General features: G+C 50.9%; 10 protein-coding genes and 1 non-coding gene across 22 annotated transcripts in view; 8 read left to right on the forward strand and 3 right to left on the reverse strand.

Moving 5' to 3' along the window:
* Positions 1-4,251: 4,251 nt before the first annotated feature.
* On the forward strand, positions 4,252-6,473 carry CLDN7 (claudin 7). Its single transcript, XM_065911141.1, has 4 exons — positions 4,252-4,880; positions 5,687-5,851; positions 5,972-6,056; positions 6,143-6,473. The coding sequence occupies exons 1-4, from the start codon at positions 4,658-4,660 to the stop codon at positions 6,303-6,305; spliced, it is 636 nt and encodes a 211-aa protein (XP_065767213.1). The 5' UTR covers positions 4,252-4,657; the 3' UTR covers positions 6,306-6,473.
* A 168-nt stretch (positions 6,474-6,641) lies between these two features.
* On the reverse strand, positions 6,642-12,376 carry ELP5 (elongator acetyltransferase complex subunit 5). 2 transcript variants are annotated; one of them, XM_065911139.1, is made up of 8 exons: positions 12,289-12,376; positions 12,072-12,132; positions 11,907-11,987; positions 9,624-9,844; positions 8,396-8,577; positions 7,886-7,981; positions 7,668-7,768; positions 6,642-7,028 (listed from the first exon to the last, which is right to left on the reverse strand). In XM_065911139.1, exons 1-8 carry the CDS (start codon positions 12,332-12,334, stop codon positions 6,914-6,916), a joined length of 903 nt encoding a protein of 300 aa, XP_065767211.1. In that variant the 5' UTR covers positions 12,335-12,376; the 3' UTR covers positions 6,642-6,913. The 2 variants fall into 2 exon arrangements, with proteins under 2 accessions (XP_065767211.1, XP_065767210.1); XM_065911138.1 differs by lacking the exon at positions 7,668-7,768 and having other exon boundaries at positions 12,289-12,369.
* Positions 12,377-12,878: 502 nt separating this feature from the next.
* On the forward strand, positions 12,879-19,364 carry CTDNEP1 (CTD nuclear envelope phosphatase 1). Its single transcript, XM_065911140.1, has 8 exons — positions 12,879-13,686; positions 16,483-16,549; positions 16,644-16,762; positions 16,972-17,043; positions 17,465-17,581; positions 17,810-17,921; positions 18,335-18,419; positions 18,716-19,364. The coding sequence occupies exons 1-8, from the start codon at positions 13,585-13,587 to the stop codon at positions 18,774-18,776; spliced, it is 735 nt and encodes a 244-aa protein (XP_065767212.1). The 5' UTR covers positions 12,879-13,584; the 3' UTR covers positions 18,777-19,364.
* Positions 19,365-20,391: 1,027 nt separating this feature from the next.
* On the forward strand, positions 20,392-22,412 carry GABARAP (GABA type A receptor-associated protein). The gene is made up of 4 exons (XM_065911142.1): positions 20,392-20,612; positions 21,148-21,226; positions 21,364-21,482; positions 21,924-22,412. Exons 1-4 carry the CDS (start codon positions 20,523-20,525, stop codon positions 21,987-21,989), a joined length of 354 nt encoding a protein of 117 aa, XP_065767214.1. The 5' UTR covers positions 20,392-20,522; the 3' UTR covers positions 21,990-22,412.
* An 884-nt stretch (positions 22,413-23,296) lies between these two features.
* Positions 23,297-27,664, forward strand: PHF23 (PHD finger protein 23). 2 transcript variants are annotated; one of them, XM_065908995.1, is made up of 5 exons: positions 23,297-23,527; positions 25,112-25,143; positions 25,300-25,392; positions 25,941-26,775; positions 26,876-27,664. In XM_065908995.1, the coding sequence occupies exons 1-5, from the start codon at positions 23,494-23,496 to the stop codon at positions 27,088-27,090; spliced, it is 1,209 nt and encodes a 402-aa protein (XP_065765067.1). In that variant the 5' UTR covers positions 23,297-23,493; the 3' UTR covers positions 27,091-27,664. The 2 variants fall into 2 exon arrangements, with proteins under 2 accessions (XP_065765067.1, XP_065765068.1); XM_065908996.1 differs by lacking the exon at positions 23,297-23,527 and adding an exon at positions 24,443-24,499.
* Positions 27,665-28,158: 494 nt separating this feature from the next.
* DVL2 (dishevelled segment polarity protein 2) lies at positions 28,159-36,436 on the forward strand. Of its 5 annotated transcripts, none has more exons than XM_065910800.1 (15): positions 28,159-28,612; positions 30,924-30,993; positions 31,445-31,590; positions 31,721-31,830; positions 31,958-32,093; positions 32,178-32,271; positions 32,419-32,488; positions 32,578-32,717; positions 32,803-32,879; positions 33,693-33,760; positions 33,950-34,078; positions 34,195-34,326; positions 34,444-34,623; positions 35,046-35,264; positions 35,409-36,436. In XM_065910800.1, the coding sequence occupies exons 1-15, from the start codon at positions 28,419-28,421 to the stop codon at positions 35,855-35,857; spliced, it is 2,214 nt and encodes a 737-aa protein (XP_065766872.1). In that variant the 5' UTR covers positions 28,159-28,418; the 3' UTR covers positions 35,858-36,436. The 5 variants fall into 5 exon arrangements, with proteins under 5 accessions (XP_065766872.1, XP_065766873.1, XP_065766874.1 ...); XM_065910801.1 differs by having other exon boundaries at positions 32,181-32,271; XM_065910802.1 differs by having other exon boundaries at positions 31,721-31,818.
* A 74-nt stretch (positions 36,437-36,510) lies between these two features.
* ACADVL (acyl-CoA dehydrogenase very long chain) lies at positions 36,511-41,774 on the reverse strand. The gene is made up of 20 exons (XM_065910805.1): positions 41,606-41,774; positions 41,456-41,531; positions 41,150-41,215; positions 40,989-41,061; positions 40,826-40,890; positions 40,586-40,720; positions 40,071-40,215; positions 39,689-39,818; positions 39,468-39,593; positions 38,943-39,141; positions 38,584-38,688; positions 38,069-38,155; positions 37,924-37,986; positions 37,730-37,831; positions 37,558-37,655; positions 37,407-37,479; positions 37,237-37,309; positions 37,078-37,150; positions 36,900-36,975; positions 36,511-36,815 (listed from the first exon to the last, which is right to left on the reverse strand). Exons 1-20 carry the CDS (start codon positions 41,665-41,667, stop codon positions 36,675-36,677), a joined length of 1,968 nt encoding a protein of 655 aa, XP_065766877.1. The 5' UTR covers positions 41,668-41,774; the 3' UTR covers positions 36,511-36,674.
* A 2,434-nt stretch (positions 41,775-44,208) lies between these two features.
* Positions 44,209-67,065, forward strand: DLG4 (discs large MAGUK scaffold protein 4). 5 transcript variants are annotated; one of them, XM_065910797.1, is made up of 20 exons: positions 44,209-44,566; positions 52,173-52,337; positions 55,697-55,750; positions 55,887-55,937; positions 56,140-56,264; positions 56,361-56,530; positions 56,620-56,756; positions 56,909-57,053; positions 60,594-60,889; positions 61,003-61,105; positions 61,415-61,529; positions 62,828-63,004; positions 63,290-63,326; positions 63,438-63,465; positions 63,597-63,644; positions 63,755-63,856; positions 64,173-64,345; positions 65,261-65,370; positions 66,038-66,129; positions 66,331-67,065. In XM_065910797.1, exons 1-20 carry the CDS (start codon positions 44,537-44,539, stop codon positions 66,435-66,437), a joined length of 2,265 nt encoding a protein of 754 aa, XP_065766869.1. In that variant the 5' UTR covers positions 44,209-44,536; the 3' UTR covers positions 66,438-67,065. The 5 variants fall into 5 exon arrangements, 4 of the variants coding, with proteins under 4 accessions (XP_065766869.1, XP_065766868.1, XP_065766871.1 ...); XM_065910796.1 differs by having other exon boundaries at positions 44,211-44,566; positions 55,878-55,937; XM_065910799.1 differs by having other exon boundaries at positions 44,214-44,566; positions 52,173-52,238.
* A 3,281-nt stretch (positions 67,066-70,346) lies between these two features.
* On the reverse strand, positions 70,347-70,479 carry LOC136150434 (small nucleolar RNA SNORA1). Its single transcript, XR_010659859.1, has one exon. It is a non-coding gene; the product is annotated as a small nucleolar RNA SNORA1 (small nucleolar RNA).
* A 6,165-nt stretch (positions 70,480-76,644) lies between these two features.
* Positions 76,645-80,917, forward strand: LOC136149188 (asialoglycoprotein receptor 1-like). 2 transcript variants are annotated; one of them, XM_065909236.1, is made up of 10 exons: positions 76,645-76,776; positions 76,998-77,068; positions 77,351-77,434; positions 78,473-78,589; positions 78,730-78,825; positions 78,911-78,982; positions 79,205-79,291; positions 79,379-79,530; positions 79,606-79,712; positions 79,852-80,917. In XM_065909236.1, exons 3-10 carry the CDS (start codon positions 77,368-77,370, stop codon positions 80,012-80,014), a joined length of 861 nt encoding a protein of 286 aa, XP_065765308.1. In that variant the 5' UTR covers positions 76,645-76,776; positions 76,998-77,068; positions 77,351-77,367; the 3' UTR covers positions 80,015-80,917. The 2 variants fall into 2 exon arrangements, with proteins under 2 accessions (XP_065765308.1, XP_065765311.1); XM_065909239.1 differs by lacking the exon at positions 76,998-77,068 and having other exon boundaries at positions 76,758-76,776.
* A 27,313-nt stretch (positions 80,918-108,230) lies between these two features.
* Positions 108,231-111,571, forward strand: part of LOC136149176 (asialoglycoprotein receptor 2-like) — an 11,069-nt gene continuing 7,728 nt past the window's right edge. The window contains exons 1-3 of the mRNA XM_065909209.1: positions 108,231-108,496; positions 108,703-108,980; positions 111,295-111,414. Coding sequence (XP_065765281.1) covers positions 108,857-108,980; positions 111,295-111,414 — 244 coding nt within the window. The 5' untranslated portion in view covers positions 108,231-108,496; positions 108,703-108,856. The remainder of the gene's footprint in view (positions 108,497-108,702; positions 108,981-111,294; positions 111,415-111,571) is intronic.

Genomic DNA, 111,571 nt, shown 5'->3' on the forward strand with positions numbered 1-111,571 from the left:
CCAACACCACAGTTCAAAAGCATCAGCTATTTGGCGCTCAGCTTTCTTTATAGTCCAACTCTCACATCCATACATGACTACTGGAAAAACCATAACTTTGACTAGATGGACCTAGTAGAGTTAAAATTTTTTTCTTCCATTGAGGTCTTATGAATACTTGGTTAGTTCCAAGATGTTCTATAATATTTGGCAGTGATGCAAATTGAGTGTTATTTTAAAAATTATATTTTCTAATTAGTTATTGCTGGTATAGTAAAATACTAGTGACTCTCTTTGTGGGTGGATCTTGTGTACGGCAAACTTGCTGAACACTGTGGATAGTTCTGACAGACTGTTGCTTTTATCTGATTTTCTAGTAGGTGATTATATCATTTGCAAATCAGTTTTATTTTGACCCTTTCAATCTTTGCACAATGTATTTCTTTCTCTTCCTTGTAGTATTGATCAAGCTCATTGTCGTCTTCTTTATGCCCATGTTGTGATCATCATTGTTGTTGACTTCAAAACCTATCAGGGTACTCCATTTACTCATGGCCTCTCAGCCCTCAGTCTCATCTTCAACCATCTGTCTTTTCAGTCCACCTTCAGGCCCCTACCCATGGCTTTGTTATCTCCAAAAACACCCTCTTCCAATTTCGTGAATTCAACCCTGCCACCTCTGATGATCACCTCCTAGGCTTCTAGATCATCCATTCATGTATCCCCACTTCTCTCACTTTATGGAGACCTCAAAACCACTGACTGGATCAGTTTTTCACTATCCACTGACTCCTTTTTATGTTTGCTCTTGTTAATACCCAATTTATAGCAATGATCTAGCACATAATCACTCTCGAGCAAATTAAAATTCCTTCTCTATTCTCTGTCTCTTTCTTTCTTTTAGCAACACTGCTTGGCTTTTAAGATTTTCAGTTCCTTGACCAGGGGTTGCACCCAGGCCACAGTAGTGAAAGCCTGGAATCCAAACCACTAGGCTACCAGGGAACTCCCCCTTTTCTCACTTTTTAGCAAAATCCCAACCCTGGCTAATTCCAACCATCCATCTACTTTCTCCTCACACCCAACTCTTTACTTGAAGGTTTCTAGAGCAAAAACTCACAGTGATGCTGACTGGTGATACTTTAAATCAATGGTTCTAGGCTGGGGCCAGTTTTGCTCATCTCATCACTGGTACATCTGGTGATCTTTGGAGACAATGATTTCTTTTTTTTTTATTTTATTGACGCATAGTTGATTTACAATGTTGTGTTAATTTCTGCTGTACAGCAGTGATTATATATATATATATATATAGTATATATATATATATATACTTTTCCATTATGGTTTACGACAGGATATTGAATATGGTTTCCTGTGCTATACAGTAGGACCTTGTTTATTCTGGAGACATTTTTGATTGTCACACTGGGGTGTGGGAGAGGATACTGGCATCAAATCAGTGGAAGTCCAGGGTGCTGTTAAATATACTATGATGCACAGAACCATCCCATAACAAAGAATTATCTGGCCCCAAACACAATAGTGCTGAGGTGGAGCAATCCTGCTTTAAGTTAATACAAGTCTCAAAGGGACCAGAGAAACAGGGTCATAGCACTTGCTGTTCCCTATGCCTATAATATGGTTCTTCCTGGGTGGCTCATTATTTAACAGTCCCTTCCTAGGTAGGTCTCCCTGACCTTACTCTGGAATGGACCCAACCTCATCACATTACCCTATTTTATTGCCTTGAAAACATGCACCATTTTATGTCTTTATTGCCTGCTTCCTCCCTCTAGAATCTAAGTTACCTGAATGAAGCGTCCTCTTTTTCTTTTTTGACCCCACAGAATGCCATGCAGAACTTCCCCGACCAGGGATTGAACCTGTGCCCCCTGCAGTGGAAGCACTGAATCTTAACCACTGGCCCACCAGGAAGTCTGCAGTGTCCTCTTGTTTACAGCTGTGGCCCCAGTGTCAAGCATGGTGCTTGGTACATTATACAGGGACTCAGAAAATATCAAATCAGTAGATGAAAATCATGTTAATTTGCAATTTAGTCATTTATTCATCCACTATTATTGGGGATAAAATCCAGACACATCTCTTAGAACTTATAGTATAGTGGGGAGACTGACGTTGAGTAAATAATCACACAAAGTGAATAGCTTCCAGTCATGATAAGAACCTTGAAAGTAAAGTATAGGTAGCAGTGAGAACATTCAGCAAGGTGATCTGACTCAGTCCAGGGTGGGGTGCTCAGGCCAGGCCTTCCAGGAGAAGTCATATTTGAGTTGATAGCTAAGGATGAGTCGGTTAGCTGGGTAGAAGGAAGGTTGGGTGGGGGTAGATGAGAAGAACACCCAGGCATAGAGAACAGAGTACAGAGGCACTTTGGTGGGAAGGAACCCAGTATAGTTCAGGAAGTGTGGCTGACACATGGAGTCTCATAAACCATAGTGTAACATTTATTTGCAAATCCAGTGGAGCAGTAGGAGCCAAAGAATGCCGTTGGAAGTTTTAAGGATTTTAAACAAGAAGTGATAAGCTAAAAGTTTATTTAAAAAAAAAAAAACAAACTTGTTTCTGGAAAATAGATTTTAGAAGGACAAACAGGGAAGTAGAGAGATTGGTTTGGAGGCGGTTGCAGTGTCCAGGCAAGAGGTGATGGTGGCTTGGTCTGAGATGGTCTCACTGAGCTTGGAGAGGAGCTGGATATATTTAATTAACGAGAAACGTGGATTTTCAGAGCTGGAAGTCACCTTAAAAAAATACAAAACTCACCATTAATCAAAGGTAGAAAAATTAAAATGAATAATAAAGAGTTCCTTAAAGTCTGTATTTTACAGAAAAACAGGTTAATTAGACGACTGTGAAGGACCATTAATATTTTTATTGAATAAAAGAAAGACTGAGAAATGTTTGAGAAGGAGCAAAGATGGGAAATATGAGAGACTTGAGGTTAAAAAATGAAACGAGAGAGACAGAGTAAGAAAGGTGTGTGAGCCTGAGAGTTGTCAGGAAAGACTGAAAGGAAACGACCATGAGGGAGCAGGGACGTGCTCTCGGGTAGATGCAAAGAAAGGCTACTGGGCGATGCTGGGCTCCAAGGGGTCTGGAGACAGGGTACACAGGTAGACTAAAAGATGAGGAGTAAAATAGGAAGCGGAAAGGACAGGAAGGGGAGATGATAACAGATGAAGGAGGAATGGATAAGTGGGGGATGCTTGGTGGGATGGGGCAGAACTCAGGGAGAGTGACAGAAGAAACCTGAGGGTGAGGTGGGGGTCTGAGGACTGACTCAAAGGCCACATTAGAGCCAGATGTTCTGGAGGACGGCACGGGAGAGGGCACACAGACAGGCGGGTCCAGGCTCCTGATGAGGGTGAGAAACTAGTGCTGGGCTGGGGGAGGAAGAGGGAAAGGTGGAGGACCGGCTGGAAAAACTCCAAGCGAAGAGAATGGTGGGTGTGGCCAAGACTCTGACCCAGGCCCTACCCTGCTCCCTCCCTTCGCTGGTTTCTGGCCTCAGTGGTTTCTTCCTTCTGCGGCAAGGACCCTTGAGGCGGGATGGGACAGTAACTGCGGGGCGGGGGGTGCCAAGGGCCCCCGCCATTAAGTCACGTCCAGCAAAGATCGGAATAGGGGGCGGAGGAGATGGGTGCTGGGGCACCGCGCCTGGAAGCCAGGTGTCTGGTGGAGGCGACAGCGGTGAGGGGCGCTAGGCGGTGTCTCCGGCGGTGGAGACTCTAATTAGGCAGCTGAAGTGGGCAGTTCTGAGGAGTCCCCGGAAGGTGGGGTCGGCGAGGAAAGACAACTGAAGAGACAAAGAGTAGAACAGAGGGTGGGGGCGAAAGTAGGGCGGGATAAAGAGCGAGCGCACGGAGTAGAAGCCGAGAGTCCCTGCGGGGATGGGGGTGGGCAGGCGGAGCCAGGGCTAGCCTGGGGCATCTCTCCCGCTCAGGCTCCGCCGCGTTCCTGGCGCACCTGTCCGGGAGCGGGGAAGGGACGTCCTTCCGCCCGAGGGACCTCCAGTCCGAGGGGCTTCCTCAGAACTCGGGACTCCAGAGAAGACTCCACCTCCCCCCTCCAGCGGTCCGAGCCCAGCAAGTGAAGGGGCGTGACGCTGGGGCTCAGGTTTCTTCCTCCTCACCTGAGCCTGGAGGGGTGGGGGCAAGGACTTCCGGCTCAGGTGAGTGTCCCTTCGGTGACGTCATGTCACCCTCGGCCGCCCCTCGGTCCCTCCCCGCCTCGCGCTCCCGGTGCCCGCGGGGGCGCGTCCCCGACGCCCTACTTATACTCAGGTGCGCAGCACCTGTCCGCCCGCACCTGCCCGCTCACCGCTGAGCGACCTCTAGTTCGCACAGCAGCCTCGGGCCGACAGCCCAGGATACTCTGGGGACTTCCAGCACCCGGGGGCCGCGCCCGTACGGCCCCTTCACCTTTTGTTTGGGAAGAGTCGCCGAGCGCCTGAGGGAACCGCCAGGCGTTCGCGGATCGCTTTTGTCGGTCACCAGTCCTGTTCCCGCTGCCGTGAGACTCTCGTCTTGCCGGAGGGGTCGGTTTGTGTTTACTCCGGAGACCAGATTTGCAAGCAGTCGACCAACTTCTTTTTTGCCTCTTTGGGTGACTTAAAAACTCGCCCGCCCGGCGCCCCCCGTCTATTCTGAGGGCGGAAATGGCCAATTCGGGCCTGCAGCTGCTGGGCTTTTCCATGGCTCTGCTGGGCTGGGTGGGCCTGGTGGCGTGCACCGCCATCCCGCAGTGGCAGATGAGCTCGTACGCGGGCGACAATATCATCACCGCCCAGGCCATGTACAAGGGGCTGTGGATGGACTGCGTCACGCAGAGCACCGGCATGATGAGCTGCAAAATGTACGACTCGGTGCTCGCCCTGTCGGGTAAGACCGCGGGACCGACGGGGCGGATGCTCCAGAGGTGAGGTCGCGGGGTGGGTGAGGGGCCGGGCTCGAGGCCCCACGGCCCGACGCGCTGGGTTGTCCCGGAGCGCGACTGGAGAGGAGAAAGCGGTAGGGCCGAGGTCCTGGGACTGCACGTGCGTGGGCCTGGCTGAGCCCCTTTTCGCCCACGGACGGGCCTCGTCTCCCGGCCGAGCGGCCAGCGGCCCGCGGCCCAAGCCGCTCCCAGGAAGCTGAGTCCTAGGGCGCGGCCTTCCCCTCCCCCTTCCCCGACGAGGCCAAGGTCTCCGCCATCTCCCGCCCTTTTCTCGGACAAAAGGCGGCGCGGGCTGGAGGCCGCCGGGTTGGGTTGGGGGCCGCGGGGTCGAACCGAGGGCGGCCGAGGAGCCGCGCCCCCTGTCTGCCCCCTGGGCCGCCGCTTGCGGCTTCTAATCTTATCGGCCGATTAGCCGAGGCCACAAAGCGTGGCCTCGATAGTGGGGTCAGAGCTGAGACAAGAGCCGGGACTGCAGGTGGCACCGGGGCTGCAGCCACCGCTACCAGGGCTCAGGTCACCACCTCTGTTTTCCTTCGACGTCTCCTTTCACCCTTCCCCCTCCGCGGGGGCAGTTTCATCGAAACCCTGGCGCCCCAGGCGGATCCGAGAGCCGAGAGCCGAGAGGGCGGGGCAGAGCGAGTCGGGAGAGGGCGGGATCCGCCGGCTCCGGCCCGGGACTCGGGGTCTGAAGCGGTCCAAGGGCCGCCCCGTCATTTCCAGCAAGGATGGCATCCTTACCCCTTTTCCGCAGCGGCCATGCAGGCCACTCGAGCCCTAATGGTGGTGTCCTTGGTGCTGGGCTTCCTGGCCACATTCGTGGCCACGATGGGCATGAAGTGTACAAACTGTGGGGGAGACGACAAAGTGAAGAAGGCCCGGATAGCCATGACAGGAGGCATCATTTTCATCTTGGCAGGTGAGCCACAGGTCCAAGGTGGGGCCAAGGACTCTCTTAACCATCCTGAAGGGGTAAGTGTGGACACAGTGCGGGTTTGGCGGGTGGCTCACAGTATCTGAATCCTCGTTTTTTCTCCAGGTCTTGCTGCCTTGATAGCTTGCTCCTGGTACGGCCATCAGATTGTCTCAGATTTCTATAACCCCTTGGTCCCCATGAATGTTAAGTAAGTATGAGAGCCCTACCTCCTAAGGGGCCTGGGGTTGGGAGAGGCAGACCAGGGTTCGTGACCCCAATCCCTTCTCTCCACAGGTATGAGTTTGGTCCTGCCATCTTCATTGGCTGGGCAGGGTCTGCTCTGGTCCTCCTGGGAGGTGCGCTGCTCTCTTGCTCCTGTCCTGGGAGTGAGAGCAAAGCTGGATACCGTGCGCCTCGCTCCTACCCTAAGCCCAACTCTGCCAAGGAGTATGTGTGAGCTAGGATGCCCTGCCCCAACCTGGCAGCCTACAGGCACCTCCTTATGAAAGGACCTGGGGCAGAGAGCTCAGCCTGTGGGCAGGGTGCCAAGCAGAAGCCTTTGGTCACTCTAGCCCAGCACACCTTGTACAGTTTCCTGGGGGGGTTGGGTGGGGGGGACAAAAAAGGGAGGGTGTGCTTTTTGTACAGTAATAAAAATATGTTTTGGAAAGTAGGCTTTTTTCCCATCTCCTTCATGGCATCTGCAACGACTCAGGGGCTGGGCTTCCCTCATCCACTCCCAGCCTCCAGTCCTGTCCACTTGCGACTTTTGCTTAAATAGCAACCAAAGAACTTTTGCTTTTAATAAGAAAATAAAAGATTTTATTAGGCTTGGGGGGAGGTGGTGTTCTTATCCTGTCACTTTCTCTTATGCCTCCAGCCCACTTTCTTCTCACTGGAAGCTGTTCCCTGGCTCATGGGTCACAGGGCAGGGCCTCCATGGAAACAAGAAACAAAGATGGAACAGAGACAGGTTAAGGCCAACACACACAATTGAAGGACGGTTATGGGCCCACAGTCTTCCTCTTCCCCTCCAACTGCAGTCTAGTCAAATCTCCTAGACAGTCAAACATCTAGGTCATCGTCTGGGTCTTCTTGATCCAGGTCATCGTAAGCATCTGGCTCATAGAAGATGTGGCTGGTAGCCTGGCCCAGCCCAGGGCGCAGTAGAGCCTGCTGTCTGAGGAGAGATAAGGGGAGAATTGGTGCTGGGGAGGGTGGGTAAAGGGTCACGTCTGGACACCCTCTTTCTGTGTGACAGTCACTCCCTCTCCGGCTTCCTTGTCTTCTTGGTCTAAATCCCTTTGTCCGACCTTGTGTAGCACCAACTGGTACAGGGATGGATACTCATAGACAGCTCTTGTAACACCCTAAGTTCTTAGCAGCTTGAGGGCAAGGATACTGTGTAGTCTTGCTTCACCCGCCCACATGCTGGGCACAGAACAACAGGTGTCTACTAAGCCCTTATTAACCTGCCTCTGGCATACCATCTAGCTTTCTGCCCTCCCAGTGCTGCTACCTGGAGATAGGGCCACTTCCCTGGGGTCTGGTCTGGCTCAGCCCAGGCCCAGATTACTTTGGGGACATCAGTGGAGTTGGGACCCAAGGCTCTAATGGAGAGAAAAGAGACATCAAGGTCCTTTCTTTGACATTGCTGGAGTTTGGGTGGGTAGAGAGCCACTCCCCAGACTTGATTCTGGAGATGGACTTCAGCCCCTATAAAGTTGAAAAAGTTAATCAACAACCTGCTGTCGCCCCACCTCTTAGGCCCAATGCTGGGCTCAACTCAGGGACTTGGGCACTGAGGCCCCAACCTTACTTTTCCGAGCTGAACTGGAAGGGCAGAGTCAGGCTATCTTTGACTTCTCTCTCCTTCTTGGACAGATGAAGGTTAAAAGTCAAATGAGTAGTGGGGTCCACCTGCAGGTACAGAAGAAGCTGCTGCTCTGCGCCATCCCTGGAATCCCTGACCCCACGCCCCCCTTTTCCAGACCCCAAATTCCATCCCCTTGTTCCTGCCCTGGCTGTCTTAGGTACCGAGGGAGTATGAGGATCTGAGCGGGGCCGGGATTCCAGTGGCGGCTCCGCTTGGAGCTCCAAGCTGAAGTCAGGAAGGATGGAGAACCACTGAGTCTGGAGAGAAGTAAGAAGAGGGTTAAGAAAATTTTTTCTATCTTACTGAACAAACCAGAGAACCAGGACCTGCCACTCCAGCTCCTAGCCACCTATGTGACTGGCTTCTTCCAGCTCTTGCGTTCCACCTCTCAGCCCCCCAAACCTCTCCACAGGGACCACTTTTGGCTTTTTCTCCTTTTCCATTTCCTGGAAGGCAGTGTCTTTTGTTGGTTAAGCTTATAGGACTTGAGCTTTCTAGGCTATAAAATGGGGATAATAAAACCATCTACTTGACAAAGCCTCTCACATAGGAGAATAAATGGGGGAAATGCTATAAGGATGAGGGCCCAGGGAAGTGCTCCATCACATCATCTGTTTTACTGCTCTCCCTCTCTGTCTGACTCCAACATCCAGTCCCCTGCTTCTCCTGACCTGGTGGATGGGGCGCTGTCTTGGCCTCCGATAGAGGATGTGAGCCGATGCCTGGCCCATAGTACCGCTCAGGGTCACCTCGGTCTGAGCAAGGCTGCTCAATGCTCCCAAAGGGCCTGGGCCGTGAAGCTCTTCATGCAGCAGGCCCAGCACACGCACCTGCTCACCTGGGGGGCTATCACCTGCAGAGGGACAAGAAATGTGCACGAAGGGCAGTAGGGAGCATTCCAGGGATGCTTGGGATCAAACAGTGAAGAGGAAAAAAAAGGCCCACATCTCAGAACTCTGGCCAGATCCTGGCTGACCTCGGTTAGTTTCACCACCCTGCTCTGACTTCTTTCAGGCCTCACCTTAATACACCTTCTTATTCCAGCGTATATCGAATCAAGGCACTGCACTGACCTCAATCCTCAGGAGCGCCCCAAGGCCTCCAGGAAGGAACTCACATTTTCAATGTTTGTTCTCCACTTGCTTTCAGTCTCATCTCTTGTACACTGAACTACTTGCAGTGTCTGGAACTTGCCAAAAATCCCAGTCGGTGCCTTAGTCCCCTCCCATCTTTATTTTTAGCTGCATTTAGTGTCAGGCACTACACTAAAGACTTGCATTTTTAGGTTGAACTGTATGAAATTGCTAACATCTGATCATATCTGACCTATAAAAACAGCAGTTCCAAGTGGTTCATCCTAATACTATAAACTCCATCCTCCAGAGGAAACTGAAGCACTGTCAGACCAAACACCTGTGTACCGAGCTGGGTATCTGACTAAAGCCCATCCTAGGACCCACTGTATTTTAGGGCTAGTCCCAGAGCTATCAGCTGGACAAACTGGTTTGGCTGACCCTTTGATTTTCAAGCCTTCCTTAAGGTACTCTGCGCATGTTCCTTTATCATCAGTCCTTATCAGACTATCCAGTAAATTGCTTGTTTACTAGTCTGTACCCTTTACGGGACTTTGACCTCCTGGAAGGCAAGGACCCAACACAGTGTATGTATATATCTAACATTTGTTGAATGAATGAATGAGTGACAGAAAAAAAAAAAAACTTGGAAAAGAAAAAAAGAGTTATTGATAACATTATGAAGCAACCAAAAAATAGAATAAAGATAAAAGTGATAGAAGAAGGCCCAACTGGAGATCCCTGATATGTTTCTTGTTAGGGTGGAGAGGGGCACATGGTTGGCAGGGGGAATGTATGAGGGGAAGAAACAAATGAGAAGCCTCACCAGGGCAGGAGTCCTGACGGCTCAGCGCATGCAGGGTCTGGCAGAGTGTGGGGCAGGGAAGGTGAAGCAGCAACCAGCTGAGGGAATCAAGAGCAATGGTGGCAGGGCCAGAACCTGTCCTCTTGTCCAGGTCCCTCAAGGCTTCCAGGGGCCCGCCAGGATGGGCTTTCCCAGGTTTTGACCAGTTGAGAGGGTCTCTAAAGAGATCATGGTAAACCAATCTGTAAAGGGAAAATAAAAGGCATGATTATACTACTCCCCTGCCCCAGCCATCTCCAACTTTGGCTTCTGATCTTTGTGGTTCTGTTTCCTTGATTTTCACTAATATTTTAAACATCAGTGAAAAGGTGTTTTTTTTTTTTAAACTGATTGACAGCACAGACTGTGGTGTCAAACAGACCTGAGCTCCAAGCTTGGTTCTACTTGCCCAAGGTCACCTGATACATTATTTCATCTAAGACTCAGTTTCTTCACTTATAAAACAGGAATACCAACCTCCTGACATTTAGCACAGTGCTTGACAAGTACTAAACACTTAATAAATGTTAACTATCATCATTATCAAATATTTCCTGAGTGGTACCTAAAATGTATCATTCTCTGAATGGATAAAGAGGAAGGAGAAGACCCGAGACATGGTTCCTGCCTGTAGAACAGCTTAGAGAAGGTCAAGCAGCAAGTCCTGTCATACTAACTACAGATAAAATAACAATTCAGGAAAGAAAAAAAAAAAAAAACAATTCAGGTAAAGAAACTGGCATGGACTAGAAATCCTGGGAAAGCTTCACAGTGGCAGAACTTGTTCCCAGACACCTCCTTTGTATCTTCTGCCTCTCTTGTGACTGTCATCTTTACAGCATCACGTCTACTCTAACAACTGATACCAAATTTGGGCAGATGTAAACTACTGTTATCCAGCTAACTACACAGACCAGGAAATAATTTTTCTTAACCAGCCAACATAGGTTCAGGGACCTCCTGATCTGGGTGCTTTCCTCTGCCCCACATCAGTCTGTAAGTCCTGGAAGATGTACCTGCTAACATCCTTTTACATTTGTCCCAAACTGTCCACCCTGCCTTAAGCCAGGCCTCTGTCTCCTACCATTATTCTCTGAGATTTCATTGGAATACGAATTCTACTTCAATCATTGCTCTAACCAAGCACAGTTCCTGGTTCACAATTAGCCCTTAACCAGCACTTCTACATCTGAGAGAACCTGCATTTTTGCAAAACCCTCCCCACTTGGTCTCCCTAAGTCCAGGCTCCCCCTGCCCAACCCATTCTCCACAGTGTGGAGTCTTTCTAACAGGTATGATGTTATCACTCTCCTTTCAAGTTTTCCTTTTCATGCTCTGTAAGACGTTTCACTATTATCAGATACTGCTCTTTGTCTGACCTCAGGAAGCTCCTACATCTCCCACAAACAGGTATGGCTTCCATGTTGTTGTTTAGTCACTAAGTCGTGTCCTACTCTTTTGTGACTCCATGGACTGAAGCCCACCATGCTCCTCTGTCCATGGGATTTCCAGGCAAGAATACTACAGTGGGCTGCCATTTCCTTCTCCAGGGGATCTTCTGACGGAGGGATTGGACCGGTGGCTTCTGCTGCATCTCTTGGACAGTAGGCAGATTCTTTACTACTGAGCCACCAGGGAAACCGGATGGCTTCCATATCTCCCTAATTATGCATAAATTGTTCCTTCTGCTTGTAGGACAAATCTCTATGTAGCCTGCAGTTAGTGTTGATGTACGCTGATCACTAGACTGATTAACTCAAAAGGCAGAACATGTTTATTCTTATTCTCCAGGGCAGTCTCTAATGCTAGCCTGTACTGTCGGCCTTTTACTACGCTATCCCTTTCATCTTCTGTCGTCCCTGTTTTGGATTCTCCATATACTACTCTTCACCGTTCCACTTACTAATTCCTACCTCCTTTGAAAGACCCATTTCCCTTCAATTAATTGTCGACTAGGCTTTAAGCTTCTCTGGTGGCTCAGGTGGTAAAGAACTGGCCTGAAAGCAGGAGAACTGGGTTCGATCCCTGGGTGGGGAAGATCCTCTGGAGAAGTGAATGGCAACGCACTCCAGTATTCTTGCCTGGGAAATTCCATGAACAGAGGCGCCTGGGCTACAGTCCACGGGGTAGCAAACAGTTGGACACGACTGGGCAACTGACACTTTCACACTACTACATAACAGGTTTTTTCCCTGTTGCTGGAAGGGAAATTCCTCAGCAACACTAGTCCCAAATCCAATTAAATTTCTTCCAATTTGTACTTACCGGCTGTTGATACTGGAGTCAAAACCTTCACGAAACTCTTCTTCGCTCACTTCACAGCCCAGGACGTGGACTTGCTCCCCACTGAAGCAGAGATGAGGGGGACTGTCAGAGTGGGACCCAGGCTCCCTTATCGGATGAAACGGCAAGACCCTGCGGGATACTCACCACAACGCCGATTTCTTGACGAGCGCCTTCAGGAGACTACGCCCCTCCCACTCCACGGAGTCTGGAAAGAGCGAATGACAAACAGCCTGAGAACACTGAGGTTTTCGTATTCATGAAGTAGTCGAGACCTCCACCCCTGGCTTGTGACCTATAGCCCCTCCTCTCCACTTCTGCCTCTTGAGCCGTGTTCCAAAGCCCCTGTGCCTTCGACCCTCACCCCGAAGCAGCACCAGGCCATCAAGAGCCAACAGCGACTCCAACATCCCCAAAATGCGTCCCGTCCCTCTTCGGACGCCCTCTGATGGCGTCACTGTCCATTGCCCCGCCCCCTCCACGTGAAGGGGCGAGGCATCCGCGATCCCTCCCACCACTGAGACATGGTATAGCCTGGAGAAGTGATTAGGTTCACTATCCCAGAAAGGCGAACAGGGAATAGTGCCTCCTGACTGCTGGTACACACACGTAGGGACGATGCCCCTCTCTACAATTTTACCGTGATCGGGGCGGAAAGAGCCGTTGGGGCAGTTGTCCGTGGGAGGGGGAGGTGGTCGCGCGAGCCCTTCCGACGGTCTGCGCCTCGGGGAAAAGTGACGTCACTCCGCTCAGCCAAAGCAATTCAAGGCGGGCCTGCTGTACTCCAGGCCCCGCCCACCCATCGCCCCCGCGCATGCGCAATATTGGGGACTGGTTCGGAGCACGCCCCGCTTTCCTTATCCCCACCCCCATAGACCGAGTAGGGGGAACTTTAGTCCAGGTGAAGCGAATACACGTCACCACCGGAAGTAGTGTCAGAGGGGAAGAGGAGGGGGGAAGAAAGGAGGAGGGAGCCCTTTGGGCGGTAAAATGGCGCCTGTCAGAGTGGGAAATCCAGCTGCAGAGGCTGCAGCCCCGCTCCCCAGCGGTTGAGGCGCCCCCGACCTCGGGGAGGGGGAGGCCGCTCTGGTCCAGCCATCCGCGTCCTTCGGCTCCCCCTCCCCTTCTTCCTGGATCCTTGGCTCACCCGGCCCGTTCGCCACCGCCTCCGCGGCCCTTCGCGCGCCGCTGCCCCCGCCCGCCCCTTTCCCGCGGGCAGCCCCCTAGCGCGCCTGCGCAGCGGGCCACCCTCCGCTTCCCCCCCTTCCCCTCCCCCTTCCTTCTCCCTCCCTCCCTTCTCCCTAGCCCCCTCCCCCATAGCCCCCTCCCCCAACTCTCCATCCCCTTCCCTCCTGGTCTCGGAGGACCCCACTGTAGCCCGACCTATCTCGGCCCGCAACCTCGGCGAAGCCGTCGGCGCCACTCCCCGCCCATGTGGGCCCCCGCGGGCTGCCCACGCCTGTCCCCCAGCTCCCCGTTCCGCTGGGCTTTTCCCTCGTCGTGGGTGGCTTTGTGAGCCGCCCGCTCCGTGCCCCTCTCTGCAGCCTCTTCTGCCACTCGGGGCCCCCGTTCCCCCTCCCGGTGGCGGGGGGCTGCCCCCGGGGGGCTGGCGGAGCTGGGCCGCGGGGGCCCCGGGGCCGGCGGTGCCGGGGTCATCGGGATGATGCGGACGCAGTGTCTGCTGGGGCTGCGCACGTTCGTGGCCTTCGCCGCCAAGCTCTGGAGCTTCTTCATTTACCTTTTGCGGAGGCAGATCCGCACGGTGAGCCTTGGGTGGGCGCTGGTGGTGGTGGGGACCTCTGTCAGCGGTGCTCAAGGGTTTTCGGAAAGTGTCGGGCCTCTGTTTAGGCCTAGCAACCGAGTCCTAGCGGCAGCTTCTACCGCTAGAGAATTAGAACACCCGTAGCTGGGCATGAGGTGGGATGGGAAAAAGGAAGAGACCCTTGCGGTAGAACCGAGATGGTGGAGGAGGGCTAGACGGTAAAAGGATTTGGCAATTCTTGGGGGCCAGGGTGGTGGGTGGGGCGCTCTTTAAGAAAGCTGGAGTTGTTGCTAAAGAAACCGAGAGGCGGGGAACACCTGTTTGATGGCAGCAGATCCATCGGTGTGGGCTAGTCAAAGACCCTCCTATAATTTGGAGTCTCCGTGTGTGTTTGGTCTTAAGATAAGGAATATACCGGCTCCTGTGCCAAGGGTGGGGGTGGGTGGGAGAGCGTATGTGACTAACAAGAGTGGGAACTTAGGAAAAGCCCTGGGTGTGCAGGAGAAGCCCCTGCGGTTCAGATTAAGGAAACTCTAACCAAAAGGTCCTCAAAACCCAGTTCATAGTGTGAGTGTGAATATTTAGGCTTATCATGACTCTGGGATTGAAAAACGCAAAAAAATGCGTTTATGATGGTCATCTTTAGTTGCAGAAGGGAGCACATTAAAGTTTGAGTGTCCTCATCAGAAGACAGTGCGTGTCAATTGTAAAGACTTCAATCTGAGGGCATGCTTGTTTTTCCAGGAGACCCCAGTGTTGTGAGGGATACTGTGGGGAGTGTATCTCTGGGTTCCCTCCCCCATAGCTTTTCTCCAAGGTCAAAGCTCCTTAGGCTAACATAATTTAATAAATGTGCTGTGTGTTCTCACCCCCATGGGGGAGAATCCACTGAAGGAGGCTGGGGAGGACTCAGGGAGTTGGGGTGTCGAGAATCTCCAGTCTGTGCTCTGGCATAACTCAATAAAACTGGAAGAAATAAAATGTGGTAGGGGCTGCCTAGGTCAAAGAATTTCCAGACAACCCTGAGTGGTAGTGGTGGAATGGGCCTGGCCTTGGCTTCAGTGTCTCCTTTATCAGTCTACTTTCACTTTTTGATTTAGGGTGAGGATTGTTTCTGGGTGTTCATGGTTGTAGGCAGGACTATTTCCCCAAGACAAGGGTTAGGAACTAAGAAGAATCTGAGGTCAGAGATGCTGAGATGTGTATGTGGATAGCTCCTGGGGCTTTCCTTCCATGTTAGGTGCTGTCCTCTCTTCCTGGGCTTGCAGAGAGCATCCCCCTTGCTTCCCCTTCTTTTAGGGGAGAAAATGGTTTTCTGGGTGCAAAGATGTGCACCAGCCCATCTAGAGACAGGTTCCCTGACCTCCCAGTCTTTTGTCTTCCCTTCCTTCCTTCCAGTCTGGTTTCTACCCCCCCCCCCCGCCCCCTTTCTGGCAGATGCTTAGAGCATTCCCTACATGCCCAGCATGTGCAACCCGAGATAGCAGAACAGGACACCCGAGCTGTCGCGGCCCTCATCTGCAGCCCTGCGAGAAAAGAAGGGCAGATGCCTTGGGATTAGGGGGAGAGGGCCCTTTGGTTTGCAAGTGGGGAGCCTGGTTCTGGTGAGGCTTGGAGCCTAGGGATGGACTGTGCCTAGAAGAAAAGGGCAGAGGAGGGAATCACCAAGCTCTGCATGCGAGAGACCTGAGTGTTGGAAACAGGAGTCTCTAGAGAGACGAAGAAGCTGTAAGGCCAGGCTGGTGACATCCTTGTCCCTTCCTCACCTCGCACTCACAGCCCTTCACTCTGCCCTTCTTGGTGCTCTATCAGTCTGCCTAGTGAGTGGGGCTTTCCGGTGTTCTCTGCCTTGCCCTGGGTACCAGGATAAGGAGGCTGTTCAGAAGGCTGAGGCTCTCTGCAGCTTGTGACTTGGCTAGTGGAGACAGAAATGGACAGGTGGCTGGTTAAAATAGGCCTGGTGGCCCCCAGCCAGAGGAACTTAGCTGACCTGACAACCCCTGGATCCCCTCATTCTCTGTTCCCCTTAGTGACCCAAGGACCTCCCCTCCTGACACCTACCCTCTGTCCGCTAAGGATTCTGAGGTGCTCAGCTCCCAACAGGAGGTGATGGGAGTTGTCACAAAGGATTCTTGAGGTGGAGGTGGGCAGGGCCACGCGTTTCCATGTAGCAGGATATTATCATGGATAACAGGACAGATTCTTGGGTCAGACTGCAGGGGTACAATCATGGCTCCACCATTTCATTGATTCTAGTGTTGAGTGACCACCCTTGCAATAGTGTTCTAGGAATACAGCCATGATCAAGACAACATCCATGCTTTGATGGTCTTCATTCTTACTGGAGGGGCGGACCACTAATTCCTAGCTGTGTGGTCTTAGGTTATTTAACTTCTCTCAGCCTTGGTTTCTTCATCCTTAAAACATGGGTGATATTGTTATAATTGTTATTAGGGTTATTTTGAGGATTATATAAATAACCCTAAATTATACCATGCCCAATTTATAGGGCTTCCCTTGTGGCTCAGCTGGTATAGAATCTGCCTGCAACACAGGAGACCTGGGTTTGATCCCTGGGTTGGGAAGATCCCCTGGAGAAAGGAAAGGTTATCCACTCCAGTATTCTGGCCTAGAGAATTTCCTGGACTATACCCATGGGGTCTCAAAGAATTGGATACAACTGAGTGACTTTCACTTCACTTCAAGTTTTAGTAAATGTTCAACATGTGCTTCTTGTTGTTAGTAGGGAAGATTTCCTTGTCCAGGGTTTTTAACCCTCTCTCTTGCTATTCCTAGGTAATTCAGTACCAAACTGTTCGATATGACATCCTTCCCTTATCTCCTGTGTCCCGGAATCGGCTAAGTGAGTATGCTGGCTGGGAGGAACCCTAGGTGAGGTTGGGTTCAAGGTCTTGGCTGGAGGTAGGTTGGTGTTACCCCTTCCCCTTGTGGTTCAGGCCAGGTGAAGAGGAAGATCCTGGTGCTGGATCTGGATGAGACACTTATTCACTCCCATCATGATGGGGTCCTAAGGCCCACAGTCCGGCCTGGAACGCCTCCTGACTTCATTCTCAAGGTGTGTGGAAGTGGGAAGTGATGGAATAACTTGTGTCTGTAATTCTGCTCAGATTCTTTCCCAATCCGAGTATCTCGTCCCTGGTGCTGTCCTTGGGCCCTGGGGGCAGCCTGGAAAAGGGGAGCAAGCAGTGGGAGGGTAGGGGGTGTCCTTGAGGCCTGGGTGGAGGTGCTTAGGATTTCTCCCAGCCCTGGTATGTTCCTCCGCAGGTGGTAATAGACAAACATCCTGTCCGGTTTTTTGTACATAAGAGGCCCCATGTGGATTTCTTCTTGGAAGTGGTGAGTTTGCAGAAGCTGAAGGCAGTTCTGGGATGAAGGAATGGTTTTAGGGCTCTGAGAATGTAGAGGATTTGGAGGAATTAAGGGATCAGGAGAAATGGGCAGGGGCAGTTTTGGAGAGGGGAGGTTGTTGGATGGTCAGAGAATGGCTTTCCATGGTTAGGGTTCATTTATTGTGCTGATGCAATTCTATTTTTTCGTGGCCTTCCTGCTCTCTTGTTCTTGCATCTCTGAATCTTAAGGGGGTATGATGCCTAAAACTTGGGAGTCTGAGGACAGTTTCAAAATTTTGTGTCCTCAGAGACATTCAATGTTGCTGAAAAGCCTGAAGGTCTACACTGGAGTCTTAGTAAAAGGGAACTATATGTCCAAATGAACAATCACCTCTTCTGACAGCTTCCTCTTCTCCAATCTATTTCAGGTGAGCCAGTGGTACGAGTTGGTGGTGTTCACAGCAAGCATGGAGATTTATGGCTCTGCTGTGGCAGATAAACTGGATAATAGCAGAAGCATTCTCAAGAGGAGATACTACAGACAGGTAGGGGACTAGAATCTAAGTCTAAAAATGAGGCTGAGGAGGCAGGCCATCAGGGAGGGACTTCAGTTTGAGGCAACTGCCCAGGAATGGGACCTTCTAAGGCTGTGTGTGGGGGTACTACATAATCTCCTTTGGTGGGAGCTGGCTGCTTGTGGGCATTGTTGGTATTGGGGGAGCAATCACAGAGGGCGAGTCTCCTTTTGATGCCCAGCCCACCCTGCCTTCCAGCACTGCACTTTGGAATTGGGCAGCTACATCAAGGACCTCTCTGTGGTCCACAGTGACCTCTCCAGCATTGTGATTCTGGATAACTCCCCAGGGGCTTACAGGAGCCATCCAGGTAAGGGAGAAGGCAGTGAGTCTGGCAGGACAAGAAAGTGGTTCTAAGAAGGTATTTTGAATGCATGGGGCTGGGATTCCCTGGTTTACAGTAGGTCAGGATGCAAGCTGTTTCTCTTTCATATAAGAGTGTTCGCTGCCCCCCATTTCTGCTTCATAAATCAGATTTTTCATATCAAATTTGCTTTAGGTAAGACACAAGGCGGAAGTTTGACTAGAAGCCTTACCCTAGTATGAGATAATGGTGATTAAAATTTAATTTTGTTTTGGAAGATAAATACAGAAGGTTTTACTTAGGTCATTGGGTTTGCAAGGGAGGTTATGTATTTTAAAGTTAACCACCCCCAAATAAAAGGGAAAACACCCTTTCTCTCTTGAACCCTTTATTCTCATGTGCCTTTTCACCCACCCTAGACAATGCCATCCCCATCAAATCCTGGTTCAGTGATCCCAGTGATACCGCCCTTCTCAACCTGCTTCCAATGCTGGATGCCCTCAGGTAAGGGAAGCTAGACACTTAGATTTCTGAGGAGAAGAGCGGTAGGGGATCCCCAAGAAGGAATAAAAGTTTGTCCTGTTTTACTTCCTTATCTTTTCCCTAAGAATATAATTTTTGAACCTAGGTCTTAAGAAAACTCCTCACCTTTAGCCATTGGGTTTTGGGTAAACTGAACCTCAGTCTCAAGAGAAAATGGTGGTCCTTTCTGTCCCATGTTTTCAGTGAGGCTGCTTTACACTAGTGTAAGGAGGCTGTCCCCATGAGGACTCTACCAATGCAAGTTATTGTCGTCCCAGGTTCACCGCTGATGTTCGTTCTGTGCTGAGCCGAAACCTTCACCAACATAGGCTCTGGTGACAGCTGCTCCCCCTCCACCTGAATTGGGGTGGGGGGGAAGGGGAGGGTGAGCCCTCGGGATGCCGTCTGATGCCCTGTCCAACGGTGAGGACTGCCTGGGCAGGGTCTGCCCCTCCCACCCCTCTCTGCCCTGGGAGCCTTGCACTCCCTACGGAGTCTGGATGGACATAAGGGCCAGATTCTGAAGCAGCCTCACTCTAACTTCGTGTTCGCACTCCTGGAAACCCCAGACTGGGACATAAGCGGAGACCTAGGAGAGCCGCAACAGTGTCTGGTGGAGAGACACGACTGGCCAGAGTGAGACAGACATTCGGTAATCCGGGAGGCTCAAAAGAGAAGCCAAGCCAGCTTTGTTGTGATTTGATTTTTTAAAAACTCTTGTACAAAACTGATCTAATTCTTCACTCCAAGGGCTGGGCTGTGGGTGGGAAACTGGGATTTTGGGCCACTGGACTTTCCCCAAACTTGTCCCCTCCCTTACTTTCCCTCTATTTGCCCTTCCTCCTAGATTCCCTCAGATCTGTAACCAGCTTTCTCTTTTTTTCCTTTCTTCTCTTTTAAACCATGCATTATAACTTTGAAACCAAAGCTGCCCTAGGTCCTTCTCTGGGGTTTGGGGGAGTGAGGGCGGGGTTTTTGTTCACATCCACCCTGTCCACTAGGCAGAGAGAAAATCCTGCTGTAGACCCTAAGGGTAGGGGAAAGGGGAGTGTTGGTTCTCCCTGGCACGAAGGGTCTTAGTGACAGGATGGGCACCCTGGCGGGGAGTGAAGGGACAGCTGTGTGTCCTGAGAGAACCTAAGCTTCAATGTAGGTCGAAGTATTAAAAGAGTAGAAACCTCGACGACAAGAAAGGCCGGGCTTCACCTGGAAGACTGGCAGGTACTAGCTAAGCAGACGCTTCCTTCGAGCGGCGGGCTGGCCCTGCCCCACGTCCCCACGTCCCCTCCTCCCCCGGGGCCCTCCTCCCCAAGCCCAAGCCGGCTCTACTTCCTCGCGCCCGCCACGTGACGCTCCGCCCTTTGAGATCACATGATTTAATCAGTCACAGCCGCAGTGTTCTTCCGCGCTGACGTAGTCCTTACCTTTCAGATCTCCTCTCCAGTCCCTATTGGTCCACTCATTACTGGAACTTAAGCGTCCAGTGCGTCTCCAAACACAGGTTTCGTTTCTGCCCTCTTGTATTTCCGGAGACCACTTCCTCCACTTAGGTACTACTTTGTTTTGGTGTCAACGGCCGCCTTCAGCGTACCAACAGGTTTCGTGAATAGCTATCCTTGTAATTATCTGCTTTTCGTCTGCATTACTTCCGAAAAGAGCTTTTGGAGAGCCAAGTCTCAAATTACGATTACCATCTTTTAGTCCTTTTCATCATTACGTCCCTGGGGGGAAAGTCGGGAAATGGATTTTCAGTTATTTCCGACGATAGTAAAAGGCAACCATCTTTCCTACGCCGCCTGCGTAATTTACAAATTGATTCCAAAGCGATTACGCTGACGGCGTGAGAGAGGAGGTCAGTAGGTGGCGCTACGCTACTGGCGTTAGGGCAGTTACGCCAGTGGCGTATCATAGCAGCCTGGGAGGCCCCTGTTGGCCGGGGGCGGGGTTGGTGAATAGGGAAGTGGCGCAAGTCCGGGGATCGCTCCGCTGAATCCGCCCGCGCGTCGCTGCCGTCGCCGCCGCCCCCCGTCCCGGCCCCCCCCGGGTTCCCTCAGCCCAGCCCGGTCCAACCCGGTTCCCGGGAGGATGAAGTTCGTGTATAAAGAGGAGCATCCGTTCGAGAAGCGCCGCTCTGAGGGCGAGAAGATCCGAAAGAAATACCCGGACCGGGTCCCGGTGAGGACAGTAGCCAGGGCCGAGGGCGCTGGCGCTGGCGCTGACGCCACAGCCTGGGCTTGAGTCGGACCCACAGCGCAGGCATCAGGTTGCCGGTTGTGGCGGCGTTGGGAACGAGCCCCAAACCGCTGTTTCTGGGACCGGAGGTGAAAGGAATGGGGTACCAATAGAGCTGAAAGTGAGGAGATGTAGATTCGAAAGACAGACCTTGGGGTTCGTGTGGGAGGCTGTGGGGCGTTTGACAGTCCGAGCTTCACATAGGGTTTTTGAAATTGAAGCTCTTGTTGGCCCCAATAAGTCATCCTCGTCTGATTAACATAAATTGTTTTTTATGACACCGTATTCAGGGATCCTGGATGTTTAGGTGAATTAGTCAGTGGGGTCAGAATTCCTATTCAGGGCTGCGCCGCGTGTTAAGAGACAAAGAAAAATGAGTCTGGGGTACGTGTTGGTGCTAGGAATGTTGAGTTCTTGACAGGTGGAGTTGTGCGTCTGTGTACCTAATGTCTGCTAATTTTTATCTTCTCCTTAACAGGTGATAGTAGAAAAGGCTCCCAAAGCTCGGATAGGAGACCTGGACAAAAAGAAATACCTGGTGCCTTCTGATCTTACAGGTGGGAACCTGACCCAATACCCAGATTTGTTTCCTGGGGGTGGGAGTGCAGTCTCTGATGGAGGAGACTCCACATAGCAGTGTTCTTTTGAGGGTATTTGTGATCTCTGACTTTATCAGGCCTTGTATCTTTGGCAGTTGGTCAGTTTTACTTCTTAATCCGGAAGCGAATTCATCTCCGAGCAGAGGATGCCTTGTTTTTCTTCGTCAACAATGTCATTCCACCCACCAGTGCCACGATGGGTCAGCTGTACCAGGTATGGTGCCTGGGAAGTAGAGGAGGCTTTGGGGAGGAGTTGGAAGCGCTTGAGAGGCAGAAAGTTTGAAGTCAGCAGTTCTTGGACCAGCTGGCTTAATTAGCTCTCAGTTTTATATTCACTCTTAAGATTTCTGCATCGTCCTGGGTTAGGGATTTGGACAGGGCAGTGAGCCAGAGTAACTGCTGTGGTCCAGACTCCCGCTAGCCACTCTGTGTTCCACGGCAGTAGAGAATAGTTTGAGATCTTGTTGTCCAAGACTGTGGATAGGATAATACTGCCCAGCACTTATGATCTGGAGCAAATGAGAGGGAGAGTCAAAGCACTGGTGTTTGGGGTCTTCAAAAAGAATGATTGTGAAAGAATATGTCCCAATGGTGGGTGGTTCAGATAACTAAAGCTCAGATGCCTGAACGCTGTTATTTTTTACCTTCACCCCAGGAACACCATGAAGAAGACTTCTTTCTATACATTGCCTACAGTGATGAAAGTGTCTACGGTCTGTGAAGCTGCTGCCCCTAAGATGGGGGGTCCCATTCTACAAAGAGAGAGGTGGCCCCCCTTCCTTGACCTACTCCTCCTTGAGGTTAAAACACCACCTCCCTTCTTCAGGACCTGCACTTCCTAATGTTTGACTCTCCTCCAGACCCTCTTAACACAAGGGTTAATGGGGGAGATGGCCTCTAATACCTCTCCTTTCTTTCTTCCCCTTTCTTTACCACTTTTCCCATTCTGCTTTAGACTTTTTGTCAATCTCTGTCACATCTGGTGATTGTTTTGGTTTCTGTTCCCTTTCTAACTGCCCAAGGGGCTCAGAGCCCCAACAATCCTTTCTTTTCACTACCTTCTTTTTGGGGGGTAGATGGAAGGGACTGAAATTGTGGGGGAAGGTAGGAGGCACATCAATAAAGAGGAAACCACCAAGCTGAACTGGATTTTTTTCTTTGTGTTGTTCCCCTCCCCCTTTTGTTCTTCTCTTCAAGTGGTGGGGAAAGAGTAGGTTAGAGGGAATAGTATATTTTGGTTTGTTCTGCTTATGTTGAGCTTCTCCTTGTATATATAAAGAGTGTGCTTTTGTTGTGATGGATGGAATACTGAATATCATTTCATGAAAGTTCAGTTTTATATACGTGTATATGGATTGGGTCCTGAGGTTATTAAAGTTTTTTACAGTGGGTTCCTGTGGATAAAGTTTGAAAGCACCTGCTTCAGATAAAACATCCAAGTGTGTTGTAACTTTTTGGATTAAGGAAGAGATTTTCGAGTATGGGAGCTAGTGAAAGGACTCCGTCCTCAGATGTATGTCGCTTTGCCAGACTCTGCCGGCGTGAGGGATCCACTGGAGTGGAATCCAGGGGAGGGAGACGACTGGGAGGAGGGAGCCATTATCACCAGGAGAACTTCATCTCCCAGCAGCCTATCTCTGTCTGGCCGGAAGTGGGGTGGTCCCCGCGGGGGTATAAAGCCGCAGAATTGAAGCAGTATGGTGGCCGAGAGTTCTAATCCCTTCTTCCCGTTCTTTCTTAGCTCCGCCTAGCCTACATTTCCCAGGAGCCTGCGCGCACTCTTCCGCTCTCCCCTCTGCTCCCAATCTCCCCGCCACTCCCCGGGGGAGGAGAGCAGTTTAGTGCGCCTGCGCCAATCCGTGGTTTGCTGGGAATTGAAGTTCCGGATGCTTATCCAGGCCCCTTCTCGCTCACCGCGGACTGACTACAATCCCCTTGATGCATTGCGCGTTAGGCCCGCGAAGGGAGGGGGAGAGAAGAGGAGGGAGGGTGGAGAGGAGGAGGGAGCAGGCGGCCGGCGGCGCGGGGGGAGGGGGCCCGGTCCGGGAGTGCGGGAGGCTGTGGTAGAGGGAGGTGGCGGCAGCGGCTAGCGGACTCGAGTCACAACCGAGCCGACACAGACACCTCTGTGGAGCGAGGCAGTAGGAACACCGAGCACCGGAGGCGGCACCGGGATCCCCGGCTCAGGGGAGGGGGGCGCCGAACCGGGAGGAGGGTAGGGGGCGATGCTGGAAGCCATGGCGGAGCCCAGTCCCGAAGGTGAGCTCTCGACCGGCACAGGGCGCTGAGCCGGCGGGGGGCGGGCGAGGAATCTATTGGCAAACTTGGAGGTCGAGCCCCGGAGCCCAGCAGGGGAACGCGGGGAGGGGGTCGGGGGCCTGCCCCTGAAGGTGGGAGAGTGACGAGTTGAGAGACCTTGGAGGAAAGAGGAGTGCGAGACTGGGCCGGGGGTAGTTGGAGATTAGACGCTGTGTGTGTGTAGAGGGGGGTGGGGTGGGATGGGGGAGTGGGAGCTGGAAACCAGAGCTTCGAGGGTTAGGGGCCGAAAGGGCCTCCGGCAGGTTGGGGCCCTAGAACTGAGAGGTTAGGGGAATCTGGGAGCCGGAGAGTTGTTGAGGAGAGAGGATGTAGGAGAGGATTGAGTGAGGAGCTCGGTAGTTCGCCGAGGTGGGGGAGTTTGTGGCGGTGGTGCCGGAGCTCCCGGTAGTTGCCGCCGGAGGTAGCCCGGTGATTGTTGGAGGGGTGGGCAGATAGTTGTGGGGAGAAGAGGGGGCCTGGGCATTGTCTGCGGTAGAGGGACTTATGCCTGTGGGTAGCTGTGGGGAGAAGGAGCCGGGGAGCGACGAGAGCAGGGTAGTTTTGGGGGCGGTGGGGCGGGGTGGGGGTTTAAGGCCGGCGAGTTGCGCCGGAGGGGGGGTTTGGTCGGCAAGGGTTAGAGCCTGGGAGTTGCGGAGGGTGAGGGGGGCAACGGCGGCGGCAGCTGGGGTTGCTGGGCAGGCAGAGTAGCTGGGGTGGGGGCTAGAGTTTAGGGGTCCGTAGTCTAGTGACTTGGTGGCGAGTCCGGGGGCGGAGGGGGGGCGGCGGCCGAAGAGAGCTCGGAACTGGGCCCGGGGGCCCGGCGGGGAGCCCGAGGAGCTTGAGACGGGGAGGGGCCAAAGCCCCGGATGGGGGCGGAGGGACGCCGAAATTGTGGGGAGCGCGGCATGGGGGGGCAGGTGGGGCCGCGTCCGGGTAAGAGCTCTCTGGTCTGTCCCGGCCGCGAAGTGGCGTTGGATGTGTGAGCCCGTGTGTGTTTGGGGGTGGGGGGGGGTGAGGGGCGCGCCGGGCCTCGTGCTCGAGTAGAAGGGGCCGGAGGGCGGGGAGCGGTTCGGCGTGGTCATCCTGGACCCTGGGGGCCGGCGGGCGGCGTGTGCGGGCGCGGAGGGCCCGGGGCGGTAGAGCGCGGCGGGGTGGGAACTCGGGGCACTGAGCGCGTGTGAAGGACAGGGGCAGGCGGCAGCCCGGGCTCGGTCCAGGGAGCGGTATGGCGGGGTGGGGCGCGGAGAGAACCGAGGAGCTCGGAGTCTAGAGAAACCGTGAGTTGGGGGGGGGGCGGGGCGCCAGGCCTTCGGTGGGGGGGGAGGGGAGCGCTATAGCGAGGCCTGAGAGGGCGCCGCGCCCAGGCTCCGCCCCTCGCGGGGCGGAAGGGGGAGCAGGGGCGGGCCCAGCACCGCTGGGGGCCTGCTCGCCTGGCTGAAGGACCTGGGAGTGGAGGGGGTTCACTTGGGACCGCGAAGGTTGAGAGGTGGGGTTTCACACTGACTCTTTCCTAGTGCCTTGACTCAGCTTTTATTGCTTTTACAGATCCACCTCCGACCCTTAAACCAGAGACTCAGGTGAGGGTTTCCCATTCCTTTGCAGCCCAATATTACTGCAGCCGCCGCCGCACGCCCCCCCCCCCCCCAACCTTTGCTTGATTCCTCATTCGGGGGACTATGCCTTTGGAGATACCCCTCTTAAACTCTGTGTGATAGATATTTCCTTCCTTTCAGCCACCAGAGAAACGTCGGAGAACAATTGAGGATTTCAACAAATTTTGCAGTTTTGTTTTGGCCTATGCAGGTTACATCCCCCCTAGCAAGGAGGTAAGGACAGAAGGAGAACTGACTGGAGGGTGGTGTCCTAGGGCTATAGAGGAGCTCTTGAGCTTATGAAACTTTGTTACTTTATAGACAAAGCCTCGAAATTACATGTGAAAGACTTAAGGAAATGGAAATTCTGGTGGGAGAACTAGTATCTGGGGTAGGAGTGGGATTAATAGATAATGTGACTTGAGTGCAGTGAATGGTTTTGGGGTGTTCTTAATGGGAGGTCCTCTGGGATAAGTGTTAGGAAGCTGGAGATAGTAACAAATGAAGCTGTACAGAAACAGCTGAAGAAATACTGCTCTGGTCTAGGGGATGCAGTGTTGTGAAGGCAGTAGGTGTTGGGGAGATGGTGAGAATTTGAGGGCAGAGGTAACATGGAAGTGTTCAAGAGGAGATGCTGAGGGGAATTGGGATGCTGATAAGTTTTCTGAATACAGTGAGGTTTGGTGGTTTTGAAGGGATATTTTCGTCTGTTAAGTTTGGTATGTAGAGGGGCTGAGATAAGGCTGGGCCCCCTCTGACCCTGGTTTTTTCTGTCCTTTAAGGAAAGTGACTGGCCAGCCTCCGGCTCCAGCTCTCCATTGCGAGGTGAGAGTGCGGCAGATAGTGATGGCTGGGACTCAGCCCCCTCAGATCTCAGAACCATCCAGACCTTTGTTAAGAAAGCAAAGTCATCCAAGAGAAGGGCGGCTCAAGCAGGTCCCACCCAGCCAGGACCCCCAAGGTCCACTTTCCCTCGTCTGCAGGCCCCTGACAGTGCCACTTTGCTGGAGAAGATGAAACTCAAGGACTCTCTCTTTGATCTAGATGGGCCCAAAATGGTATCTCCACTGTCCCCCACGTCCCTGACACATGCCTCCCGGCCCCCTGCTGCTCTCACCCCAGTGCCCCTTTCCCAGGGGGACCTCTCCCAGCCTCCTCGAAAGAAGGACCGAAAGAACCGAAAGCTGGGGCCAGGAGGGGGGACAGGCTTTGGGGTACTTCGGAGGCCCCGCCCAACCCCTGGGGATGGGGAAAAGAGGTCTCGAATCAAGAAGAGCAAGAAGCGGAAGTTGAAAAAGGCAGAACGGGGGGATAGACTCCCACCTCCTGGGCCTCCCCGGGCACCCCCCAGTGATACAGACTCTGAAGAGGAGGAGGAGGAAGAGGAGGAGGAGGAGGAGGAAGAGATGGCAGCAATGGTAGGAGGGGAAGCCCCAGCCCCTGTGCTACCAACACCTGAGGCTCCTAGACCCCCTGCCACAGTGCACCCCGAAGGAGCCCCTCCCACTGACGGTGAAAGCAAGGAGGTGGGCAGCACTGAAACAAGCCAAGATGGAGATGCCAGCTCCAGTGAAGGCGAGATGCGGGTCATGGATGAGGACATCATGGTAGAATCAGGTGAGAAGTTTGGGGCTGCCCAGGGGCAGCTGGGTTGATGGGTCTTGGGGTAGTGTGGATCCAAGAACTCAGACCACCAAACATACCTTCTTTTCCCCAGGTGATGATTCATGGGATCTGATCACGTGTTACTGCCGAAAGCCCTTTGCAGGCCGGCCCATGATTGAGTGCAGCCTGTGTGGGACGTGGATCCACCTCTCCTGTGCTAAGATTAAGAAGACCAATGTCCCTGACTTCTTTTACTGCCAGAAATGCAAGGAACTGCGGCCAGAGGCCCGGCGATTAGGGGGGCCTCCGAAATCTGGAGAGCCCTGACACATGCCATCTCCAGGCTGGAACTTCAAATGGAAACGTGACTTGGGAACTGAGCTTCAGGGTCGACATGTCCCCTGAAGCTGGGATGTTGTCCCACTTCGAGGCAGAAATTCCCAAGGGAGACTGGTTTGGAAATGAGTGGTTTTCCTGCCCTACCTTTCCTTCCCACCTTGTGGACTTGAACTTGGACCCATTGGAGTTGTGGGTGGGAGGCTCTCTGGGTCTCTAGACACTTGAACTGTCCCTGCCACTGCTCAGTTTCTGGGCCAGGGTTGGAACTGGGATGGAGTGGGACAGTTGTCTATAAAACTCTAGTGTAAATATAGCACTCCCCTCCTTCATCTTTTCTTCTATCTCACTCCCCATTTATTCTACACCGGTTGTATTTTTAATTTTGGGCTTCCCCTTTTGAGCATGGCAGCTCAGTGGTGGAGTGCCAACCAGAGCTTGGCCGAGGGAGGAAGGAAAACAGAAAGGTGACGATTCCTCACCTCTTTTGTTTTTAATAATACTGGCCAGCTGTTTGTACAGACAGCCTGCGTGTTGTAAATAAAGCAGAGTGGGCTCTTCTGTGTTTATAGCCCTCACTGACTGTGCTGGGGAGGGAGGCTTTGGAAAAGCGGGCTGGAGGTGGGGTTGAAACCCTCCTCTCTACTAAAAATGACCTGACTGCGCCTTTCCCACCAACCCTATGACCTCAATTGGTTTTGCCCCACCTCGTCCCCAGTCAAGGACCCCCCCCCCCAATTCCCACCCGCACCTCCCACACGTGCGCTACAACGCATGAAAGTTGCTTGGAGCTCCTTGCCAGAGCAGATAAAGCGGGCAGGCATTGCTTGCTTGCCCCCTGAGGGCAGAGCCCAGCCTGGTCTGGGTAGTCGGAGGACGCGGGTGGGGACACACATGGAGGCGGAGCCCCAGAAGGTTGGGAGACCGTTGCTGAAAGCAGCAATCATGTGGCGGGGGTAACGAGGCGGAGTCGAGAGGTCACGTGATCACGAGAGGATCACGTGGTGGGGGCGTTTCGAAGAGGGGGTGGGTCGGTTCTGATCACGTGACGTGGGGAGAGGTGGGCGGGGCGCTGGAGGGCACTCGCGAAGGCGGTGGCGGAGGCGGCGGCGGAGCCCGCGGCTTTGGGTAGCACCCCACGGCCCGCCCCCCTCTCGCCGCCGCCACCCTGCTGACCCCCGCCTTCCTCCCTTTCGCACCTCTCTGGCGCTTTGTCGGTCCTGGTGCTCGTGCGTCGGTTCGCGGGAGTGCGCAGGCGCGGCGGGGGCGAACAGCCCCTTTGGGTGGGCGGTGGAGCCCGGGAGCGCGCGGGCGAGACCATGGCGGGCAGCGGCGCGGGGGGCGGTGGTGTTGGGGAGACGAAGGTGATTTACCACCTGGATGAAGAAGAGACTCCCTACCTGGTGAAGATCCCCGTCCCCGCCGAGCGCATCACCCTTGGCGATTTCAAGAGCGTCTTGCAGCGGCCCGCGGGCGCCAAGTACTTTTTCAAGTCTATGGATCAGGATTTCGGGTGAGCGCGAGGCCTAGACCAGGATAGATGGGGGCTGTGCTTTTGTGGAGTGGGTGGTATGAGGGTCACCGGGCTACTTTGGGACATGCTGGGATTTTCTGGGCACTAGTGGAGAGAATTTGATTGTGCTGGTGTAGATTGGTTATCCCAGGACGGACAACGTTATGCCTGGATAGATTGAGGCGCACGGAGAGCTGTAGGAGGACAGACTGGGCAATGCTAAACCAGATTAGAGAAGATTAGGCTATCCTGTAGTAGACTGGGGCACACTGGTTTTATTTTCGGGTGTTCTGGACAGCGATGAGGTGGGTTAGTGTACCCTCTGGTAACTACATTGTGAGCAGTCCTGTGCCACACAGGTTGTGGAGGGACATTGGGAAACCTGCTGATGTCAACTGGGCTATACTGGGCCAATTTGGGATGTTCTCTCTGATACTAAGGCAGACAGGATTGTTTGCGGGATATTCTAGTTTGTACTAAGGTAGTGGGCTGTCACCATGGTCTGCACTGGGTTCTGTTGATTGATCATCGTTTCTTTGGAGGCCTAGTTTTTTTGGGGGATAGTCAATACAGGGGTACACAGGGTTGGCCATGTCTTTGTTAGTACAGACAGCTGTATTGGGATATTCTAGTCTATATTGGTGTAGACAGCTGCGTGTGGGGACATTCTAGTCTATACTGGAATAGTTTTGGGCTATCCTGGATAATTTGGGATAGTCTGGAACCTTAAATAATTCAGGGTAGGCCTTTTTGTGTTTTATACCTTTAGGACTGTACTTTTTGTCCTCAGTCTCATCTCTTGAAGGGAGGCTGGCTTAGGCTGGGATAGCCTGGATTCTAGGAAAGCTGAACAGACTGGACTTTACCTAGAAAGACTTGGACGTTGGGATGGTGGTACTGTCTAGGGAGTTACCTTGTATTGAAATTCTAGGTTCTTCTGTTTGTCAGCACTATATAACCTGGGGCATTTAACTTTGTTCATTGATTTCATCTGTGAAACAGTTAACCAGAGTAAAATGCTTAGCACAAGTACCTGATATGTTCTTGATGAATGGTCATTGTCTTTATTAGCATGGAGTCTACTTCTTCAACTAGGCTACAACAATACAGGATAAAATCACTTGGCAGGCTGGACTAAGTTGAGATTGGATTATGTTGTGAAGACTACAACTGTTACACTGAGACAGGTTGGTAGTGACTGGGCTGTGTCGTCACATTAATAATAGATGGGATTGAGTTGATATATATCCAGGGTCCTATAATCGTATTAGGCTAAAGGGTTAATTAGACAGGAGGTCCTAATTTTGGGGGTGAATGTGTGTGAGAGTGTTCAGGGAAGAATGTCTTGTAGTCAGTATGTTTATTAGTTTGTGTGTGAATGTTGTGAAGTCGCTCAGTCGTGTCTGACTCTTTGCGACCCCATGGACTGTAGCCTGCCAGGCTCCTCTATCCATGGGATTTTCCAGGCAAGAATACAGGAGTGGGTTGCCATTTCCTTCTCCAAAGGATCTTCCCCACCCAGCGAACAGGTATTTGTTAGTGCTTAGGCAGCATCAGGTACTTTTCTGTGTGGTCAGGGACTTGGTGTTGAACAAAATTGGCACTGATGATTTCATGTGGTGGTTGAAAAGAAGGAGCAAGTTTGGTCCATTGAAGGAACCCATGGGTGAGATCACCCTCAGGGCTGGGCTTTGGGGTCTGTCAGGAGGAGCAAATTGCTTAATGCAGAGTTTGTGCCAGGTGAGGCTCAGAGGAACGGGGATCTGGGCTTCAGCACTCTTTAGGAGCTCAGTTTACTGAGTACCATTCTTTGATCTAATGGGTGTTTTTACTAGATGTGACAGTACATTTGAACATCCATCTGGAAGTGAGTTAGCGAAAACTAAGGAAAGCATAAGATTAGAGACATAGACAAGGACCACAAAACCTTTGTGGGGCAATTGTGTGTGGAATGGGGTGGAAGTTGGAGGCAGGCTGCCCGTGAGGCTTCTAAGGTTAGATATTTGGGACAGCTAGGGCAGCCTTAGGGGAAGGCCTTTGAAATTGGGCTGAGAGGTTTGAATCAGACTCTTGGAAAGCTCTGAATCAACACTGAGCCCAAGGATGAACTGGGAGAGAAGGAGAAATAAGGGAATTCAGTTTGGTGATTTCTTGGGTGAAGTGTCTCAATGTCAGAGAAGAGGATTTGCCGTGGTGGGAGGAAATCAACATCCCTGAGCTGGATGAAGATTGGGAGAAACTTCAAATGCAGGTAGGTGGGAGTGGGGAAAGCTGCTCCAGTTTCACTGACCTTTATCTTATCTCTCTGCAGGGTGGTGAAGGAAGAGATTTCAGATGACAATGCCCGCCTTCCCTGCTTCAACGGAAGGGTAGTATCCTGGGTAAGCGGCCTGGCTTTAAGGACCAGTCCCTCTGGCACTACCCAGCTCCTCCAAGCCTCAGCCTGTGCCCACCCATCTCAGCTGCTGGAGTCTCTGACCGTTTGCTTCCTTACCTGTTTGTTTCTTTGTGTTTGGCCGTTCACTATGTGGCTCTCGCAGCTGGGGATTGAACTTGGCCCTTAGAGTGAAAGCTGCCAAGTCCTAACCACTAGACCGTTGAGAAGTTTTCGTCCTCCTTAGCTGTTTGGAGAGCCAGCCAGTTGCAGCCTCTCAGCCTTCTCTTTCTGGAGCCTCTGACACTTGCTGCTGCTCTTTTTCTGTGTGCTTTTCTCCAGGTTCTCTCAGGCCCCATTGCCTTTTCTAGTTCTTTCTCATACTCCCACCTCATAGGCCTTCACTTCCCCATTGAGCTGTGTTGGTTTTTTTTTTTAAATCACTTGTACCCTCCTAGCTAGTGTCATCAGATAACCCCCAACCTGAGATGGCGCCCCCAGCCCACGAGCCTCGGACAGACCTGGCGCCTCCACCCCCACCTCTGCCCCCTCTGCCACCAGAGAGGACCAGTGGCATTGGGGACTCCAGGCCTCCATCTTTCCAGTGAGTTCTTGGGATTCTTGCATCCAGGGGAGGGACATAAGGAGGGAATCCAAGCCCCATGGGAGGGGAAGCCGAGGGTTTGGGGGCCTGTCCCACTGATGTGGGTTGGGAACCCTCTCTGCCCATCTAGCCCTAATGTGTCCAGCAGCCGGGAAAACCTGGAGCCCGAGACAGAAACAGAGTCAGTGGTGTCTCTGAGGCGGGAGCGGCCTCGCAGGCGAGACAGCAGTGAGCATGGCGGTGAGGGGGACCGGGCCTGGAGGCCGGCTAGAGCGGGAGCTGGGGAGGGGTTGGCTCCCACAGAACAGAAGCATCTGGGCCAGATGCAGTGAGGAGCCTGATTCCTGAGGTGCCTCTTCGTCCTCAGCGGGGGGCCACAGACCCAGTGGCCCCTCCAGGCTGGAGCGCCACCTGGCGGGGTATGAGAGCTCCTCCACCCTCATGACCAGTGAGCTGGAGAGCACCAGCTTGGGGGACTCGGACGAGGATGACACCATGAGCAGGTGAGGCTCCTCGGACCTCCCCAGGGCACTAGCCCCGCTTCCCGTCCTTTCCTTTGGCCCCACGACCACTGCCTGACCTCCCAGCAGGTTCAGCAGCTCCACGGAGCAGAGCAGCGCCTCCCGCCTCCTCAAGCGCCACCGGCGGCGGAGGAAACAGCGGCCACCCCGCTTGGAGAGGGTGAGGGGCTTCTTGTGTGTCAGCTGGACCTCCCTTGGGGAAGTTGGGGCTTTGGACCTTGGCCTAGACGGTCCGAGGCCTGGGAATCCCGGGGCTTGTCCTGGGGTGTTAGAGCCAGTCCCGCTCCTCCCTCTTTGCCCACCACAGGCCTCGTCGTTCAGCAGCGTCACCGATTCCACTATGTCTCTCAACATCATCACAGTCACACTCAACATGGGTATGGAGGGGCCGGGAGGATCTGGTCTCCAGGGTCCCTGGGGGGCATGCAGCTGGCGCTTCCCCTCATCACCTGGCTTCCCTCCACAGAAAAGTACAACTTCCTAGGCATCTCTATTGTGGGCCAGAGCAATGAGAGGGGAGATGGTGGCATCTACATTGGCTCCATCATGAAGGGTGGGGCTGTGGCGGCCGATGGGCGCATCGAACCCGGGGACATGCTTTTGCAGGTGAGCTGGAGCAGGGCCACTCACTGACTTGGCTGGTGCTCTGAGCTCCTCCCTCTCACCTTTGACCCACTGTCCCTCCTGCCAGGTGAACGACATGAACTTTGAGAACATGAGCAACGATGACGCGGTGCGGGTGCTGAGGGACATCGTGCACAAGCCAGGGTGAGCCTGTGAGCTGGTCCAAGTCCTCGGTCCTCTTTCTTTGCTTTTCACGGTTGTTTTTTTTTTTTTTGTCATAATACAGAGTGGGGAAACATAATATAGAGCTGGTCAAAAAATTGATAAAAATGCATAATGTAATGAGTCTGGGGTGAATGGGTGGCCATATCCCCACCACTTATGTCATGACCTAGAAGTTTGCTGACCCACAAAGGGTCCCCCCAGTGTCCCTTCCTGCTCCCTCCCATCTCATTCTCCCAGAAGTAACCAGTTTCTTGATTCTTTGGTCATCACCACAATAGTTTGCTTGGCTTTCATTTGACTGGCCATGCACATGTCTTTGAACAACACACTTTAGTTTTACCTATTTTTGGACTTTCTCTGAGTGGGATCGTGCAGTGTGTTCTCTCTTTTTTTTAAGTGAGAGTTGCTCAGTCATGCCTGACTATTTGCAACCCCATGGACTGTCCAGGCCAGAATACTGGAGTGGGTAGCCTTTCCCTTCTCCAAGGGAATCTTCCCAACCCGGGAATTGAACCCAGGTCTCCCGCATTGCAGGCAGATTCTTTACCATCTGAGCCACAAGGGAAGCCCAGTGTGTTCTCTCTTAAATTACTCAGCAGTATGTTTTTAAGAGTGACCTGTGTTAGTCACCCTTATTGTGGAGCCTTTCACTGTCACTTTGTCAGGCCCAGTCGTGCCTGTGGTCTTTCCTCTTTCCCTCTTTCTGTCCTTCACCCATTCTCATTCCAGGCTCTCCCCTCTCCTCAGGCCTCTGCCCTTACCCCCACTTGACTGACCTTCTCTTCCCCACAGCCCCATCGTGCTGACAGTGGCCAAATGCTGGGATCCCTCTCCCCAGGCCTACTTCACTCTCCCCCGAAGTGAGTGATGTTCAGGGGTCCTACAGCTAGGAGGACATGGCAGGAGTGGGTACTCTTGGCTACCACGCTACAGGGAGTGGAGTGATAGGGGGGCACGGCAGAGCTGGAACAGGAGTCTGAATTGGGGATGGATGGGGGTGGCTCTTTGTGGTTGAGAGGTGACAATCCTGGTGGCCTTCGCTGTTGCAGATGAGCCCATCCAGCCGATTGACCCTGCTGCCTGGGTCTCACATTCTGCTGCGCTGACTGGCACCTTCCCAGCTTATCCAGGCTCCTCGTCCATGAGTACCATCACCTCTGGGTCCTCTCTTCCTGATGGTGAGCCCCCCGGCCTATCTCATCCTCGATCCCTGGAAGGCCACCTGGTATGATGTGACTCCACTGGTCTGTGGGCCTTGGTCCTAACTCTGACTCCCTGATTGTCCTCCCATCAGGCTGTGAGGGCCGGGGCCTCTCCATCCACACAGACATGGCGTCTGTGACCAAGGCCATGGCTGCTCCAGAATCGGGACTGGAAGTTCGGGACCGCATGTGGCTCAAGATTACCATCCCTAACGCCTTCCTGGGTATGGCTGGGCTCTGGGCAGGTGGTGTGTGGGGAGGAAGAGGAGGAGACCAAAACTGGGAACGGGGGTTGGAAGCTAGAGAGAACTTGAGGCCTTTCTCTGTTTTCGGCAATCCAGGCTCGGACGTGGTGGACTGGCTGTACCATCACGTGGAGGGCTTTCCTGAGCGGCGGGAGGCCCGGAAGTACGCCAGTGGGCTGCTCAAGGCGGGCCTCATCCGGCACACTGTGAACAAGATCACCTTCTCTGAGCAGTGCTATTACGTCTTCGGAGACCTCAGTGGTGGCTGTGAGAGCTGTGAGTGCCCCTGTCCCAGCCCAGGTAGAGCGGCCCTGGTGGCCTTGTCCTGCGTCTCCAGCCCCAGGCCTAGCCCGGAAACTAGCCAGAGCTGCTGTGGATGCTGAGCACCATGTGTCCTTCACTGGTCCCTGCACTGGCTGATGACGGGCATGGGGGTTGACGTCCACCCCTGTTGTGCTGGATGAGCTGTGTGCAGGTTCAGGGCTGTGTCTGCTGCGGAGGGGAGACGAGGAACTAAGGGTGGCCCTGGCCGCGTTCCTGCCCTGACGGCTCGGGCAGGTGGGACATTCCCTATCAGAGGCCCTCCTGTTAACCTCTGCCACGGATGGTTGTGGAGAAACTGTCCCGGTTCCTCATTCGATGTCTTGGCATCCTGGCTTCTCAGTGCAGTGACCCTTGATCTCTTCTTTGCCTTCCAGACCTAGTCAACCTGTCTCTTAATGACAATGATGGCTCCAGTGGTGCTTCGGACCAGGACACTTTGGCTCCTCTGCCTGGGGCCACCCCCTGGCCCCTGCTGCCCACTTTCTCATACCAGTACCCAGCCCCTCACCCATACAGTCCTCAGCCGCCACCCTACCACGAGCTCTCCTCCTACACCTACGGCGGAGGCAGTGCCAGCAGCCAGCACAGCGAGGGTAAGTTGCCGACAGATCCCCACATAGCTGGGTCTGGATGTGGGGGCCAAGGCGAAGCCAGGGAGCAGAGGCTGGAGCAGGGACTGGGGAGGCCGAAGGACCTGGGCTGTGGCTCAGTCGCTCCTATCCTCTCTCTCCCCACAGGGAGCCGGAGCAGTGGGTCGACGCGAAGCGATGGGGGGGCGGGGCGCACGGGGAGGCCTGAGGATCGGGCCCCTGAGTCCAAGTCCGGCAGTGGCAGTGAGTCTGAGCCCTCCAGCCGGGGCGGCAGCCTTCGGCGGGGTGGGGAAGCTGGTGGGACTGGTGATGGGGGCCCTCCCCCATCCAGGGGCTCATCAGGGGGTGCTTCCAATCTCCGAGCCCACCCGGGGCTGCATCCCTATGGCCCACCTCCTGGTATGGCCCTCCCTTATAACCCCATGATGGTGGTCATGATGCCGCCGCCCCCACCCCCTGTCCCTCCAGCAGTGCAGCCTCCAGGGGCCCCTCCAGTCCGAGATCTGGGCTCTGTGCCCCCAGAGTTAACCGCCAGCCGCCAAAGCTTCCACATGGCCATGGGCAACCCCAGTGAGTTCTTTGTGGATGTCATGTAGAGCCCGTGGTGGGGCCACATTGGCTCGGCTGTCAGTGTTTGGTGCGCCTGTCCTGTGATTGGATGTCTTGTCAATCATGTGTTCATCACTCCTCTGGTGCTTGGACTCAGCCTGTCCTGTGGGCTGCTGTCTGCTGTGAGATTGATTGTTGCCACTGTGACTTTCCAGCAGTGCCTGGTTCCTCCCCCTTTCTTTGGGGTTCAACAAGGGACCTTTGGTTATTTTTAGCTTTATTGTTTTTTATAAGCCTTTTGGGGGGTTAAAATAGATTTTCTTACATTTTGGGGGCTATTTTTTTAGTAGATAATTTTTCTTTTATATGAAGAATCCTTGTCTCCTGGGCCCCTCCTTCTAACCCCTAAATGTGACCTCCTTATCCATTCACCCAGTCAGCTCCATGCTGAGCAGGGTGGGAGGGTGGTCAGTGGTACCCTGGGATGTGGAAGGGGGTTGGTTCCCCTAGACAGCCGTCAAAGGAAGCTGGGGTAGTTGGTATTGGGGGCCATGTAGCTGCTTTTGTTACTCTATTTATTTTAGTTACTTGTATAAAACACTAAATAAAGCAATAGGGGCAAACTCCCCACGCCTCTGGCTCCTTTCTTTGGGAGGGAGGCAGGCAGCAAGGGAAAGGACAGAGATACAGTCGCAGAGTGTTACTTGTTAGAAACTTTCTTTGTGAGGCAGTAAGTGCTCCCTCAGAGCAGGCACAGTTATGGGCCGGGGCCCCCTTCAAGGTAGAACCAGGATGGGCAGGAAAGGGGTCTGGGCTTTGGCTTGAGAAAAGGCACATTTTGGGCCAGGCTCTAATTGAGAGTACTCAGAAACCAAGAGGGTTGCTGGTGACCACGCCACCCCGCTCCACCAGGGCCTTGGAGATGCTTTTGAAGTTACGGAAGAGCTCCTGCTGCTGGGGGTCAGACTGCAGAGCAGTCATGTTCTCCCGGATCCGGGCTGCAGCCTGGGGAGGGAGGGGGAAGGAGGGGGTTCAGACCTGTCCCTCAATCCCTTCCAGCCCCCTGTACTTAGTAACTCTGGATCTCACCTCGATACACCAGCTGTCACAGAGCATTTTCTCATGCTGGGCTGTGGGGTGGCCTTCAGTCAGGGATCTTGAGGCCCTAGTGGGAAGCAGGAGAAAAACACATCTGGGCTGTAACCCTGGCCCAGGGACCGCCCCCCACCCGCCACTGCAACTCAGGCCTCCCCCACTGCCTCCTCACCTGGACAGAACCACCACCATGGCGTAGAGGTCAATGGCACTGTCCGCCAGACGCTGCAGCAGAAACTGTTCATCTGCCAGGTAGATGGGTTGAGGGGGGTGGTGGGTTAAGGAGAGGGAGAGGGGAAATGGGGGTGGGAATGAGGTCATGCTCACTCACTGATGATATCCTTCTTGTGCTTTATCAGCTTGGCCTCCACCACGGTGGCAAACTGCTCCAGAGCCTGCACTGCCTGAGGAGATGGGATGGTGCCCAGGGTGAGATGAAGCCCGGTCCTGGACCCTCAGCTTCTGATGCAGGCTGCCCCTCCACCTTGACTGCCTACGTACCAGTTCACCGCTCCGCCTCAGTTCCTGGTGGATGATGCCGCTGAGACTCAGGCCACTGCCCAGCCCTGCCCGCCTTAAGAGGAAGCCAGAGGGTGACTGGTTAGTTGCCATGCACCGCCCCGCCCCACCATGCCCTGGTCTCTAAGCTTACCGCCTCAGCTGTTTGCCTGCCTCTCCTAGCAGGAGGCCAGCATTCCCAAAAGGATTCTTGAGAGCATTGCCAAGCCCAGAGAGTTCCTTCCCTTTGTCCTGTGGGGGAGGAGGGCCCCATAGTCAGGATTCACTCTCCTCCCCACCAACTCCCCTATTCTCCTCGCTCTTACCATGCAGCCCTGCAGAGCCACAAACAGCCGGAGAATGTCATTTGTCCCCTCAAAGATCCGGAAGATGCGAAGATCTCGGAGCACACGCTCTACCCCAGGCTCCTACCGCAGGGGAAGACAGATCACATGTCCCCGCTGGGATGAGTCTGCCTCCTCCTGACCCTGCAGCCACCCCGGCAGAGAAGCGTCTGTACCTTCATGAAGCCCATGCCCCCCATGATTTGGATGCACTCATCTGTCACCTTCCAGGCTGCCTCCTAAGAACAGAAACACCCGAGATTGCTTTTGGAGCCAAGCTCCCAAACGTGGCTCTCCCTCCCCACAGGCCTGGGACCTCACCGAGCCAAAGATTTTGCTGATGGCGGCCTCTATCTGGAAGTCCGTGGATCCTTGGTCCATGTTGGCACTCACCATGTACGCCATGGACTGAGGTTGGGACATAGGAAGGGAAATGGAAAAAGGCGGCATCAGACTTGACCTGGTCACCCAGATCTTACAACACCAGGTCTGCCTTGGCCTTTGGCCCTTCCTTTTACCTTCCAATGCCATGGGTTAGGCACGTCCAAGTATTTGGTCCCCTGGTCAGTTCATCAGGGGCTTGCAGGCATTTGACTTCTTGGAAGGGGTGAGGAGGTGAGGGTGGGGTGGGATAGACTACACCTCAGGGACCTCTGGAAGCACCTCGGTGGAACAGCATGGCTCTCCCCATCTTGCAGAAGCTGAGCTGGCTATGCCTCCCCGCATCCCCTAGGGCATTGGTGTAAAGCTGGAGACCCACTGCCCCAGGTGCTGCTGGGAGTTGTAGTCTGACCCATCTGGGAAGAAGGGCTCTGGGAACAGGGGGTGGCACTCACCTCAGTCACATACTGCAGCATAGCCATCCGGGCCAGCTTCTCCTGGATCAGCCCAAAGTTGTGAATTTTCTCCCCAAACTGGGTACGATTAGCAGCATGATCCACCTGGAAGAGGGCACATGTGTCCCACTATGGTTCTCTAGTCTCCTCTTTCTGGGAGAGGGCCTGGGCTGCGCTGGGAGGGGTGGGCTTTGGCCACAGTCAAGAGTCAGACCAGGATGGATGGAGACCTAAGCGATCTGCTGGTGGGGAGGGTCTCTTGTGGAGGGAGGGCCTGCAAGGGACAGGGACACAAGGAAAGGGAAACGGTGTGACTTGGGCTTAGATTCAGGCTGGCCTGGGACAGGCAGGGTACTTACTGCCTTCGCAATGATGCCTTTCATGGTGCCTGCCAGGGCTGCAGCCATGCCAAACCTTCCGTTGTTGAGAATATGCATGGCGACCTTGAAGCCGCCCCCTACCTCCCCCAGTACGTTCTCTGCTGGCACCCGTACTCCGTCAAAGTACACCTCTGCTGTGTTTGAGGCTTTGATGCCCATCTTCTTCTCAGGGGGCCCACTGTGACAGGGTGGAGAAATTGCCGTTGGGGTGGGGGGAAATGAGTCCCTCACTCCTTATGAGCCAGGCCCAAAGAGGTGCAGGCAGCATTCCCCGCCACAGAGGGCTGAGGGGGCCTGGCTTTATCCTGCTGCTGTGCTCTGGGCTCAGTGGTTGGTGGAGCCAAACTTGAGATCAGTTTCCTTCATACTAGGCCCAGAGGGAACATGCTGTCCAGATGCTCTGGCTTTTGCACACATCCCCAGGGTGACCCGTGGCGGCCATCTGCCCTGGAACTCAGTACCACCAGCTCCCTGGCTCCCCCTCTTCCACCCCAGCCCACTCACTGGGTGACGCCGCCAAAGCTCCTCTCCACCACAAAAGCTGTGATCTTCTCCTTCACAGCGCCTGTGGCTGTGTCTATAACTGGTGTCTTGGCGAAGACCGTGAAGATGTCTGCCAGGCCCCCATTACTGTGGAAAAGCGAGAGGCGGTCAGGGCACGGAGGATGGAGTGGTGGGGCCTGGACTGGGCAGAGGCTGGAGAGGAGGGAGAAATGGAAGAGTGCCTGATCCAAATCTTGCTTCCGTTGAGGGTATAGTATTTTCCACAGGGGCTGGGCACAGCTGAGGATCGGATGGACGCTGCATCTGATCCACTGGAGGGCTCGGTTAGACAGAAAGCAGCTATAGTCTCCCCTGTTGGAGAGAGCGCTCCTTTACCCTGGGTTCCGACGGGCAAGGAAGTCACTTTGGTGCCACCGCCCATGGAGCACAACCATCCCCTTTTAAGGCCTCTAGCGATATTCAGTGACTTCTGAATGTCTTTCCCAGAATCTCACCGACCCCCTCCCCCCCAACCTAGCTAACACACCCAGCTATGCAGTGATCTAAGTACGGCTGGCCTAATCCACCAAGCCCCAATCTCTGGCTCTCCTGGGGCTGCCTCACCAGATGCCAGTTTGGGGAGGTATTTTTCTTTCTGGGCCTTTGTGCCGAAGAGCAGGATGCCTTTGAAACCGATGCTCTGATGGGCTCCCAGGACGATGCCCACGCCAAGGTCATACATGCCCACGATCTCCACCAATCGAGCATACTGGAGGGGAAACAGGCATTGGGGACTGTAATTCGCTAAATGGGACTCGCCCTTAACAGGGAAGAATGGGCACGGAGGAGGAAAGAGCAGGAAAGAGCCCAACTTGGGTGTCCCTGCAAAGTGAGTAGACAGAGCAAGTGGGCCAATGACAGAGGACACTGGCGGGTCTGTTCTAGGCCTTGGTGGGAGGCAAGTACCCTACCACATCCTCAGGCAATCCCCACATTCGAGATCCTTTAGGACTTGGGAATGTGGGTGAGGTCCACGGCTCTATCCCACAGGCCCCCAGGGCAGCTCAAGGCAGAGACCTTTGCCCCAGGGGCAAGAAAGTAGAAGGTGACGCAGGAGGTGACTGTGGGGACTCCCTCACCTGGGTGTTGCAGAGGCCGACGCCACCGAGTTCATTGGGTACTTGAAGACCAAAGGCCCCCAACTCCTTGAGACCTTGCATGGTGGTCTCCTCCACTCTTTCCAGCATGTCATTCTTGGCAGCATCGTTCACCTCCTGGGGAAGGCACAGGATCTCACCTCCAGGTTCCTTTTAATGAGGCTCCTTAACCTCACTCCATCGGGAACCACGCCCTCTATTCCTCTGGCTGGCATTGCTCACCTCAAAGAATCGGGTCACAGGCCCCACCAGTTCTTTGAGAAACTGTGTCTGGTCCTCGTTGAGCACTGCGGTGGTTGGAGTGGCAAGAAGGCAGGGCAGGTCAGGCCAGGCGGTCAGGGGAAGCTGCCTGTCCCCGCCCGGCTCTGCCTACTCATTTCCTTACCAGACGGATATGGAAACACCTGATCGGTGGTGAGCTGGCCCTTGAACATCCCCACAGCAAAGGACTTAGATACCTGCGCAGGAAGAAGGGAGGGGTATCAGGGAAGAGTGTCGGGTAGGTCTGCCCCTGGCTTAGATCCTCCACAGCTCGGAGCCACCTACCGAGTTGGCCCGTTTTTCCCTGGTCGAAGACTCAGAAGGCTGGGAATCAGACTGGTCCACAGCCGCCTGGGGAAAGGGATTCCGAAGTGCCAAAAACAGCAAAGCGTAAGAGGGGAGGGTGCATTTGACACCTTTCCCCTAGTTTCATCCTCAGATCATCCTGGTTTGCCCTTTCCCCTACTTTGGGCGTCAGGCGACTGGCAGGTGACTAGGAGGGACCAAGAGGGAGACCCCTGCCGGCAGCGGAGAGGTGAGAGCCGAAGCGGACTCCGGCTCTCACACCCCTTAAAGGTCGCCGTCACTTACCTGGGCGACCCCACTGGCATAGGGTCGCCGGGCAGGGCCGGGCCGGGGCTGCCCCAGGAGCGCACTGGGCCACGAGCTGTGGGGAGTAGGGGTTCAGTCCTGGCCCAGTGCCCGGGCTTCCTGCCCCCCTCTCCCCTGTCACACACACACCTTCCGCTCCGCAGCCTCAGCAGCTGCCGCCCCACGCTCGGAGCCATTCTCGCTGCCCGCATCTCTGAACTGCTTCGGTCGCCGATGCCCTAAAAGTTGACCTAGAGCTATCTCGGGTCTGCCGAAGTCTAGTTCCCCCGCCCTGACTCATCCTCCACAAAGCACCGGGTCATGGCGGGCGGGGCTTCCGGCCACCGGAGCATGCTGGGAGTCGTAGTTCCGGAGTGCCACATAGCCCCTGCAATCTGGTTGACCTAGGGTCATCTCCAAACGACTCTTGTCTTCCCCCAAACAGCTTCATCCGAACTAGATGAACTAGTTTGTACGAACTAGAGTGTAGCCAGCAGCAAGGGTGATGAGATAGGCTAAGACGGAAGAGGGAGAAACTTAGGCATCTGCCCCCAGAGGGGTGGAGGGTAGACTGAAGGGAGGACTTCCCAGCTGGAGTTAGAAGGGAGAGATGGGAAGAGAGAAGTGTAAGAAAGATACCAGAGGCAGAGGCAAGGAAAGAGGACTCTGAGGTCCCGCTCAAATCCGTCTTCGCCAACACAAAAGGAAGGGAAATAAAGTGGGTGACTCCAGGTGGGTGTGAATTGCCCAGGCATATTATCTTGAGACCTAGAAGTTGTCACTAACTCTGGAAACACCTAAATTTTCACAGAGGACCCCCTAGGTTTGCTGCCTTTCCCTTAGGGTCTCTGACACCTTCCCGAACATCTTTGTCTGTGCTCGCTTGTTCTTCCCTGAGACTATGTCTAGGCCAGACCTCTGGACCTCTGGGCAGATGGATTCTTCCCAAGCCTGAGAGGAACTGTAGGAATTCTCATGTCCTGTCCCCTACACACACACACACACACACACACACACACACACACACATCTAGCTTTGGGTCAAGAAATCCTAGGTAATGTATGACCATCTTATTGCCATTCTCACTGAGGACAAACTCAGGAGGAGACAGTGACAATTTCCTTTCTTTTAGGGCTTCCAAAGCAGGGCACTTTGGGGGTAATCCTCTTTCCTGGCCCTCAGGAAAATGTAGTGGTCATGCCTGGCTTTGGGGAGAGAGGCCAAGGGTGTAAGGAGGAAGGTGGTGGTGGTGGTGGTGATAGTACCTGGGAACCCAGGAAGAATGGGACGGTGGGCGGGTCAGAGACTGCCTACTTTACCTGACAGCTCACACTGGGTGGGGAGAAGACAGCTCAGCTCCAACCCTGGTGGATTAGAGAGATTAAAGTGAGAGGGAAGAGAAATGTCTGAGGGACCAGGACCAAGAGGTGAAAAACAGGCGTCCTTGTGAAGGGGAGGCCTGGGGGTGGATGGGGCCTGGGATCCAGGGATCCCTCGCCCTGGACCTTTCTAGAGAGTCTGGGGTGAGAAGGCAAAGACTGGGAAAGAGGAGGTGAGTGTGTGTGTGTTGGTTCCTCTCTCTTCCTTGTCTCACCCCTTCCCCCTCACTTGCATTTCACCAGCTCCCAAGTCGGCCCTCTGGCTCTTGGCACCCCCACTATTGCGATGGGCACCCCCTCTCCTTACGGTGCTGCACAGTGACCTCTTCCAAGCCTTGCTGGGTGAGTAGCCCCAGTTTTCTGAGGGGCAGCAGTGACAAGGGCTGGCCTGTGCTTGCGAGGGCGATTACTGAACTTGGGGGCTGGTTGGGAGCCTGGAGATCGGGGGTCAGTGTCCACCAGTGTTGACTGGAGGAGTTCCTCCTTTACCTGATGGGGATGGAGGTGAGGTGATGGCAGGGGTGGCCAGGGAGGCCTGGGGTGGGAGGGGTAACTCAAGCTCTGTTCCTGTGACAGACATCCTGGACTATTATGAGGCTTCCATCTCAGAGAGTCAGGTAAGGGGGTTGGGGGATGGGCTCTGAATTACTGAGGGTGCAGCAGGGCTGGAGGGGTGAGCAAACTACTGCTAATAAGAGCCTGAGAACTGGGGGTCCTCGGGGATGACCTCCTAAGTCAGGGGCGAGGGGAGTACTCTCTTTCTAGTCCTGTAGCCCATTTGCTCTCCTGCTTCCCCCTCTTCTTTACCTGCCCCAGTTTCAGGCACTTAAGAGTCCAGGATGCAATCACTTTTCAGGTTTCCTCCTGTAAATCCTGAGGGAGCCCTAGGACCCCAGGGATTCCCTCCTGCCAACCCCTCCCTCACTCCCTACCCCCTACCATGGCCTCTCTCCAGTATCTCAACCACCCTGGGTGCTCCCAGTCTTTGAGAGGCTGGGTGGGTGCTTCCTCCTCTGAGAAATAAACTCCCTCCTCACTGCCTTTCTGCTGCCCTCGCTGGTGGCTGGCCGGGACTCCATGTTTGCCTCAGGGCCTCTGGGCTCCTGCCTCCATCTCCTTTCCCATTATCCGGGTTCCTGCCAGCGCGGAAGGAGTTAACTCTACCGAGGCACCCCCCCATTCTCGCTCTTCGCTCGCTCCCTCCCTCCCCCTGCTTCCTCTCTCCTCCTCTCTCCCCTTCCCTCCTCGGCTCCACGGCTCCCTCGGCCGCTGCCGCCTCCGACCCCCCCACCCTACTCCCCCGCCACGGCCCCTAGCCCCTGGCCGTTAGGCAAGACCTTCCCCTACCCCGGGGCTCCCCGACATCCAGTTCCCCTCCCCCACCTCAGCTCATGCCCCAGCCCCCGAATCCCGGGGCTGCCAGCCCCCGGTGCCCCCGCCCCTCCTGAGAATCGGGGTGTACTCCCTAAACCCCCTCCCCTCCACTGGGGACCCCTTTTAGGGCCCCCTTCCCCTCCCTCCCACGCTCCCCTACCCTTCCCTTCTCCAACCCCCTCTTTCCCCTCTCACCCCTCCCCCCATCCTGGCCCCCCCTGCAAAAGTGGGGTGCGGAGGGGGGAGGGGTGAGAACCCACGGAGGGGAGGAACGAAACTCCGATGAAGTCAGAGCCCCTTACCCGCCGCCGCGGCCAGGCCCCCCAACATGGACTGTCTCTGTATAGTGACAACCAAGGTAAGCATGATAGGGGGGCCTGTAAACTGGGGGGAGGGTATGAGTTCGTGGGGAGGGGTTAATCAGGCCTAATCTGCGGCTGGGGGCCCTGGAATGAGAGCATCAGCAGATGGCGGGGTCATAATTTAGTTTGGGGTTCACATCTGAGAAAATGCTGGGTTTGGCCACAGGTGCCCCCTGGAGTGATCCCTTTGTACCTGTAGAGAAATGGAAAATTGGGGGGTATTCTGTGCCTTGGGGATCTGGTGAATTTTGAGGTTCACCAATGATGTTGAGGGAGACTTATTTAAGGAGAAGCCTGGCTCACATGGGAGCTCTGCTTGGTGTATGTTAGAAGGTGGACTATGTGGGGGGGGGGTTCCTCTTCCCTCCTGGGGGACAAGCTGGCTTCCAGTTGCCTTGTCCAATTTCAGGGGCCTCCTGGCTTGAGGGTAGAAGGTTACTGGTTGTGAGTACCTGACTGGTCTGGGGGTGTCAGCTGGCAGGGAAGGAGTGGGCCTTCAGACTATAAAAGAAGCATCTTAGATACATTTGGGGTGCTCTTAATTTGAGGGGGCTGTTAATTTCAGGATCAGTCATATGGAATGGGGATAGTTGGGAGTTGTCAGAGAACTGGAACCTGACAGAATCACCTGAGGGATTGGACCAGGTGAGGTTAGGATTCGGGGTACTCCCTGGGGAGGTAGACGGTTGCAGCAGCTAAGGTTGCCAGCTTCTTTGGAGGAGGATGAGAGGCTTGGGGAGAGGGGATTTGAGGAGGGGTACCAGGTGCGTGGTGAAAAATTTGGGGGTGGCCCAGGCAGGTGTCCACGATCCCCACTTCCCCCCACACTGTATCTACCCTGGTTGGGAAAGAGGGAGACGAGCAGATGGAAGGGAATGTTCCTGTTACCCCTGACCCTTGGTATCAAGGTGGGGGAGGACACCTGGATTTAAAATTACTAGGGTGAATAGGTGTAGGAGGAGGGCCGGGAGGGCAGCAGTGAAGATCTGTACAAGGGTGTCCCTGTGAGCCTGCCAAGTGCAGGAACTCCGGGATGGGGAACGCTGGCAAGCTTCTGGTGGGCTGCAGAATACCTGGGTCTCGACTCTAAGACTATGGGACTGGAAAGCTGGAAGCCTGGTGTGTGGAGGGAGGTTTGGGCGGCTGGCAGGCAGCTGGGGGTTGGGGGGTGGGACAGGAAGTGGGGGCCGGGGAGGCGGGGTCTGGGTGAGTCACAGGCTGGGGAGGGGGTTATATTTAGTGGGAACTGCAGATTCTCAGGGCAGGGAGCTGAGGACACACATGTTCCCCGCCACAAACTCACATACATGTATACACATGCATCTACACATGCGTTGTGCATGTGTGAGCACGGTTGGAGGAGACTGAAGGCTGAGGACCTTTAGGTCCAAGCCCCTACCCTCTCTTGAGGGCTCCTTGCTTTTCCTCCATTCTGTGGGCTTTGGGCTTTCTCCCATATTGCTGCTTCTTCCCATCTCCTGTAGTTCCAGTGGATTTTTGTGCCTCAGTTTCTCTGGCCTTCTCTCCTTTAAGGTCTGTCTGAGTCTCAGTTCCTCTTGACTCCTGCCCTTAATCTGCTCCTTAGTCTTAGGCTTTCTGGCTATGGTCCCTTATGTGCAGGTGTACACAGAAAGCCAGTTGGGATGTGTGGGTTCTGCTTCCAACACGTGAACGCACATATGAGAGGGAGGGTGAGGGCCTTGTCTGCATTGGTAGCTATTCTGGGAGGGTGGGTTTATTCATCTCCCTTCAAGAATCCTGCTTCTTCGATGGAGCCCAGGGTTGAGCATCCCCGAAGGAAAGAGTCTTGCGCAGAGAGGATCATGCATTTTGGGGTTTTACAGAGGCGTGGAGACCCAGGCTTGCCACATTCCTTGACCGGAAAACTTGTCAGTCTCGGGATGGCGGGGACTCCAAGTCCCATAAGGCTTTGAGGCAGGAGAACCGTCAGTGTTAGAGGGTTGCTGCCCCTGGGGCTGTTGGGAGTTGTGGTTCATCTCTATCCAGGGCAGCGGAGGGTTCGCTTTGGACGAGCCAGCAGGGGGGGCACATGGCACTTGTCCCCCCAGAATGCTGGGTGGGGTAGAGGGTGCTCATGCTTTGCGGTCGTTGAGCCTCCCAGCTACATCTGATTCCTCCATCTTTCATCGCCTATATTTAGATTTTTGCCGCAGTAATTTAAGGAATATTTATTGAATGCCTACTATGTGCCAGGCCCTGTGCCTTGAGCTAACTCTGCCTTATAGCTATCACTTAATCTTACTCTCTGCCTCGCTCTCTGCCGGTGTCTCTGAGCATCTCTCTCTCTCCCACTCCGCCCCCGTCCCTCCCCCTACTCCCCGCGCTGCTGCCGCCGTTGCCATGGTAACCGGCGACGACTGAAGTTGCGTGGCGGACTTGAGGGCCGGGCGAGGGTGGCGGAGGGCGGAGCAGAACAAGTGGGGGAGGGAGGAAAGTGGGGAAAGACCGGGGGTATTTGGCTAGAGTCCCGGAGGCGAAGCGGTTAAACCCTCCGGGTGGTCCTTATTGGACAAAGCTAAGGTGTCGGGGGCGGGGCAGTGTGGCCTACGGCCTCATTCATTGGTCGACTGGGGCGTGGCGGAGGGGCAGTGTGGGCGAGGCCGGGGGAGCGAATGGGCGGGAAGTGGACGCAGGCGTGGTCTCCTGGAGGCAGGTGGGCGGGGTCTGGCTTACTCTACCAAGGGAGGCGGGCAAACAACCTCAGAAAGGGGTGGGGCCTTAGGACTGGGTAAATGAGGGCGGGGCTGACCCGGCAGGGGCGTGGCGTGGTCCCATGTGCAAAGAGGAGACAGGGTTTGAGGGGCTTGTCTAAAAAACTGCGGGCAGCAGGGGTCTTTGGAAAGGAGAATCCGGGGGTTGGGCGATCTGACGTCTCAGTTTTCCTAAGATGGAGGACTGTTAAGATCTCATCAGAGCACAACCTCCTACCTCAACGCTATGTTCCAGGGAGACGGTTGCTAGGCGACGGCAAAGTCCTTGATCGCTGTGTTGCCAGGCAACGGGGAAACGGAAAATGGAGGGAAAAAGGAAATGGGGGATGGGGGAGGGTCTTAATGGTCATAGCGCCCACTGGTGGAGAACTAGGGCCTGTACATTTTCTTTTCTGTAAGGAATTTCCAGTTCAGCCCCTTCCGCACTGGCTCCCTCTGAGGATTACAGGCATTCTATCCAGATATGAAACTAGGGCCTTGGGGGGTCATCGTGGGGGCGTATCTAACAGATTCCAGTCAACGGGAAGAGAGGGGGCATGGATCACGTTCTAGGGAAATCCGTCCTCTCTACCATTTGTAGGCATTTTAGAAAAGCCAGAGAAGCAGATTTTAGGAGATCGCTCGCTGGGCTTTAAGAGTTGGAAAAGTGGGAGTTCAATGGGAGAATATTTAGAAGAGGTGCTTTCAGGTTCAGTTTGGGACAAAATGGAAGAGATCTGAGACAGTCATTCTGGGGTGTTACGGGAGATTTGTGGGTCACTGGAAATTGCAGGCCAGATCTTATTTTGGTAAATAATTTTTGAGACGTCGGTGTGGGGGAGATAGATAAATTTGGGAGTAATCGTCCAACAGAGTTGAAATTCAGAGTCATGGCGGGGGGGTGGGGAGGAATGTTGAAGTGTAGGGGAGGGCAGCCAGAAAAGGGAATAATGTATATATTTAAAGAGTACAGAAAAGGAATAGAGAAATATTTCTTAATCTAATAGTCTAGTAATAAACTGAAGAGGTTGCAACTGAATTCAGAAGGTCAGCTTTAAGGTCCCTTAAGTATTCCCTGAAATGGGATCTGGTGGTACTGGGGCATGTTAGAAAAGTCATGAGTATCTCATTAGGTTCAAGGATTTGGAGAGGGGACCCCAAGTGAATTTGAGGACTGGTTATTTGGATGTTTACATTAGAACAAGGGTAATAGCTGCACTAATTTCAAGGTTTCTGTTAGCAGACTGGGGGAACAGATGTAATTTTAAAAGGGATGATTTAAAGGGTATATTAATTTAAGGGTACAACAGGATCTGTGGTCTTTCAACTCTTGGAAAACGTTGTCTGGCTATCATGTGGGGCTTTACTGATGGTTAGAATAGGAGACGTCTTGACATCTGTGGGGATGTTGTCTACATTAACAATCATCGGGGAGGTTGGGGGGAGGGGATTGTGGGAGGCAGTTTAGATTCCTTGGGGATCTTTCTGACGTGAGGGAGAAGTGCTGCTTCCTTCCCTGCACCCTGAGAGTCCAGGGAGGTATTGTAATAGGGGCTTGGTGATTTTAGGGGTGGGAGATTAGATAGCATAAGGGATCCCAGAGAACCAGAGCGATAAATTGGTAATTTTAGGAATGTCTGTATTTGTGAATGAATAGGAGTATACTGTACACGGTGAAGTTCACAGAGAAACAGCTGGTACCAGGGAAGTTGATGGCTAAGAGGGTCTCCCCGCACCCCTTTCTCTCCCATCGTGACGCTCTCCCGCACTGCGCAGGCGCTGTCACCCCCCCCCCCCCCACTCCGGCCGCAGCCTCCAGTTGCCGCGGCCGCCGCAGCCCCCGCCCCTCTGCCCCTCCCCCCCCAACCCCGGGACCCTTGCTCTCCCACCCACCCCCTCCCCTCAGTCCCTCTCCCCTTCTCCATGTCGGCTCGGAACAGATTCGCCTCCATGTGTCTCTGCGTGGTACGTGCCGCGGTACGGGCTCCGGCCCCGCTCCCCTCTTTCCGGACCCCCAAATCTCGGGGTGCAAGCTTCAAGTGCTGTCGCTGTTCCTTCTGCTTGGCGGGGTCTCTGGGTGGCGTGTCTCGCGGACAGGCGCAGTGGGTCGCCCCTCCTATGATCATTCACTTTCACTCACAACCTTCTATTCTGGGGGTGCAAGCCTCCGTTCCAGGTCATTCTTGCAACTGGGGCTGTGAAGAGGGGGCCAAAGGGAAAAGAGCAACAGCGACCCCCCAGGCCTTTGACTTATGCTATGCCTGTGCCTTAATAATATTACCTGTGCCTTACTCTATTGGGGGTTCAGACTTGGTCCCAATTGTACTGGAGCTGTCGCTGGTCGCGGCCCTGAGCCCCAGTAGCGTAAAAGAGGGGACCCTCCTTCCTAGCCTGCCTGGCGTTAGTCGTCCTTTAGTCTGGGATGAGAGGTGCTGACCTCAACGCCCACCTCCCAGTTTGCAGTTTCCTAATGACTCTCCCACCCCCACCTCTCCAGAGGTTTTTCTTTACTACATTGACTTTAAAAATTTCCAGGGACTGAACATAGGCCCTAACCACTTTCAGCCACATTCTGGGAACTCTGGGATCCTTTCCTTGTTCCCCATCTCCCTGACTTTGTCACCGTATCAGGAGGAACCTTTTTCTCAGTCCCAGACACCCCGCCCCCACGGGGGTAGGGAAGGGAGAGGCGCCTGCAGTCTCAGTGTGCTACAGATTTTCTTTCATCTCCTCTAGAATAAACAATGACATGTCCCATTCTATGCTTCCATTTTCGTTGTGTGCATCCTGAGATTTCTTCATTGGGATTCAGGAATTTTCTCTGTGAGGTGGGGCGAAGATGGAGGGGCTTTGGGCTCAAACCCTCCCTGCCCTGTCCCAAACTCCACAAACTTGAAGCTTCAACCCTTAGCCCTGCCTCAGTTGTCACACAGGGACTTGGGGGCTTTGTGAAGAGAGAAGAGGGCAGTCTCCTTGTCTCCTTCTTCCCTCCCTGGCCCCTCCAGTTTTGGGGCTCTGTCCCTCAGCTCTTGCACTATCCAGGCCAAAGACCACCTTTTCAGAATGTGGCACAACAACCTCTTTCAGTTCATCAAATTCTGTTACCCAAGAGGGCCCAGCTTGGAGGAGGATCATTTAGTTTCTACTTCCCCTAACTTCCCTTCTCCACTTTTTGTGTTCTTGGTATGGAAACCTGGAGGGAGCTAGGAGTTCTTTCTCCAAGTCTGTCTCCAAGGCCAGAAAACAAAGTGGACCTTGATAAACCGCTTTTCTTTCCTTAAGACTTCAAACATATCAAGGTGGGACTTCCCTGGCAGGGTTCAGTGGTCATGACTCCACACTTCCACTGCAGGGGGCATGGATTTGATCCCTGGTCAGGGAACTAAGATCCTGCATATCCAATGGTGCAGCCTTAAAAAAAAAATGTATCAAGGTGCTCCTTGATCTCAGCTCTCTCTGTGTTCTGGATTGGAGAGTCTTAATGGACCATTTTCCTCTTCCTATTCTCTTTATCCTTAACCATGGCCAAAGTGGACTACATCCTCAGCCTTGGTTCCTCATCCTCAGAATTTTCACAGTCATACTCTGTGTCAGGCATTGACCTTGATAAGCTTCCTCCAGTTTAATCTTGTAACTGTTGTCCTCCGAATGTTGGGGTCCTCTCAGCTTTTCAGATACTTTTTTTGAGAGGGAAATCTTGCCTTCTCTTTTTACCCATGTGTACTGGGGAGCGTATTCTGCCTTCTCCAGTCTCTGAGAGAGCCCTACACATGGTAACCTCCCCTTTCTCCATAGAAACTGGCCTTGGGGAGGGTTTGCTTCTGTGGGGGGCAGAGGCACTACCCTTCATTAGTGTCTCCAGCTGCCCTCCTCTCTCTGGTCCCTCCGTTAATCTCATTTACTGGTGTCCGTATTAAGCTAGTAAGGGAGGCCCCTGAGATGGTACGCAGTGAGTTAGGAAGGGGAATCAGGGGGTCAGGTTGGGTCTTTCACTCCTAAAGGCCAAAGGGAGACCAGGAATTTACTCTGAGGTTTTACCTACTTCCTCAGTCATGAAACCTGGAAGCTGGCATCCATTCCTGCCCCCTTTCTGAGCCCTACCGTCTCTGTTCCTCCCCACCCTCCCCCTTCTTCTAGTATATCCGATTAGCTGGCTGGCTTCTGGGCATTTGTAGAAGTGGGGGAGTCCTGGGGCCCCCTTGCCGAAGACTTGGGAACCAGCAAGGCCAGCTGGACCGGTTTAGCTTAGTCCTGCGAGGGGGGCTGATGCCTGCTAGTACCTGCTAGTTGAAGGGCTCAACAGCGGTCCTTGCCCGGGGCGCGCAAGATGATGGGGAGTGATTCCCTCCTGGGGCAGAGGCTGCAGTAGGGAGACTGAGGCAAGGACGGTAGAGCGGGGTGGGATGGAGTACAGAATGGGAGAAGCAACTCAAAGGAGGGAGGTTACAACACGGGGAATGGGCTTAAGGTAAAGAGGAAGTGGGGGGAAGCTGATGAGGCAAGCAAGGATGCTGGGGATGGAGGTAGAGAAGGGGAGCGGTGCACGTGGCCGAGGGGCTGGAGCTCTGGGAAAGGGCAGAAGAAACGGACTTCAGAGGAGGGGGTGTGCTGGGGAGAAGGCGGGGGTCCTAGGCTGGGAGTAGGAAGAGTTGCGGGGAGGGTGCAGATTTGGGAAGAGAGGAGAGGTGCCAAGGGCCTGGCGGGAGAGGGGGCTGTGGGGAGGGTGGAGAGAGGGGAGCCAATGGGCTGGAGGACAGGGAGGGGGAGGAGCTGGTCAGGCCCCAGGGCCTTCCGCACTGCACTGGCGGGGGAGCCGAGGCGCGCCGGGGCGGGCCGCCTGGAGCCCGAGGCGCTGGGCCGGCCCCCGTGACGCCTCCGTCCCCGTCCCCAGAAATACCGCTACCAAGATGAAGACACGCCCCCTCTGGAGCACAGCCCGGCCCACCTCCCCAACCAGGTAAACGCCCCCGAGCTGGTGCACGTGGCGGAGAGGAACTTGTCCCACCTCGAGGCCGTCCAAGGGGTCGTGGGCCACGCCCACTTCTCCCCCCTCAAGGTAGGAGACTCAGGCGGCCCCCTCCCCAGTGCAGCCCTCGGAGCCTCGGAGCTACAACTACCCCCAAGGCCCGGTAGGGCGAGAGCCGGAGGTGGGGGGCGGCTGGAGCTGGGGGGCTGGGTTTGGGCTCCTGGGGCCAGGGGAGGGGGCATTGGGGGCGTTGGAAACACTTGGTTCCTAAAGAGGAGAAACAGAGGCCAGGCAAGTGGGAGCGGGTGTAGAGTTTACAGCCCTTGTGCGTGTGTGCGTGTGTGTCTGCGTGTGTGCGCACACGTGCGTTGAGATGCGAGCGTTCCCCAGGATGCTCCCCGTGCCTGGGCCCTCTTCATTCCTTCACACACCCCCACCTCCGTTTCCATTTTCTGTGTCCAGAGCTCTGATCAGAACTCCTGCTGCCCTCATTTGCTCTTGGCCCTTCGCTGCCTCCTCCCCCCACTTCCGGCCTCTGGGCCTGGCTCTCCAACCCTTTCCATCTGTCTGGCCTGAGATTTCTGGTTGCCCGGCCTTTCTGCCTCTGTCCCCTGCCTCGGCCTTTGCACCCCTCCTGTGCCTCCCCTCCTCGCTGCCTTTCCCTCTCTGCTGGCTGATGCTGGATGCTGTCTCTCTCTTCCTCCCACGCACTCTCCTTCTTCCTCTCCCCGATCCCCAGCTCAGGCTCTCTGGCCAGGATGAGTCCTCGGCCTGGGTCAGCCGGCTCCCTTTCTCCATGTTAACCCCCTTCCCTACTCATCACTTCTGTCCTTTCCTCCTATGCCTCCTCTCTCTCCTCCTCTTGGACGCTTACCTCCATGCAGATTTCTTTCTGTACTCCCCCCCCCCCCCGCCATTATTATTCACCACCACCTGTTTCCCTTTCTTTTCTGTGCTCACAGTTATGTTTTCCCTTCTCCAGTCCTGGGGAGGCCCTGTTTTTGAGATCTTCCATTCTCCAGGCCACTTCCCATCTTCTTCCCCCTCAGTCTCCTCTTCTGGGGGTGTATGCTGGGAGGAATGGAGTGTACCAGGCTGGCTGTGAGATTCAGGGGAACACTGGGGTCAGGGGTGAGATTCTGGGATCTTGTGGGATGTCCAGGGAAGGGGGAGGTTGTTGACGTTTCACCAAGAAGATGGAGAGGAGGTTCCTGAGTTCCTGAGCCTGGGAATGAGGAGGCAGAGGCTGGGCAGCAGTAGGTTCTGGAGTGAGAAGGAGGTGGTTGGAGAGGAGTTGGAGAGGGAAGTACCATTCTCATGCAGGTAGAAAAGTGGAAAGACAAGAGGAAGGTGAGAGGTCCTAGGTCAGGAGACAGGCAAGGATGAGACATGGAACCAGGGAGGAGGTTGAGCTGAACGAGGGCAAGGAGAGGAGGAGATGGGTGCAGAGGATTCCTGTGGAATGCTGGGGGCTGCAAGGACTAAGGAAAGAAGACGCTTTTTTTCCCTCAAGATGGGGCCATTCAGTCCCTGGGGAAGGGGAAGAGGATCGAAGGTGGTTGTACAGAGGTAGGGAGACTTGGAATCTGTGCCCAGGAAGCAGAGGGAAGTGGGTGCTGGAGGCCCTGGGTGTGGGAGGGAGGACCCATGACAAGGCCTGAGCTGGGGAACAGGAGAAGCCTCAGTTTTCAGAGCGTTGAGAATGAAGGATTGTGATTTGGGTGTAGAATCTTGAGGGTCAGAGAATGAAGTAAGGGAGAGTGGTGGTGATCTCTCTGAGGAATCATAAGTTAGGATGGAGGATAACAGCAGGAGACTGATGCTGGATGGGCCTGGACAGGGGCACAGGGCGAGGAAGTGGATGGAGAATGGAGGCTGGGGTTGGAAGATATCCGGTGGGGTGGAGAGAGGGGTGTTTTATCTACAGCTACACAGCTGAGATGAGATGAAGGTAGTTGGGGATAAAAGATGGAGCCTGGGTCAGGAAGGTCTAGGGTAAGGTTGGGGATGGCAATTGAAGACAGACTGTGGGACAGAGGATGGACATGCAGATGGGATGTAGGCAGTCAGTGGCTATTGGCTGGACAGTAGCATTTGCTGAGATTTGAAGGGTCAGAGGATGGATTTAATAGATTTATGGGTATGAAATCTATCACGGAGCTTGAAAATATGTACTACTGACATATCGCAGTAGGAGAGAGGAAAGACCCCTTGGGAAGGAGAGAGCCAGGAGTCTGGGGAATCCTCGATGAGTGCCTCGCGCTTGGTAGGCTCCAAATAAATATTTGTTTAAGGAGGAGACAGGTTGGGGACCCCGGAAGGAGGCTTTTGGCTGCCTTCCCCATTGCTATGGAAACGTGGCTTCGGTTGCCCTGGCAACTGGGGAAGCCCCTAGGACCGGCCTAAAGCGGCCCTGCCCTAGAATCTAGAGACCCTGCTGTGTCGAGGCGACTGACGTCAGGGGCCTGGGCACACCCCACTTTAACCCTTTCCCGGATGAAATAGGGCAGGGGTGGGGGTAAGAGTAATGAGAGGCTAGGACCCGGATGTCTTTCACCACTCCCCTTTCCTGACGTTCTTTCTACTGCGTAGGGTGAGGGGCGTAGGGGAGGGAGGAAGGAAGGTTATTCTGGAGGCGCTGCGCCCTCAAACCTCTTCAGCCCGGACTTCTTTCTGCCGGGCTACCTGGGGGGCGGGGCCCAGAGCAGGAGAGGCGGGGCTAACGGACCAGATTCTGCCTTTGGGAATCTGGTCGCTCTTAGGCCACGCCCCATCTCCCCCTCCCGTTGTCCTGGCGACAGGGCCTCCAGGAGGTGGGTCTCCCCAGGCCTTGGCTGGGCTTAGATACCGTTGCTTGGCAACAGGATCCCTAAAGGAAGGAGTAGATTGAATGGTGGGTGGGCGAGAAGGAGGGTGGGGCCTGCATCTTGGGGAACCCCGTATTCCGGGGGCCCAGGGCTTAGGGCACATGTGTGTGAAAATGAGGGGCAAGTCTGAGGGAGGGTTATGAAAAGATCTGGGTGTAGGTGGGTAGATAGGGACGGGGATGGGGTGGGACCTAGTGGACAGGAGCCCTGTGGTATGTGTGCGTAGTACATAAGGCATGTAGCATTCTGTGGTGTTACATCCGGTGAGAAGCTCCCCCCACCAGCCGGCCCCCCCTCTCCCGGCTCTATACCATCTGCTGCTCCCCAATCTGGCTGTCTCTCTCTTCCTGCTTCTCAGACACCTCCACATGCAGGGGGCCTGGGCTGGGCAGAGTTGGGGCCAGCACGTGTACCTGTGTGTTTGTAACGTGGATCAAGGCTAGGTCCTTCAGGGAGTCGAAGGGAACAGAGCGGGCCAGGTTAAGAGGCTGAGAGAGTAGCCATGGTGGGGGGATCTCTTGGTTACGGGCTCCCTCTTGAGCCAAGGCTCAGGCAGCTTTTCATCTCCTCTTTCCCTCGCAGGCCAATTCTCCCCCTGTGATTGTCAACACAGATACCCTAGAAGCCCCGGGATATGTGAGTTGTTTAGATTTTGGGGCTTTTACAGAAGGGAGGAGGGAAGGTCAGGTCCCAGCAGCAGGGTAGGGTCAGGTGCTCAGGCAGGAAGTCTGTCTCACATCTCTTGTGTTTCTGGCCCGTGCTGGAGTTGCAGGTGAACGGGACAGAGGGGGAAATGGAATACGAGGAGATCACATTGGAAAGGGTGAGCAGGCTCATGCAGCCCAGGTCCTCCCGCCTTGCCCCCGTCTGTGCTTCTCTCTGTGCCCGTGTTTTCTCAGTGGCCAGCCCCTTAACCCTGTCCCTTCCTTCTCCGGTAACAGCTCCCCGACCCTCTCCCCTCCCCTCTTGCCCCGTCTAGAGTAGGCGGAGAGGGGAGCTGACCCTCTTCCCCTCCTTCTGCCCAGGGTAACTCAGGTCTGGGCTTCAGCATCGCAGGTGGCACTGATAACCCCCACATCGGTGATGACCCTTCCATCTTCATCACCAAGATCATTCCCGGTGGGGCTGCAGCCCAGGACGGCCGTCTCAGGTGGGGAGAGGAGACGGGTTAGGATGCTAGCTCCCTTGAAAGGGAGGACCAGGGCGGCAGGAAGCTCCTGGCTCAGGCCCACCTTGCTGCCCTCAGGGTCAACGATAGCATCTTGTTTGTCAATGAAGTGGACGTGCGGGAGGTGACCCACTCAGCTGCGGTGGAGGCCCTCAAAGAGGCAGGCTCTATTGTCCGCCTCTACGTCATGCGCCGGAAGCCCCCGGCTGAGAAGCTTATGGAGATCAAGCTCATCAAGGGGCCTAAAGGTAGCGACCCAGTTAGGTTGCCACCCTCCTCCCGCTGTCCTCTGCCCCAGGGGACTTAGGGACCCACCTCTGCCCTCCCCTCTGCCCAGGTCTTGGCTTCAGCATCGCCGGAGGTGTCGGGAACCAACATATCCCCGGAGATAACAGCATCTATGTGACCAAGATTATCGAAGGAGGTGCTGCCCACAAGGACGGGAGGTTACAGATCGGAGACAAGATCCTAGCGGTGAGTGGGGTCACCCATCACTCTTCTGGCCCACACCTGGGTCCTGCCTGTTGGCCTGGTGCCTGCCCAGGCTTCCTGATGGGCTCGCCCTCGGCACATCTGTCTTGAGATTGCTTCTGGTTCCGTCTGAGCTCTGCTTCCCTTGGCCCCAGGTCAACAGCGTGGGGCTGGAGGACGTCATGCATGAGGATGCCGTGGCAGCCCTGAAGAACACGTACGATGTAGTCTACCTAAAGGTGGCCAAGCCCAGCAATGCCTACCTGAGTGACAGCTACGCTCCCCCAGACATCACGACCTGTGAGAGCCCTCTAAACCCTGGAGCTCCCCATGTCCCCCCGCCAGTCACCCTATGACGTCCCCATTGACCCTGCCTCTTCAGATCCTTCCCCTGAGCTGGCCACAACCTCTGTCACTTCCTTTGGTTGGAGAATAGACGGAAGATTGGTCACCATGAAAGAACAAGAAAAGATTGTCAGTAGTCCCTCCCCCAGAAGGCACTAGATGGTTTTATGGCTAATTTTATCAAATCCTCATGGAATAGGTAATTCTTATGCTTTTTCTGAGCGCAGGGAAAGATAAAATGTTTCACATTTCATTTTATAAGGGCATTTGAAAAATGGTCACAAGGATAATGTAAGAAAGTAGGGAGTTCCCTGGTGACCTAGTGGTTAGGATTCCAGGCTTTCATTGCTGTGGCCTGGATTCAGTCCCTGGTCAGGGAACTATGATCCTGCAACCCCATGGTTCAGCCCAAAAAAAGAGGAAAGTATAGGTTAATTTTGCTTCTGAACAGAGATGTAAAAGTTTCTAATAACATAGTTGCAAAATATACACAGTGGTATATTAAGGGAGTAACATTGTCACAAAGTTGGGTTTATTTCAGGGAATTAAAGGTGTTTCCATATTATGAAACCTCTAAGTATGAGTCATTGTTTTTAAAAAGTTAAGGGAGGGACGACTTTGGCAGTCCAGCAGTTAAGACTCCATGCTTCCACTGCAGGGGGCATGAGTTCGATCCCTGATCACTGGTCACTGGGGAGTTAAGATCCCACCTGCCATGTGGCGTGCCAAAAAAAAAGGTAGAAAATACAGTACGTTCATTTTAGACAGATGTGGGGAAAGCATTTGATTAAATTCAACTTCCTATTCTGAGAGGAAACTTAGTATACTAGGAACAGAGAAATTTTCCTTAACATGATCGAAAAGTGTTAGCAGAAATCAGCAGTGAACACATTGTAATGATAAAATCCTATCTGTGTGTCCATTAAGTTAGGAACTAGGCAAGGAAACCTCTTCCTGCTACTGTTAGTCCACATGGCTTCAGAGCAGGGTTTCTCAGTGTTGGGACTGTTGACAGTTTTGTCCTTGACAATTCTTTGTTGTGGGGGGTGTTGTTCTGTGCACGGTAGTATGTTTAACAGCAACCCTGGCCTCTATCAGATGACAGTGGTACCCTTCCCCTCCAGTCAGAACAACCAAAAATGTCTTTAGACTTTGCCAAATGTCCCCTGGGGGCAATGGGGTTGCAAAATTACCCTGCTTGCGAAGCACTGCTGTAAAGATTTCAGGCAGTGTAGCAAGAGAAAAAAGAATAAATAAATGTTACATTTCAATGGAGAGAAACAGACTTATCCTTATTTGTAAATTATACTTTTGTCCATCTAGATTAAAATCTAAGTGAATTAAATGAAAACCTTAAAAATAATAGGTAGGGTTAAGAATGTGGCCATATGTAAGATTAAAAAGCAAGAACTCATAACTTTCCGGCAATAAGAAAATATAATGGGTAAAAAGATCCTTTTTGCCATAGGAAAAATGCTCTATAAAATTCTTGGAGGACTTCCCTGGTGGCCCAGTGGTTAAGACTTCACCTTCCAATACAGAGGGTATGAGTTCCCTGGTCGGGGATCTATGATTTCATATGCTTCTCAGCCAAAAAACCAAAACAAAAAGCAGAAGCAATATTGTAGCAAATTCAATAAAGACTTTAAAAATGTTTTAACATTAAAAACATCTCTAAAAAAATTCTTAGAAAAATAAGCTTGACCAGAGGGCAGATTTATTCAGTAAATGACCTGTGTCAGATTTTATCAGGTAAATGATGAAACTTTACCAAAGGGCATAAAAGAACACTAAAGAACTGGAAAGTCACAGCATGTTTCTTGATGCAAAAAACATAATATGCTAAAGATCTCAACCCTCTCCAAATTTTTCTCTAATTTTATGCAATCCTCATCAGAATGTTAATGTTCACCCCCCCACCCCCAACTGGAAAATTACATTTGGGAGAAGAGCTAAGAAATTTTTGGAAAAGAATAATGAGATGTGACTACTTCATCCAAATCTGAAATCATACTGTAAGACCATATTAAAATCACACGGTCTTGTTTCTGGACACCATAACCTATCAGAGGGAACCTTTATTCCTTGGAGAAAGGGCCAGATCTAAGACTTGAGCAAGGAATGTGTAAGGTGAACTTGTAACATCTTTCATATTAGCAAAACTCTTTGCGACTCCATGGACTGTCACCCATCAGGCTCCTCTGTCCGTGGAATTCTCCAGGCTAGAATACTGGAGTGGGTTGCCATGCCCTACTCCCGGGGATCTTCTTGAGCCAGGGATCGGACCCCGGTCCTCCTGTATTGCAGGTGGATTCTTTACCATCTGAGCCACCAAGTTTTCACTTGAGAACTTTCCCATTTTCTAGCAAAATCATTAAAAGAACAAGTTACCTTGTAAACCTTTAAAAAAAGAAGAAAGCAAGGAAGATATTCATGGATTGTGTCAAAGAGACAGGAGCCAGATTGAAACTGGTTGTTCAACCAAAACTCAGTAAATATTTTAAAATCTACAGGATTGTAAGGATACTTCAAAACAACTAGGTACCTTTGGAAGATGCTAGGGAACTTGTACATTCTGAATACTGGCAAGCAAAGGGAAAGAGTTTTTATTCTCTTTTCCTATGCATATTGCACTGTAGAGTGACTGGTAATTGACCTGGGAACATTCTTTTTTACAGACAAATTGTCACTAATAAATGTTCCTCCCTAAAAAAAAAAAAAAAAAGAAAAGAAATATACATGGGCACTATTTGCCATCCTCAGTGAACTGTCAAGTCCAGGCAGTGATGGTCAGTGGCTGCTAAAACTCTTAGGTGAGAGGCTAATGGTGAGCTTTATAATGGATGGGTCAGGCTGACAAGACCCCAACCTACAGATTTGTATCTCAAAAAATGCAACCTGACATCGCGTCCTGTCATGATGCAGAAAGTACGCAGCAGCATCTAGGAAATATTTCTGTCAAAAATTGAACTTGAGTCTCTATACAAGTGACCACTTGACAGGAGATGCAAGGCAGGGATGTAAGTAGTGATCTACTTGTTAGGGTTTCCCACTATTTCCTAAAAGAAGGTGGGAAAATCTGCTGGACACATGACCAAGTTTTCTCACCAAATGAATGACCAGGAAGTGAGGGAAACAAAGGGAAAGGAATTTTATAGATGATATGAGAGATGGTTCAACCAAATGAAAATCCCCAAAGCCTGGGATTAATATTCCCCTTGGCTCCATACCCTTGGCATACTTAGGTCGTGTACCCTTCAGATCCACTCGCCACTAGGAGAACCCACCCCTATCATGACCTTTGAATTCCTGCCCCCCGATATTGCTGTGACCAGATGTCCCCGGTACACCCCAGCCTCATTTCTCTGGCACAGTGACATCCCTTTCTCCTGAGCCTGGTTCTGCTGCTTTCATCGGGAGGAGGTGGAGTGGTGGGCGCTGTCTCCCTCCGTGCAATTTCCGTTGCATCTGGCCTTCCCCCATGTCTTCCCTCAGCGTATTCCCAGCACCTGGACAATGAGATCAGTCACAGCAGCTACCTGGGCACTGACTACCCCACCGCCATGACCCCCACCTCCCCTCGGCGCTACTCCCCCGTGGCCAAGGACCTGCTCGGGGAGGAAGACGTCCCCCGAGAACCGAGGCGGATTGTGATCCACCGGGGCTCCACAGGCCTGGGCTTCAACATTGTGGGTGGCGAGGACGGTGAAGGCATCTTCATCTCCTTCATCCTGGCTGGTGGCCCTGCAGACCTCAGTGGGGAGCTGCGGAAGGGGGACCAGATCCTCTCGGTAAGGCAAGGCCAGCCCCTGCCCGGACCGCCCCCTCCCCTCTAGCCGGGGCTCATGTAGGCTGGAGCCCGGCCGCCATCTCCAGTAACTCAAGCTCTCCCCGCTCTCTCTAGGTCAATGGCGTTGACCTCCGCAATGCCAGCCACGAGCAGGCTGCCATTGCCCTGAAGAATGCGGGTCAGACAGTCACGATCATCGCTCAGTATAAACCCGAAGGTACTGGGCCTGAGACATGGGTTCAATCCCTGGGTCAGGAAGATTCCCCTGAAGAAGGAAATGACTACCCACTCCAGGATTCTTGCCTGGGAAATCCCATGGACAGAGGAGCCTGGCAGGCTACAGTCCATGAGTTTGCAAAGAGTTAGACACGGCTGAGTAAACGGGAATAACCAAGCCTGAAGCTCCCCCTCTCAGATGGTGCTCAGAACTCTGTCTCCTGGCTTCTGCAGAGTTTGGGGGAAGGGGAGGGGAGAGGCTGACAGTAGGGAGGAGCCAGAGCTCAGGAACCTTCTTGTCCTTCCTCAGAGTACAGCCGGTTCGAGGCCAAGATCCACGACCTTCGGGAACAGCTCATGAACAGCAGCCTGGGTTCAGGGACTGCCTCCTTGCGGAGCAACCCCAAAAGGGGTTTCTATATCAGGTTGGATGCTTCCTGGCTGGGCCTCTCTTTATTCCATGGCCCCTTGTCCCCCAGCCAGCTCTCGCTCCTCAATCTTGCCTGGCTCCTGTCCCGCCTCCCACACCAGGGCTGGAAACGCACAGGTTAGCATTGAGAAACACTCCATAGCGACTAGAAAACAGCCTCAGCCTCAGTGATCCCTACTGCTTCGAGCCCCTAGTCACCCTGGCACCTTCCTTGGGACTCCCAGCTGCCGCAAGGCCTGGTAACTCAAAGGTTAATGCCTGGCAGGGTAAGGGACCTCTCAACTTTTGGAATATTGCCCAACCCCGTGGGATAACACATTCCAGGGGAAGTGGACCACCGCTGTCTCCAAGCTGACCCTGTCTCCCAGGTGGCATCTTGCTACCTTCTTAGGGCTCCTTCTCCCACTGGCTCCTCTTTCTCGTCTGCCCCAGGCATAGGCGCTTTGTCTGAGCCTCTTCCCTACCCTCCTTTTGGGCTCCCAGTCCGCTCACATAGCTTCCCCTGCCGCTCGCTTTGCCAGTGTGTCTCAGAGCAGTCAGCCCAGGCCTGACCTCTTCCCATGGTCCAGACCTGCAGCTCCAGCCATCTGCTTTCTGGACACATCCCTGGGGTTGTCCCACAGGTGTTCACACTCAGCATGTCCCAAAGCTAGCTCACCTCTTCTCCCGTGCGCTCATGCTCTCTGTCCTGCCCAATTGGTGTCGCTCTTCCTGAATGGCACCACTGTCTGCTGAGACGGCTGGCTCAAACTGGAGCCTCGCTCGGCCCTTCTATCCTTGCCGGGTCCAGTTGGCTCCCAGGGCTGGTCAGTTCTAACTCCCAGATGATGCTGATGATCCTGGAGTCCCTTCCCATCTTTCTAGCCCTGGTACTTTCCTCGGCATCTCTGGTGTCTCTGCAGTCATTCCCTCCCTTGTCCTTACCCTGGAGTTGTCACTTACAGGTTGTCACTTAAGGCTACCCTACTGCTGAGGGTAGCCGGACTTGGGTCCATGTTACCCTCTGACTGTGACATGCATGCAAATGGCAGCTGCTTTCTTAGGAGGGCACTGTTCTCAATTTTACTCTCAAAATCGCCCCCGATCCATAGGCTGTCTGATCCCTGACACAGTGAGGATGGAGTGGCTGTTCACAGTTGTAGAGCTTTAGGTTCCCACACAGTTCTGGGGTTCCTCAGAATCCACAGCATCTCTGGGAGAGCCACCAGCGGCCATGTGAGTCTGTAGACCCGTAGGCAGAACCTCGGGGGCCTCGGCCCTCACCAGGCTGACTGGGGGCTGCCTGCCCTCCAGGGCCCTGTTTGACTATGACAAGACCAAGGACTGCGGCTTCCTGAGCCAGGCCTTGAGCTTCCGCTTCGGGGACGTGCTTCATGTCATTGACGCCAGCGATGAGGAGTGGTGGCAGGCGCGGCGGGTCCACTCCGACAGCGAGACCGATGACATCGGCTTTATCCCCAGCAAGCGGCGGTGAGCCTGCCTGCCCCTGAAGCTCCCAAGGGCCACAGGGTGGGCAGCCAGCAGGGTGGGCAGCCAGCAGGGAGGGCATGGGTCCACCCCCAGCTTCTTGGGGATCTGTCTGCTGACCCTTCCCAGGCACCACAACTCACAGGAGCCCTTGGGACAAACACCTCATTTAGGAGCGTGGGGCCCAGGGGCTGCTGGGAGACGGAGTTCTCAGCTGCCCTGGGGGTGGGGGCAAGAGGGCCCCTCACTGGGCATTTCTCTACCCCCATCCCTCCATGTATCCCTCAGGGTTGAGCGACGGGAGTGGTCACGGTTAAAGGCCAAGGTAAGTGGAGAAGGCCGAATCTCTGGTGGAAGAGCGGAGGTGGGGGGCTGGGGTGTGGCGCTCATGGGTCTGGACTCCTGACCAACCGCATGGCCTGCTCTGTCTCCCTAGGATTGGGGCTCCAGCTCTGGATCACAGGGTAGGTTGGGTCAGTTTGGGAAGACCTGCGGGGAGAGGGGCCCTGGGCTTCTCTTGAGTCCTCAGGAAGGCAGGTGGGGGCCCTGCATCCCCTGCCTCCAAGGCCCTTGCAGATGCCCTGCCTCCTGTTAGGTCGAGAAGACTCGGTTCTGAGCTACGAGACGGTGACACAGATGGAAGGTGAGCCCTGGCAGCACGCCCTGGCCCAGACCCCCTGTCCCGGCTCTGCCCCTCCCTTCCCACCGCCCCCCCCCATCTCTGTCCCCGCCTGACCCCCACGCTCTCCTCAGTGCACTATGCTCGCCCCATCATTATCCTCGGGCCCACCAAGGACCGCGCCAACGATGATCTCCTCTCCGAGTTCCCCGACAAGTTCGGATCCTGTGTTCCCCGTGAGTGCAGGGCCTTGGGGGGCAGTGGGGGTGGGGCCCAAGGGGTCACAGGCAGAGGCACTTCTGAACACAGGGGTTCTCAGACAAGGGTGCTGCTCAGCCACCCTCACGTCCACCGGGACCATCCCAGGCCGGGGACTTGGATGACCCAGAGATGCTGGGGGAGGCAGCTCCACCCGTCTCCCCTGGCCTGGGTCTCCCCAGCAGCCCCCTTCCCCGGAGGACTAGCTGGGCTCTCTGGGGGGTCACTGTAGGCAGGGTTGAAACTGGAGGGATGGTGGTTAGATCTTTGGGGGGCGGGGTGACTTCCTGGCAGATACGACGAGGCCCAAGCGGGAGTACGAGATAGATGGCCGGGATTACCACTTTGTGTCGTCCCGGGAGAAAATGGAGAAGGACATTCAGGCCCACAAGTTTATCGAGGCCGGCCAGTACAACAGCCACCTGTATGGAACCAGCGTCCAGTCCGTGCGAGAGGTGGCAGAGCAGGTAGGAGCCGCGGCCCGTCCTCCTCCTCCTTCCCCCCATGGCCTTCCTCAGCTCTCTAACTCTCTTTCTCTCTCTGTCTCTTTCCCTGCTGGGTCTCCACTCCGCTCCTCCACCTCCTTCTCCTCTTGGGCAACTCTGTCTGCCTGCCTGCTCTCTGGTGCCCTGCTCCCCACCCCCTGCCTCCCCTCCTCCCTCCCTCCCTTGGTCCCTGACCCCAAACTTCATGCTGCCATCTGTCCCCTCTCCCCCTCTCCTTGCCCCATTTCACCTCTCTTCCTGTGGCCTTGCCCTTGGTGGCTTGGCCCCCCACAACTCGGTCCCTCCCTTCTGCCGGCTCCCCTTTGGCCCTCTCCCCCTCCCCTCGCCTTTCCTGGGGTCTCCACTTGCCTCTCCCACTCCTCTGCCATCACCTTCTCCCCGCTGCCCCCACCCTGCCCTCTTCCCTCCATGGCTCCTTTCTCCATCTGCCTCTCCTCCCTCCCATCTGTCTCTCCTTGTTCCTTCCATCTGTCTGTCCTCTGTCCGTCCTCCCCTCCCTCCTCCCTCTATCCTACTTCCTTTCTCCTTCGTTTTCTCGCCCCACCTGCCTGACTCCGCCACCTTGGCCTTGCTCTGCGCTCTCTTTTGGGTCCCCTCCCTGCCTGTCCTCTCTGTTCCCTCCATCCCCTCCCTCCTGTGCCGGCCCCTCCCTTGCTCTCCCTCTGTCCCTCTCCTTTTTTCACTCTGTCTGTCTGTACCCTTCCTGCCTCCACTCTCTTTTGCCCACGCGTCTTTTGACATCCATCTCACTTCCCTTTTGGCCAATCTCGTGTCCTCCACTTTTCCACGTCCTGTGTGTGGGTCCTGTCCTGCCACCTCTGTCTGTCCTTTCCCACCACCTGCTGGTCCCCCTCCACCCACCCTGCCTGCCCCCAGGGGAAGCACTGCATCCTTGATGTCTCGGCCAATGCCGTGAGGCGGCTGCAGGCGGCCCACCTGCACCCTATCGCCATCTTCATCCGCCCCCGCTCCCTGGAGAATGTTCTGTGAGTATGGTCTCAGGGGGTTTCCCCTCGGCTCTCCCATACCAAGCCCCGGGCCTCAGATGGCCTCTGTGTTGAGCTCTTCCCTCAGAACCCTGGACAGCAGCTCCAGCAGCCCCTGAGGGGAATTGGAGCTAGAACCCAGAGGGCGCAGGGAAGCCCAGGCCTCTTCCCTCTTCTTCTGCCCTGGGCTATGCGGGACTACAACTCCCAGCAACCCCTGGGGCATACACCTGCTGGGCATCGGGGCTGTTGGGAGTTAGAGTCTGAATCCCTTCACTGGGCTGCCGGCTGGAAGGATGAGGCTCTGGAGAAGTCCCTGAAGTGGCCACACCTGGCTGGGGTGGGTTGTGGGGAGGGGGCCCATCTGTGGCCCCAGAGGATATTGGGAATTGTATTTTTTGCTTCATGCTCTAGATAAGAAAATAGTGGGGATATCCTTGGTGGTCAAGTGACTAAGGCTCTGTACTTCCAATGCAGGGGACCCAGGTTCATTCCCTGGTCAGGAAACTAGATCCCACATGCCCCGTCTAAGACCTGGTGCAGTCAAATAAATATAAAAAAAAAAAAAGAAAAGAAAATAATGGTTGCAACTTAACATCCCTGGACAGAGGAGATAAAGGCAGGGCAGGACCCACCCTCAGGTCTGTGTTTCTCTCACTCTCCACAGAGAGATTAATAAGCGGATCACAGAGGAGCAAGCCCGCAAAGCCTTCGACAGAGCCACCAAGCTGGAACAGGAATTCACGGAGTGCTTCTCAGGTGAGGCTGAGGCTAGCCCGTGGCCAGCACAGGAGGTGCCTCTGGCTCAGATTCAAAAGAGGGGCCCCCACAGGGTGGGTGGTTTAGAAGGAGGTATCCCCTTTGGGTGGGTGCATCCCATGGCTCATGGACTGGAGAATTAGGAGAAGGTGCCGTTTGCCCTGGGCGTGACTCCCTGCCCCGCCCCCTCCTCGCCCCTAGCCATCGTGGAGGGCGACAGCTTTGAGGAGATCTACCACAAGGTGAAGCGAGTCATCGAGGACCTCTCAGGCCCCTACATCTGGGTCCCTGCCCGAGAGAGACTCTGATTCCTGCCCTGGCTTGGCCTGGACTCGCCCTGCCTCCACCACCCGGGCCCTTGGTCTGGACTGAATTGCCCAAGCCCTTCCAACCCCCAGCCTCCCTCCCACCCCTTCTTATTTATTTCCTTTCTAACTGGATCCAGCCCATTGGAGGGGGGACACTCCTCTGCATGTATCCCTGCACCCCAGAACTGGGCTGCGGAACCCCAGGAACCTGGGGTCTGGGGGGAGCCCCGGGCTCCTGATCCCAAGCCCTGGCTCCTTAGGACCCCTTGCCCCTGCCCCTGCCCGCCCCCAACGCACACACACACCCACTGGGGGGCCACCTGCTCTCCCCCATCTCCTCCCACACACTTTCCAGAAGTCAGGGCCCCCCTCCAGGAGCACCCCATTGCAGGGCTGCAGGCCTCCGCGCTCCCCCCGAGGCAGGGTCTGGGGTTACTCCTACCCCCATCATAACTCCCCAGGTCCCTTGATTTCTCATTTTATTTTTCCATTTTTTTCTTCTCAAAGGTGGTTTTGGGGGGATTAGTGGGGGGATTCCACCAAGGGCCCCCTGCCTTCCACATGCCCCCCACCTTTTTTCTTTGCCGGTTTGCATGAGTGGAAGGTCTAACTGTGGCTTTTTTTTTTTCCTGGGATCTTTTTCTTTTTCTTTTTTTTCTTTTTTCTTTTGGGAATGGGGAGGGATGGGTCTAGGGAGTGGGAATGTGGGGGGGGAGGGTAGGGGGGGCAGGGTTGGGGGTCGGGTGTCTGGGAGCCAGGGGAAGACTGGAAATGCTGCCGCCTTCTGCAATTTATTTATTTTTTCTTTCGAGAGAGTGAAAGGAAGAGACGGATACTTGAAACCCGGTGTGTGGCCTGGTTATTTGGGACCTGGGTGAGGAGGGAGACCGGGTGGGAGTATAGGGATGGGTCAGGTAAAGTCAGATCCTTCTCCCCCTACACTCCTCACCTCCCCCCACCTCCCCCCAGACAGAACAGAGTGGCCTGAAGGGGGCCTTGGAGGAATCTGCAGATCAAGGCTCCAGCAAAGAATGGGCCTGGGGTGGGGGCGGGTCTGGAGTTCCATCCTAGGTCCCTGATAGAACCAGGAAGAGGACCTGCAAACGTAGCCCAGCCCTGACCCCTTTTCTGAGCCGTCTCAGCCCTGTCGGGCAGCGTAGAGTCTGCTGTCAGTCTCTAAAGAAAAACAGAGAAGACGGTTCATTCATGTTCATGGAGCTGTGGACAGAGCTGCTCTCTGGCAATGACCTTCACAGAAGTGTGCCCATAAGAAATGCTGCATAATTATTCATTGGATTTCTTTTTTCTTTTTTTCATTTGATTTCTCTATGTCTGCCCCCTCTCTGTAGGAGATATTTGAAGCAATTTTGCAGATAATAAGGGTGGGGAAATAGAATGTGATACCAAAGATAAAAATAGAAACAGATGTATTAGCTGTGAGGATGAATATGATTTCTGAACTTCCTGGTACACAAGGCAAAAAGGGAAATGGTCCATTACATATATGTATATGTATAATATGTATGTATGTGGGCTTCCCTCTTGGTGCAGACGGTAAAGACTGCCTGCAGTGCAGGGTCAGGGAAGATTCTTTGGAGAAGGTAATGGCAACCCACTCCAGTATTCTTGCCTGAAGAATCCCATGGACTGAGGAGACTGGCAGACTACAGTCTATGGGATCCCAAAGAGTCGGACGTGACTAAGCGACTAAGAATGTATGCATGCATATATGTATATGTATACATATAAAATATATTACGAAGGAGAAAATGTTCTTTTAGGGAGTTAGATGTTCCTGGCTTTTGGTCCTAACTGAAGCTTCTCAGGTGCTCTGTTGGATACTGGTTCCCAGCTTCGCGTCTGCCACTGTTCATATGCTTGACAGGCTCCTCTTACTCCAGCCTCAACTACAGCATAAATGAGCCATTGCTGGCACTGCTGGGGGATCCCACCTACCCATTTCTCTCTCATTCAGGGACCCCAGAAAGGAAGGCTGAGGTGGGGTGGTTAAGTCCTGAACTGTGCAAAAGGGCAGTTTTTTTGTAGCCCTCCCTGACAAAGTTAAGAGTTGGATGGAAAAGACTAACCTTCAGGGGCAGTGTTCAGGTGATGGGGGTGGGGAGGTGGTTATGGGAGGGGGTTGGGAGGGTGGGGGGGCTGCCCTAGCTTGACTGGATCCAAGGCTAGAGGCAGATATCCCCAGAGGTGTGACCCTTAAACCAAAGGCCCTCTCTGGACTGCCCCAAGGTTTTCTGAGCAGCACTGTATCCAGCAGAGGCCAGTCCTGGAGGCCAGGCCCATTCATCTACCTTTCAAGAACCCTCCTTGATGATTCTGAGGTCTTGCTTGGATGGAGAAGCACTGCTTTCCCCCATAACCCTTCTTTTAGCATGGTTCTGCGTAGGAGCAAATGGTTTGAGACTGTGCTCACATTCTCCACCATTGGGCTCGAAGGGAGAAAGCTGTGAGCCGAGGAAGGTGTGTGCAGGTAATGCGTCTGTATCTAAGGGGTTAAGGAGAATTCACCAAGAAGGGGTAAAATTCCCTGCTTCTGCATGCGTCGTGTTCTAGATTACAGAACTGATACATGTACCTTATAAAACTGCAAATAAATATAGAAATACATATGGTTAAAAAAAGTTCCTTCCCCATCTCATTCCACATCCCCTTAGAGAGAAGCATATTAGCAGTTTGGGATGAATTCTTCCAAATCTATAAAGAGCTCTTTACAGTCGGCTCCCACACAGTTGTCGCTCAGTTGTGTCCGACTGCGACCCCATGGACTGCAGCACACCAGGTCTCCCTGTCCCTCACCATCTCCCGAAGTTTGCACAAGTTCATGTCCATCGTGTTAGTGATGCTGTCCAGCCATCTCATCTGACGCCCTCTTCTCCTGCCCTCAATCTTTCCCAGCATTAGGGACTTTTCCAATGAGTTAAAAAACTGACTCCTTCCCCCCTCACCACTTTTATTTATTTTTAAATTTATTATTTTTTAAAACCCTGTGTCCTCTCCACCCCTGTCTGCTTCCTTCAACAAATACTTATTTTGAATCTCCCCTGGTGCCAGGCAGTGTTGAAATGCTGGGGACACAGTATCCCTGCCTTCAGGGAACCTGGGTCTCCTCAGTGAAGACAGACAGTGGAAAGTCAGGGTGTTCAGGGGATTTAAGGTAATGATGATTCTGTTGAAGAAAGGAAGTGACTGCTGGGGGTGTGTCCTTGCTGGTTGACGCAGGGTGGTCAGGAATGTCTCTTCTTGGAGCAGCCTTTGAGTTGAGAGCGGACAAAGTCTGGGGTAGGGGAGTGTGCCAGGTAGAGGAAGTGAAGTAGGAAAAAGTTTGTAGTGTTGAGCAGGAGGAGGTCAGGGAGCGGAGCAGAGTTGGGGGAGAGAGAGAAGTAGAAAGGAGGTCAGAGGAGTCGGCCAGCCTGAGGCCTTCAGGTGGGTTTTGGGGTTTTTTTTTTTTAAGTGTAAAGAGTTTTTTTTCTTTCTTTTGAATTGTGTATAACATAGGCAAAATTTATCTAAGTCAATAAAATTTTAATGAATTTCACATTCCTTAAAATTCCACTGATTCTTTCCACTGCCAATCACCTTGGTTCCTCCACAGTCATAATCTTCAAAATAAGATAGCTCTTTCGAAAAGAAGTTTTGCTCAATCCACAGCTGTTATGTAAGTCAGCCCATAATTCTTTTAGTTGAGCCTCTTTGAGCACCAGTGGAATATGGACACACTTAAAAATTCCCCGCCTGTAATCTTTGGGATCCAATTTCCTCAAGTAATTTACTTTAAGACTCTAGAAAGTTAAATGTAGCGAGTAGGTTGCTATTTATTCCTTCATCTTTCCTAATATTGAAAACCCTTGTTATATCCAACTTTTACTCATGAGACTAGCAAAAAAAAAAAAAAAAAGTTACAGGTCTCACTGTCACCACTGCAATAAGATTACAGTGACAGAAGCAAAACCTGTGTTCTCAGTATAGCCACATTAACATCACGTGGATGTTATAAACGCTGTGAAAAGTCCCCTTGGATGGGAGTGGCCAGGTTGCCCAGGGTCCTGGTGCAGAAGATACGATAGGGGGCAGTAGAGAGCCAGGGAGGAGGTGGTCATGAGTTTTCAGATGAGAGATATGGTGTCACTCACTGGCCAAGGAGCTCCACTTCTCTGGGTCTCAGTTTCCCTAGCTGTTAAATGGGAACAATAACCACCTGGTTGGATTCTTGCGAGGAATAAAGGGAAAAAACACATAAAACCTATGGCACACTGCCTGGCGGATATTAGAATGTGGTAAGGATGGTTGCTCTTGGCTTCTTGATCTATTCTCTGTTACTGAGTAAAATTGAAAGTTAAATAAAACTTGGAAGCATTTGGAGTTTTAAAATTTTCACCCTCTAAATCAAAGTAGGAAGGAGGAGTCCCAGAGAGAGTCCTGGGTCACAGGATCCTGGATGTCCCAGCACAAAACACTGGAGCCAGGGCCAGGACCACCTGTGGGAGTGGGGGGGGGGGGCAGGGGGGCTCTCACTCTGTCCCAGGGAGGGGATGCTGTAGCCCTTGGGTGGGCTTATCGGGTCACCTTTTAAACCCCTGGCACTGAGCCCTTCCAGCCCGAGTGCATCTCCCAAGCCTCTCCTGTCTTCCCTCCACCCAAGGCCAAGTCAGCCTCGGCCAGATCTGGGGAACCACAGGTCACCGTCTTTGGAAGGTCGGCACTGAGCCTCCTCTGTGCCCCTCTGGCTGATTGTCATCACCTCTTCTACTGGGATGCTGGGTATGTGACTCTGCAGTCTGCAGGGTGATGAGAGGCAGCTGCAGTTCCAAACTTCTGTGTTTGGGGTCCACTCCAAACGCCAGGTTGAAAGCACTCAGAGAGGTGTGGGCAAGGGCTGAGGGGTCAGGACCCAGATCTCCTTCTCCACAGAAGGGGAGGGGGCTGTCTTAACTCAGAAAACACCCCAGGACCCCAGCTCTGTCCCAGGGAAGTTGCTCACATCCTCTGGGATTTGGGGAAAGACACCCCCTGCTCTGCTGACCAGCCTTCCCCTCTCCCCTCTTGCAGAGGCTCTGAGATAATGCAACTCTTGGCTGTCCTGCTAATAACAATGATAAAAATAGTGTGCACAGAGCACTTGGTATGTGCCACTGTGCTAAGGGCTTTCCACTCATGAGCTTATTTAACCTTGACCTGACTCTCAGGTGGGCATTAAAGCACTTTCCAGATAAAATGAACTCAGATCCGTCTGACAGTGGCCTCCAGGTTCTTTCTGCTGTGCTAGTTTTCCATCCCCTTTACATCCTTCCTGGGGACCTCTGGCCATCAGTATCCTTCCTTCCCAGTGTCCACACACCCCCTCTCCCCACCAACCCTTTCTTTGTCCTCCAGCTGCCCAGGACTCTGCCTCCAGCTGCCAGAAAAGCACTTTCCTCTTCCTGACTCACCCTGGTAGGAGGCCTAGCCCCCTTTCTCCTTGACCATCTTTAATATGGCACTTGGGTTCCCCAGATCTGGCCCTGAAGGTCACCCCCACTTCCTGAGGCTTTTTCTTCTGCTTCTCCCCACAAGTGGAAACTCTATCCTGGGATGCTTTCTTCACACTATGCCCTCATCACAGGGCAGCACCCAGGACTCTGGCTTTATCATCACCAGAAATCTCTGGTCTCCAGAGGTCCACTTAGTCCTCTGCAAACTTTTGTTCTGGTTACCTTCCCTCTCTGGCCTCAAGTCTCACACTTTCTCAATGGGACCAGATCAGCGGCCTCTTGGCTGAGCTCTTTGTCTCTCGGGGAGGGCACCTCTGACCCGTCGGCCACCCCAAAGCCAGGCCATTGCTCAGCTTACAGCTCTGACCTCACCACTGCCCTGCCTGCAGCTCCTCATGGGCTCCTGTGCATGCGTGTGTACGTGCTAACTCACTTGAGTCATGTCTGACTCTTTGTGACCCCAGGGACTGTAGCCTGCCAGGTTCCTCCTCCCATGGGATTTCCCAGGCACGAATACTAGAGTGGGTTGACATGTCATGGGCCGCTGTAGTCTTTAACTTTGTTGTTCAGGTGCCAACATCAGTAAAATGCTTTCAAGTGAGTGTCCACCAGTGTATATTCACTCATCTAATAATTCTGGCCATCCTGTGGGAGTCAGCCTTCAAGATGACCCCTGAGTATTCTCACCCCCTGGCATTCACACTCTTGGCGTGGTTGCCTTCTGCACTGAGGAACCATTAGGACATTGTGGAGATGATGGAGCATTACTTCTGAGGTTGGATCATAGAAGAAATTGCAGCCTCCACCTTGTGCTCTCAGATCATTTGCTCTGGGGGGAGCCAGCTGCCATGTTGTGAGGGTGCTCAAGCAGTCCTGTGGAGGGGCCGCCTGCCAACAGTCAGCACTCACCTGCCAGTCCTGTGGGTCCCCTTGGAAGCTGGTCCTGCAGTCTCGGTCAAGTCTTCAAACAAACGAAGCATTGAATGACATCTGACTGCAACCTCATAAGAGACTCTGAGCTAGAACCAACTGACTAAGCTGCACCTAGATTCCTGACCCCCAGAAACTGAGATGATAAATATTCCTTGTTTTAAATTGCTTTTTTTTTTGAGGGATCATTTTATAGCAATAGATCACTAATACACATATACCACTATACAAGTCAATTATGTACATTATAATGCATCTCCCCAAGTAGACCTCCAAAGAAAAGAGATAAAAATATATATAAAGGTTCTTTTTTTCTTTTTTTGGCAGGACCATACAACTTTTGAGACCTTAGTCCTCCAACCAGGGATTGAATCCAGGCCCTCAGCAGTGAGAGCATGGAGCCCTAACCCTTGGGCCGGCAGGAAATTCCCTAAATGTTCTTGCCACTCGCTTAATGGATGATCTTGTGACCCCCTTGGGGCGCATGTCCTCCCAGTCAGGAGACCTCTGTGCTCCTGAATGACATTCAAGCTACCCTCCCCTGAGATTCAAGGCTCTCCTCAGGGCGGCCCAAGCCACCCCTCTGGCTGATTATCCCACTGAACAGAAACTTGATTATTACAACTGATAAAATTCTTCCTGTTCTTTCAGACCAGCTTCACAGACCTCCTCTAGGGAGCCTTTCTCGACCACCCTGGAGGTGGGATTCCTAGGTTTGGAGCCCAGGCTCTCTGAATTGCTCTCTGCATCCTGAGGGGAAGAGTACTCAGAGGGAACAGGTTCGCTCTGCATAATGAGGTGGAGTTCTAAAAGTGGCTCGACAATCCTGCTGTCCTCCCCAGCACCTATGAGCCTGCTGCCGACGCTCTCTCAATCATTCCGTTGTAGGTAGTGAAACTTACAGATAGCCATACACATCGTACAGGGGACTGACCTGTAATTCAGCATCCAGGGTATTGTGTCCTTCATCTGACTTTCTTCAAAGTGTTTTATTACCTCTGATTTCCCCCCGCTTTTTTTTTTCAACTAAAAAAATTTTTTTAATTCAAAAGATCTTTTTTCGGCTGCACCTCACAGGATCTTAGTTCCCTGACCAGGGATTGAACCTGCACCCCCTGCATTGGAAGCGTGGAGTCTTAACCACTGGACCACCAGGGAAGTCCCTTAGACTCCCATTCTTAAGTTTTTGTGTATGTTGTGTACACGGCTGACCTTAGGACAGGAAGATTCTCCAGGTGGGCCTAATCTAATCCCATGAGCACAGGGGGAATCAGAGAGATCTGGAGTTCCAGGAGCATACCAGGCACTGTTGCTAACTTTGCAGACGGGGGTGAGGGTGGGGGGGGTGTCATGTGATGAGGAAGGCAGGTGGCCTCGAGGAACAGAGGGTGGCCCCCGACCACCAGTCAGCAAGGAGATGGGGACCTCAGTTCTATAGCTGCGAGGAAGTGGATTCTGTCAACAACTGGAACGTGTTTGAGAGTAGATTCTTCTTCTCCTTTGCATCCAGAAATGAATATGGTCCTGCCAGCACCTCTATCTCAGCTTCATGAGACCCTGAGCTGGGAACTCAGCTGGGGTTCCTCTTGGACTTCTGCCCTACAGAGCTGTGAACTAATAAATGGGTGTCGTTTCAAGCCACTACGTTTGGGATGCGATAGAAAATGAACACATGAGACTCTGTCTCTGAAGACCTTGCAAAGTATATATTTTCGCTCTCTGTTTTTTGACTGTGCTACACAGCTTGCGGGATCTTAGTTCCCCAATCAGGGATCAAACCCTTGCCGCTGCAATGAGAGCACAGAGTCCTAACCACTGGACCACCAGAGAATTCCCAAGGTATATATTCTTAAAGGGATAGATGTAAAGAGTTCTCAAGGTGCATGTGTCTACCACCATGTGTCATGGTTTTGTTTTTAGCTACTTCTTGGTTTCTCAGGGTTATCTCTGGTCTCACAGAGAGAGCTGGCTTGTAAGTCAGCCACCGGGTGTATCATGTTGTTTATCTGGCTTTCCTCATGGTGTTTCATCACCTCTGACTCTCACCCTAAAGTTGTTGATTTTGGGGTGTTTTTCATTACTGGTTCACGGACTGCTCACTAAGCAATGGTTTTGAGAACACGGTTATAGCGTAGAACCAGCTTATTAGAACATCTTATTCCAGTATAATATGCAAATAGAAGAATGCACAGATCTTCAGTGTATGGGTTTCGGCAGTTTTACAAACTTGCAGCCTTGCAGCCGGCGTCCAGATCAAGCAGTGGGACATTTCCATCACCCAGAAACTCCTTCCAATCCTCACTCCTGTAAGGGTGACCGGTATTCTGACCGAAACAGCATAGGTTTGTTTGCCTGAATAAAGCAGATTGTCACTAATAATACCAGAGCAAGCGAAATCAACAGCCCAGTAGTCACCAAAATTACTGGCCACAGTCCCAGTACATGCAAACAATGTGAGGCTTTTCAAGACACAAACGAGGGTGCAACCAGGGCTTCTTATTTTATGCAAGGGACGTGTTCCTGAATATCTCACATAATATAAACTCTTCTAACTCGGATCTAGTTTTCTCACTGAAGTAATCATAACATAGGATTCCCATGATGTTATATTTGGGGTCTAAAGCAAGACTTACTAATGTCATCAACATCGCCCAATTTCTTTAAAAAATTTTAATTAATTGATTCTTTTATTTTTGGCTATGCTGGGTCTTAGTTGCTGTGTGGGCTTTTGTCTAGTTGCACCGAGTGGGGGCTACACTCTAATGGGGCCTGGGCTTCCCATTCCAGTGGCTTCTCTTGTGGAGCACAGGCTCTGGGGCTTGTGGGCTCTAGAGCACAGGCTCCGTAGTTGCAGTGCCTGGGCTTAGTTGGCATGTGGGATGTTCCTGGACAAGGGATCAAACCCGTGACTCCTGCATTGGTAGGAGGATTCTTTACCACTGAACCACCAGGGAAGCCCAGTTTCTAATTTAGCATAATTCCAATCCATACACTCCCAGGATTTAGCCCTCCATGAATTCTCCATGGGGCTGTGAGGGATCACTTTTAGTATCTCTGGGACCTCAGGGCCCAGCTGTGGTGACGGGATGGGACCCTGGTTCTGGGAGCAGCACACAGGTCCCGGGAGTCCGGCTGTTCACATTCCAGGTTTGCCTCTGCTGTTTTGACTCTGGGTAAGCTCTTACCATTCAGGGCCTCAGTTTCCTCATTTCCGAATCAAATAGGGGTGTGCTTTGGGGCTAATGAGAGGAGGTAATGAGGGAAAGGGCTTCCCAGGTGGCTCACTGGATAAAGAATCCACCTGCAATGCAGGAGACGCAGGTTCAATCCCTGTGTTGAGAAGCTCCCCTGGAGCGGGGACTTGACAACTCACTCCAGTATTCTGGCCTGGAGAATCCCATGGACAGAGGAGCCTAGCGGGATACGGTTCATAGGGTCGCAAGGAGTCTGACATGACTGAAGTGACATATGCAACAAGGGAGAAGCACACAGGAGTCACTGGAGGTTTGCTGGCACCAATCCAGCTGAGTGGGGAAAAGCCTGCCTTCCTGCCACCCCCACCCCCTGCCCCCCAGGCAGCTTGGAGGACTTTACTCCCCAGGAGAGCCATTCAGCCCCAGGCTGGGGTGTCTGGTAACTGAGCCCCAGGAAGCTGGGCCCAGGCTCAGATGCCAGGGTCATAGGCCTGGATTGGGCAAGAGCAGAGCTCTGGCCCTCTGATCCTGGTCAGAGATATTTGGAGAGTTCAACAGTTCTGGGAAATTCAGAGACAGGAAGTGAAAGGGGAGTGGGGCAGAGGGGAACCAACCAGCTGCACCCCAGCCCCTCCTGGTCTGGACCTCTCCCAAACAGTTCCTTGAGTGGGGTGGCTGCATGCAAGGATGGGGAACAGAACAAGGAGACTCGATCCCTGGGAAGGAAAGGTGAGGCAACCCATCCCTGCTCCCACCCCCACACCCACCCTGAGTTCCAAATCCATTTCTACCTCTGTTTACGTCCAAAGTCCCGGGCACTGGAGATGCCAGGTTTGGTGTGTTTGGACACACAGTCACACAGACAGGCAGACACACAGGGCTCAGGGCCTTTGAATGGACCCTGCCCCCTCCCCTCCCACCACCCAGAGCTGTCTGTGCTAATTCTCCAGGCTTCAGCCTGTTTCTTAGCCTGGGATCTGCGCAGCATTGAGGGACCCACAAATCAACCTTGAGACCTTTGGCAAGTAAAAGGGGAAGAAAGGGGGTTGGGGGGAAGAAAGGAGGTGGAGGAACTAACTGTGGAGTGGGGTGGGGGAGGGGATGAATGGACTCCACATCCGGAGGGGTGGAGACAGAGTGGAAAAACTTCAGAAGATAGATTTTGGATGTCAGGCCTGGAGGGAACAGGAGCAAGAAGAAAGATCTCCACGCAGTCACTGATCACCTGGAAAGAGACCGAACCCCACACCCCAGCTCTTCAGCCTCTGCCTCAGCCCTAACCCCAGCCTTGACCTGGTCTCAGGCCCAGCCGGCCCTACCATGACAAAGGAGTATCAAGATCTTCAGCATCTGGACAACGAGGAGAATGACCATCAGCACAGAAAAAGTGAGGGGACACCTCCGCCCATTTCTGAAAGGCGAGCATTAGATGGCTGCCGCCCCCTCCCCTGACCCTGCCTCTCCCTGGGTCTGCCCGGCTCACAAGGTTGGTAGTGTCTGAGCCGCCCCTCTTAGGGGAGGTGCAGGGTGTCGGATTGGAGACCCTTTCTTGGTGGCAGTTGTCCCCAGGCTCCTTCATGACCCTCCTGCCCTTCGCCTTGTCACCGACTTCTCAGGACCCTGGGGAGGGGGTTGCCCAGGGGATGTGGGAGTTAACTGCAAGAAGTTAGACCCTCTTCTTCGTTCCTCTTCCAACACCGGTGAGCCTTGGCCAAATGTATGTGTGTGAGTGTGAGTATGTATGAGTGCACAGGGGTCAGGGATCCTTTGGGTCAAGGAGAAAATTTCTGTGGCAGGCCTCAGGGAGCTCTGACTGGAGGAGGATGAGTCAAGCCCTCTTTCTTTCTCCTGCGAGTAGAGCTGTTTCTGTTGGGGCTGAGCCAGGATGGAGGACTTGGCAGAAGGAGTGGGCAGTGTCCTGCGGTGGGGGAACGGACTGCCAGCAAAAACGGAGGGGAAGCCGCCGCATTTCAGCTCACTGAAACAGGGCTCCCGGGTGGGCACTACTTGGTCGACCTGAAGTCTGGTTACTCTGCCTCCCTGCGCCCAGACAAAGAGGAGTGGGATCCACGGGGAGAGCAAGAAACCCGTTTCTCTTGCCCCACCAGCAAGACCCCCTCGCCCCCTCTCCTCCAGCTTGCAAACTCCCTTCTCCAGGCTCTGCGTTCGGATGCGGCAGTGACTCGATCCGGCCACTAGGTGCCAGCAAAGGCCTAGAGCCTGGGTAGGGCTCCGGCAGAAAGATTCGCACCCCTTCCCACCTCTCGATGCATCCAGCTCCTCCCGGTCACCTACCGCCCAGATTTCTTCATCCATAAAGTTCCTCCTAGTCTCTTACAGGAGGCTCAGGCTGCCCTCCTCCTAGGACCCCAGAGCTGCCCCAGGTTCCCCTCTGTCCCTGAGCGCCTGACCTCCTCTCTTGCAGGGCCGCCTCCTCCTCATTCATTCAGTCGGCGTCTCTGCACCGGACCCAGCCTCCTCCTGGTCTCCATGGGCCTTAGCCTCCTGCTGCTAGTGGTTCTCTGTGTGATCGGATCCCAGAGTGGGTTCCCCAGGGGGTAGGGGGTGTTTGGGAAGGGAGCAAGGTGATGGTGGTGGGGGGGCGGGGGCCGGAAGAGCTGGCTGCTGTGATGTGGGAAGCAGCCCCCTCATTTTGTCCTGTCCGCACCCTCTTCTGCCCAGACTCCAAGCTGCAGGAGGAGCTCCGGGCCCTGAGAGAGACCTTCAGCAACCTCACAGTGAGCACAGAGGCCAAGGTCAAGGCCCTGAGCGTTCAGGGTGAGGAGGGCTGGGCCTGGGGCTGGGGGGCTGGGGGGCTGGGAAAAGTAGGGGCATTGAGACACTGAGCAAGTCTCTCCCTTAGGAGGAAATGTGGGCAGAAAGATGAAGTCCCTGGAGTCCCAGCTGGAGAGACAGCAGCAGGAACTGAATACAGGTCAGCGGAGGCGGGGGCGGGGGGATGTGAGTGCGCATGCGCTTTCGGGATATTGAAATATCTCAGACCAAACCAAAGAGCATTGTGGCTGAAGTATCTGCGATCTATCTTCACGCCCCAGCAGGCAGATGACAGAACCTTCCCCAGCCCCCAGTGTTCATCGTGACTCCCTTGCCTTCCCCTACCCTCATCCCCCTCCCTCTCTGCCCTCTGTCTCCCCAGATCACTCCAGCTTGCTGCTCCACGTGAAGCAGTTTGTGTCTGACCTGCGAAGCCTGAGCTGTCAGATGTCTGTCCTCCAGGGCAATGGTGAGGGGGTGGGGGTTGCTCAGTCCTGCTTGCCTGCCCAACCCACTTCCTCATAGCCCCTCACACCCGCTCTGCCTCCCGCCCCAGGCTCCGAAAAGGCCTGCTGCCCAGTGAACTGGATGGATTATGAAGGCAGCTGCTACTGGTTCTCTCGCTCCGGGAAGCCCTGGCCGGAGGCTGAGAAGTACTGCCAGTTAGAGAACGCCCACCTAGTGGTGGTGGGCTCCTGGGAGGAGCAGGTGAGGTTCTGGGAGGGCCCGGCTGGGAGGTTGGCAGGTCTAAGGAGAGGTCACCAGCCCCTCCTCTCTCCCCAGAAATTTATCCAGCACCACATGGGCCCTGTAAATACCTGGATAGGCCTCACGGATGAAAATGGGCCCTGGAAATGGGTGGACGGGACGGACTACGAGACAGGCTTCAAGTGAGTGTGTGTGTCCCTGAGGCTCTGCCCCTCCATCTACGGCCCATCATCCCAGCCTGGCAGGTCCCAGGGGCTGGGGGGTCCATGGCTGGGCTCAGGGTCTCAGGCGCTGGGGTCCGCATCTCTTTGGTCTCTTTAGGAACTGGGCGCCAGAGCAGCCAGACGACTGGTACGGGCACGGGCTCGGAGGGGGTGAGGACTGTGCCCACTTCACGGAGGATGGCCGCTGGAATGATGACGTCTGCCCGAGGCCCTACCGCTGGGTCTGTGAGGCCCCACGGGACAGAGGCGATGACAGCTAAGAGCCTCCTCTCCCCTAATTTATTTACTCAATGCCTTTACCTGACGTAGGGGTCCTGGTTTGGGGCCCTTCCATCTGGGGGCTTCTGGATTTTCATATAAGATTTTAGAGGAAAGGGGGAAGGATGGTGTCTGAGGAATGTAGAATGATGTTTAGAGGGGCAAGGAGATTGAAACCCATGCTGCTTTCTATGGTTTGCAGGTTATTATTGTCAACTGGATTTTTTTAGAGTAAAAAGAAGAGAAATACACAAAACATTGAGTTGTCTGCTTGCTGGGGGTTAGGAATCGGGAGTGGGCTGGTCAGCACTAGGAAGTCTTGGGCAGGCAATGGGTCATCCTGAGAACTGTCTGTACTTTGGGCCAAGAGGCCTGGATTTGTTGTTTACAGGTATACAAGTTAGGGCAAGCTAGTCTGCTTTCTGTGTTTCAGCTGTAAAATAGCATTATTAATGGTTTGTTACTGAACTCAGGTTTGGTTGCTCATCTCTCAAGAATACAGTACTGAGAGATGAGTAAAAGGAACTATGGCTTTATTGTGGAAGTTGGCAATCTAGGGAAGAAGATGACTCATATCCCAAAAAATCAACTCCTCCTTGCCAAGCAAGGGGCAAGAGGTTTTAAAGGGGAGTTTCATGGGTACATAGGTGGGGCAGGAGTTCTGTGCATAACAACAGAGTTAGCTCTGACAATCATCTTGAAACTGGTCATGCAGTGGTCTTCTGGTCAGCGTCCTCTTTTTCATGTATTTAAAACTTTATTTTGTATTGGGGTATAGCCGATTAACACTCAACATTAACACTCAACATAACATAAACTCAACATTCAAAAAATGAAGATCATGGCACCCAGTCTCATCACTTCATAGCAAATAGATGGGGAAACAGTGGAAACAGAGAGACTTTCTTTTCTTGGGCCCCAAAATCACTACAGATGGTGACTGCAGCAATGAAATTAAAAGATGCTTGCAAATAAATAAATAAATAAAATAAAAAATAAAAGATGCTTGCTCCTTGGAAGAAAAGCTATGACAAACATAGACAGCATATTAAAAAGCAGAGACATTACTTTGCTGACAAAGGTCCGTCTAGTGAAAGCTATGGTTTTTCTAGTAGTCTTGTATGGATGTAAGAGTCGGACCATAAAGAAAGCTGAGCGCCGAAGAATTAATGCTCTTGAACTGTGGTGTTGGAGCAGACTCTTGAGAGTCTCTTGGACTGCAAGGAGATCAAACTAGGCAATCCTAAAAGAAATCAGTCCTGAGTATTCTTTGGAAGGGCTGATGCTGAAGCTGAAGCGCCAATACTTTGACCACCTGATGCAAAGAGCCGACTCATTGGAAAAGACCCTGATTCTGGGAAAGATTGAGGGCAGGAGGAGAAGGGGACGACCGAGGATGAGATGGTTGGATGGCATCCCTGACTCAATGGACATGAGTTTGAACAGGCTCTGGGAGTTGGAGTGCTGGCATGCTGAAGTCCATGGGGTTGTAAAGAGTCAGACATGACTGAGTGACTGAACTAAACTGATAGCTGATTAACAATGTTGTGATAGTTTTGGGTGAACAGTGAAGGGACTCACACTTATCCACTGTCCCCCAAACTCCCCTCCCATCCAGGCTGCCACATAACATTGAGCAGAGTTCCCTGTGCTGTTCAGTAGGTCCTTGTTGGTTATCCATTTAAATTATAGCAGTGTGTACATGTCCATCCCAAACTCTGTAACATCTTAAGTATAGTTAATCTTCAGTTCCAGAGCTGATTTGTTCCTACACTTCTTGATTTGTGCAAGATGGAGCAGCTTATGTCATGGTTACAGTCTGGATGCTGTCATCATGCAGTTAACTTTTTTCATTTGGTGGCAATTTTAGTATCTGCAAAACAACACAGGAATATGCATCAGAAACTGTTATCTATATCCTTCAGAGAGGAACTAAAGATTCTGTGACTGTTGTTCTAATCGTTAACTTCTTGAGCTTGCTCTTTTGTGACTCAGGGGAGGCTTGGGAATCAACAGCTTTTTTTTTTAATAAACAAGAGACTGGGGATATAGAGGAGCTTTTGTATCTGGAGGTCCCTGCAGGGTCCTGCTCATTTCACTGGGACTATCTTACCTTCTGCAATGCCCACAGGAACAGAACCACCCCAGTGTGAACAAAAGCAGCATCCACAGATAGTTAACAGATGCAAAGATGAACCCACAACCCAGAATCATCAGCATGGCAGGAAAATCCATAATACCATGGAAGAGAAAAGTCCAACAAATAGAACCTACAACCCAGATGGGAGTTAACAGGACAAACAGTTGAAGACTTTATGGACACTTATGGGTTTATCAATGGACAGCAAGCTCCAGGATATGGTAAAGGACAGGGAATCCTGGTGTGCTGCAGTTCATGGGGTCACAAAGAGTCAGACATGATTGAGCAACTGAACAACAGCTACATGGGTTTATCAACCAATATAGACAAAGTGTTAGCCTACCAATAAGACCTCCACTAATTCTAAAAAGAAGCAATGCTCTGACCACAAAATAAATAAATAAATAAATGAAGTTAGATTTAAATATGAAAGTATAGCCAAAAAAGATCTACCAACATATACCTTTCTCACCATCTTTCTAGATAACTTTGAATTTAAGAAAAAATAAAAATGAAAGTCAAGCGGTTTAGAAGTAAACAAGGAGAACTCTGCATACTGAGATTGTGGTATGTTATAAAGCAATTCCCTAAAGGAAAAGTATATAGACTTAAGTGCATTTATTTTGAAAAAATAGGAAAGGTTGAATGGAAAGGAGCTTAATTTTTAACTCAAGATAATTGAAAAAGAATAACAAAATAGGTCTTCACTGGTGGTTTGGTGGTAAAGAATCTTTCTGCCAATGCCCGGCAAGGACCCACATGCCGCAGAGCAACTAAACCTGGGCACCACAGTTATGGAGTCTGTGCTCTAAAGTCTGGGAACCACAACTGCTACTGAAGCCTGTGTCTGACCTAGAGCCCATGCTCCACAACAAGAGAAGCCACTGCAATGAGAAGCCTGCATGCCGCAACTAGAGAAAAAGCCTGCACAGCAACCAAGGCCCAGCACAGCGAAAAATAAATAATTTTAAAAAGAGCTTTAAAAAAAGAATGACACAATAAATTCCCCAAATAGAAAGAGGTTTTTCTTTTTTTTTTTTTTTGGCGGGGGTGGGGGAGAAACTTTTTGTTTTTTTAAAGCAAAACTTAATGCACTAGAAAATAAAAATGTAGATATCTTCAATAAAAGAAAATCTGATACTTGAAAAAGGTAGAAAACAAACAAATATGAAGAAGAATAAAGGAAACACAGAAAAATAGTTTTATTTTTTAGCTTTTTTGGTTGTAGTATAATTGCTTTACAATATTGTGTTAGTTAGTGCTGTACAATGAAGTGAATCAGCTATATATCCCACATGCTGCACCACAGGGCATATCGGATCTTAGTTCCCCAACCAGGGATCAGACCTGTACACCCTGCATTGAAGCGCAGTCTTAACCACTGGACCACGAGGGAAATACTATTAGACTATATTACAAAACCATATTCATAAAGACAGCATGGTAATGATACAGAAAAAATAGACCAATGGCATGGAATAGGGATCTAATGTATAGCATGGTGACCACAGTTAACAATACCATACTGTATACTTGAAATTTGCTAAGAGAGTAAATCTTAAGATTCCTAATCACACACACACACAAAATTGGTAGCCATGTGAAGTGATGGATGTGTTAGTTTGTGGGAATCACTTTCCAATGTAGATGCATATTAAATCACCCTGTTGTACACCTTTTAAAAATTGCATTGTACAACTTAAATATATACAATTTTTATTTGTCAGTCATACTTCAATAAAGCTGGAAAAAAACTTCTAAAGCATATCACACAGAAAAAAAATCCGCAGTGACTATGTGTCCACACATGTAGCGTGGATGCAGAGATGCCTAAAATCAACATTAAATGAAAAAACTAAAAATCAGAATGCTGGCTAGAACCCAAGAACACTGATAAAAATCAATAGTCTACACACACAGTAGCACTACATACATTTCAAGAATCCATACATTTTCAAGGACATGTCAACCCCATTCAAGTGGTTGCTTAAGGAAGGGAGGCGACTAGGCCGGGACCAGGATAAGAGGAGGCATCATTGAGAGAAGGACCTTGAATAGACCAGAGCTGAGAGCTCAGAGTGGGAGGAGCCCACACTTCACCTCTAGTCCATCTCTAGGAAAAATGTTCATGCACATTTCAGCCTCCACCCTGCTACGGTCCTTAAAGGGGAGAGATAAGAAACAGGGGCTTCTTATCAGGGCTTCCCTGATAGTTCAGCTGGTAAAGAATCTGCCTGCAATGAAGGAGACCTTGATTTGATTCCTGGGTTGGGAAGATCCACTGGAGAAGGGATAGGCTACCCACTCCAGTATTCTTGGGTTTCCCTTGTGGCTCAGCTGGTAAAGAATCCACCTACAATGCAGGAGACCTGGGTTTGATCCCTGGGTTGGGAAGATCCCTTGGGGAAGGGAAAGGTTACCCACTTCAGTATTCTGGGCTGGAGAATTCCATGGATTGTATAGTCCATGGGATTGCAAAGAGTCAGACATGACTGAGCAACTTTCACTTTCACTTTCAAGAAACAGATCCCAGAAAAAGAGGGGAATCATCACCTGGACTTCGTTGATCCAGAGTGAGAAATAAGAATAAAATGATTAGAAAGGAAGAGGTCAATTTAAAAAATTGCAGACATTATGTATCTCCCATTTTGATACAATGGGGGCTAAACAGCATCACCTGGGAAAGTTTTCTAAGAGAACCTTGAACATGAATCTAATTAAGCTTCTAGTGCTATCTACTCATTTACAGGAAATTCAGTGGGGAGAGGAGCAAGCACACAGGTATGCATTTTGTCAAATCCAGTAGGGGGTGGACTTTACAGAGCCAATTTCTGGTTTCTTCAACAAATAAATGACAAAGGATACAAAGAAGGAGGGGGAATTGTCATGTATTTAAAAGAGCATTAAGAGGCATTCCAGTATGTGCAATGTGGGGATGTTAGATCCTGATTTGAACACACCAATTGTACAAACACATTATGGGGAAAATAAAAACAAAAATAAACAAATGGAGCCTAATTAAACTTAAAAGCTTTTGCACAGCGAAGGAAATCATAAAAAAAAAAAGACAACACACAAAATGGAAGAAAATAGTTGCAAAGGAAGTGACCAACAAAGGGTTAACCTGCAAAATATACAAACAGCTCATGCAGCTCTATGTCAACAAAAAACCCAAAAAACCCAAACAAAAGATTGGTGGAAGATCTAAATAGGCATTTCTCCAAAGAAAACATACAGATGCCCAAAAGCACATGAAAAAATGCTTACTGTCACTAATTATTAGAGATATGCAAATCAAAACTACAATGAGGTACCACCTCACACTAATCAGAATGGCCAACATCAAAAATCTACAAGCAGTAAATCCTAAAAAGAGTGTGGTGAAAAGAGAACCCTCTTATACAGTTGCTAGGAATGTAAATTTGTGCAGCCACTATGAAGAAAAGTATGGAGGTTCCTTAAAAAAGTAAAATTAGAGTTACCATATAATTCAGCAATTTCACTTCTGGGCATATATCTAAATAAAAATATAACTCAAAAAGATATATGCACTTCAGTATTTATTGTAGATCTATTTACAATAACCAGAATATGAAAGCAACCTAAATACCCATCAATGGATGAATGGATAAAGAAGATGTGGTATATACATACATGAAGAAAGAAATGGCAACCCACTCCAGTATTCTTGCCTCGAAAATTCCATGGACAGAGGAACCTGGCAGGTTACGGTCCATGGGGTCGCAAAGAGCTGGCCCCAACTGAGCACATCAGCACATATACATACAATGGAATATTACTCAGCCATAAAAAAGAACAAAATAATGCCATTTGCAGCAACATGGATGGACCTAAAGATTGTCATACTAAGTGAAGTAAGTCAGACAGAGAAAGGCAAAGATATGACGTTGCTTATACGTTGAATCTAAAAAAAAATGGCACAAATGAACTTAATTACAAAGCAGAAGTAGAGTCATAGTGAAAGTTGAAAGTGAAAGTTGCTCAGTCATGTCTGACTCTTTGCAGCCCCATGGACTATGCAGTCTATGGAATTCACCAGGCCTTTCCCTTTTCCAAGGGATCTTCCCAACCCAGGGATCAAACCCAGGTCTCCCATATTGCAGGTGGATTCTTTAACAAGGGAAGCCATAGATATAGAAAACAAAGTTGTATTTATTTTCTAAACTTTAATTTCTATAATGTAGAAATTTTCTAAAATTATGGTATAAGGCGTGAAGGGGGTGAGGGATAAACTGGCAGATTGGGATTGACATACATACACTACTGTATGTATACATGGTAGGCAGATTCTTTACCATCTGAGCTACCAGGGAAGCCCAGGAAAAGAACAAAAACAAAAAAACATCAATGTGTGAATGTGTGTAGTCTTTCATTCAGATCTGACTCTTTGCAACCCTTTGGGCTATAACCTTCCAGCCTCTGAGTTCTATCCCTGGGTCAGGAAAATCCTCTGGAGAAGGGAATGGCTATCCTCTCCAATATTATTATTATTTTTTTTCCACTTCAGTATTCTTGTCTGGAGAATGCCATGAACAGAGTAGCCTGGTACGCTATAGTCCATGGGATCACAAAGAGTCAGATACGACTAAGCATGCATGAACTGAATCAACTATATGCCAATAAAAATTAATTTAAAATAAATTAAAATAAAAATAGAATTTTTTTGGAAAAAAGACATACTGGGAATACCAGGTAATTTTGAATACTACCTGGTTAAGGCATTATTGTCAGTTATTTTTGGTATAATAGGATGTGTTTTGGTTAAGTTAAAAATAGAATAGTGACTTCCCTGACCTTTCAGTGGTTGACTCCACTCTCCCAGCACAGGTGACAAGTGTTCAATCCCTTTCGAGGAACTAAGATCCCGCATGCCACAGGGCACAGCTGAAACACCAGAAGATTCTCTATTTTAGATATCCATGCTGAAATATTTGCAGGTGAAATCACATGTCTGAGATGTGCTCTGAAACAGTTCAGCGGGGTCGGGGGGCACGTTGGGATGGGTGTAGAAGAAACAAAACCTGTCATATGTTGATGATTGTTGAAGGGAGCGACGATACTTGGGTGTTCATCATATTATTCTCTCTTTTTTGTGTGTATTTTATTCATTACAGTTGAAACAGAAAATGTAGGTCTGCAGATATGATTTAATAGAAATACAGGACATTGTAGATTTTTTTACAAGTGAAATATGGGGAAGTGATATTTTACTTCTCCAGAAAATATGGACAGGTTTGACTTCACTAAAGTTGGAAACAAGCAGTAGACTTGGATGAAATAATTGCAACATTTATAACACATAATTAATATTCAGAGTATAAAGAACTCCTACAATAACAAGAAGGAAAAAAAAGCCCAACAGAGAGGCAGGATATTGCAGTAAACACTTGTCATCAGTTTTAGGGAATCGCTCATTCTGTGTTTACTTGAGGGCATGAGAAGCCCAAGGGGGACCATATCTGCCCCCTCGCCTCCGTGATGTAGTTGGGATGGGCTTGTATGTTAGGCATTGCCCACTGGACCCTTTCCCCCAGAGAACAGAGTCTGGAATGCAAGATGCAAATTTATGGGAGTAGTTGGAGCAGAAGAGGGACTTCCCTGGCAGCCCAGTGGTTAAGACTTTGCCTTCCAATGCAGGGGGTGCAAGTTCGATCCTTGGCAGGGGAGCTAAGATCCTGCATTCCTACTGGCCAAAAACCAAAACATAAAACAGAAGCAATATTGTAACAAATTCAGTAAAGACTTTAGAAAATCAGGTCCAGGTCAAAAAAAGAATCTTTAAAAAAAAGAAAGAAAGTAAGTAAAAAAAAAAATTCCAGGTTGCAAGATAATATGTACAATATAATCCCTTCTATGTATAACAAAGTGAAAAGTGAGTTAGTTGCTCAGTCCTTTCTGACTCTTTTGAGATCCCATGGACTGTAGCCTGTCAGGCTCCTCTGTCCATGGAATTCTCCAGGCAAAAATACTGGAGTGGGTTACCATTCCATTCTCCAGGGCTCTTCCCCACCGAAGGATTGAACCCCGGATCTCCTTCATTGCAGAGAGATTCTTAAAAATCCCTCCAGCTGCTCTATATTTTCTTAAAACACTCCGGTGATTGTTGCTTTTCTCCATGTTTTCATCTTCTCCCTCTCCATGGATGCTCCCCACATTCAAAGGCTTTTTCAACAAAAATTCCCCATCCGACCTCCTTTTCCCTCTGCAGTCATTGTCTTATCTTCCTTTTTATGGCCTCAGGCTAACCTTGCTTTTCAGAGTAAGGGCTGTGGCCTGGATTTGAGGGAGGCAGACTTGCAGGGGCATTGCAGGACTGAGGAGTCATAGACTTGTCTGAAGCATTAAAAGAGATTGTAAGGCACTGGAGGCTAGAAAATTCAAGAATATTTGGGTTACTGTGTTACGTGTGTGTTTATGTGTCTGTGTGTAGGTTTGTATGTTTGTGTAAGTGTGTGTGTGTAGGTGTATATATGTGTCTGTGTGTAAGTGTGCATGTCTCTTTGTGTATGTCTGTATGTGTGTATATGTGTGCACACACACACGTGCATATGGGGAAGGGGAGTCAGAAGAGAGGAAAACAAGCTCTAGTTAGCCTTTCTTGCCACCCCCTGCCCCATTGTGTCCCCTGAGAGGACTTTCCCTCTAGAAAGAGCCTTCTCCAGGGGATCTTCCTGACCCAGGGATTGAACCCGGAACCCTACCCCACTAGCCACGGGGCGGACGGCCCCAGCTCTGTTCCATGCTGTGCAAAGGTGCTGTGATGTTTCCTGGCAGCAGGGAAACCAACCAACTCAAGTGGTTCTCCAATTAAAAATAAGACTCCATTGTCTCACAGGGGTCAGAACTAAGATTCCGCATGCCTCGAGGTGCAGTCAGAAAAAGATTTTCAACTGTACAAGAATGTTTCAATTTCTCTACTTGTTAGCGACTTCTTACTAACTGAGTTTCAGTGAAAGATCTATATGATATATCTTCCTTGAGACGTGTTGAGATTTGCCTCCAGCCTGTTACTCAGCCAATTTAGTATAGATTCCAGGTGTCAAGTAGACTGTGTAATCTTTAATTCTTTCGACTTTATATATGTTATTAAATTGAGTTTTTAAATTGGGTTTTCCAGAGTTTCCATGTCTTTGCTATAATTGCAAGAAGCATGTTGAAATCTTCCACTGCAATGGTGGATTTGTCAGTTTCTCTTTGTAGTTCTAGTAAGTGTTTCCTTTATATTTGTTGAGGTTATTTCATTGAGTACATAAAATCGTACAGTTGTTATATCTTTCATGAATCTTTGATCATTTTATAACAAGCCTCTCTAACTCTGAAATGCCTTTTCTGTGGGTCCAGGACCACTAGCCAACACATCCTTTTGAGAGATTGGAGGTAGCCTTGGGAGCAACAGCCAAGCCTAGAAATGATGTCCAAGGTGGAACGGGAACACAGGACGGAGAGAATGTGGCCACGATGCGGGAAACATGGCTTGGAGGGTGGACTTGACATGCTGGATGAGGTAGAAGGATGCGGGGCTTCCTGTGGTTGACTGTTTCTTGCATCCTGGCATGTTTGATGCTGGTTTATAGGAGGGGACCCATGTCATACTCCTACTGGGGATCAACAGCCACTTTGTGTTATGTGTCAGACTGGGGCAGCGGGACCTGGACAAACCAAGCTAACAAGGAAAAGGTGACGAGGGAGCGTGGCTACTCCCTGTATTAGTCAGAACTCCCTTTTTGAAAGTGACAGAAACCAAAAGGAGAGTTTATTGACTCATAAAACCAAACCTTGTGAAGGACAGGAGTAGAGCTGATCTTTGAGGCTCCTGGAAGGACCCCAAATGCTGTCAGGACACTCTTTTTCTGCATGCTGACATCTTTCTGACAGACCCACTTCTCCATGAGGCCATAACCGCAGCCACTGGCCATTCTGTTTTAGCATCCTCAAATCTCCGGAAGGGATTTCCAATCCAAACACGGCCACAGAAGTCAGCTTTTTAAATACTTTGCTTGAAGATCACATAAAAGGAATAAAGAAAATGGAAAATTCCATTTTCAACAAAAAGAGAAAATAGACCGATTCACAGACACCAAAATTCCAGCTGTGAAAAGGCAGAGGACGGTGATTTGGAGAAAGGGAAGGTAGGAACAGGCAAGAGGATGGAGGGGCGCTGCATTTTTCTGAGAGTCTAAACAAAAATACGCTTTCAGAAGGTGAGAGGACCATTCTTTTTTTTTTTTTTTTGATTTGATGTGGACCATTCTTATAGTCTTTATTGAATTCGTTACAGTGTTGTTTCTGTTTTATGTTTTGGCTTTTCCGCCGCAAGGCATGTGGGATCCCAGCTCCCTGACCAGGGATCAAACCTGCCCCGGCCTGCATTGGAAGCTGGAGTCCCAATCACTTCAGGGAAGTCTCGAGATGACAGTTCTAGTGTATCCTTGTGATAGAGCAGGAAGCAGTAACTAGAGGGAGTGAGGCTGGAGCCGTTATTCTGTTCACTGCCTGTTGGGTCTGAGACCCAACACTGCGGAGTTGGGTCTCCACATAAACTCCCACAGTGAAGTCTTGTTTAGCGGAAGCAGTCAGACAGAGAGGCCTTGGGCTGCGATGCTGGACAGGACACTGCAAATATTAACCTAGGAAAACCCAGCTCATTCAATGACGAGTCCAAAAAGATAACTAGCACAGCATCAAGCGGATATACCGAAGGGGGCAAAATGTGAGAAATAGGTGTAAAATGCACAAACAGGTGAAGGGTATTCACCAGGAAAAATTTTGCCAGGTAGCAGTTGAAAGCAGTGATTGAACATTTTACTAGGAATTAAAAAAAAAAAAAAGCATTAAGCAATCATTCAGATGAAGAAAGATGAGAAGACAGAAATGCAATTGCTCAGAAAAGAAATCACAGGACAACAGCAGCATGTGGAATGAGGGCTGACTGGATTACAGGAAACAATGAAAGAAAAACACCGCAAACAGAGAAATGAAACAGGAAGTTTGGGGAACACACATTTGAGTATATGATTCAAGAAAGTGTTTCTGAGATATAGGAGACTTGACTCTATCCAGTGAAAGAGAAAAGCTAAATGCCAGGAAAAACTGATCAAGTTATTCAATTTTAAAAAATACAGAATTTTTTGAGCAGCCAGGAAAAAAGGTCAAGTCACTTATAAGGGGATAAAAAACAGGCTACGCTTGGATGTCTGCAGACCCAGATCAAATGCCAGAAGAGATGGCACAAAATATTCAGGGAAAGAAAATATGAGTCAGGAGTTTTATAAAAAGGCCACTTTTTCTCTCCTCTACCTCCCACTCTTTCTGGCAACCATTGATCTTTTTACTGTCTCAATAGTTTTTCTTTCCCCTAAACTTCACAGAGTTAGAAACATATAGCATGTAGCCTTTATAGACTAGCTGCTGCTGCTTCTTTTTTGACTGGGCTGAGAGGCTTGTGGGATCTTAGTTCCATGACCAAGGATCGAACCTGTGCCCCCTGCCTTGGAATTGCAGAGTCCTAACCAGTGGACCACCAAGGAATTCTGGAGATTGGCTTATTTCACTTAGTAATATGCATTTAAATTTCCTGTGTGGCTTGATAGGTCATTTCTTTTTAGCAGTGAATAATATTACATTGCAGGGAAGTGCAACAGTTCACTTATTCATGGTTGCTTCCAATTTTTGGCAATTATGAATAAAACTACTGTAGACATTTGTTTACAGGGTTTTGTGTGTGTGTGTGTGTGTGTGTGTGTGTGTGTACTTATATTTTCACTTTGTTTAGGTAAACACCCAGGGGAGAGATTGCTGGATTGTAAGGTAAGCCTACGTTTAGTTTTGTAAGAAACTGCCCAATTATCCTCCAAAGAAGCTATGCTGTTATGCATTTTCACCAGAGATGATAACAGTTCCTGTTGCTCCACCTTTTTGCCAATATTCATTGCCAGTGTTTTGGATTTTAGCCATCTAATAAGTGTGACGTGATACCCATTCTTGTTTTAATCTAGAATTCCTTAGTGAAAATAATGTGGAGCGTCTTTCCAGACACTTCTTTGCCATCCATGTGTCTTCTTTGGTGAGATGGCTATTCAGATCTTTTTCTAATTTTTGAATTGTTTTCTTTCTTTCTTTTTAAATATTTATTTGGCCACACTGGGTCTTAGTTGAGGCATGGGGGATCTAGTTCCCTGACCAGGGATTGAATCTCGCTCTGCACTGGGAGCACAATCTTAACCACTGGACCACAAAGAAAATTCCTGTTCATTTTCGTTTCTTTTTTCAACAAAATGTATTATTTATTTGGCTTAATCAGCTCTTAGTTAGTCTTAGCTTTGTGGGTTCTTGGCTGTGTCATGCGGAACTTTTTGTTTCGGTGTATGACTTCCCTAATTGTGGTTCGTGGGTTTAGTTGCTCCATGGCATACGGGATCTTAGTTCCCCAACCAGGTGTCCAACCCACATCCCCTGCATTGCAAAGTGAATTCTTAACCACTAGACCACCAGGGAAATCCCTGTTTATTTTTCTATTGTTGATTTTAAGAGTTCTTTGTAAATTTTGGATACAAGTCCTTTATCAGATATATATTTTGCAAATACTTTTTCTCCCAGACTGTGGCTTGTCTTTTTATTCTCTAAATCATAGACAGTTTTGAAGATGTACAATCTTCGGAATGTTATTCTCATGAGCTCTTGAAGAAATTACTAGAGGACGAACTGGAGTCAACCAAAGGATAATTGAGTAAATCTTAGTGAGAGGAGAGGAGTGAATGTTAAATATAATTAACATAGAACTAAGACTAAAACAAAAGGTTGGTGATAGAGTTGAGAGAGGCAAGGAGGGAAGATGAGACTATAAGCTAATTTATTCATTGTTCACAAAAAATAAATTTGAAAAGCTGCATCATTTTCTAAAAATCATTCATCAAAAATATCCCAGAAGAGAGGAAATTTGAACACATTTCTAATAAAGGAGAGTTTTCCAAGAGCCAACAGCTTTCCCTAAAAGATCAGACTCAGATGGTTTTGCAAAAAATTCTAACAAACCTTTAGAGATTATTTGAATACTGTTCCAGGGCACAGAAAAAGAAGGGAAAAAAATCTCCAAATGATTTTAACTAAGGTGATACATCATTAATTCCAAAGCTTTATAAGAATTTACCTATTTAACTATTATTTACCTATTTTACTTATAAATATTGATACAAAATAACTACTGATAAATAATATATTAGCAAATAGAATCCAGAAACACATTAAAATAACTGGGACCCAATATCTATATATATAATAGATAAACAACAAGGACCTACTGTGTAGCACAGGGAACTATATTCTTTATCTTGTAGTAATATGTAATGGAAAAGAACCTGAAAAAGAATATATATATACACACAAACACACTGCAGTATACCTGAAACCAACACAACATTGTAAATTAGCTATACTTCAATTTAAAAAATTGTTTGGAAAAAAGAATTGGGATCATTATGACCAAATAGACTTTATTTAGGAAATCCAATGACAGTTCAGTATTATCACCCTTCTACTCATGCTTAATTTCCATACAATAATAACAGTATCACACTTCTACCCAACATGGGACAACTGTTTTTCATTCCAGTAAAGATGCCCAAAGAAGAGGAGACAGAAAGTCTTAGAATTCCCCTTATCCATCATTGGGTGCTAATTTCTGTCCTAGCTCTGTCACAAACACATTTGGATGTTATGTGATCTGGAAAATCATATTTAAAGTCAACCACCACCACCACCCTTTATATGAAATGGGAGGAGGAGGGAGGAGGGGGAAAAGGAAATACTTGGTTAATGTATTGAAATTTGTAACAAGCAAGGAAGAAGAAATACATATCTGCTACAGTCCTTATTTCTGTTGTGGGTACAGAGCTGTAATTCATTTTTATTTATTTTTATTAAAAATTTTTTTTGCCACATCAGACAGCATGCGGGATCTAAGTTCCCTGAATAGGAATTGAGCCCATGCCCCTGGCCCTGAAAGCATGGCATCTCAACCACTGGACCACCAGGGAAGTCTCCTATAGTTAATTTTTATAATGTCATTCTTCCACTTACCCATCCCCTGTTCCCTCTGCCCTCTGCAAGCACTCTATCAGGCAGACAGGGCTCCTTTCTCTGGTGGGAAACACAAACCTTCATTCCTGAAGAGTCTGAGTCCCTGGTTTTTCTGCCTTTATTAGATTGTTGTAGTCTTCTAGTAAGTTTTACTACAAGGTATGGATGGACCAAGGGCTGCCCACAAATCCCTCAAATTCTAGATATACTCTTCCCTGCACCCATTGTGTAGCAGCAATCTCATTCTACCCTGAAACCATGATCCATCATTCTGTAAGGCTTTCTGAAAGTCTGAGCATGGTTGGTGGTGCTGGCAGAAGCACTGCAGGCAGTGAAGGCAAATCTATGTGCTGAATAACGACTTGATATATATGTTGCCCCCTCCATGATGTCTAACACCATTAACCTGCTAAAGGGCTACTAGGTGGGTGACTGGCTGGTTTCCAACCTGCCCACAGCCCCAGCATGAGGTCCAGGTTTTGTATTCTTTCTTCTACATGATACCAGGGACACTGTTGCTGAAGCTGAAGATCCAATATTTTGGCCACCTGATGTGAAGAGTCGATTCATTGGAAAAGACCCTGATGCTGGGAAGGAAGACTGAAGGCAACAGGAGAAGGGGGTGGCAGATGATTGAGATGGTTAGATAGCATCACCAACTCAATGAATGTGAATTTGAGCAAACTCCAGGAGACAGTGGAGGACAGAGGAGCCTGACTTGCTGCAGTCCATGGGGTTGTAAAGAGTCAGACAGGCCTTAGTGACTGAACAACAAACAACAACCTCCACCAGATTTCAATCAATCAACCAAATTGTTAGAGCGGCTCTCAGCTCCTTTGACTAACTCAGTGAAGCCAGAATCTCTCAAAAGTACATTCGTAACAATAAAATACCTGGGATAACTGGTGTCACATAGGCCTGTCTCTTTAATCTTACAGCTCAAAATGGGCAATGGTTAAAGTCTCATGTGTGTCACCGACGGCAGCCTGGCCATGTCATGACCTTGGGAGCTTGTACTTGATCAGATCAGGGACAGCTTCCTAGTCAAATCTTCATTGGCTGTGGGTCACCCCAGGGTGCCTCAAAGTGGTCACAGGCAGACCTCCACAGTGGGAGGAGAGCCCTGGACAGGTGGGAAAGGCAGGCGGGCATCTCTCAGGGGGAGTCAGGAAGACTCCTGTGGACTGCAGGGTACTCCTGTCTCTGGACATTTACGACCAAAGACATTAGGACTGGCCTCCCTGAGCCTAAGAGACCAAAGATCAATATTATAGCAGTTGGTGAAAGTCAGTTTCTTTTCCTTTTTTGTTTTTTTTTGGTGGGGGGTAAAGAGGAACTAAAAAGCCTCTTGATGAAAGTGAAAAAGGAGAGTGAAAAAGTTGGCTCAAAGCTCAACATTCAGAAAACTAAGATCATGGCATCTGGTCCCATCACTTCATGGGAAATAGATGGGGAAACAGTGTAAACAGTGTCAGACTTTATTCTTTTGGGCTCCAAAATCACTGCAGATGGTGATTGTAGCCATGAAATTAAAAGACGCTTACTCCTTGGAAGGAAAGTTATGACCAACCTAGACAGCATATTAAAAAGCAAGACATTACTTTGCCAATAAAGGTCTGTCTAGTCAAGGCTATGGTTTTTCCAGTGGTCATACATGAATGTGAGAGTTGGACTGTGAAGAAAGCTGAGCACTGAAAAATTGATGCTTTTGAACTGTGGTGTTGAAGAATACTCTTGAGAGTTCCTTGGACTGCAAGGAGATCCAACCAGTCCATCCTAGAGGAGATCAGTCCTGGGTGTTCATTGGAGGGACTGATGCTGAAGCTGAAGCTCCAATACTTTGACCACCTCATGCGAAGAGTTGACTTATTTGAAAAGACCCTGATGCTGGGAGGGATTGGGGGCAGGAGGTGAAGGGGACGACAGAGGATGAGATGGCTGGATGGCATCACCGACTCGATGGACATGAGTTTGAGTAAACTCCGGGAGTTGGTGATAGACAGGGAGGCCTGGCGTGCTGCGATTCATGGGGTCGCAAGGAGTCGGACATGACTGAGAGACTGAACTGAATTGAACTGAAAGCCACAGAAAGGACTATGTTCAGAGGCCATTCCTTACTTGTGTACAAATACAGAAACAGTCCTCAAATGCAGCCTTTGCTTGTCCAGAAAGCAAATCTTCAAGTTGGCCATCAGAGACTAGGTGCACAAGCTTTGTATTATACTCTCACTATGTCATGCGCTGTCGTGTCCCCCGTATATGCATACATAAGTCCTAACCTCCAGAACCTCAGAATGTGAATGTATTGAGAGACAGGAACTTTAAATAGATAATTAAGTTCTTTAACTTAGTAATTAGGGCGGGTGCTAATCCACATGACTTCCTTGTTACTCAGTCGCTCAGTTGTATCCAATTCTTTGCGACCCCATGGACTACAACGCTCCAGGCTTCCCAATCCTTCACCATCTCCTGAAATTTGCTCAAACTCGTGTCCATTGAGTCGGTAATGCCATCCACATGACTGAAAAGGCGAAATTTAGACACAGACACACATAGTGAAGATGACATGAAGACAGAGGAGGAGACGGTGGTCTACAAGCCAGGGAAAGAAGCGCTCAGAAGGAACCAACCCTGTCCACTCCTTGATCTCCAATTTTCTTTTTTTTTTAATTTATTTATGTGGCTGCACAGGTCTTAGTTGTAGCAGCATGTGGGATCTTCTATCTCTGTTGTGGCATGAGGGATCTTTAACTGTGGCAAGTGAATCTTAGTTGCAGCATGTGGGGTCGGCTTCTCTGACCAGGGATCAAACCCCGGGGCCCCATGCCTCTCTGTTGGGAGCACAGAGCCTTAGTCACTGGACCACCAGGGAAGTTCCAAGAAAATGAATTTCTGTTGTTTAAACCCTCCAGTCTGCAGTACTTTGTCACAGCAGTGCCAGCAAACAAAGGCAGCTTCCTTCCTGGATGGATGCTTGTAAAATTCAGAGTCATCTCTGAAAATCCATCATGCTACCAAGAACCAAATCCACCAATAAAAAAATCTCTCTCCAAAGAATTTAGGATTATTAAGGAATAAAACCCTACAAGGGAGGAAGGCACTCAGCAAGATTTGTACTAATGAATTCCTGTTTTGAAATCCCAATTGATTGATGGCATTCCTCATTTGCATGAAGCCGGTGTGGGCAGAGAAGGCCGATGTGAAAGGATAGCACTGTCTTTTTTTCTTTTTCTTTAGGCCACGCTGTATGACATGTGGGATCTTAGTTCCCCAACCAGGAATTGAACCTGCTCCACCTGCTTTGGGAGCGTGGAGTCTTGACCACTGGAGCACCAGGCAAGTCCCAGGATAGCACTGCTCTGAACACAGATACACGCTGGGAACGCTGTCAAGAGGTTAGCCCTTTTAGGCACATGCCCCCACCCTATCCCCTCTATGGTTTGTAGGTCATGCAGCAGAGGAAAAGCCTCCTTTCCTCCAATCTAAACCCTCATCGTCATAGCGACTGGCATTCCATCATCCATAAAACGGAGAAGGGGCTTTGCTATCAAACAAGCCAGCCTTGTATTATTAGCAGTTTGTTTTGCTGTGGAGAAATTTCTGGAGTGAGAGGAGCCAAAGTTCAACAGGCAGCTTTGAACTTCAGTTTGTCTTTTGTCGTCCCTCTCAGTCAGCTCCTTCTCTCTCTCCTGCGGTTGGCGGCTCTATCGCAGGGGGAAAGCATTCTGCCCTCCCACCCACTGCCGAAGCAGGGCTGTGCTTTCTGCTTTTAGGGAGAAAAAGAGAACAGCTCACAAACTAAAATACAAAATTAGTTATTCGCAATTCAATTCAGCATATAAATAACATTTTTTGATCTAGCAACTCCAGTTCGACAACAACAGTCCAACTGGTATTCTTTGTCTTGGATACTGTTCAGAAACATAATAAAGATATTCTAACCTCCCCTAACAAGAGGACGGTGCTCCAACCACAAGGCTTGTGGTTCAAGGGAGAGGCTCAGTCCTTAAACAAACGCCTAACAGTATTTTTATTGCAAACATTCACGAACCTAAAAAAAGAAAAAGAGGGTCATGTTCCCACGAGGGAAATAATAACTTAGGTTTGTTTTAGGAACAAGTAAACTCTTTTGTTATCAGCCCTTTCTGGGTTTGGGCTTCCCAGATAGCACTAGTAGTAAAGAACCCGCCTGCCAATACAGGAGACGTAAAAGACATGGGTTTGACCCCTGGGATGGGGAGGTCCCCTGGAGGAGGCCTGGCAACCCACCCCAGTATGCTTGTCTGGAGACTCCCATGGACAGAGGAGCCTGGTGGGCTACAGTCCATGGGATTGTACAGGTCGGACCCGACTGAAGTGACTTAGCATGCAGAGATGCACTAGGGAGAGACTAACTGTGCTTTTTTTTAAGGTCATTTCCTCAAGTAAAGAAGACTTTTGATCTTGCTGTTTTTGACAACAGTAAGGATATTATGTTGAGTGAAATAAGACAAAGATAAAGATCGCATAATCACTCACATGTGGAATCTTAGAGAAAAAAAAAAAAACTCCCCAAACAGAAACTGAAATCAGAGAACAGACTGGTGGTTGCCAGAGGTGGGGTATATATGCAGGGGTGAGTGAAATGTCCCCACGTCCTCTCAGCAGCCTCTCTGCGCCAAGGCCTACGGAGAGGAGTGATCTTGGCCAAACCTGGGGACAGATCCTGCGTTCCCTCCCCTGGCAGGCCACTGGGCTCCCGACTTAAACAGCTGAGGAGAGGCTGCAGGGCTTCTAGCAGAGCACCATCTTTGCAAGGTCACTTGCTGACGAAGGATTTGTTAGCAAGTTTTACCTGTCAGCTAGGGCAAACAGAACAATCTTCTGTTCCTCTAATCAGACACCGCGTTTCATCATGAACAGTTAATTAAAGGGACTTCCTTGGAGGTTCAGTGGCTAAGTCTTTGCTTTTCAACGCAGGGGGTGTTGGTTCCATCCCTGGTTGGGAAGCTAAGATTCCTCATGGCTCATGGCCTAAAAACCAAAGCATAAAAAAGAAATCATATTGTGACAAATTCAATAAATATTTTAAAAATGGTCCACATTAAAACAAAACCAGGGTGGAGAGGGAGGTGGGATGGGAGACCGGGATGGGGAATTCGTGTAACTCTATGGCTGATACACATCAATGTATGACAAAACCCACTGGAAAAAAAAAGAAAATAAAAATAAAAAATAAAAAAATAAAAAGAAGAGACATTACTTTGCCAAAATAATAATAATAATAATAATAATAAAACAAAACCAAAAAGTTAATTAGAAGAAAAGCTATTGCCTAGATGGGCCACAGGCAGCCAGGTGGCCCTGAACCGGGGCTGGAGGGAGGGGGCTGCACTGGGAGTGTCAGTGGACAGACCCCAGAGGCCTGTGTGGTGTGAAAGGGGTGGGGAGCAACCTGGGAGATGAATCCAAGATGGAATCAGGAAGTATAGAACTCACCCACCACCAACTGCTGACCAGTTTAAGCCCCAGATGGCGGTTTACACTCAGAACCAGCCCAGGAGGCCCAAGACTGAGCCTGAGTCTAGCCTGAGCCTGGAGAGGATGGAGAGTGCTCTCCGGATGGGGGTGGGGGGACAGAGGGGCCCTAGCGGAGGCAGAGGGTGGTAGATCAGGGAGTGGGCCACGGGTCCCCACCTCCACCCACCCCTCACCCTCACCCCGAGGCCTGGCAGATGAAGGGCAGATGCCCTTCATCACGCTTCCTGGACAGAGCTGGTGACAAGGGCAGCCCTGCCTCTGCCTCCAGCACAGATGTTGGGAAACTGCGGGAGACTTCAATGTGGGCGAAGGCCACTGGGTCCCGCTGGCCTCCCAGCACACTTCCTCCTCAGTCTCTGCTCCCAGGTGCTCTCAGGCAGATTTGCATTTTGCCTAAAACCACATGAAACTTCCCTGTCAGAAGGTTGCCAAGGGGGATGCTAAAAGGATGATGTCCATATGCTTATGGACATGAGCTTGGACAAACTCCAGGAGACGGTGAGGGACAGGGAAGCCTGGTGTGCTGCAGTCCATGGGGTCTCAAGTTCAGAGACAACTTGGCAACCGAAAAACAACAACAAAGATATGCTTGCATCTTACCCTGAAGGGAACAGCTCAAGTGTTCGCTGAGGTCGGTTGTCAAGCTGGCAGGCTGCTGAGTCATCCGCAGGGTGATGCTGGCAGAGGCGCCTTGGCCTTGGAGGTGTTTGTTGATCCTGTTTGGCAGGAGTGGCCCATCTTTCTCCCACAAAAACCAAGACGTTCTCACTCCTTCCTGGAGAACGAAGACAGGGGGAGAGTGGAGTTGCTCTGTGTAGGTCCCTCCACTTGCCTAATTTGACTAAGAGACAGCAGGGAAGCAAAGATCTGATAGAAGCTGCCCAGTAATTAAGTACTTGTGTGGAAAGTGTGGACTGAAAAGGTGCGCAAGTTGAGAGTTGCAAATGAAGTTTTATTTGGGGGCAAATTGAGGACTGCAGCCCAGGAGACAGCATCTCAGATAGCTCTGAGAAAGGGGTAGTGGGGCAAGCTCAATACATATGATTTGGGTGAAAGGGGGAGTTCAGTGCAATCAGGCACTTACTTTGCATAAGATTTTCTGCTAGTCATGAGGAGCTGATGTCACCATGAAGGGATTTCCTGCTTTTCTAGATATGAGGAGATGCAAGGATTGGGATCATGATATCAAATCCTGAAAATACCTAACTACCTAAATACCCGTTCCACCCGTTCCCCTGGAGCACAGAGTGCCCCACTCTCCACCCTGGACTCCCTTCAGGGGTGCTGAAGGTTGACAGCTGCAGCAGCACAGGGTTCAGTCTCTACAGAGGCAGACAAAAAATGCCCTTGGCAAGCACGTTTGTAGTTGACAAAAGTAGAACTCAAGAACCCCTCCCCACTCCAGCTCTTGTAAACCTGTGTGTGTGTGCGTGCTCAGTCATAAAATCGTGTCCAACTCTGCAACCCCATGGACTGTACCTCACCAGGTTCCTCTGTCCAGGGGATTCTCCAGGCAATAATACTGGAGTGTGTTGCCATTTCCTCACTCGGTGGATCTTCCCAACCCAGAAATTGAAGCTTCATCTTCTATGTCTCCTGCATTGGCAGGCAGATTCTTCACCACTGAGCCAACTGGGAAGGCCTTTCTTATAAACCTGGGGCTTATAAATTCAGTCATCCTGGTTTCTGAACTTGAGTTAAGTGGATGTGGTCATTACACAGAAATTATCATCTTCTCATGCCCCTGTGACACCTTCAGGGTCTTTATAAACCTTTACTGACTCTAACTCAGAGTAACCAGAAAGTGTATAGGATTGGAACTAAGTGAATGAAAGCTAATAAAAGAGAAATGATCAGAGGAAGAAGTTGCCACATTTCCCCCAGGAATTGATTTGTGGGAAATTTTTAGCTATCAGAATGATCCCTTTTGCTGTTTCATGTTCGCTTCAGCTATTTGGAGAGCGGTAAGATGTTAAAAGAATATTAAGTGCTGCGATGAACATTGGGGTACACGTGTCTCTTTCAGATCTGGTTTCCTCGGTGTGTATGCCCAGAAGTGGGATTGCTGGGTCATATGGGAGTTCTATTTCCAGTTTTTTAAGAAATCTCCACACTGTTCTCCATAGCGGCTGTACTAGTTTGCATTCCCACCAACAGTGTAAGAGGGTTTCCTTTTCTCCACACCCTCTCCAGCATTTATTGCTTGTAGACTTTTGGATAGCAGCCATCCTGACTGGCGTGTAATGGTACCTCGTTGTGGTTTTGATTCGCATTTCTCTGATAATGAGTGATGTTGAGCATCTTTTCATGTGTTTGTTAGCCATCTGTATGTCTTCTTTGGAGAAATGTCTGTTTAGTTCTTTGGCCCATTTTTTGATTGGGTCATTTATTTTTCTGGAATTGAGCTGCAGGAGTTGCTTGTATATATTTGAGATTAATCCTTTGTCTGTTGCTTCATTTGCTATTATTTTCTCCCAATCTGAGGGCTGTCTTTTCACCTTGCTTATAGTTTCCTTGTGGTGCAAAATCTTTTAAGTTTAATTAGGTCCCATTTGTTTATTTTTGCTTTTATTTCCAATATTCTGGGAGGTGGGTCATAGAGGATCCTGCTGTGATTCATGTTGGAGAGTATTTTGCCTATGTTCTCCTCTAGGAGTTTTATAGTTTCTGGTCTTACATTTAGATCTTTAATCCATTTTGAGTTTATTTTTGCGTATGGTGTTAGAAAGTGTTCAAGTTTCATTCTTTTACAAGTGGTTGACCAGTTTTCCCAGCACCATTTATAATAGCCAGGACATGGAAGCAAACTAGATGCCCATCAGCAGACGAATGGATAAGGAAGCTGTGGTACATATACACCATGGAATATTACTCAGCCATTAAAAAGAATTCATTTGAATCAGTTCTAATGAGATGGATGAAACTGGAGTCCATCATACAGAGTGAAGTAAACCATAAAGATAAAGACCAATACAGCATACTAACGCATATATATGGAATCTAGAAAGATGGTAACGATAACCCTATATGCAAAACAGGAAAAGAGACACAGATGTACAGTACAGAATTTTGGACCCTGTGGGAGAAGGCGAGGGTGGGATGTTTCGAGAGAACAGCATTGAAACATGTATATTATCTAGGGTGGAACAGATCACCAGCCCAGGCTGGATGAATGAGGCAAGTGCTCCAGCCTGGTGCACTGGGAAGACCCAGAGGAATCGGGTGGAGAGGGAGGTGGGGGGGGGGAGATCGGGATGGGGAATACTTATAAATCCATGGCTGATTCATGTCAATGTATGACAAAACCACTACAATACTGTAAAGTAATTAGCCTCCAACTAACACAAATAAATGAAGAAAAGAAAAAAAAAAAAGAATATTAAGGCGCAGGTCCCTGGCAGTCTCCCTCCTCGAAGACACGTGCATCATGCAGGTATGACCACGAGGTGGCGCTACTATCCTGGATGGTGGGAATATAATAGCAAAAGGAAAGAAAAACCTAGCCGCTTAAGTGGTGAAAGAGTAAACCAAAATACGAAGTGACTTTGAAAAACCTGTTGCAGTATTCTTTTTTTTAAATAAGACTGACCACATTTATTTATTTATTTTTGGCTGTGCTGGGTCTTCGTTGCTGTGTGAGTTTTTCTCTAGTTGCGGCTTGCGGGGGCTACTCTCTAGTTGTGGTGCTCCGGCTTCTTATTGGGGTGGCTTCTCTTGTTGCAGAGCCCGGGCTCTAGGATGCAAGGGCTTCAGTAGTTGAGGTTCCCCAGCTCTTAGAGCACAAGCTCAGTCGCGTGGTGCACGGGGCTTAGTTGCATGTAGTATCCCCTCTGACCAGGTATTGAACCCATGTCTCCTGCATTGGCAGGTTTCTTTACCTGCCACTAAGCCACCTGGGATTCTTTACCACTAAGCCACCTGGGAAGCCCTTCATCTCTTCTTTAGATCTCTTAAATTTATTATTATGACTTGCATTTTTAAGGCCAGGTTCTCAAATTTCAATAGTTAGCATTCTAAGAGAAAAAGTCAACTTGTAGGCAGAAATACAGAAGGAGTTTAATAAGATTTTATCTAACAATAACAGAAAGTACCATACTGAGATATTCTTTTGTGTATCTTGTTTCTAGATTATTTCTTCACTTTCTATGGTACTTGTAAACATAGTAGAAATACGATATAAATATTCTGAGCCCTGGTATGTCTGAAAGTTCTTTTTTTAAAGTTTCTAAAAATTGTATTTATTTAATTTATTTATTTGGCTGTGCTAAGTCTTAGTTACTACATGCGGGATCTAGTTTCCTGACCAGGGATTCAACCCACGCCCTCAGCATTGAGAGCATGGAGTCTTAACCACCAGGGAAGTCCTTGAAAACTCTTTTTTTCCCCCTATTTTTTCATGCCGATGATCATTTGCACTGACAAATCTAGGTTGAAAAAAATTTCCCTTGTAAATTTGAAGGCATTGTCCTGTCTCCTGATGCTGAATGTAGCAACTGGAAAGCAGAATCTGTTCCAGTTCTTGTTTCTTTGGGTGATTTTTTTCCCCCCTGCCTCCAGTAGCTTTTAGAATCTTTATTGCTGGTATTCTGAAATTTCACAGTTATGTCCCATGGTCATTCTTTAATGAAAAGCTGGGCAATTAGTAGGTTATTTAAATTTGGAGCCTCATGCTTTTAATTCTAAGTAACAATCTTGTATTATTTCTTTGATAACTTTCTCCCTTTTACTTCCTTCTGTATCTTCTAGAACTATTAATTGAGTGTTGGGGGTCAATTGATCTTTTATATTATTCGTGGAGATTTAACAAGGCTGGTGAAAAAAGAGGGGGGTGCTTTCTTTTCCTCTGAGGTTTGAAACCAATTGAGAACCAAGACACAGTAGACAGATAAATGATGTCAAGTTGCTAGCTTTCTTGCTGATACACAGTTAAGGTGGACTTGGCTTCAAACCTTCACTTTCAAGTGAAAGTGAAAGTCTCTCAGTCATGTCCAACTCTTTGCGAGACCACGGACTGTACAGTCCATGGAATTCTCCAGGCCAGAATACCGGAGTGGGTAGCCTTTCCCTTCTCCAGTGGCTCTTCCCGACCCAGGAATCAAACTGGGATCACCTGCATTCGGGCAGATTCTTTATCAGCTGAGTTACAGGGAAGCCCCTTAAATCAAAAGGACTTGTTAATATTTCATCCAAGAATTAGACAGGCATATTTACCTAGTCACAGGCAGAGCTGGGCAAAGCACGTTTTCTCTGTAGGGGTGGGCTCAGTGTCACCTCGCAGAACACAGATTACTGGCTGAGCAGAGAGAACCAAAGAGAGCCCCACAGGCAAGCTTCCTCTCCTGGGAAGGTGGGGGGGGGATGTCTGGAGAAAGGCCTGGAGACTTCCCTAGCAGGAAGTATACATGGAAACATGAGGCCAGGGGGTAAAAAATGCCCTCAATTTAGCTGTTTTCTCATTAAAAAACAGCAACAACAACAAAATTTTGTCCCTTTTTGGGAAATATTTCCTAATTTTTATCTTCCAGCACTTCTATTAATTGTTTTGGATTTATTATTATTTTTTTTTATAATTTTTATTTTTTTGGCATGTGGTATCTTAGTTCCCTGGCCAGGGATTGAACCTGTGCCCTCTGCGTTGAGAGCACCGAGTTTTAACCACCTGACTACCAGGGAAGTCCCTTGTTTTGGCTTTAACAACAAAACAAAATATTTTTAATTTTCAACAGACCTTTCTTGTTTTCTGAACATGTATCTAGAATATACAAGATATGCCTCCAATCAGCAAAGTGAATACAGGAAACCCAATAGAAAAAGGGATATAGGATGTGGAAAAGCCGTCTATACAAGAGGAAATCTGAGCGAATAGAAAATAGATGGAGAAATGTTCAAACCCTCTATTAACCAGAAATGTAACATAGAAGAGCAGTGAAATGTCATCAGGGTGGTGAGAAGCTGAATAGTAACAAATGTTGAGAAGGATGAAGCAAAAGAGGAAGCCCTCATATACTGGTGATGGGAATGTCAATGGGCATGGCCATTCTGGAAGATGTATAGCCTGGCTGGACTCAGGTGAAATTAAGCTTGAGAATCCTTTGTGACGTGACACTTTCACTCCCGGATATGGTTCACAGGGAAATTCTCACCAAGCTCCACATGGGAACCTGATGAAGCATTAATAGCAGAGATAAAACAGTAAGACCATTAATATCACAGGAGGGGCAAGGATGGAGGATGCAGTGAGTTGGCGAGGAGCACGAGGCAAGTGGGAAATGAAAGGGAATAAAAACTGTACTGAAAAAGAGTATTGTGAATAGGATCTCATTGATGCAAAAAAAAAAAAAAAATGTGTGTGTGCATTAAATTAAGTGTGAGAATATTCTGTGACTTGGCAATTTCAGTCTTGGATATAGTCCTGAGAGATAGTCTCACCCAGGTCCTCATGGGGACATGATGTGTCCATTGCGGTAGCTGGGTGTTCCTCATTTGGGGACTGGGTAAACATACAATGATGGATATTCACCATTGAATTTTGTGCAGAGGTTCATAGCAACAAACCAGATGTACAAATAGCAACATGGGTAGATCTTAAACATTTATTCTTGGGTGAAAAAGTCAGGAACAAATGAGATGTATAAACGCTTCACTTATCTATCTAAAAAATAAGCACACAAACTATGCCACATATTTGATAAGGACGCATACTTAAGAATATATTTTATTTCAGTTACCTATTGATGCATAACAGTCTAACCCAAAGCTTCAGTGGCTTAAAACAAACAACTACAATTGACCCTTGAACACAATGGGTTTGACCTGCACAGTTTCAGTTTATAAGCAGATTTTTTTCCCACAAAAAATGTGTTACATCATCTGCAGAAGCTGATCGGGGATACAAAGGGTACTATAAAGTCATACTCGAGTTTTCAACTGCAGGGAGAGGGTCGGTGCCCCTAATCCCTGCACCATTCAAGGGTCAACTGTATTTATTTCTCAAGATTCCCTGGGTCAGGAACCCATGCAGGGCTAGGCCAGGTAGACCATGTGGTCTTGGCTAGGGTCATACACTTGGATGCATTCAGCTGTTGGCTAGACTGGAAGCTCCCAGAAGGCTTTGTTCACATGTGGGGGGCCTCGGTTCTCCTCTGTATTCTCTCTCCATATGGTGTCAGGGAACTGGATCCCACATGCTGCAACTGAAGAGCCCTCATGCCATAATGAAGACCCAGTGCAGCCAAATAACTGATGTGTATGTGTGTGTGTGTGTGTGTGTGTGTGTGTGTGTGTGTATATAAAATCAGGAATGAAAACTGGGTTTTCTTTCCCAAGACGTTGTTAACGCAAGTATAGATGCTGAAAGTGAAAGTCGCTCAGTCGTATCCAACTCTTTGCAACCCCACACAGTCCATGGAATTCTCCAGGCCAGAATACTGGAGTGGTAGCCTGTCCCTTCTCCAGGGGCCCTTCCCAACCCAGGGACCGAACCCAGGTCTCCTGCACTGCAGGCGATTCTTTACCAGCTGAGCTATGATTTGTCGGTTCGTGAAGCCCTGTCTTCCTCACAGGACTGTGAAGACCCCCACTCTGATGGGATGGCATTTTCCCTCGATCCATTTTGCCTCCCACTGTTCCCCCTCCCTGCCCCCACTGACCCTGCTACACAGTCAAGTCACTTATTCTCCTCCTGGTAGTTTTCTCCTCTGTGAAGTGGGAACAGCAGAAGTGAAGTCATCTGTTGTGACATGTCGTGAGAGTTCCCAGAGAGCATGTCTGTGGGTCATTTAGCACCGTGCCTGTATGTGAAGCCCAAGGCTTCTGGAGCCAGGGCCACGAGAGGGCCTGCACAGTCGCTCAGTCATGTCCAACTCTTTGTGACCCCGTGGACTGCAGCCCACCAGGCTCCTCTGTCCATGGGATTTCTCAGGCAAGAATACTGGGGTGGATTGCCCTTTCCTCCTCCAGGGGATCTTCCCGACCTGGGGATCATACTCGAGTCTCCTGCACCGCAGGCAGATTCTTTACCACTGAGCCACCAGGGAAGCCCAGCCAGGGCCACAGAAGGGGCTTATTTACAAGGTTGAACCTCTCCTATCCACTGCTTTCTGGATGCTCTTCCCTCCTCTCCGCCCTCCCTGAATTTCCAGTCTCTGAGGAGCTTTACTCCCATGGAGAGTGAAGCCAGTTGGCCCAAAGCTGGGAAGCCTGATGGCTGAGCCTACAGGACATGGGGCCTTGACTCAGATGCCAGCTTGGGCAAGAGCGCAGAAGCGGCCCCTCCAATCCTGGTCAGGGTTGTCTGACTAACGATTCCAGGAATCTGAGGCAGGAAGTGAAAGGGGAGTGGGGCAGAGAGGAACTAGCCGATTGCACCCTGGTTCCTCCTGGCTGGGCCCCCTCCCAAATGTGCCATGTGAGGTGACTAACTGCTGAGGGTAGAGAGGATAGGCCAGGAGACCCCTTCTCTGTAAAGGACAGAGACACAGCCCTGCCCTCTGCCCCCACCACATATTGACTGAGTTTCCAACTCAGTTTCCACTCTGTTTACTGTCCAAAGTCCCAGGGAGATGCCAAGTTAGAAGCGCTTGGACGCTCAGACACGCGGTTCAGGGCCCTCGCCTGAACTAGTGGTCACCCCTTCCCTCCTCTCCTCCAGCACCGCCTGGCCCCCAGTTTTCCTGGTTCAAGCCATCCTGCGTCCTGGGGCCTGGGCAGCCCTCTAGACCTTGAACAGGTAAACCGAGGTCACTGGGGAGGCAGGCAGGCCTGGGGATGTCTGGGATTAGACAGACCCTGGTTCAGAGACAGTGGGGGGGGGCGATTGATGGGAAGCTGTGAGGTGATTGGCACGTGTGGAGGGGAGGCTCGAGGTCTAAGCGGTCTCCTGAGAGGGGATGGGGCCCAGTGGTATTTCAGTTTCCATCTCCCCTCCAACCTCAGATCCAACCCAAGCCATCGCCTAGACCCACTCTGAGCCTACACCCATCAGCCTCCACCTCACTTAGCATCTTAGCGGGAGCATCAGCCCCAGCTCGATCTCAGCCCTGAAGCATCCCCGAGCCCAGGCGGGGTCTAGCCACACCCAAAACCCAGCATGGCCAGGGACTTCCAGGACATTCAGCAGCTGGACTCCGAGGAGAACGACCACCAGCTCGGCAGAGACGAGGGCCCAGGCACTCGTGGGTACAGCCCCAGGAGAGAAGGACCATTCTGGAAAGGCAAGTGTCTGGTATCTGGGGCTCTGCTCCACCCTAGTATAGCTCCCGGTCACTCTCTGTCCCTCCGAGGCCTTTGCCACATTCACCCTGTGACCGGGACTGTCCCCTGACCTCACCCCCTTCTCCACCCCCAGGACCCCAGGAAAGGGGTCTCCCCTCTTCCTTCCAACCTGACCAGTATGTGCTGTGTGTGGTGGGGGGGAGGGGAAGGGTGTGTGTTGGAGGGAAAGGGCACAGAGAAATTCTGGAAGATCCCCACTCCCCTCCAAGCCCCCTGACTGGATCCTTATCTAGCAAACCTTGACTGAAGTCCCCAAGTGTCTAGGTGAGAAAGAGCTGAGCCATTTCCAAGATGAAGGGCGGGAGCCGGGATGCGGGAGGGGGTGCCAGGTATGGGTGCTGGTGATGGAGTGAAGCTCTGTGGAGACCAGGAGGGTTGGGGTAGAAGCTCTAGGAGGGGGACTGGTTAGCCTGGGCTGGGAGGAGGGACCCCCTCCTGCCTGAGGCTGGAAGAACTGCCACTGTTGCAGGTGAGGGTGGGAGCTGGGCAGGGCAGAAAACTGCTATCCCACCGGGCTTCTCCTTTCCCCGGTAGCAGGTTCACAAGTCTTTTCAACAGGCTGCGTGGGGCAGAGGCCACACCCAGCTATACCCCTCTGCCCCTTCGGGTCCCACCAGCTGCCCTGTAGGTAGTAAACCCTCAAAAGTAACTTTGGATATTGTTGGATCTTCTGAGAATGAGAGGATTCATGTTTCAGCAAGAGGCTTGGGGAGAGTCCAGTGGTTTTGTTTTTTTCCATTTATTTTTATTAGTTGGAGGCTAATTACTTTACAATATTGTAGTGGTTTTTGTCATACATTGACATGAATCAGCCATGGATTTACATGTGTTCCCCATCCTGAACCCCCCTCCCACATCCCTCCCCATCCCATCCCTCTGGGTCATCCCAGTGCACCAGCCCCGAGCACTTTTTTCATGCATCCAACCTGGGCTGGAGATCTGTTTCACACTTGATAATATACATGTTTCGATGCTGTTCTCTCAGATCATCTCACCCTCGCCTTCTCCCATAGAGTCCAAAAGTCTGTTCTATACATCTGTGTCTCTTTTTCTGTCTTGCATATAGGGTTATCGTTACCATCTTTCTAAATTCCATATATATGTGTTAGTATACTGTATTGGTGTTTATCTTTCTGGCTTACTTCGCTCTGTATAATGGGCTCCAGTTTTATCCATCTCATTAGAACTGACTCAAATGTATTCTTTTTAATGGCTGAGTAATATTCCATTGTGTATATGTACCATAGCTTCCTTATCCATTCATCTGCTGATACAGATGGCTAACAAACACATGAAAAGATGCTCAACATCACTCATTATCAGAGAAATGCAAATCAAAACCACAATGAGGTACCATTACACGCCAGTCAGAATGGCTGCTATCCAAAAGTCTACAAGCAATAAATGCTGGAGAGGGTGTGGAGAAAAGGGAACACTCTTACACTGTTGGTGGGAATGCAAACTAGTACAGCCACTATGCAGAACAATGTGGAAATTCCTTAAAAAACTGGAAATAGAACTGCCATATGACCCAGCAATCCCACTCCTGGGCATATACACCAAGGAAACCAGATCTGAAAGAGACACGTGCACCCCAATGTTCATCCCAGCACTGTTTATAATAGCCAGGACATGGAAGCAACCTAGATGCCCATTAGCAGTCCAGTGGTTTTGGATTTCATGGGACAGGAGGCTCGCTTGAAAGAGGCAGGGTGGACAGCCTGGCAGAGTGTGCCTGAGGGGCGCAACCATCAGCCAGCCTCTAGCAGCCTCTGCCACCTGCAAGTGGGTTGACAGCTGGCACCTGCTCACCTGGGAGCAGCTTCCACTCTCCCCAGCCTTTTATAGGCCTAGAGTTTTCAGAAGATTTGGAGATACACTGGCTATTGTTTCCTCAAAAAAAATTTCTTTCTGCCTCTCTAGCTCCCCTTTCCATCAATTATGCATATATTAGTGATCCCACAGCTCATTGGTGCTCTTTCTATTTTATGGGGGAGTGTGGGATTCTTTTCTTTCTTGGCGTTTCTTTTTATACAGTTGTTGCTGCTATGCCTCTAAGTTCATTGAGATGTATGCATGTCTCACCTATTAATTTTATCCAGAGTGTTTTTCATCTCGGAATCTACTTTCTCCACCTGGCCTCGCCCCGCAGGGCTGTACTTTCTCAGACTCTGCTCCTCTGATGCTCCATGAGGTTGGCTCTCTGGCCCCCTGCCTCCGATGCCCCTTGTCCTGACACCCCTTCTCTTGCAGGGATGCTTCCTCCCCAGTCTCTTGTGCTGCAGCGTCTCTGCTCCAAGTTCCACCTCAGTCTGCTTGTCCTGGTCTTCAACATCCTGCTGCTGGTGGCCATCTGTGTGACAGGGTCCCAAAGTGAGGGTCTCAGGGGTGGGGCAGCGATGGGGGCGGGGATTCGGGCAGTGCTGGGGCCGGTGAGAGCCACGATAGGGAAGAGATGGAGGCAGTAAGGAGGCAGTGCTGGGGCGGGGAAGGGGACCATCCCATGGACAGTGATGAGGGCTGTCAGGTG

The sequence above is a fragment of the Muntiacus reevesi genome, chromosome 18, assembly GCF_963930625.1.
Source record: "Muntiacus reevesi chromosome 18, mMunRee1.1, whole genome shotgun sequence".
NCBI classification, from domain to species: domain Eukaryota; kingdom Metazoa; phylum Chordata; class Mammalia; order Artiodactyla; family Cervidae; genus Muntiacus; species Muntiacus reevesi.

What these genes read in the sequence shown, in the direction of transcription:
- DLG4 (XM_065910796.1), top strand. Translation starts at nt 44,537, where the DNA reads ATGGACTGTCTCTGTATAGTGACAACCAAG. An exon ending in CGCTCAGTATAAACCCGAAG is followed by an intron (nt 61,106 to 61,414) that starts GTACTGGGCCTG and finishes GTCCTTCCTCAG; the next exon opens with AGTACAGCCGGTTCGAGGCC. An exon ending in TGCGAGAGGTGGCAGAGCAG is followed by an intron (nt 64,346 to 65,260) that starts GTAGGAGCCGCG and finishes GCCTGCCCCCAG; the next exon opens with GGGAAGCACTGCATCCTTGA.
- ELP5 (XM_065911139.1), bottom strand. Translation starts at nt 12,334, where the DNA reads ATGTTGGAGTCGCTGTTGGCTCTTGATGGCCTGGTGCTGCTTCGGG. An exon ending in TGGCCTGGTGCTGCTTCGGG is followed by an intron (nt 12,133 to 12,288) that starts GTGAGGGTCGAA and finishes CGCTCTTTCCAG; the next exon opens with ACTCCGTGGAGTGGGAGGGG. An exon ending in CCGTCAGGACTCCTGCCCTG is followed by an intron (nt 8,578 to 9,623) that starts GTGAGGCTTCTC and finishes GTCCCTCTGCAG; the next exon opens with GTGATAGCCCCCCAGGTGAG.
- PHF23 (XM_065908995.1), top strand. Translation starts at nt 23,494, where the DNA reads ATGCTGGAAGCCATGGCGGAGCCCAGTCCCGAAG. An exon ending in CCCTTAAACCAGAGACTCAG is followed by an intron (nt 25,144 to 25,299) that starts GTGAGGGTTTCC and finishes CCTTCCTTTCAG; the next exon opens with CCACCAGAGAAACGTCGGAG. An exon ending in GGACATCATGGTAGAATCAG is followed by an intron (nt 26,776 to 26,875) that starts GTGAGAAGTTTG and finishes TCTTTTCCCCAG; the next exon opens with GTGATGATTCATGGGATCTG.
- CTDNEP1 (XM_065911140.1), top strand. Translation starts at nt 13,585, where the DNA reads ATGATGCGGACGCAGTGTCTGCTGGGGCTGCGCACGTTCGTGGCCTTC. An exon ending in CTCCTGACTTCATTCTCAAG is followed by an intron (nt 16,763 to 16,971) that starts GTGTGTGGAAGT and finishes GTTCCTCCGCAG; the next exon opens with GTGGTAATAGACAAACATCC. An exon ending in TGGATTTCTTCTTGGAAGTG is followed by an intron (nt 17,044 to 17,464) that starts GTGAGTTTGCAG and finishes AATCTATTTCAG; the next exon opens with GTGAGCCAGTGGTACGAGTT.
- GABARAP (XM_065911142.1), top strand. Translation starts at nt 20,523, where the DNA reads ATGAAGTTCGTGTATAAAGAGGAGCATCCGTTCGAGAAGCGCCGCTCT. An exon ending in GGTGCCTTCTGATCTTACAG is followed by an intron (nt 21,227 to 21,363) that starts GTGGGAACCTGA and finishes TATCTTTGGCAG; the next exon opens with TTGGTCAGTTTTACTTCTTA. An exon ending in CGATGGGTCAGCTGTACCAG is followed by an intron (nt 21,483 to 21,923) that starts GTATGGTGCCTG and finishes CCTTCACCCCAG; the next exon opens with GAACACCATGAAGAAGACTT.
- CLDN7 (XM_065911141.1), top strand. Translation starts at nt 4,658, where the DNA reads ATGGCCAATTCGGGCCTGCAGCTGCTGGGCTTTTCCATGGCTCTGCTG. An exon ending in CATCATTTTCATCTTGGCAG is followed by an intron (nt 5,852 to 5,971) that starts GTGAGCCACAGG and finishes TTTTTTCTCCAG; the next exon opens with GTCTTGCTGCCTTGATAGCT. An exon ending in TTGGTCCCCATGAATGTTAA is followed by an intron (nt 6,057 to 6,142) that starts GTAAGTATGAGA and finishes TTCTCTCCACAG; the next exon opens with GTATGAGTTTGGTCCTGCCA.
- DVL2 (XM_065910800.1), top strand. Translation starts at nt 28,419, where the DNA reads ATGGCGGGCAGCGGCGCGGGGGGCGGTGGTGTTGGGGAGACGAAGGTG. An exon ending in GACATCGTGCACAAGCCAGG is followed by an intron (nt 32,880 to 33,692) that starts GTGAGCCTGTGA and finishes TCTTCCCCACAG; the next exon opens with CCCCATCGTGCTGACAGTGG. An exon ending in TGGGTCCTCTCTTCCTGATG is followed by an intron (nt 34,079 to 34,194) that starts GTGAGCCCCCCG and finishes TCCTCCCATCAG; the next exon opens with GCTGTGAGGGCCGGGGCCTC.
- ACADVL (XM_065910805.1), bottom strand. Translation starts at nt 41,667, where the DNA reads ATGCGGGCAGCGAGAATGGCTCCGAGCGTGGGGCGGCAGCTGCTGAGG. An exon ending in AAGGCATCATTGCGAAGGCA is followed by an intron (nt 38,689 to 38,942) that starts GTAAGTACCCTG and finishes GCCCTCTTCCAG; the next exon opens with GTGGATCATGCTGCTAATCG. An exon ending in TGGCTCTGCAGGGCTGCATG is followed by an intron (nt 37,656 to 37,729) that starts GTAAGAGCGAGG and finishes CCTCCCCCACAG; the next exon opens with GACAAAGGGAAGGAACTCTC.
- LOC136149188 (XM_065909236.1), top strand. Translation starts at nt 77,368, where the DNA reads ATGACAAAGGAGTATCAAGATCTTCAGCATCTGGACAACGAGGAGAAT. An exon ending in CTGTGTGATCGGATCCCAGA is followed by an intron (nt 78,590 to 78,729) that starts GTGGGTTCCCCA and finishes TCTTCTGCCCAG; the next exon opens with ACTCCAAGCTGCAGGAGGAG. An exon ending in TGGGCTCCTGGGAGGAGCAG is followed by an intron (nt 79,531 to 79,605) that starts GTGAGGTTCTGG and finishes CTCTCTCCCCAG; the next exon opens with AAATTTATCCAGCACCACAT.